The sequence below is a fragment of the Gavia stellata genome, chromosome 29, assembly GCF_030936135.1.
Source record: "Gavia stellata isolate bGavSte3 chromosome 29, bGavSte3.hap2, whole genome shotgun sequence".
NCBI classification, from domain to species: domain Eukaryota; kingdom Metazoa; phylum Chordata; class Aves; order Gaviiformes; family Gaviidae; genus Gavia; species Gavia stellata.
In genome coordinates this window covers 7,484,330-7,624,844 of record NC_082622.1, presented here as the reverse complement: position 1 = coordinate 7,624,844, position 140,515 = coordinate 7,484,330, and the positions used below count along the sequence as shown (strand labels likewise).

The following is a 140,515-nucleotide window of genomic DNA, read 5'->3' as shown; positions in this document are numbered from 1 at the left end:
ACTTTTTCGTGCGGTGTATAATTAGACTGTGAAACTCATTGCCACACTATGTCATGAAGACCAAAAATGTAAATGTCTGGAAAGGCAGGTTAGGCAAATTCCTGGGTGATAGGGCCACCGATGACTGCCACAGGACCTGCTGGACTGACCCAAATGCTACGTGCAGCTCTGGGAGTCCCTGAATCATTGACTGTCAGAAGCCAGGAAAAATACCGTGGGAAAGGATGTCTCAGTGCTGGCCTTGCAACTCTGAGCATCTGCTGCTGACCTGGTTGGAGATGGCCCAGAGGTTAGATGGAGCTTGGGTCCGGCACAGTCTAGCCACTCTAATGTCCTTGTGTGTGTGGAAAGAAAGAGACTTCAAGTGGTCAGACACCAGCTTCTCCCATGCAGTCTCTTGGGCTGCTCACCCCAGGCTCCTCTGCAGACATTGGAGACAAAAGGGCATTTCCAGGACTTGAATTAACTTGTCCTGAGCTACTCACGTGCAAAAGGGCAGACAACTCATCCCCTTGCTCCTGACCTGCAGGTGTGGGAGACATGAGCGCCAAGGAAACGCCATCCTGAGCTACCTTGGTGCCCCACTGCCTCCCAGAAAGGCGGTTGGTAACCTTGGCTACACCACCTCTTCAGAGGCCATGGTCAGCCCTGCAAGGTGACCATGCAGATGGAAAGCACTGAGGTAGGCACGGCTTCACATCACCTCCACCCCTCTTGATTCCTCAATACTGTGATCATGCATGAGATGCACCCGAGCCACCTCCAGACGGCTGGGGAAAACGAGTCAGCAGTCAAGCTGGTACTGTGTCTACAGACCTCCTCTGGACCCCCATGGTGTGGACGTTCTGCAGAGAGCTTTTCCAGCTGTCTCTAGGGTCTGGAGCCACCAAATCCAGTATCAAGCCCCTGTTTGAAGGTGCCTAGTGGAGAAATGATGAGTAACTAGAGGACACAGACATCTGCAAAGGCAGTTCAGCCTCTCAGACACCAGATTCTGTGAGTAACTCACCACAGCTGTGTCTCTCTCCAGCAACTGCTGAACCTTGTCTCTGCTTTTCTGATGTATATGGAGGCCCGGCAGAGTCTGAGCTCTGGACCTGCCCAATATGATGTACTTAATTTCTCTGGTCACAAAATCATTTAGCATCAACACTGGAGGGCTGCAGAAACCCTCAACCAGCTCTTTTCAGACTCTTGACATATGAAATTAGACTGATTATTGAGATTACTATTTTTTTTAGGGTGATTTGAAAATGTTTGTCCCATGTAGATGTTGTTTGACATTCTCCTTAGATAGAAAGAGGCTGAAGAGCACTTCATTGTCCTTGCATGTTGCAAGTGCTTCCTTCCAAATATACAGAACAGAAACACTCATTGATCACATCTACCTCTCCTCCCTTGTTATGAGCAATTTTACCATCTCTACGTAGTAGCACCCTTTGCCATTACTAGGATTCATTTTGTTCCTAATATACTTCTACCTCTTCACCTTGCCAGCCCAGGAGCTTGTCCCAATACTTTTGCCACTTGTGACTTGAGGACTGTCACTTTCTGGCCAGGGGAGCAGGTGTGGAGAGGTGCGAGTGGCTGGAGAGCCTGGGGAGAGGGATGGGAGGATGGGATGAATGCCAGAAGGGAATGGGAAAGATCAGAGCTGTGACCACACTTCTGAGATACTCCTGGAGGGCACACGGGAGCCAGCTGTGATGTGGGTGTTGTAAAACCCAAAGCTGGCTCTGCATTGGCAGACCGAACGCAGAGAGGAGGGGTGAGGCTGTGGGGGGCGGGGGGGGGGACTCGGGGCTGCACTGGTGTGGTCACTCACCCAGTTTCTGCCAAGGATGTCTCAGAGCAGCAGGGTGCTGCAGGGCAGGGTTTCATCACTGCTGCTCGGGGGGCACAGCTGAAGCATCCCCACATCACAGCCCCTGTCACCCTGCTCCTTCTCCCTTGGTGGCACCTGCAGGCCGGGGGTTCCTGTTTGCTGTCCTTGGGGGACCTTTGGCTACCAGGTTGGAGGGCAGGGAAGCACCACCCCTCTCCAGCACATACTCTGTCCCCTCTTTGGGATAAATACCATCTCTACAAACTGTCTCTGCTCTGGGGTATTACCATCCCCTCTCAGACTGCTCCATCCCCATGCTCCTCCAGGGACTTTAAACAGGAGAGACGGAGGGAGGGAGACACGCCTGTCTTGTAATTTCTAGCTGAGCCATGGCGGGGCCAATGTCCCAGTCAGGTCCTGCTCATGTGCAGCATGACAGTCTTTTGTGGTGCCCTGGAGCAGGGGAAGGAGCCCCGACCCAGACCTGCCTGGGGTCTGTCAGCCACCTCCATGCTCCTCGCGCATGAAGAGGGGATGGTGCTCTCCTGGTGGAGTCCCCCCTGAACCCTGTTTGTGAGGCTCTGGGTGTGTGGCCAGGAGCAGGAACCAGCAGGTTTCCTGCAGCAAGTCATCTGCAGACTGCTGGTCCCCTGCTTGTGGTGACCTGGCCATATTGCAAAGGTGGAGAGAGATTTACAGATAAAGCGGTTGATGATGAATTGATAAACCTGCCATGGACGTCCCACCATCACAGGAGAACCGTGTTGCTCCCAGCAGAGCTGAGCTGAGGGCAGGCTGTGCACACACTCAGGAGATGTGCTCACAGCTGACTTTGGGATGACTGTGCCTGCTCCTTTCTTGCAGCGTCAGGATGTCCAGAGGATGTTCTCCACCTCCTCCAGGGCACAAGTGGCAGATGGGCACTCGTGTATGAACTTCTCTGAGCTTGCAAACAGCTGCTGATACAGCTTGCACCTTGGGAACGTTAGCATGTGGAGATTCAGCAGAAGAGGGATTTTCCCCTGGGATGGGACATTATCCAGGCAATGCCACAGTTTAGTGGCTGAGCAGTGAGAGACCTCTGCCAAAAGCCTTTGGTCCCCTAGTGCAAGAGCTGCAGAGACCATTTCCATGGATAATAAATTCTCAGTGTCATTCTGGGGGGAAAGATCCGGAATTTGGCTGCACTTCAATGAATCATTTTGGCTGAAAGCAAAATGGGGCATGGGAAGGAAAATGTAAGATTTCCATTTTACATCTGCAGAAGACTTTTTCTTTTAAAACTGACCATGTTGAGGGGTGAAAGGAAATCCAAGAGGAGGAAAGATACAAAACCAAAATCCACTTTTTGTGGAGTGGAATAAGTTATTTCAGGTGAACTCAGAATGTTTCATTGTGTCATCGCCATGGAAAAAACCAGGGTGTGTCTCATTTGATTTCGGACTAACAGTTTATCTTTAGTTTTGCCTTTTGGTCCCCAAATGAAACGTCATGGGGCTCTGCCTGACCCTGTGATGACTTTCTGCAGAAGCCTGAGATATCCTGAGTTGTCGGCGTTACCTCTGCGAGGAGGGAAATTCCCACCTGCAGCATGTCCTGGCTCTCAGTCTTCGCCACCTCTGTCCCCTGGTGCAGGACAGCCCCTGCCTGGTCCACATGTAGATGGGGAAGGACGTTGGGTGGAGGACACAAGCCCAAAGCCTCTCATGTTGCCCATGCCCGTGTCCAGCTGCAGGGTCCCTCCAGCCCGACTGTGCCAGCCTCCACCGCGTCGATCTGATAAACCACACATTGAATATTTGATTCAGATATTTAAATACATCTCAGGGTTCAGATCACAGCTTCTCAACAGCAGTTAAATAAGTAACACATTCATATTTTGTAAACTGTTTCTCACAGCTTGTTTATTTAGGGTTATAACTCGATTTGGGCTCCTTATGGAAGTGTGACTCATTGTTTAATGTGTCAGCTCATTAGCAATACTTGTTTTTGCCTTATATTTCTGTGCTACCACTAATTGCTGAGCCCACTGTGAGCTTCAGCTTCCAATGACACTGTGGAAAATGCAAGAAAATAGATCAGTTACTAGATAAAAGGCATCAGAAATAAACAAACTCATGAACCTGCAGAGGAAGCTTTTTGGCTGCTGTGATTTTACTCCAAGGAGAGACTTCCCTTGCTTGGGAAATTGATGCCACCAGCTCTTGGGCTCTTCTGTCGGGAGGATTTGGGCAAGACCAAGCTAAGGAATACCACATGTAAAGAAAATGCATCAGGGCCACTTCTTCACACCAGCACAAATAAGCTGAACACCTGCAGCTCAAAAACCATCAGCCTGCCCTCTCTGAGGAGCTGGTGCGGCTCAGTGCCTTGGTGCCCTGGGAAAGGAGAAATCCATGGGCTGGTGTTTGAGCATCTTCTTAGTGCAATCTATTTCTTTGATACACAGTCCCCGAGGGCTGCGACAGAGGTGGTAAAACCCTCCCTTTGGCAAGAAGACAGAGTGGCCCAAGAAATGTCCACCAAGGAATTGTGCGGATAACAAACTATCCTGACCAAAGCACCCTCTCCAGAGAGGCTGTAGGCAAAGCTGGGAGCACCTTCAGCCTCCCTGCGCCCTGACTGCTGAAAAAAGCATCGCAGCTGGAGGGTGGCTCCTCCAGGGCTGCATGTAGAGGCTCAGCACCTCCTCATCCCCCGTCCTGATCCCTCCACGCTGAAGCAGTTTGTAGGAAAAGTGTACCAGCCACAGGAGGGGTCATTTCCACATTACATTCTCCTGCTCAGAGCGCGCCACGTCTTTAGTAATTGACAGCTGGAGATGGAAGAGCCCATTTTTGTCATTTAGATTTCATGGGCTCTCTAGAACAAGCCTTGAAAATCCTGATGTTCATGGTCACACTGTCTCTGGCAAAGCAAATGTTCTGGACACATGAAAAACAACCTTCCTTGCTTGCTTCCCTGCTTGCTCACTTGCTTCCTTTATTCCTTCCTTTTCTCTGCATCACTTGAGCAAGATTTTTTTCTGCTTTGCTGGCACAAGCTTATTTCTAAGAAGAAAACTGCTGCTAGTTTCCTACATAGTTTTACGAGTTTTCATGAAGTATTTAAAGGAACAACAGCCACTGAATGAAAAGCATTTTTATGGGAGAGAGAAGGAGGAAAAAACCCACAAAACTGGAGGGGTCAGTGATGATGACAAAGAAAGGGGAAAAATGCCAGACTTGTCTGATTAATGTGTTTAACTTTTTCCTCTTTGCAGAGCCTCCAGGGAGTGTTACTAGTAAGCGGTTGCTGGAAAGGGCTGGCCAGGTCCATGAAGGAGTCAGGCTGGAAGTGATGCTTTCTGGTCCATCCTCCCACTCCATCCTCCGGCCCCAGCATCTCTCCTCCCTGCCAGGAGGATGGAGCCCTTGCAGGCAGCTTCTTCCCTGCTGCCCGCAGCAGAGCACAGCCGCTCACGCTGCCCGTCTCTTCCCTGCCAGGCGCTGCTGGCCCTTGGTGTGTGGCACCGGGGAGCGTCGGGTCCAGGCTTGCCCTGGACTGCTGTAACGTGGTAGCAGGCAGAGGAGACACCAGCACGTGACTGGCCTCAAGAGCAGCATTTCAATTAATAACAGGAAGGCCGGGGAAGGCTAAGTAAACTCAGGCTTTCCAGAGAAGGCTGCAGGAGCCAAAGCTCCAGGGTTGTATTTCTGGCCGTAAGTGCTGCAGGTTTGGAAAACATCTCCGCTGGAGTTGGGGAACATTCAGCCTGGGTATGATTTGGGTCTGGTTTCAGCATTGGTAAGAGGTCGTCCTGGTGGAATCAGTTAAAAATCAGACCCTCTCCTCCCAAAGTGCTATGCCCGAAATTGAGGAATCCGCCCCCCCCGCCACTCCCAGCAGCACACAGTTTGCATTCAGTCCTTTTCTACTTGGTTTTCCAAGGAGGCCTTTGGGATATGCCAGGGCTGCATGGGGTCTTTCAACACCACTGAAAAAATGAGCTTTTAAATACAACTGGAAAGCTATCGGCTACCCTCCTGCAGCGAAATCCAGCACACAACTGCCTGTGCTAAAATCTGACTGCCCGGCTGCGGGGAGCCATTGCAGCATGTCCGGTGCTCCTCTAGCTCTGCAGGAGGGACACCCAACCCGCCTCCCCCAGGCCAGCTGGAGCCTAAGACACACTACCTCTGTCTCTGCTCAGCATACCAGAGAGAAAGAAAAATTCATTGTCTGCTTGATGTATCAGGGCAGAATTGCATTTTCCAGCTCTGAGGAGGGCTTTGCAAACAATGGAGATTAAAAAATAAATAAAAGCTATAAAAAGTGCTTGACAATGTCCTTTTAAATTATTTTTTTTTCTGAAAATATACAATAAATCCCATGGAAGAGTCATAAAAGTACCTGAAATGCTCTTAGAAAGATTTATAGGCATCTTACCACTATTCTCAATAAAGTGAATATGCTGCTTCCAAGATAATTTCTCATCACCCATACTTCAGATTCCCAAACTCCTTTCAGTCAGCCTATCCCAAGAAATACTGTAACGTCAGGCTGTCTGAATTACATCTTCTTAGAAATAACCATCGTGTCTGATTTATACGTGCTAGCTGGGATCTTTCTCCTTCGTCCACGTTGCTGAATCCAGTGCTTTTTAGCTTTGACCAAGTGCCAGTGAATTGTCCCTGTAACTTTTCCAGGGAGTTTTGTCATCCAAAAATAATCTAATCTTTACCTCAAAGTAGTCTGGAAACTCTGCTTTTTAGACGATTACTCCACATATGGAGAAGTAGCAAGTTTCTAATACCTGCACACGAGATGTTGTATGTCAAGGGAGGTGCCCAGGAGAAAGTGAGGGACAACCTCTCTCGGTCTTGCTGTGAAAATGGAAGACAAATATCTTTACTAGATGGGTCCAACCATGCGTACAAAAAGGGATCCTGTTCCCAGGATCACCTGCCACATAGACGAGGATCACCCCATGACATCCCTCTGAGCAGAGCAGGCAGGGGAGACCCTGCCTGGCTAGACTTCCTGTTGACCATGGCCATCGCTGTTCTTCACTTCTGCAAGCATGTGCTTGGCTTTGCTGAGGCTCCTGGACTCATGCCAGCTAGGATGGTGGCTTTGCATCGATCGCTGGGATTGTTTCTAACTGGTGTTGCATGGCTGATGGCTGGAGGTCATGGTTTTGTTCCACACACACCCTCCACACTGATGAAGCAGAGCCTTTGTGGGCTGCCCACTGGGACAGGGTGTGGTACAGGCTCTGCCCTCCTTACCCCGCTGTGTCTTCTCCATCACTTACGGCATTCCTCCTAACATCACCATCCTGGGCAAATCAGTGCAGCCTCTGGGATGTTCAGAGACGTCTGGCAGCACCAAGCTCACTCAGGGGTGAAAAGTTTTGGGGGGAAAGCAACAGCAATTGGGGAAGAAAACCCCCAAATGTCTGTGTTTTATGTTCTTTCCCCAGCAGGAAGACAGTCTTTTAATTCTTTGATTAAAACAACCATGACCTGGAAGAGATTTGAGCTGTTCATCTTCCTTTCCACCTTCCCCATTTCTTTCATTTTGCCACTACTAATACCAGAAGAATGATGCCCAGAATTATTAAACACTGGATTTATTTTAGTTTTTCACCTTCTTTCTTTACCCACAGTCCTTTTTGCTGCTTTTCTAATGTGAAGAAGTTTGTAAAATTAGGCATTAGCAAGGAGAAAATTACAAAAAAAACGAAGGAACAAGGCTGATGCCCTTCATCCTGTGGTAACCAGGGTCTGACAAAAGGATGTGGAAAATAGCAACCTGCTGAAACCCCCTGAAAATGGAAAAAAAAGGCAAATTACCATTTCAACAACAACAAATGGAAAATTAAAGAAAATCACATCCATAGGGTTTTTGGTGAAATGACGAATTTTTGATAAGAGGTAATTGCTGTAAATTTCTTGGGACAAAAGTGTTGTTCTCAGAGCCATCCAGAGAAAATGGTACCATGGTCTCCCAGGTCAGCTGTGCTGGGAAGGCAATGAAGCCTTTTTGCGAAGCTCTTACCTTGGAGTCAGTGGGGTCCATCCCCACCAGGACTGTACTAATCTCACTACCATCTTTGTTGTGCAATTTACTGGTGATGTGTAGTGGCAGCACAACGCAAGGTCAATAACACAGTAAAGGGAGGCAACCTCACACAGAGACAACAATAGGCAACAAGTCCATCATTCATCATTCAACCAGTTCATCATCTGATAGTGAATAACCTTCTTGCTTTGCAAGATACTGTTCTCTTGAACCTCTGTTGACACAAGCATGCCCAGACACACGTGTGCACGCATGTATGCTGCAGATTTGTCCCTTGAGGTCTCACCAGCTAATTTCCATTATAGCAGCCACTGGAGTGCATAGCTGAGGGTGCAAATTTCCTTGCAGGTGCCTTCAACCTGCCCAGACAGCAGCTGGGAAGGCAGAGGGCTATGAAGAGCACAGCAGAGTCTTGTCATCACTGGGAGCACCGGGGACTGAGAGTCTCTGTCCTGGTTAGATCAAGCCCAGAGCTCCTCATCCTTTGAGCGGATCCTGCCTGGCCCCACCATCAGTCACCGAGCCTGGCACGAGCATGCCTGGCCAAGGTCTGAGCTCCGGGCAGGGCTGGGGGCTGGCAGGGCCGAGTGCAGGCAGCTGGGTAGACCCAGCGTGCTCCTGCCCACACCCTGCGACTCAACTTGATTCAGCTCTAAGAAGCCTTGAGATTTCTCTGCTTTCTGCTGGTGCGTCTGGAAAATTAGTGCCCACTCAGAATGTGAATTGCCAGGAAATTAACCCTCCCCCCCAAAACAACCTCATTGCACTTTGCCGTGTTTCAGACTATTTTTAATGGACGCTGCAAATTTGGAATCAATGAGCTAGAGCCAGGCAAGGATGATGGTGCCATGTAGAGCTGGGGAAGGGTCCTTGCTGCAAATCCAGCTGAGACAGGATCTGAACCTGTGTCTCCCACCACCACCTGAGCTGAGGGGCACAAGGGACCTCGCTGGGGAGCCTGCCAAAGGTACAAACATCATCCTTGCCCAAAAAGCTGATGACAGCCTTAGAAATCAACCTTTTCAGCACTAACCAAATACCTCTGTATTGTAAGCATCGAGCAATGTAGCCTTCAATTTGGGAACATTCTCAGATGTCCAGTCATGCATTTCAGTGGTGGGATTTGGGCGTTTGCTTTTTGCATTGGAGAATAAATCCTTCCCTACAAACATGCTTATTCATCTCTAGTGATGCCTTTGTGAGAGTCCCAGATCTGCCTCTCAACCGCTGCAGGAACACACATGAGTGCCCTGGGCTTTCCTGTACTGCCCCAGGGGGGGTCTGCTCTGGTCCAGTGTTTGAACCAGTTCATCCTGTGTGCACGACAAGCTTTCCAAGGTGATGCAGTCACCCCAGAGCCAGAGACCTGACCTGGACAGGGCTACCTTGACCTTGAAGCAGTGGTGATGGATCTGGGGAGTGATTTTCCAGCGGGTCGCCCTTGGCTGCTCTAGTCACTGCTGGAGCTGACCTGCAGTGGGAAGTGCCGGGCTCACGCCTGGCTGATGCTTGGAGAGGATAAACACAGAACTAATCAGGGAGGAAAAATCCAGCATGGAGATGAGAGGAAGGACAGTAGCACATAGCCTCTGTTTTGGCGAGATGGAGAGAAAGCCAAGCATTCAAATACTTCCAGCAATTAATTGGTAGTGTGATGGGAAACATGCACTGACTGTAAAAACGTTCCTGCGCTGGATCATGTGTCTGGAAGCACAGACACGCGTGAGTGTTTGCACAGCAGTGATGATGTGATGCTTTCATATGATTTCTTGATGCTGTGGTTATTTTTCTACAACATTGATCTGCCTTAAGGAAACCCAGCTGTCCCACCTTGCCTTCTCTATCTGCACTTCCAGAGCCACTGCTACAAGAGCATCCTTTGAGCTTTGCCCAGCTGTTAGGGGACTGGCACTTGCTAGCCTCACACTCCATCCCTCACAAGGGCAAGCTATGCCCTTTAGGGTGGAGGTATATGGCATGAAAGGAGGAGACAAAGTCAGCTGTAGTGTTTGGGGCTGAACAAACTGGTGGGGGTGAGGGCTGATTGCCACCTTTTCCCTTCATCCTTGCCTTGCTCCCCATCCAATAGAGAGGAAACGTGACTGCTGCCAGTGCCAGGACAGAGAGGATGTGAGTGCTGTGGAGAGAGACTCTTGTGTCCGCTGTGGTCCCTCTGGGATCCATGTCTCTAAGAATAAGTGTCTGTGTCTCCATGGCCTCCGGAAAGCCAATCAACAACACTTGTTAGCTGCCATTTGGGCTCCCAGTGTCTCCAGCCTATAATTCAGTGGCTTGCATGCATTAATTGTCAAGCTTGGAGTGCTACAAAGATGCCCAGCCTGGCTTTCTTGTGGTTTGCACTGGCGCCTCTCAGCACAGGCTCACTATCCTTCAGCTTAGCTATTTGGCATAAGCAGCCTGGGTCTGGGGCTTTGCTCTCTGAGTTACATCCACGGTCCTGACCTCTGTGCTCTGGCCCTAGCCAGCTGGGATGTCTCTGGTCTACCCGGACGAACAGCCCTGGTGCTGTTCTCACCCTTCTCACCTCTTTCTCATTCTTCCATGCAGATCTGAAGAGATTCATCCATGATCAGGGACCTCTCCAGTCCCCTTCGAGAGGCAGGAACAGCCTTTAGCTTTCTGATGTCCCACGGGGCTAGGTGCTTCCAGCTGGTGCCTCTGCCCTGGGCAGCATGAAGCCTTCCTGAGCAAAGTGACCACCGCTGTGCTGGCTCAAGCACATGACACATGATTTTATTTTATTGCAAGTTAAACCATTTTCTTGTGGCTGTAGGTATTGGAGTCAGATGATCATGAGAAGTGAGGGGATTGGACTCCCGGGCTTACAGGGGTAAGTATAAACATGGAGCCCCTGTGCTCACTCCATATCCATCAGTGTGCTTTCAGAGCTCAGTGCATGCCTGCTGAGATAGACCCCACCTCAGAAATCATATTACTGCTCCCTGGACAATGTAAGCATGCTACAAACCTGCACCCGTGTGCTCCCAGAGCCCATGTGGGCTCTGCTGCATGGTGCGTCCAAGCTCTTGAAGCAGGGCTTGGATGTTTCAATGTCCTTTGAAACACTCAATAAAATGAGCCTAAAGAACAAAGAACTCAAGTGACTTGATAACTCTCTCATCAGCCTCTGTGACTCCCAAGTGAGTAATATGACCGGCAAGCCTGGATCTCCTCCCCACCACTTGCAGACCCTCACTCTGTTTGATATCTCTTTTCTCGTCATGAGCTGCGGCTTGCAAAATTACAACCATGGATGGGTTCCTGGGGAAGGAATTGGGCTATGTAGACAGGAACCTTTTCTGTTGTGGTCTTCTAGCAACAGCTTCTGGACTTTCTGAGACTGTGGTTGCACCTGGGGACCCTGTGGCATGGACCTGTCCTCCCTGCTATGCCCCTACAGTGATAAGGTTGAGTTCATATTGGGCTGCATTAAGCAAGAGCAAACACAGCAGGTTTAGGGAAGTTACTGTTTCCTTCTAGCTGACCCTGGCGATGACACTTCTGTAGTACTGTTTTGGACCCTCGGTACAACAGAGGTGGAGAGGGCAATCAGGATGGTCAGGGAGCTCAAGCACATGACAGATGATGCTCAGCTGGGGGAACCAGGCTGGTTCAGCTTGCAGAAGAGAAAACTTTAGAAGGAGGGACCAAATGACTGTCTTCCACTGCCGGAAAGGGATGGTTTAGAGAAGATGGAGCCAGGCTCATGTCAGAGGTGTACAGGGAAAGGGCCAGAGACAATGGACAAAACTACAAAAAGGGAATTTCCATGTGGACATGAGGAAAATATTCTTCACCACAAGAGCAGTACAGACCTGTAGCAGGTGCCCCAGGGAGATGGCGTCTCCACCTTCAGAGATTTTTGAAAATTGAGTGGACCAGGCCCTAAGCAACCTACTGTAGCTTTGAAGCCTGCCCTGCATGGAGCAGGAGGCTGGACCAGAGATCCCCAGATATCCCTTCCAACCTAAAACTGCCTGTGATCCTGTGTTTCTGTGATTCCTAATCCCAGACTGAGCCCAAAGACCATTTTCAGTTCCACAGTATCTGCTGGCCATGAATCCCACAGGGTGATTACAGGTGGTTTGGTTTAACCTGATCTTTCCATGGGGTAACCTCAGCTCCTGCAATGTGAGAAATACCAGTGCTCCCCTCCTGGTGCTGCTGATGGTTTTACAAACTGCTGTCAAACCTCACTCGCTCACACCTTCCCCACGCCGGAGGGGACTTGATTTCTTTCCACCTGGGTGAAGATAGTCCATGCCCTAATCCTCAGTTGCCCTCAACATTTGCATTTCCCCTTTTGATGGCAGGGATGCATTGTATATATCAGTTGCAGGATTATACAGTTGCAAAATGTGTTGTATTTTGTTCTCTGGTTCTCTCCTTCAGTTTGCCTTTTGGACCACCACTGAGTTTTGAACGGATGTTTTTGTTGCACTCTCAGCAGTGCTTCTCTGCCTGCTTCCCTTGGTAATATGAGTTAATTTAGAGTCCATCCTTGCACACACGTATGTAGCCCTGTTTCTTTCCCATGTACGTTGCCTTGTATTCATTGGTGCTGAATTTAATCTGTAGTTTATTTCCCAGCTACTCATTGTTGGATTCATCTGTCCAAACTGTAGCTGCTTATGTGATACCTGTCCATCTAGGTTTCCCTAAGAGGGAATCATAGAATCATTTCGGTTGGAAAAGACCTTTAAGATCATCGAGTCCAACCGTAAATGTAACACTGCCAAGGGAGCGAGAGAGCAGGACATCTAAGGCACAGCTCATCTCATCCAGAGGGAAGCACCTAGAACCGGGCAGGCAGCTGTGCCACCCTGGGGCTGAAGGTTAATGACCAGCTTGGGTAGAGGTGGTTCTGGCTGAGGAGCAGGGCAGGTGGATGGTAGCACAGTCACACTGGTCTGTGAGCAAGACATCGGGGTGGTGTAGATGTAAAAGACAATGTAATGGGAGCACAAGTCCTGCAGCGCTGAGAGCAGATTTCCAGTTTCATGTGCTGAAAACGTGTCTGTTTGTACCCACCACAGTCATTCAGTCTAACCAACAGTCCAATATTGTATCTCCCCACAAACCTTGCACTCCCCACCTAGTACAAAGCCAGGCTCTGGTCTGCCTGCCTGGATCACCTCTCGAGCCCTTTTCGGGAGGTGGCACATCTGCCTTCCCCACTCCTTTGGTACCAGCGATAATTGCGGCTCAGTAGTTCAGCGGTTTCACTACTGGGTTCCTCAGATCTCCGCAGTCAAATCCACCTGGTTCTGGTGACTTGCTCCTGTTTCTGATTGACGTTTCAGTCTGAAACGCTTCCCAGACCCCCATCCCCAAAGAACCACTCTGGTGCAGGGACTTCGCTGCGAATGGTGATGCAAATAATTCATCTGTGTGACCTTTTCCTTGCAGAGTGTTTCTCTTACATCTTCACCATCTCTTGGCCCTGCAGACTTTTTGGCAGGCTCTTTGCTTCTGATGTATTTGAAAAAGCTTTTATTACCAGCTTTTACACCATTAGCAAGCTGCTCCTCCAAGTCTTTCCTGGCTTGATCTGCCAGAGTTTAATATCTAGCTCACTTGCCTTCGTGCCATGCCGTTATGTGCACATGCTGAGGGAGGCTGGTCTCAGCTAACCTGCCTCCTGTGTCTGCCATCTCCCCCACATTCCCCGGGCTTTTGCATTCCCAGAGCAAAAACATGGGCAAAACCTTGTCATTCTGTTGCCACATGTGGTGCTTCTCTTAGAGCTTCAGTTTCTGGAATCAGGTAACTCCCTGGCAACTTCAGCTTCCACTGTCACGTTCTCCCAGCGCAGAAACAAGAAAGCAAACAGGGAGAGCCCAAAGACGGGTGTAACAGGAGCTGCCTGGAAGCCGGTGTGGGGACCTGGTGCCCGGGAGCAGTGGTGCCCCAGGACGAGGCAGGGGAGGCCAGGGATGCTCCTGTGTCCTGGGCCAGGGGCCGGAGACCAGCAGGACTCAGCAGTGGAGGTCCCTGACTAGGGAGCTGGGAGACGGTGTAAGGTCATGAGTGTTGTGGGACGACCTGCAGCTTCACAGTAGTGGGCAAAATTGCTTCCTGCTCTCTGGGCAGGCCATCTCTGCTGTGTGTGGCTGAGTGATTTTTCATAATAAATAGCCTATTTTGTGTAGCTTTCCTTGATACAGACCTGTTCACACATCCAGGGTGGAGTCCTGGTAGCTGTGGCCCTGCACACATATCTTTGGAAAGCAGCTCATGGCGGTGGTTTCCGGAGGAGGTCTCCCTTCCGAGGGCACTGTTGATGAGCACGGGGTCCCTGTGCCCCATGTTCCCATCCCAGCTAGGTTGGAGAACATCACCCTGGCCTCAGGCCCCTCTGCCCACCTTAGAGGAGACCGCCAGCCCCGGGCAGCACCACTGGATGAAGCACTGCAGCATTTCAGCCCTGACTGACCAGAGCGAGTGACGATGGCTCCACAGCCCGCCGGTGACAGACGGACCCTTTCGTATCACCTGCAGCATTGGCCAAACAGTTCTGTTCGGTGTGCAAGTGAAATGGTCAGCTGTCCTCCATGCTCTGCATCCTCAGCACACACCCCCACGGAGGGAGGAGAAAGGCTTGCGGGGTGAGAGGGCTGGATGCAGGGTTTCGTCTGGATGTTAGCGGGATGCAGACGGCTGATGACAAGATGCTTGAGCCAGGCAGCTGGCAGGAGCTGCCGCTGGCATTCAGCAGCACTTGCGTGACACTGTACAGAGCCACTGATTACACCCAAGTCCTTCAGCGGGGGGGGAGCACATTACAATCAATAAGCAGCTTTGGATATTATTTAAGAAGTCAACAGTACCAGCTTCAGGACTGTCTCATCAGATAACTGAATGGCTGGGGGAAATTCAGATAAGACCGCTGTGAGATCGCTGGGGAAAAGCAGGTTAAGAGGCGCAGTTGCCTCCAAGCAGCACAAACTGTGTATTATCTGCTGAGGTGCTACTGGGTTTCACTGTCAGGTTTTGAAGCTTTAATAACACAGCTTGCAAATGAAAATAACCCCTTTAAAATAAAATTTGGTGTCCTTTTCAGTCTTAGAATCTAACTTTCCGGTATTAGTGAGGAACCGATCGATTTTTCACATGAACGTAAAAATCTAGATTGGCTCGTGTTGGGATGTGACTAAATGCTCAGGCCTGCCAGGGTCTTTACAGAATCTTCAGAGTTGGGATTGCAGCAAAAGAGAAAACTAGGAGTCCCAGATTATTAATATGCAGACTAAAAATGTCACGGCCCGTATTGCCCCCTGGTCCTTGGCAGGACATCTCCTCGCTGGTCTATCACACACGTGTAACGCAGGGTCTGCCCAGCATTTGCAGGATGGATGAGGACTGCTGGTTAGTGGAGGGGGAGCTGGTGCTGTGGGCTTTACCCTGGACGTTTGCTCTGCAGTGGGTGGTTCTCCATAAACCCCGTGGGGCAGAGGAACATCTCAGCCCCTGCAGCAGGCTGGGACATTGGGAGAGCTGCTGCAGACGGAGATTTGGGCACACCTTGTGCTTGTTGCCTCTGTACCTTGGCACGCAAAGTGCTCCATGCGTGGGGATGCCTCCTGGTAACTGAGAGCATTGGTCCCCATACCAAGGAAGCTGCTGGCTGCATCCCACGGGCCATCCCCTGCCAGAAATGGTTGGGATGGTGCCGCACTCATCGTTCGGCACCTCCTCAGTGAGGAGGCTGGGTCAAGTAGCAGGAGAAGGGGGTGCCCATCACTGTGGGGGCCAGACAGACAGCGGCTCTGGTCCCCACTCTGCTTCTGGCAGGGGACTGAGGAGATGTGATGCTGCAATGGGCAGGAGCTAATTCTGGGTAGTGGGGAGTGTACAGGTGGTAGAGCTGCTCCTTCCACGATGCTGGGCTGTACCGCACGGCTCAGAAGCAGAGCTGGCAGGGACCTCCAGAGATCATCCAGTCCAACCTCCCTTCCCAAAGCAGAGGCAGCTAATGCAGGCCACCCAGGACCATATCCAGTTGCATTTTGAATAAAGAAGATGGGAAGGAATCACTTCTTGGCATTTTACCCTGGGCATCACCATGTGATGATCGTGTTCATTTCGGTGCAGTGCTTCTAGTATCCACAGACATAAAACATAAGTTCCCTCTGGACAAAGCATGCTGTGATCTCCCACCATTTGTGAAAGAGGTTTTGGGCAGGAAAAGGCTTCAGGGGTAGGTTTTACATGCTGTGGTTTGGCACTACTCTGTGTAATCAACACACAATTAAAAAAGGAGAAAAAATGAGTGGAAAATGTATTTTTGTCCCAGTAAATGCCTTCCTAGGCATCACCCTCTGGGGATTCACAGGTTGAATGAAAATAGGATCGCTCACTGGTAGCCAGCACCCCTTTGCAAAGGGAAAGGATTTCTGGCCATCTTTTGAAGTGAGCACATGTGCTGCTACCTGGGGAGGTCTTGAGGTCCCATCCTTCAGAGACGCTGCCTCACTGTCTGCAGGCCTGGAGAGGAGGAGGCAGAGGGTACAGGCAGATGAAAGCTGGTCTAGGAGCAGCATGTGTGGTGGGGTGTGGGACACCAAGGGGAGAACCAGGCCCCGTAGAGGCAGGGTGCAACATCTTCCTGACTTGTATTTCTGAAATAAGCCCTAAATGCACCGGTCCTGCTCAGCTTGCCTGGCTCTCAGTGATCCACCAGACGACACTCATTCGGTCCCCTGCATTAGCTGCTCCTCAGTTGGCCATTCTTGCCCTTGGTCACATGCAGCACCACGTACTCTGCACTATTTTTGCTGACTGGCTTTGTAAAGACGCTCAGTGCAGAGGAGTTTCCGGAGTTGGCCAGAATCTGATGGCTCCTGTGATTGTGAGAAGGTCACCTTGGGGAGAGCACTGACCCGTTGGTGGGATCCAGCCAGGTCTAGCTGGGCAGCCAACAGCCACATCGCTCACCGCTGCTTTCTCCACCTCTCCTGGTCTTACCTGGACTTCATACCAAGGGCTCCGGCCAGGACAGGCTGTGTTTCATGACAAAAATGAAACATTTCACCCCCAAAGAAGCTATGACTACTGCATCCTATTCAGCCGAGTGTAGACAAGGCTCTCTCTGAAAAGAAGTGGAAATCCTATCAGGAGAAACTGCTGCTTACCCTGCCAGCACCCAGCTATGGCTGGACTCCACCTAGGTGCCTGCAGTCCCACACCAAGCAGCTATTCAGCTGACCTGTGTTTGGGGACAGCGAGCTCCATCTGGGTCTGGGTGGGCAGGCATGGCACGGGGATCAACTGCTCATGGAAGAGTCCCTTCTTCGAGATCCCCTCCTGGAGACTCACATGCTCTAGCTTCGGAAAAGGGAGAGTGGTCTCTGCAGAAAGCCCCCGATATGGCCAGCACTGAGACACCCTGCCTGGCACCTACCCCTGCTCTTACACTGTGGGTCCCAGCCCCACTCCCAGCCTTGTGTTTGCCAGGGAAAAGCCACGGGTCCTGGCTGAGCTGGTTGCAGGGATGTTGCTCTGCAGCCAGCTGGGATGTGCTGAGAGGGCCTGGATGTATGGATGCTGTGGGATTTGTTTCTCTGAACAGTGCCCAGAGCTGGGGCAGCCCAGGGCTCACGGGCACAGGGCAAGTGCTGAAAGAGCAGGCGTGAGCCTCAAGGTACATCACAAACCTGCCTCCTCCACCGAGACCTTGGCTCTGCTCTGTCTCCCTTGCCACCTTGCTCTCTCTTGCATGCTTGTCTGTCCCTTTGCCTTTCCCATCTCCTCCTCCTCACCCTGTCCCTGCCTTCCATCCCTTGGGACATCCCAGACCTGTTTCTGCACTGCCTTACACCATGCCCTGGCTCATCACTGCTCAATGGTGTCCCCAAGAACTGCTTCCCAGCCACTCAGCGTCAGCAACAGGAGGAGCACAGGGACAGGCTGGCTCATCAGGGAGCTCCCAGGCAGGAAAGCCAGCTGGGCCAGGGGATGGAGTCCACTGCTGAAGATCTACTTCCATGATGCTCCCCATCCCCAGCTCTGATTTACGCCCTGTTCCTTCTTGCCTTGCCCACCTCTAACTTTGCCTCTTTCTGTAGCCCAGGCCCCTCTTCAGCTTGATGGAGAGGTCACAACCTGCAGCCACCTGCCAGTCAAGTGGCACCTTCTCCTCTCCATCCTGATCCTGGCCTTGGCCTCGCCGGTCAGGTCATTGACAGGGAAGGCTTTTGTCTGCAGCAGACTGGACTCTGCAAAGAGAAATGCCCAGAGATGCCGGTGCTTGTGGGCAGCATCCTCTGAAGAAGCTTGCGCAGAGCCCTCCCTCCTCTGCAGCTTCCCCAGTCTGTGCACCCGAGCAGGGCTCTGCCCTGCGGCTCTGGCGTGCTCGGCTCTTCCCCTCCCTGTGTGTGCAAACCTCACCCTCCTCCCTGGGTGATTCCTGCACGGAGGGTGTTTTTTTAGGGGAATTTTGGGATGGAAACAGGCCATGTGCTTGGAGCCACTTGCTCCTGCCTAATCGTGCCATCTCCAGTAACACCCTCTCATGCTGTGCTGCTGCTTGGGGCTCACTGGGACTGAAAACCCAGGGCTGCTGGCAGCTTCTCCCAGTGCTTGCGGTGAGTTTAGTGCTTGTAAATCCTTGGGGTTGTGACTAATTCTTCGTGGTGTTATTTAGCTGCTTGTCAGGGGTTCACACGAATGACTCCAGAAAGATGAAGACTACCTCAGTGCACTCCAACAGGAGCTGCTGGTTTTGGGTAGCGCTGCGAGCAACCACTTCTCCATCCGGACAATTGGAATAAGGGACATTAAAGTCCAGAGCTCCTGATCTACATGAAGCCATGCGAGCAATCACACACACACCGGATCATTCCTTCTTGTGCCTTCTAGGCCAGTTTCCTCCAGAAAACTCCCAGACTCTGAAGTCACCTGGTTTTCAATCTCTGGTGAACTTTTGTCTCCCTGGTCCTAAAGAAGGTGGTGACTCCCCACAAACGCTCCTCCCCAGGCACCTTCACTTTGCCCTTCCCCATCACCCTGCCAAAACCGCTCCTTCCTCTGCAGCCTTGTCGGCATTGCAGGTCTCTGCTTTTTCCAGCGTTGAGGTGACCAGTTCTGGACCTGCTTTCTGGGGTCTGGTGGTCTGTGCTCTGTACAGGTTTGCTGCTGAACGTTACGCTCCAGCTTCTGCTGCCAAGTCTCAGGGAGCAGTAAATAGCTGTGCTGGAGGAATGGGCTGTTCCTAGGAGGAGGAGGAGAGGAAGTCTTCAGCGTTGCCTTTCTCTTCCCAGCTTGCTTTGCTACCTCCTGCTTCTCAGAAGCTTTGGGTGAGATCCCAGAGCCTGAGTCTCTTCTCACCAACTGTCCCCTTCTCTGGCTCATGGGGAACCACCACGTGCAGCACTGGAAGAGGAAGGGGTGGGGTGAGGAGACATGAGACAGGACAGCACTGTCCTGCTAGGGGACCCCCATCCACAGCAGGGCACCATCCTGCTCCCTGCTTTCTGGGTTTTACTGGGGCTGAGCCCTGCTTGGCTCAGGCAACAGGAAGACCCACAATCTGCAGGGTTTGAGGTGCTCAGGTCTTCCCAGGCATGCTCAGCTCCCTGAACCCTCAGAGAAAGGAATAGGTGAGCTGTGCAGTCCTCCACTGCTCTGCAGCAGCAGGAAAGGTCAGGGTTCAGACCAGTCACTGATAACGGCTTGAAAATCTGTGTTTCTGTGAAATGTGGATCTCCCTTCTTAAGGATACATGACCTTGAACATTTCAATTTGATCTGGGGAAAGGAAGAAGGTAATAAAAAAACATCTGACCCAGCGCCAGGGTGAGCCTCCCCTGAGGAAGGCCAGTATGGTATTAACTCTCACCTTGCTGCTATTGCCCTGCCAGTCGTTCGTGCCTGGCTCAGGGTCTGGGAGGTGACAGAGCTCTTAATTCAGAAGGGAGAACAATTAACAAGAAATAAAATACCAGTGAGCCTTGAAAATCACCTGGAAGATAATAAAGAGAAAACAAATCTATCCCTTTTTTTTGAGAGCTCTTCTCAGCTCAGTAGATTTATTGTTGCCTTTTTAAATTTTAACAACTTGCGAGACCAATGCACTGACTTCCATTACATTAAAACTTTTGCTTTTTATTCCCTAATTCAAAGCAGAAGGGAAGCTAAATCACCAGGCAGTGAAAGGTTTGCAGTCGACAGGCGCTGCTGTGCAAGGAAATAGATTTCCCTTGCAAGGTGTCCCATCTGCTGGGTGGCACGCAATGTGAAGGGGATTGCCTTCCTCCGGTCCTGGTGGTGAGTCGGGAGGAGCAGGTTCCTGAAGCCTTTTGGGGTCCCTGAAGCGAGAACTGCTCTCTGAGAATGTGCTCCAGCATGTCCATGTCAGACAATGAGTATTTTCCAGGGCACAGGCTGGTTATAGGGAAGTGCCTGCTGAGGCCCGTTGGCTTAGGACACCCGTGCTTGTGTGGTGAGGTGGGTCTGCATGAGATGGGAGTATCGCTCCGTGCTCCCATGGGCGTGGGGTCTGATCCCACCCAGTGATGATCACAGAATCACAGAATCACTATGATTGGAAAAGACCTGTAAGATCATCAAGTCCAACCATCAACCAACACCACGATGCCCACTAAACCATGTCCCACAATGCCACATCCACACGTTCCTTGAACACCTCCAGTGATGGTGACTCCACCACTTCCCTGGGCAGCTTATTCCAGTAATGAGGCCTTAGTCAGCAAAGACAAGGTGAAGGAAGATGCTGTGCTTGGCCACTCACCTGCTGCAAGACCCTAAGCAAGACACTTCTGCCAAGCTTCATCTACAAGATGGACCAATAAAAATCTTTTTCCTTGAGTGTCTTGCAAGCTTTCCTCAATTGCCACTCTTCGGTGAGGACTTGGGTGTCCTCAGCGGGATGCTCGTGGTAGTTCCCCCACCCTGCCTTCACCCACTGTGTCTGAGCACAACCTGGTTGTCCCTTACATATTCAGAGGTGACCCAGGGCCCCGTGGGCACGTATGGTATTTTCCATTGCCTTCAGAAGACCTAGACCCCAGGAGTCCAAACAGATATGCAGGATGCTCCAAGGGGCACGACCGTGCTTGGGGCATTCAGAGCCCAGTATCAATGTGTGGCAGTTGATGCACTGAAGGCTGTAAGTGTGGTGCATGCCTGCATGTTGCTGGCTCAGTGCACAGGTTTCCTGTGGTCGTTAGACTTGCCGGGGGTAATTGATGCAAATTGTTGAATCTGGTGGCAATACAGTGAATGCTTCATTAATGAGGGGATGTAGACTTGGCAGTCTGTGCCAGCCTAACGAATAGGAGGCATCAGACTGACAACCCGGGGCTTGCGGATGTCGGGGCTTGCAGATGTCCCCACACACCAGCAGGGAGGAGGGGAGCGAACACCGCACTGTGTCCCTTAGCACATCCTTGGGGCTGCCTCTGCCTGCTGCCTGTCCTGCCAGCCTCACCCGGGTGGTGCCTCCTGCCCATCAGACTTGGGACAGCTTGCTCCAGCCGGGTCTTTGCTTTGCAGGACAGTCACAGCTGTCCAAAGCAAACACAGATGTTCTCACCTCTGGCATGGATGTGGGTAATTCCTGTGGGGCGTTACTTGGCCAGGATTCAGGGGAAACTCCCAAAGGGACAGGTTCACCATCCTCCTTCACCCACCCCACCCCACCCCCCCGCCTTTTTCCCTGTGCCAGACACCAGCGTGCATCCCAACACCACCTTGCTCTTCTCCGGTGTGTCCTAACCCCCACCAGCACGGTGCAGGACAGCCCCAGCCCGGTGACCAACCTGCAGCAAAACAGCACTGAGGCTCCTCTGCAGACGTTGGTGAGAAGGTAGCCTGAGAACAAAGACCAAGCAAGGGCTGCCAATTTTGTTTCTAGCTGGAGTCTAAAAGTATTTAGAGTCAGGTCCTCTTCCTTTCCAAGATAAGGATGTTTCACCTGCAAAACAAGTTTTCCTGGCCTGGGAAACCTGGTGGCCACAGTCCTGCAGGTGTCTTGAGTACGGCATTACCCACGTGCCACGGGGACGTGCCAGCACCAACTGAGGGTGATGCCTCAGCTTCAAGTTTCGTCAGGATGGAAAGGGAAGCGAGATGGCACAAGCAGGTGTTGTGCAACCGTGTGAAGTTACTCATGGTCAGATGCAGCATCAAGAACCTGCTTTTCATGAGGAACTTGACTTGCTAATGAGCCCTGAATCTGGGTCAGGCATTTCCCACACTGGGGATGGGTGGACGCGGGCATCGGCACCCTACCAGGGAACCTGGGGACACAAGGCAAAGCAGCCAGATTGTCTCTGGCTGTGACAACCACAGGTGAATTTTTGCAAAGGGCCCTTTGGCTTCTGCTTCCTGCCAGTTTCAGCAGGCTGGGGTGTGTGTCTCCGCCGGCTGAGAGCAGCCACAGTTGTGAATCTGGCCCTGAGATCATCACAGAAACTTGGCTCCCAACTGAAGGTGCCTGATGCACAGTGGGTGCAAGTCCCTTCAAGCCCTGGCTCCTGCTGGCACACCACTGAAGGTCACGGCTGCCCCTTTGCTAGGAGCAAAGCAAAAGCTGCTTTGGAGACGATGCATTATTTTCTTTAATGCAAGACAGGTCAACTGGACTAGCTGCTGCCCTTCATGAGGTTTTCCTGGGTGGAGGGGAGGTTGACCAAAGCGGTGTCACCAACCAGACCGTGGTCCATGTGATACAAAAGCAGGTGCTGCCCCAGCTGAGCGGAGCAGACAGCTCTGCAGGCTGGTGCCCAGGTCACTGCAGTGCCTGTTCGATGCTCTCCAGCTGCCGGGGTGAGAAAGACTTTCCTTGCCACCCACCTGATGGCTGCTCGTGAGGATCCTGCTGTCCCGGTGGGATGCTCCAGCACCAAGCACTGAGCCCCCAGGGCTGCACCACTGTAACCATGGGAAAACCTGAGCCAGGGTCTTCCTTCTGCTCTCAGTCCTGCGCTAGGATATGGTTTGGGTGTTTTATTCCAGTGGTGCTCTACTCTTTGACCAAAACTTTAAAAATTAGGCACAGCAGCCTTTTCATTTGCATGCACGTCTGGGCACTGGATTTGAATATGAAAATGGTGCATTAAACAGGGGTTAAAGTACAGGCAAGTGGCTAATCAGATCTTTACATCCTGTGTGCCGGCTGGGATGCCCTCGCCTGATTTGCAGGTTACTCTTTCCTTGTAGTCCTTTAATTCCTTGATCCAAGCAGCCTATTTAGTGAAAATCAATGTAAATAAGGCTCCTGTGGTTCTGCCTCTCCCCATCAGAGGCCAGCACTTGAGTCAGATGGACCAAAAACTGCTCTCAGCCACTTATTTATTTTTTAAAATGAATCCAGCCTAGAGCAGGATTACGTGGATTAGCAGCCGAGCATTCCCCTGCCTACAAAACATGCACAACCAACCAGCCAGATATTCACTGATGGGAACCCTGTCCTCCAAACACGGCATGTATTTACATGGCCTCTTGGCTGCTTGCATCCGAGCCCATCTGTTCAGCTGATTCGGGGTCTGCCCGTCCTCCTGGGCTGCTTGGACTGCTGCCCTAGGGCAGGGGTGCCAGACAGGCTGGTGCAGGCAGGCGGGCAGGAGATGCTGTAAGTTTCTCTGTCTGCAGGAAAGCTCTCCTCGCTGACAGCATTGCATGTCATTGGGGGTCGCGGAGCAAAGCAGGAGACCTCCTTGGAGCAGGGGGTACAGGAAGGCGAGGGCTCCAGCGGACCAGCTGGTTCTTTTACCAGCAAAGCAGGTGGCCTTTTTTAGCAAGGTGAAACATCTGCAGATTTGGGAAGGAGGATGAAGCGTGGCTTGAAGTTATCGGAACAAAACCCGGAGCCCCCTCAGCTGAGTCAGGCAGGTGGGATGGCTCTATGTGGGGTGGTGCAGGCAGGATAGGCAGTGTTTGGGCAGGATGGACGGAAGCTCCAGGGATGCAAACTCTTCGAAAGGGCCTCGCTCCTTTGCTGCTGGGAGGATGCTGAGGTCTTGAAAGCACTTGCAACCTGTGGCAGAGCGAGGCTGGCCTGCGGGTCCCCCATTCCCCGTCCCCCTGTAGGGAGCTGCACAGCCTTGAACACTGATCCCACAGCTCTGCCCGCTGCCAGCTCCACTCTGCTCCCTGCCCGCCTGGCATGGGGTAGGGACCACGGCAGAGAGGGGAGCTGCCCAGCCCAGTCCCTGTGCCAGGGAAGCCCGCTTGGCTAAACAAGTTTTCACTGACACCTTTTTTTTTTCTTCAGTGGAAGCCTTCCAGCAATTTTTAAATTGCTCTCCGCTGAGCGGAGTGAGGCCAGCTCCCTGCCTGCTCCTTGCTCGGAGCAGACAGCTGGCTCCTGCCCTGAGCTGGCCTCCCAGGCTGAGTGCCAAGCAGGCAAGACGCGGGTGCCATGCTCTCACGCATGCTCGCATGGCGAGCAGGGTGCCCACGCAGCTGCAGAGGGCTGGCACGGCTGCCTGCTCCAGCCTGACCTCCAGAGCGGGAGCAGAGCTGCGCTGGAAGTCCCAGCCCAGGAAAGGCACTGCTGCACTCGGAGAGGAAGGAGCAGGGTCTGGCTCAGACCCCCGGCTGCAGCTCACCCTGGGTGATCCCCTCCTGCGAGCCCAGAGCCCAGGTTCTGCCCGAGGGGTGGCACCTTAAACAAGACACCAGCACCAGGTTGCACAGGCAACGATGACCTCCGTCCTCTCCGGTGGTGTCCTGGCACAGCCTGCCTGGGGGCTGCAACCCTCCCACCCACACAGCCAAACCCTCTGCGTGGGACTGCCTTGCAGTCCTGCCCCTCTATAAATGCTTCCAAAGGAGCTTCCCGGGACGTACCCCTGGGATTAAAGAATAATCTTCTAGAGGGAGATGGGTGGGTGGGGTAGAGGTGAGATGATCAGAGATGGTTGGATGGAGGAAGACAGAAATAACTCTGCTACATTTGATAGTTTCCCTTGTTAACGCATTGCTGGTGGTTCCTGTCTTGCTCACACCAGGGGTGACACAGGCCCCTTCTACCTTGATCAGCACAAGGTTTAGACATGAATGAGCCTGTGATTCACTGAACCAGCACTGAGGAAAAGAAAGTGTTGAGCAGCTTTGTCATTCAAGACGCATCATTCCTCCCTCACCGAACAAGGCAGGAGCGCGTGCTAATAATCTGGGATCTTGTAATTAAATACCCTGCAGCCTGAATATGTATAAAAAGGCACAGTTACGGTTTCATGGACTATCTCACTTGTGGCATTTCTGTGGGTTGGAGTTGCTTTGCTTTGCAACTTAAGTGCTCGTGTAGGGCTTGCTCTATGTGGCACACTATCAATCAAGGGTGTGAAAAATCCCCCAAGCCACCAGAAAATGGAAACAATCTTGAATGCTCCTGAAGTGAAAGCAGAAAGCCATTCCCAAGACATTCCTTCAACAGTGAAATGGCTTTTTAAGGAATCCAGACAGAAGATGTAATAAGGGAAAAGCTGTAGAGAAAAAGAAAAGCCCACCACCTGCAGCAACACAGTATGATAGGAAAATTCAGGGTGGAAGGGACTTTGGAGGTCTGTCTTTCAAGCTTCTACTCCAAGTAGGGTCAGACCAGTCGGGTCTTGAAGGCCTCCAAGGACAGAGACTGCACAGCCTCTCTGGGCTACCTGCTACCATGTTTGACTTTCCCCATGGTGAAAAAAATTTCCTCTATATCCAGTCCAAACTTGTTTCGATTAATGTCTGTTGTCTTTTGTCCTCCTACTGTGGACAATCGTGAAGAGCCTGGGTCTGCATTCTTAATGACCTCCTTGTAGATGGCCTTGAAGATCTCCCCTTGAAGCTTTCTCATCCTCAGGCTGAACAAACCTTGTTCCCTCAGCCTCTCCTCACAATGGCACATGGTCCAGCCCCTGGACCATCTTGGTGGCCTCCTCTGAACTCACTCCTCTTTACTGATGCCCATTGGTAGACCCAGAACCAGATGAGGTATCTAGCTGCAGTCTAATGAGTGTTGAAGAGGGAGGTCCAAAAGCCTCAGGTACTTCATAAGCACCTCCAACCATGTGGTCTGCATCTCTAGGCATGTCCTCTCCCATCAAGACAGAGGTGTGCACATGAGAAGGTGACCACAGAGGGCTACATGGAGATCCCGAGGACAACCAGTGAAAACCCTGGTAGGAAAGGGCTAAGAGCACCATCTTGGAGGCTGGCTGGACAGACCAGCAATCAAAGATGTCAACGCCATTTCCAAAGGAGGCAACAGTCCAGGGAGACGATTTGTCCCCTCTGGGACAGCACCAAAACCACAGCACCTGCCACCCCCTGAAAGGCTCCCTGGGGAAGTGGGAGGAGACAACACCAGCCAGGGTGGAGATGCTCAGTGTGGGGAAATCAGCTTGGCTGTGGCTGCTCTGTGGAAAAGAGAAAGTGCAGCACCACCCTCCTCGGGCATGGGGCCAATGCGTCTCTGCACGAACAGGCAGAGCGTCCCGCGCATGAGGCAGACGGCGTTTACTGGAGGGACACTGTCAAAAGCATTTGAAGAGTTTCTCAGCCCTTTCGTGCCTCCTTGGAGGCATCTGCCCACGTGGATGTACACACCACTGCACCAAAAGGACCTTGCCCATTGTGATGGCTGTGGACTCAAACTCCAAATAAATATGCTTTGAGCAGTGTTTGCTGCATAATTCCTCAGGTACTCACACGGCTCTGCTTGCACCAGCTGTAATGGGATGATCCAGGGTGTCACTGAATAGCATTTGACATGAATTTATAGCTAATGATGAGATTTAGAAGTGACTTCGGGGGACGAAGTGCTTAACTCCCACCCCAATGCACCATATCTGTCTTTCCTATGGGAGCAACAGTGACAATGTCCCCCTAAACCAGTACAAACTGGGGTTTCTGTAACTCAGCTTAATGTGTGCCACAACATCTGGGAGGCTGCTGGCAGCTGTGCTGCAGAGGGCGGGGGGTTTCTACAGGATGAAATGCAGTGCACTACTATTATTACCCCTGCCTAAGGGTTTACATGCCACCTTCAGCAGATAGAACCCATCGGTGTCTTCCTCCCTGGTGTCCTCCACACTTGCTGAAGGCCTGTAACTATCTGCTGAGCTTTCCCATTGCTTTCCTTCAGACCCCTCTGTGTCTCTGTGCTGCCTGTAACCCTCAGCACGATGAAGCAGATATCTGGAGGACCCCTTGCTCCCAGTGCTCCCCATTTCTGTTTGGACCCATCAACTGGCTTTTGCTGTGTGCAGGGATCCCCTGGGAGTGGGGCAGGTCCTGCTGTGTTTGAACATCACGTAGGTGTGATACGGCTTGCAAGAGGAAAGGGATAGTAATTGCATGGTGTTGAGTTCCTTCATGGATGTGTTAGCTAACCATAAATAAGGTTGCATTGGCACTGTCAGATATGTTCTGTTACAATAAACAGGGAAATGGGTGGTTTTTTGCTTTGCCTTCTGTAAGAGAAACATGTCAGTTCTCCACTGATGGACTGGCTGACCTCTTGGGATGTGCCACCAACTGGGAGCTGCCCATGCCTGAGCTCATGGCCGTTTCCCCTGAGTGGGGACATAGTTCACATCAACTCTGCTCATGGACAGGGATTTTCCTGAGGATTCCGATCCTGAAGTCTTCTGACACAAATAAGGGACTAGGCGGATATTGGGTTGGAAGCACATGAGGTGGAGGAGTGTTTCAGACCATATGCTGTTGAGAGGAGGAGCGGGGATGTTGCCCTGCTTGGTCCAGGGCAAGATCTTCTGCCGAGCAGGGGCTGAGGGCTGCTGGACCGTGGCCCTGAGGAGGATGCTGGAGAGGGCAGTGGGTTGCAGGAAAGGCTGAGGTGGATGCTCAGTGCTAGGGCAAGAGCTCTGGCGCATGCCTTCACTGCCAGCTTCTCATCTCATATGTGTTGCTTAACCAGTTTGTCTACAGCAGTCCAGTTCCTACCTTTTCATCCCGGGGTAGTGGTGCATGCAGTATTTAAATGCAGATTACCTGGCACTGAAATACTTCATCTCATACTCGCTGGTGCTTGAAGAGTTCTGTAGATTGTCCAGCTTTTAAGCAGCTAATTGCAGATCTATTGGCATGTCTGCAGCACATCGGAGGCTCGAGACATACATTTTGTTGTAGGCCTGCAGAAGATTAGATAATTCATCCAGATTTGCTGACAAGAACAGACTTTGACACAGACTCCCTAGCTCATTGCCAAAGCCAGCCGAGCCCCAATAGGCAAGAGGAGCGTTATTAGGGAAGTGCAGCCTTTGCACTGAGCCCTGGGGAGAGGCAAAGGCCCAGGAACACAATGTGTAAAGCCCAGCTGTCAAGGAATTCTAGGTTTCCACCACTGTTTGGGGAAAAACAGGCACAAAATGACTTCCTCTAAATTCACTCACCACCCAGGAGAAGTAGCTGAGCTCCTCTGACCCACAACACATCTCCGAAGTGCCAGCCCCCGGGGAAGCTGGGGGAGAAATAGACTCCTGGATCCTAATTTACCTCCTTCACTCTGTCAAATGCCCATGGCCAAGTGGAAGAAGACGACATCTTCTGTGGTGCTGGTCTGGCCAGAGCTGATGGCGGGGCCTGAGATAGGCACATCATGACCACCTAACCAGGGCAGTTACTCCACCACCAGCAGGAAGGGTTTCCCCATAGTTGCACCCCCATCAAAGAGGCCCAGAGCGGGCGGGACATGGTGCCTATGTAACCCACTTTTCCTGGTCCTTGGCTGTAGCCCATAAGCCCAGAAGTAACTGGCCACCAGCCCTCTGCGTGAGAGAAGGTTGGGTGAAGAGCAGAACACGGGCTCAAACCCGACATGAAGGTCTCCCGTCCGAGGCTGGTTGGAGGCGATGCTTCCCAAAGGTTGGGTCAGGAAGCCTGGGCTGTCCTGACCCTTCAGTGGGCTATGAGATGCTCAACCCCCCCCATGCCGCACCTCTCGCAGGCTGCTGCTGCAGTATGTCTCCGGGTGCCTGGGTGCCGAGGGCACACCAGATTTTGCAAGGGGATTGCATGGGTCAGAGTTAGCATGTGTTGGTGCACGTGTGCAGTGAGGATGAGGTCTCAGAGGTCCCTTCCTGCCCTTATCACCTGCCCTCTGTGCTGTAGCAGTGCCCATCTCATGCGCTGCCCCTTGCATAGCACATCTCTTGCAAGTGACACCAGGGTTAGGGGAAACTGAGGCAGGCAGGAAAGGAGGGGGCTGGGGAAAGCAGAAGGTCTGCATTGCTGCAGGCTGGAAGCGAAAAGCAAGTGGCATGAATTGACCTGGCTGTCTGCAAGGCAATCAGGGAGTAGGTGACCGCATCCATCAGGCTCTTCTGTGCAGGGTGGGACCTCCTGCGCCGGGGCCCGCGGGCTAAGGCCCTGCTGTTTATTTGCAAAGCTGCTGGAGAGGAGCTGGCGGGTGAGCACGGCCCGGGTTTCAGGCCATGTGTCAGCCGGAGTGGAGGGGGCCAGGCTTACTGCCGGACGGGTTTGCCTTTCGCGATGTCTTGGGACGGGTGCCTTGTGCATGGCTGAGCAACTGGAGCAGGAGACGCGCCTTGCTTTGGGGCGTCGCGGGAGCTGAGCTCTCCTCCGGCGCTCTTGGAAAGCCTGGTGTTTCTTCCTCCCCGCGGGCAGAGGCAGGGAACTGCATGTCCTCTCCCGGCCGACCTCTCCTGCCGGGTCAGCAGGTCCCCGCTGGCCCGAGCCACAGGAATGCTGGAGCACAGGCCGTTCGGATGCCTCGCTGGTTAACTTCAGCCCGAGTGCTGCGCTTGTTTAAAAATATCCTCTGAGAAATACCTGCACAAACAGGGGGAAAAAAACACCCACCTAACCCGTTAAGAAAAAAAGGCGTCTGTAGTTTTCCACAGGACGGAGGCATATTATTTGGCCTCCCTGCCCCGGGGCTGCTCCGAGTCCCTTGCCCGGCGCTGTGGGGTTTGCAGCCAGCGTGGCCCCTCCGCCTGTGCCTCTGCAAGCGGGGCTGAGCCGCGAGGCTGGAGCGGGAGGGAGCGTTGCCTACCCAGCGTGGCCCCGCGGGGTGAGGCTCGCAGAGATGCGAGCACCCGCCTAAGGCTTCCCGGCAAGCCTCTGGCACGACGGAGCAGGGAGCGGGCCCTGCGCTGACCCGCTCGGCCGCACCCTCCTCCCCGCCTCGCACCGTCTGTTTTCCGCTCAGGGTTGCTCCCTGTGCTCCAGCCGGGCTGGCAATGTCTGCGCTGGCGCTCGGCATCTCGCCTCCCTCCCACGCGGGTGCAGGTACTGCTGGGCTGGCAGCCGCGCTCCCGTGGGAAAGGACTTCCATGGGATCCCAGCGGGAGGGGGGTGCCTGACCCCGGTCGGGGCTTTGGCAGGTGAGGGATATTCCCTGGCATGAGCCTCAAGTCCAGGTGCGTGGTTTGGAGGTGAGAAATGCCTCTCAGCGCCACTTCTGCCTGCTAAAGCTCTGGCTGGGTTTCGTAGCACTGGGGGCTACGGGTGAGAAACGCCCAAAGCATGAACGGGCTGCTTATCCAACTGGGAAAAGGAGGGGAAGCAGCGGCTCAGCACAAGAGGAGAGTGCAGCCCCAGGGAAAAGCCTGGTGGGGACCAAGCACGGGGTGCAGATGGACTGGGACAAGGCTGGGGTGCCCAGGCTCTGGGTGCAGGACTCAGCCCCGTTGGGTGAGCTGGGACAACCCCGCTTTGTGGACATCCACCAGGCAGCCAGCGCACAGGCTGTGAGCACCGGATCGAGGGCAAGAGCCAGAGGGCTGACCGGGGAGGGTGTGCGTGTCCCTGCCACGGAGCACAGCCTTCCACCTCACCCAGGCACGGCAGAGGGTCCCGAGGTGCTGGGAGACACCCAGCCCTCCAGCATCTGGCCTCCCTGTGCCTCCCCAGCTCAGCCCCGTCTCCTCTGCAGGCTTGCCTGGGGCTGCGGCACCACCGGCTGCATCTTTGCCTCGGTATGGGCCCTCCCATCCATGCCCTCCCTGCACCCGAAGCAGAGCTGCCCAGGGGAGGCGGGATTCTCAGTGCTGGCTGGGGGTGAGTGTGGGAGTGGGCATGGACCTCATTGCAGAGACCCAGGAGTGCAATGGCCCTGGCAAATCTCCTGTCTGGCTTCCCAAGATCAGTGCAGTGCTGGTACAGCAATGCTCTCAGCTCCCTGCGACCTCGGGGATGCAGGACCCACCTGGGTCTGGTGCTGTGATTGGGCGAGACTCCCACGATCACTGTAAGAGCCAGGTTTGTGCCTTTGGTGGAGGTAACCTCCCTCTTGCAGCATGGTGCTGGCAGCAAAGCCCAGCAAAGTGTCAGCTGGCCGTACCGAGAAATGCTCCAAGCGGGCCGGGCGCTGACCCATGCTCACACTTGTCCCCACGCTGTCCCTCCACACCTCGTGGCACGTGTGGATGAAAAACGCGTTTGCCTGCCGCTATGACCAGCAGTGTTGCCTCCTCCACCCCCCAGTCGCTGGCTCCCTGCCCCACGCACGCAAAGGATGCTACATTCCTGGCTGATGACCGAGCTGCCTGCGGAGCATTTGCTCTCTGATGGGCAAAGGGAGATGCCTGGGCTGCTGCACGGCTGGCGTGGTGCAGGCACGTGGCCAGCACCGAGGAGCAGCGGGAGCCCAGAGCTCTCCTCCAGGGCTCTCCAGGAAAGCAACAGAGAGCCTTGGTCCCATCTGAGTGGCACGGGGCTGGCTGTCCCCAGGCAGTGGTCAGCACGGGTGGGAGAAGGTCCTGCACACTGCAGCTGAGTGCTGAGTGCTGGGTGCTGGATGCTGGATCCCAGTCCGTGTGGTGTAGGACAAGGCTGGGTCGCTGTGGAAGGGCACAGGAAGACCTGGAGCAAGGGGTCTTCAAGGGTCTTGGGCATCTTGGGTCATTCCTGTCCTCGTCCCGGCTGCTGTGGGGACACAAAGGGCTCTCTGGAGCCCATGGAGACAAGGGCTCTGCTTCCAAAGGGGGCACAGCTCTGCTGCAAGAGCAGTGTGGCCCAGGGCAGCCAGAGCAACCTGGCTCGGGGATGGAGCCCGTCCCAGCTGGAAGAACCAGGGCCTCTGAGCAGGTGTGTGTGTGTTTGCTTGGTGCATGCGTATGCACGTGTGTGTGTGCAAGTGCATGGACATGTACATGAGTGGGCACACGTGCATGAGCACATGTATGGACGCACGTGTGTGTACAGATGTGCATGTGTGCGTGTGGCATGCATGTGTGTGCACATGGGATTGCACACACGGATGAGTCAGCAAGTGTCTGTACGCACATGTGTGTGCATGCATGTATGTGTGCCCATGCTCCTACAGCCTTGTTTCTTTGCTCTGGGGTCCTGCCCACCTTCCCTTTTGACAGGCAGGGCGTGCATAGCCCCCGGACCCTTCCTGCAGGCATGTGCTCCTGCTCGCTCCCTTGGAAATGCAAGTATTTACATGTGAAAATATGGAAGCGTGTTCAGTCCCTGCTCAGTGACCTTCAAAACCATCCAGCAAATTCAGCTTGGACGGCAAGCCCAGCCAGATGGCCCTTCTCAAACGCGCTGGCCGTGCAAACTGGGGTTTTACTCTTGATTCCTGCTCCTGCTCCAAGGCAGGCTCGTGAAACAGCGTATTCAGTATGTGCTCTGGGAAGGGAGCCACGCAGCCCTGCTCTAGGAGGAGGCGGTAGGGAGAACGCCAAGCCGGGCTGGGGAGGGACGACGCAGCCACGGGCTGGCGGCCGAGAGGCTTTGGGGTTTGTAATTGAAATGTGAAGCACAAAGTTAAGTTTCAGGGATCCAAAACTGGAGGCGAGGGGGCTGGGTGCGGGTGTCAGGGGCTGCCAGTGCCGTCTCCAGCCGGGGTGGCTGCTGGGTGTGCGAGCAAGGTGGAGGGTGGTGGGAGACATCTCTCGTGCTGGTGGAGAGGAGCCCTCAGGGGTGATGGGACTGTGGGGAGCTGGGCAAGGCCAACGGTGACTCCTGAAGCCCAGGAGAGGAAAAAGCAAACCAAAATAACATCACCTCACGGAAGGGAAGGGTTAAAAGACCTGTCAGAGCTGAGCCTCTCTGGAAACATGGGAGACAGCTGGAAAAGATTTAAATAACTCTTTGCTGTGTGTCTGCAAGCCATGGGTGCCAGCGAAAGGTAGTCTTATTTCTGATAATATCTGGTCTGACACACTCAATGTGTGTAACAGTTTTCAGTTCACTCAGGCAGATGAGACTAACTAGGAAGAGATCATGCAGGGATTCCTGGATGCTGCATTAGCATGCAACCTCCGAGAGGAATGTTTTCGTCTCTAAATGCAAATAGAGGTTGAAGCTATTGAAGAAGCTGTGGCTGATCTTCATCTGAGGAATCAATCTTGCAAATTCAGGGGTAACCAAGCCCCTGGCATGGATGCCATCGTGCAGGGCGAAGCCCAACAGGGATGTTGGGGAGCCCCCGGTGCGGTGCCCGGAGGGCTGCTGAGGCTGGGGTGCCCTTTTGCTCACCTCCACGCTGGCCACTGACAGCACCCACAAGGAGAGACACTGGGGGAGGTGGCTGATGCTGGCGATTTCCTCCAGGTCAGCAGGGCCCTGGCAGGGCACGGGGCAAAGCAGAGCCTAGGGACGTGGGGCACGCTCCCCGTGTGGCCCTGGGAGGTGGAGGGGGCTCCCCAAAGGAGCTCAGCTGCCAGTAAATGCTTCCCATCGGGATTGGCACAGCCCTGCTGATGACCTCTTGGGTGCTAATGGCGTAGTGATGCACCCACACAAAAATTGAGTCTCTGGCAAGGGTTTCATGCCCTCACCTGTGGGACACCAGTGCTAGGAGCCGACCACATCCCGCTAAGGTCTCTTGCCAGAATGGTCCTCACTTAGATGATGGGGGACTCTGCCTGGGGAGACAGGGACTGTGACAAGTGACTGTGAGCTGTCAGGGTGATGCTGAGCCCAGAGGAGGTGATGCAGCCTTTTGGTGTGGAGACAGGGAATAGTGTGCTGGGCTGGAGAGATTCTACTGCCTTCGTGTTTGGCTGTGGTAGCTATGCCAGGAGGTGAGATTAGAGGGTCCATGAACTTGTTGTGTGGCATACACCACTTTCTATTGAGTGAAAGTATATTTAACCACATGGAATTGCTACCAAGAATTAGCATTGAAAACTATTATCAAGTATTACTATTATTAAAGAACAGATTTTTTCCTAAATGCCATTCTGGAGCAAAATTTCATACCTATAGCGTATACCAAAGGCTGGTCAGAAATTTTCCACCCAACTCGTATCACATAAAAAATGGAGCTATCAGCTACATGAGACTATTCCTAAAGTGTCTGCTTGGTTTTTTCTGCAAAACTTCAGCCCTTCAAAATGCAACGATTTTGGTTTTCAACTGAAAACAATCATTCTTGAAATTTTCTCCAATAAAAGTACGGAAATTTAGTCCCACTGTGATGCACTTGGCTTGACATAATGTGAGCGTGAACATGGACATGAAGGAGGGGATAAACCCTGCTGCTGTTGGACTGCCTGTGCCCTTTTTGCGGACTAAGGGTTCAGCATCAGCCCTTATGAGACACTGGAGAATACAACCCCAAGGTGTGCAGGGGTGTGTCCATCCCTCCTCATCCCTTCCTTTCCCAGGCAGGATGAAGGCAGCTTTCTCTCCCTGCTGCAGCTCCGGGAGATGACTCGGGTGCCTGGCAAGTAGGTGGCCCAAGTCTCTCCCGGAAACCGGCTCTCCGTGCAGGGCTGAAGGAAAACATTGCCTGGAATGGTTTTCCATCAGAAAACAGGGTTTTATTGAAATCAAATCTTTCCCTGGGAACTTGTCAATTTTGCTGCCATTTTCTCCAGGAAGAAGTCTAGCAGAATCACTTTGACTTTCTTGTTTCAGCAGTGTCAAAATGTTTATTCCGATCATGTCAAAACACCAAGCTCATTTCAGGAAAGTAAAAATATTTCATTTTGACTTTATCATTTCATTCGCTTAACTTCCACTTTATGTTCCGTGAAAGTATTTTTTAATACGCGCCGCTTGAGATCCTTTTGCACTGCGACATCCAGGCGCTCTGCGAGGAGACGACGCTGGATCGTCACACGCGGCGTTTCAAAGGCCTGAATTAGCATTTGGGTGAATTTTCATTTCCTAGGACGTGCTGCACGTGTGGCTTTCCCTCTCAATGCAGAGCAGATGCCTTGAATGCTGCTGGGATTTTCTTGGTACTTTCTCCTCTGTGTCTCTGCGGACACCCGTGGGAAATCTTGTCCGCTGATTCCCATTGGGAGTGGGGGTCTGGTGGGGTGGCCTGAGGCGAGGGTGATGGGCTGCAGGGTGGGACAGGCACCCATGAGGTGCTCCCCTCTCCCTGGCTGCCACTCGTTCTCCTCTCAGCTGGCCAGACCGCAGTGCCAGGGGTACCCTGTGTTGAGATGCTGAAAGCTGGATTTTTCCTTGGCGGTGAGACAAATCGGTCACAAATGCAGTCCTTGGAGCCTGCTGGTGTTTTTTTGCGTGGGCAGATATCCCCATCTGCCTTCTAGTGGGGCACTGCCCAGCACGGTCCCTCCTGGGCTCCCGCACTGGCTCCCAAAGCTCCGTCACCACCCGTGGGGCTCTGCTCTGGACCCTGGAGCTGCTGGGCACCCCCCAGCAGGGATGGTGAAGGAAACGGGGGCTTCAAAACAGCCCTCAGGTGTAAATCTGGGGGGGAAGGAGGGCGGAGGGGGCCTGCATGGGATGTTGCAGAAATCATTCAGGTGGAAGAAAGGTGGAGGTCCTGCTGGCCTGGTAGGACAGGAGGTGACGCCAGCACCGGGCAAGGACACCAAGGCTTGGCTCTGCCCAGAGCTGCAGGGGAGATGGTGGAGCAGGGGCTCCGGCTGCACCGCCCTGCCCGGGACCCAGTTGCTGAGGAGATGCCTGGAGCGGCAGCCATCCTCCTCCTCCTGCTCCTCCTCCTCATCCCACAACTGTCCACTCTCCCTTTGTGCCTCCAGCCAGTGGGTCTGCCCCTGCCCCATCTTTGCCCATGCCCCACTGTCCCAGTTCCCCCATCACAAGGAGGGTTTGCCCTGGGGAGCAGATGCTGTGGGGCTCAGCGTGGTGCACTCTGGATGTCCTCCTGTTCAGGTCATTCTGAGACCGTTCAGACCAGTTTTGCGGGTGACTTGCAGCAGCCGAGGCACTCGAGCAGCCACCAGTCCCCGGGCACTAGAGCATCCATCCACTGATGGTGGGCACAGATCTGGTGCTTTCTGGTGGGCAGTGCTGGGACAGGGCGGCTGCAGCCCCCCTCGCTGCCACCCTCACTTGCAAGGAGCAGCTCACGCGTATGTGGCAGGATGTATCAGAGCTGGTCCTGCTTGCTCCATCCCCACTGAGGTCCCGTTTTTCCTTTCAGCTTCATTCTTCCCCCCGTGGAGGTGCTGGGCACCTTACTGAAGCTGGACACATCTGTGTAAGGCACCCTTTCCCTCCTCCCAAATCGTGAGCTTTACATGATAAACCAAGATGTTGAGAGGCATCTTCACCATCAAGAGCAAAGTGGCTCCTGTCCTGGAGCCCGGGCGCCAGAGGAGCCCCATTTCCCAGCCAGCTGGGAAGAAGGAGGGGAGCACTGCACCCCCATGGGACACCTTTGCCCAGACGCTGCTGGAAGCCAGCAGGGAAAGGACAGAGCGGGGAGTTGCACCAGACGATGGCTGCGCTGCCTGTGGGAAGGATGTTGGTGAGAGATGTGTGCCCGGACCCCGCAGCCCCAACCAGCCCCGTCACCCCCTTCCCCGCTGCCGCTGCTGCCCAGCCGGGCTCTGCTCCGCTCTTCCCCACCAGACCCGCTGCTCCGGTGCTCACCCCGGCTCCTGGAAAAACAGGGCTGGAGGACCCAGTGAGAGATGTGGGAGGGTTTTGACTAATAAAAATCTCTGAAATCCCAGCGCTTACCCTGCAGACCCCCCCTGCTTCCCCAGGCACGGCCATGCAGTGTGGCTGGCAACTGGGATGGGGCAGCCGGGACCGGGGGGCACCCCGGGGTGTGGGGGACAAGCGAGGCAGCTCCATGTCCCCCAGCTCTGCTCCCGAGACTGCCTCTTACCGTGAAGCGATGGATGAGCAGCAAGGCCTGCTGCTTAACGGGGACGGCGGCAGCGTGCAGCTGGCTTAATAGAGATGCTCCTGCCTGGTGCCAGGCGGTTAAGTGATAATTAACCAGGTGCTTGGGAAGGTGATGCTGGAAGCCAGCCCCACGCTGCTGCTGTGGGGTAGAGGGCTGAATACCCGCCTCTGTGCACCGCAGACATCTGAGTGCCTTGGTTGGGGCCACACGCACGCAGGAACGTGCTGCTCTGCACCCTCGGGGCCAGGAGTGAGACCCCGGGTAAGCCAGGGAAGGGAGCACTGGGCAGCTTTGGAGCAAGGAGCCACGAAGCCATCCAGCACCTGCCCATCACCTTCACCACCAGCAGCCACCCTCGTCTGCAAGGGTAAATACTGCTTTATGGGTGGGGAAACTGAGGCAGCAGGTGAGCGAGACCAGCATGCTTCTGCAAAGTTAGGTATTGATAAAGCGCTGGGGTGACCTGGCAGCGTGGGCAGGGAGGTCTGAGCGCCGTCGCCCAAGGGATGAGGCGGCTCAGGGCGATCGCAGGGAAATGCACCTGCTGCAGTGAAGGAGAAGTGCTGCTGGAGAAACCGAGTGCCACCGAGCGGGAGAGGCACCCACGGGAGCAGCACGGGAAGGGTTGTGCAGGCTGGGACCCTCCTGCTCGGCTCGGCACCGGCGAGCTGAGCCTGGGCTGGAAAAACAAGGCTGGAAGAGCGGGTGAGAAATGTGGGAGGGTTTTGACTAATAAAGGCAAGACTGAGGGAAGAAACACTGCTGGGCTCCAAGTGGGCAAAAGGCTGCTGAGAGAGGAGGGAACGATCCTGCCTCCAGGCCCTCAGCGTAGGGGAGGGAGACCGTGGGTGTAAACTGTAGCAAGGGAAATTTGGGATAGATCCCAGGAGAAATGCTCCAGAGAAGAGGGAGGCACAGGGAGATGGGGAGGCTGGTTCCACCCTGGGGTCTGTAGGGTCGGGCAGGTTTGGGGTCGGGTCTGTCCCGAGGGTGCTCCGGCACCACGCAGCTCGTGCGGCCGCAGCCCACCTGGACCAGCTGAACCAGTCGATGTGGGGCTTGGCCAGCAGGTCTCCATCTGCGTGGCGGGGGGTCGGGGAACGCAACACCTCAGCCCCCAGCTAGCTGGGATGTGCCTCCAGGGACGGCTGGGGCGTCTGCAGCCACCGCTACCGCTTGCAGGTTGTGTGAAACAGAGCGCTTGTCAAGTCCCTCCTGTATATTGTATCATATTTATTACATTATATTGTATTTATTAGATTATATTATACTTTATTATATTATTGGAGCTGTCAGGCCAAGCACTTCAAGGCTGGAACCGTCAGCTTCATAGTTGCTTGGGTAACCTTAGCCCGTCCCCTTGGACAATGAACGGGACCGCAGGAAAAGTATCGCACGCGACTGTGGCATTAAAGACACTGTTGCAGGCACAGCTGGTGGCAGCAAGGGTGACAAAGCCCCAGAGCGAGCCGGGGTGCTCGGTGACAGTGTCCCCAGGGCCAGCGAGGCGTGCTGGGGTGGGTCTGCGGTGGGGACGGTCGGAGCAGGCGGCAGTCCCTGGGGGGATGCAGGGGGCACAGCCTGTGCGTGTGGCGGGTAGCGGGCAAGGGTGGGGGGACACACGGCTGCTGCGGACACCCCTGTCCCCAGCGGGTGCAGGGGCGGGTGTGCGTCCCCAGTGGGTGCCTGAGGAGGGGTGTGTGGCAGCGTGGCGCAGGCAGGGGGGTGGGTGCGGGCAGGGGTCAGGCCCGCGTCCCCGGTGGGTGCCGGAGCGGGTGTGTGTCCCCGGTGGGTGCAGGGGGAGAGACGCGCGTGCAGGCGCGTGGGCACGTTTGCACCCTCGTGGGTGCGAGGGGAGGCGTGCGTTGCCGCAGGGTGCGGGGGGGGCGCGTGCGGACGGGCAGGGCGCTGGGAGGAAAAGCTGCCCCCCCGCCTCCCGCCTCGCCAGGCCCCGCACGGGGCAGGGGGGGGGCTGCAGGCGTCCGCCCCGGCCCCGGGAGGGCTCCGCGGGTCTGACCTCATCGGCACCTCACACCCCTGTGGTGACATCACCAGCGAGTCACCGGCCCCGGGCTGCTGGGGCGGGGGCAGGGAGCGGGCTGGGACCCCGGGCGGGGGCCGCGGGGGGGGGTCAGGGCCGACCCCACGGGGACGGCCTCCCCCACGTGGGCGCAGCCCCCCCGGGGCGTGGGCGGCGGGGCGGGGCCTCGGGGGCGGGGCGGTGCTTGCGGGGAGGGGGCGTGTCCCCCAGGCAGGGCGCGGGGCTGTGCGGCTTGGGGGCGGGGGTCTCCCCCGGCCGCGCCGGCGGGGGCGTGGCCGCGGTGGGCGAGGGGGCGTGACCCGGAGGAAAGGGGCGTGTCCCGCCGCCCGGCGGCAGAGGCGGCGGCGTTGCCCGGGGTGACGCGCGGATGCAGCCGGCACCCCTGACGTCACCCGCGGGGAGGGGCCGCTGTCCCCCCCCCCCCCCGCGGCGGAGCGTCCCGCCGGCGCCGCGCCAATAGGCGGGCAGGGGGGGCGTGTCCGCCGGGCGCCTCCCGCCAATGAGTCGGCGGCGGCGACCCGGGGCAACAATGGGGGGCGCCCGGGGCGCACGTGGGGCCGCCGCCGCCGCCGGGGGTCCGCGGCCCGGGGCGGGGAGCGCGGTGCCGGCCGCTCCGATCCGCTCCGCTCCGTCCCGCCCCGCCGCTGCCCCGCGCGGCGCTGGGGCACTCCCCTCCCCCGCCCTCCTCCCGCCCCTCCGGGCCCTCCCCCTGTGTCACGGCGGCGCCCGCATTCGGGGACGGGCACGGCGGAGGGAGGGAAGGAGGGAGCGGACGAGCGAACGAGCGAACGGCGGCCGCCCCAGCATGTGGCCCGCCCGCGCCGTGGCGGCAGCGCGGCGGCGGCGGCGGCGGCGGGCAGGTGCGCGGCCGCTGAAACGGAGCGGGGGGGCGTAGGGGCGGGGAGCCGCCCGCCGCCCGCCCGCCGCCGCCCTCGCCCGGCGCTGTCAGGTGCGTGCCGCCCGCCAGCATGGCTCCGCCGCGCCGCCGGACTTAGCGCCGGGCCGCCCGCCGCGGCCCCGAGCCGCCCCGGGGGGAGGGCTGCGCGCCCCCCCCCCCCCCCATCCATCCCGCTTCTCCCCGCCCAGGTGCCCCGCCGCCCGGCTCCGGAGCGCGCCGGTCCCCGGCCGAGGATGCCGCCCGCCGCCGGTCGCTCCGCTTCATCTGTTGCTGCCTGACCGCGCCGCCAGCCCGGTGCAGCTTCCGCCGATGGATGCGGCAGCCCCCGCGCCCTGCCCGCCCGCAGCCGCCCCGCTGCCTATTGTGCCGGGAACGACTCCGGAGCTCCGCGGCTGGTAAAAAACCAAACAAACCAAAAACCAAACCAAAAACCAACCCCCCGTCTCGCCCGGGGCCGGAGAGGCGACCGAGGAACATGCAGCGTCCCCCCCGGCTCGTCTCTCCCGCCAGCCTCCCGCTCCCCGGCGCGGAGCCGGGCAGAGCCGCCTGCTAGAGCCGCGCCGGACTTCGGGCTGCCCGCGCCGGCTGCGCCCCGCAGGACCCGGGCGCTCGGAGCGGCTCCTCCTCCCCTTCTCCCGCTCCACCCGAGCTCGGAGCCCTTCTTCGCGCTCCGCTCCCTCCCGCGTTTTGGGGGTTTTTTGTTTGGGTTTTTTTTTTTGGTTTTTTTTTTTTTTTTTGGGTGGAAACCGACCGTAACTCCGGGGAGGGGGTTGGAGGGGGGGGAGCAGCGGGGAGGGGACCATGGAAGAAAAGCTCCAGGCGCATCAGGTGGAGATCGACCCGGATTTCGAGCCGCAGAGCCGGCCCCGGTCCTGCACTTGGCCTCTCCCCCACCCCGACTTCGCGGCGGAGGAGGAGGATGGGGGCGCGGCGGGAGGACCCCCGGCGCTGGCGGCCGGCGGCGGGGAGGGAGCCGAGAACGCGGCGGCCCCGGCGGAGCGCAGAGCCGCCGCCGCCGCCTCCCTGCCGCCTCCCGGTGCGGACGTCGGGCAGCTCCGCAAGGCCAAGACCTCCCGGAGGAACGCCTGGGGCAACCTTTCCTACGCCGACCTCATCACTAAAGCCATCGAGAGCTCGCCGGAGAAGCGCCTCACCCTCTCGCAGATCTACGACTGGATGGTGCGATACGTCCCCTACTTTAAGGATAAAGGAGACAGCAACAGCTCCGCCGGCTGGAAGGTACCTGACCCCCCTGACCCGAACCCCAGCACAACTTTCCCCCCTGCTCCCGAAAGCGCGCCAGGCTCTGGATGCTTCCCCTGGGGCAGCCGGAGCTTGCCCCTGGCTGGGGGGCTGGGGGGATCCCCGCTTTCCTTGTGCTTGCGGGGGATAAGGGCTCGGTCAAGTTTTGGGGAGAGCCGGTGCCTCGCGGGGTTGCGCATTGGAGCTGGGGTGAGCTTGTCCCCGCTTCACCCGGGGGCCTAGGACTGGGTGGGATGGCAGAGCCGGAGTGCCGTGCCGCCGTCCTCCCTGGGGAGGTCAGGGAGAGGGGGATGGCGGCGGGGAGGGTGGTCGCCGCTGGCCTGCGAGCACGAGGGCACGGTGAATGACGATCCCGCCGCCACAGCTCTGCCTGTCCCTGTCTGCGGGCACCCCAGCCGTGCCAGGTCCCTGCATGCTGGTGGCGTGCCTGGGAGGACAGCCGGAGGGAGGGCTGTCCCCAAACAGGTGTCTCCGGGCTGGCTTTTGCCCGCTTCTGGGTAAAAAGACCCACTTTTACCCAGTGCGTCTCCCTCGTCTCAGCCCTCGCCTTCCCCGGGGCCACGTTCTCCTCCTGGGGGGCCACGCAGGCAGCACATGGCCCCCACGGCTCCACGCCGGCTTTCCCCGGCTCTGCTCCCGGCTGGCACCGTGGGCTTGTTAGAAATCCCTGGCGCGGGCGGCAGTCCCCCTCTTGCTTGGTGCCAGCTGGGGCTGTATCACACCGACCATCCCAGCACCAGGAGAGGGCTCGGAGGGTGCCGGATCCTGGGGGGGTCACACCGGCCCCTGCCCCTCCGGCTGGTGCTCGCCCGGTTCCACGCCGGGAAGGGGGAAGAGATCGCCTGTGTCCAGATGGTGTCAGTAAAAAGGAGACGGTTTCTCTTAAGCCCTCCCCTAAGCCCTGTCACCTCCAGTGTGATTAGTGTGTAACGAGGCTTTGGGGGCTCTAATACCAGCCTGCGGTCCTGGCATGGCGTGCCCTGGCTCCGTCGGAGGCGGCTGGACCCGGCCTGTATCGGGGGGGTCCTTCTTGGTTGCAAACGGGGCTCTTTCGGGGCAGGGAGGTCGGGCTCTGTCTGTCTGTGGCACCCGCGGACGGGCTGTGGGAGCTGGTGGTGCGTGGAGGCTGGGCATCCTTGCTTCACTTGTGACGGGTGGGCAGGGGGCAGCCGGCGTCCCCGTGGCACGGAGATTCACCGGGGGAGGGTGTCGGGGGCTGCGGAGGTCGCAGGAGGCAGCGGTTGCGTGGGGGCTGATCAAACCTCCACCTGGGGCGAGACCTGTGTGGGTCTGGGCACGCGCTGGGGTCTCCCCAGGACTGGCACCCATTGGGGACAGTGCGGGGCAGGCACTGATGGGGTCTGGGGACATGACATTGGGGGGGCTTGTCAGGGCTCTGGACTGGTGGCCAGGAGGGCTGGGATGAGGAGCGAAGGGATTCCTGGGCAGATGTGCATGTCACTGGGGGTGTGGGATGCTTGGGGACGCCCCTGGCTGGGTGTCCCCGAAGGGCAGCCGGGGGGAGCAAGGGCGAGGGGACAGTGCTGTGAGCAAGTTTGTGTGCCCAGCAGCGGCCAGGCAGGAGCAGGGAAGGGGGATGCTCGTGTCTCCCGCTGCTGGCACGCGAGCCAAAGCCGTTGAGCAAAGCCCCTCCCTGGGTGGGAAGGACCCCGGCCGGGGACGGTGGGGCCAGCAGCTGTATTGTCGCAGGCGAGTGCTGGGGTTTGATCCACCTGCAGCTTGCATGGGACGGAGGAGTGACCCGTGTCCTCTCTGGGCGTGCCAGGGCGTGCACCTGGGACAGTGGCAACGTGTGAGTGTGTGCGGGTGTGCAAGGTGGCACAGGCTTCCTTTCCCGCCTACGCCGGCACTGGCTTTTGGCCCCTGGGTGAGGACAGGCTGTGACGGCAGCATTGCCTGCCCGCATCGGTCCTGGCAGAGGCGACCCTTGAGGGCATCCTCCTGGGAAAGCAGGAGTGGCCTTTCCCCATGTCAACCGTCAGCTGGGGGGTCCCCTGATGTGTCCCAGAGCCACTGGGACCCACGAGCCAACACCTTCTCCTGGCAAAGCCTCCACCAGGGAGCGTGTGGGAGCAACACAGGTTGTTCAGCCCTGTCCCTTGCCCCCATGCCCTTCCTGGTGTCCCTTGTCCCTTGGCGTTGGGATGCTGCCTGGCCTGTGTCCCTGTACCACCAGGTACCGCTGCTGCCCAGGGTGCACTTTAATACCAGCAGAGCCCTGTCACCTGGCGTGGGGTTTGGTGGCTTTCTCGAGGGAGCTGCGTCCCTGGAGGCTTTGGGGTGTGCGATGTGCCGGGGAGGAGGACAGGCTCAGGGTCCAGCTGCTGTTGGGCACGAAGGGGTGTTGCAGGGGCTGCTCGCTCAGGTGGGCTCGCCCGGGTGCACCCCGGGATGGGATGCTCTCCACCTCCCTGGTCTGTCTCTGGGTCGGAGCGGCTCCACCGTGGCTCTGCCTATCTTCCCCTGGGCTGCGGGCAGGTGGCCTCGCTGCCTGGGCTACACCGCTGCTGCCTGCTCCCTCCCGCAGCCCCCCTTGCCCCCACGTTGGCACTGTGGCTTAAACCTCCCAGCCCAGCGCAGCGCTCGGCGGGTCGCAGGGCAGATGGGAGGGCTGCCCGGCGAAACGCCCTGCCTGACCTGCCTGCACGCCGGGCCGGACGGGGTACCCAGGGCCTGTTCTGATGCCGCAGGTGCCCGATGCCCGGCTGGGGTGGGCAGTGCAAAGGCTGGCCAGAGCCTGGGGTGAGAAGCGGCGTGCGGAGACCCCCTCTGCTTGGTGGTCTCGCTGGACACCAGCAGGTCAGGAGTTAAACACCTTCCCTGCAGCCCCATGTCCCTCCTGGCTGTCCCCTGCCCAGACCCCCTGGGTGCCCCCATCCCTCCCCGGGGCAGGTTGGCAGCTCATGGTGCTGCGGGAGCACCCGGAGCACTGGGCAGTCAATTTTGTAGTAATGAGCTGCTGGTGGCTTATTAAAGAGCCCCTGGAGATGCCATGTCCCTCCTGCCCCAGGCCTGGGAGAAGCATGGTGGATTTAAAGCGTTTCATTACCCAGCACAGCGGTGTCGGAGGGGGGTCTCGGGTAATGGGCTACTCCTTTAATTAGCTGCTTTGCAGCCTCCCTGTGCCAGGCAGGGTGGGACTAGGAGCCTGGCTGAGGGCACGGCATCCCCACGGGGCACTGACTGTGCTGCTCGCGGTCTGGCAGGACTTCTCCAAACCCCCCCGCCCTGCTCTGGTGTTGGGGGGACTTTCCCAGCAGGACCCCTTCCCGCATCCAGCTGGCCGTGGAGATGCTGCACCCACACCTGGCCACGGTGTCCGATGTGTCCGTTGGGGGTGTGTTTCCCAGGCTGGTTAGTTATCCCTTGGAGGGCGGGGATGCAGGCACGAGGTGCATTTTGGGGTCAGGCCTCTCCTTCCCCACCAAGCTGCGGGTTGCATTACATGGTTTTATAGTGAGGTAAACTGAGGCACGGTATCTAAACACCTCGGCCGTGCTCAGCATCGGGAGCAGGACCCAGCCCTGTCTAATGGGGAGGTGGGGGGGGATGCTCCGGCTGCTGCCCCCCTGACTGTGCATTCCCCGGGGCTCCCTGTGCCGCAGCAGGCTGGGCCGGCACGTTGGGCTTGTGCACCGGGAGCTGCTGCTGCTTCCCGATGCAGGGCAGCAGGCGCCCGTTGACTGACAGTTCTGCTTAATTAGGGAGTTGTTATTTTATCAATTCCAAAGCGCTTGAAGTTTTCTGCTCCAGCTCACGCTTTCCACTTGTTAATGGGAAACCAACACCCTCCGTCAAAAAGGCAGCGGCATTGATGCATTTTAAAGGTTTCTGCTTGCTCCGGTTTGACATCCAAAATATAACAATCAAGCAATCAGCTGGTGGATGCCTGTTTGATGTGGCTCTGACAGCACTGAAAACCTTTATTTCCCAGCCCTCCCCTACACCTCCTCCTCCTTTATGTCCCTGGGTCGGTAGGATGGCAGCTGCTCCCGGTGTGGGGGACCGGGGCTGTGGGGTTCTGCTGGCCCATGGGGGCCGGGAGCACTGCATGCTCCGGGCTGGGGGCTGCCATGCAGAGACACCCCCCCTTCTACCCAGCTGCCACCTTCCCCTTGCAAGGCCGGATGGAAATGAATTAGGGAGAAAAAGGGGTGGAACGGGTGTTTGGGTGGGAGCGTGGTCTGAGTGTCCCGTGCTGCCCGCGGGGTCAGGGCGTACTGGGGTGCTTCACCTCCTCGCTGGGCATGGAGACCCCTGAGGGACATCCCCATCTCTGTGCTCGCGAAGGGAGGCACAGCCAGAGCCTTGGCCCAGAGCACAACCCCACCAGGCACCGTACGGACACGGCAAGAGCATCCCTTAGGGGAGCTGCTCCCGGCTCTGCGTGCTCTGGCACTGATGCCACCCCCTGCCCGAGCCCCTGCCCTTCCCCTCTTGCATGGGGGCTAGCGCATCTGCCTGGGACGTTGCCCCGTGCGGCTGGAGAGGCTCGAAACCAGTGCCTGGGACTAATAGGGACGACTTGGTCCCCATGCTGACTAATGGTGGTGCCATGGGGGTGTGGGACAGCGGCGAAGGGGGGGTTATGGGGAGGATGGGGTGACACGGCTCTGGGGGTGCACAGCGGGCTCACTCCCATTTGCACTGGGATTAGCAGCGTGCATGCCGCCTGTGCCCGGGGGGCTTGTCGGAGGGCCCCAGGGCACCAGGCTGAGTGGGGGGGCTGCCTGGTCAGGGCTCCCATGGGGCGGTTTGGCTCGGCTCAGCTCAGCTCACGTATCCCCATCCTCTCCATATATGGAGATTTTTCCAGCAGCACGGAGAGCCCAGTGCTCCCCGGCGAGCTGCCCGCAGCCCGGAGCAGAGGGGCCGGGAGAGCCCGGCCGTCCGGGGGGCCGAGCAGGGCCGGGAGGAGCTCCTTCACCTCAGGAAACCCCTCTGCTTCGTCCCCCAAACCGCCCCTGGATAAGCCGCTCCGGCGCTCCGATCCCCACAGGTGCAATGCCCCTGGGGTCCCCCCAACGTGAGGGGACCCCTCCACCCTTTTTGCGATATGGGTGGGGTTCCTCTGGGATGCTGGGCTGGGGTACCTGATCCTTCAGCATCCGGGGGCCGGAGCGGGGGACTCCTTGCCTGTCCCCAACTTCACGCAGGGATGGGGGAGCCCGCTCGCTTCCCACCGCGCTGCCCTGAAGTGCTCCGGTACCGCTGGTGGCACGACTGTGAGGAATCCCCCGGGCGCCTCTCCTCCTTTCCACCTCATTTTTCTCTCTCCTTTTGGAGGTTTTCGTCTTCCTTCTAATTTTTTTTTTCCCCCTTCTTCTGGAATGGCTTTTCATGCAGCGCTAACTGCTGAAGTAACACAAACCTGCTAAATGGTCCAGCTTTATGATAGCATAAAAATGATACTACAGCAGTGAGTGGGGCTTTATTAAACCCAAGGGAAAGGCTCCAAATGAACAGCTTGCTCTGCTCTTAGCTTCCCCACCACACGCCCCCCCCCTTTATTTTTAATAACTGCTGGAATATAAACTACAGTTAAGATCCTGCGGACTAGAAGAGCGCTCGCAACCCAGTGTTATCTCTGTCCATCCCTGTGCGCAGGTCCCTGTGCGCATCCCTCCCTCCCGCTTGCCCGGCGCTGTGATGGGAGGACCAGCACCCTGGGCTGGGAAACAAATTTCCTGGTGCTTGGCTTTGCACTTAAAACCTCAGAGAGATTTTGCAGGGATGCTGTGCCCGCAGTGGGTCGGGCCAGGCATGATGAGGGAGCAAGCTGGGGCTCCTTGGCCCGGCTTCCCATCCCGGTGGGGTCATCGCTGGGATGCTGCTGGCAGCGGGAGGTCCCCTGGGCTTTGGGAGCGGGGTTGGACCCCTGTCACCACTGTGTCCTCGCAAGGGGAACATGCAGGAAGGGAATGAATCTTCCCTCCTCACCACCACAGCAGGGTCTGGGCACGGTTGGACCCCCAGCCCCAGGCTACCCCCTCCATCCCCGGGGTCCACGCCAAGCCGTGGTGTCACTGCACCCTTGGGTCTCCCGTGGGGATGCTCTGGAGCTGGGTATGGGGTCTCCCTCTTGCCACCCCACTGCACCCCAGCAGCTGCCTTCCCCCCTGCCCTCCCGCACCCACCGGCGGTGGGCTCGCTGCTCCCCGATCGCATTACTTTTAATTAGCCCGACGCTTCCCATCGGCTCCTTTCTGCTGCTGAAGGTGCCTGATTAGTGCCGAGGTGAAAGGCACTTTGGGTTACGGAAGGACACGCGGAGAGGCTCGCCTGTCTGCCGCTGAAGCTCATTTTGGACAGCATCTGTTCATTATTATGTGGTGCCTTGGCCGGGCGCCAGCCAGGAGAACTGAAAGCCCCGGCACAAAGCTTGCTTTCACCCGCTGCGGGGAGGAGGAGGAGGAGGCAGCCAGCGCTGGGAGGGCGTGCAGGGACCCCCAAAGCAGGCTTGTCCCTTCCCTCCAAGTGAGGATGCTCCTGGAGCATCCTGAGCTGTCGCCTGCTACGGTTCTGGCTGTGGGGTGTCCAGCCCCGCCCCGGGACCGCTGCTGTCCTGTTGGGTGGGGGGCAGCAGCGGGGGGCTGCCCTAGGGGCGTTAGCAGCAGGACGGGATGCTGTTGGGGTCTGTGTGGCTCGTGCCTACATTTTCAGGAGGGGGCTCATCCTTCCCCTCCCCAGCACCCCCCTGCTGTGCCCCTCGGGGGGGGGGGGGGTGCGCTGTGCGGGGCTCGGCAGCGGTGGGGGTCCCGGGCTTTGCTGCCTGCTGGCCCTCTGGGCGCGGGTGCCGGGCTTGATGGCACTTTGTACCCACCGAGCCGGGGATGCAGCAGCGATGCAGCCCGGCTCGCTGCTCCCCCGGGGCCTGCAGCGCGGAGGAGGTTTCCCAAACAGCCCTGGGTGCTGGCAATGGAGGCATGCGGGGGGATGGCTCTGCCACCTGGATACCCTGGCGCGGGCAAACCCTTGCCTGCGCCTGCCTGCGGGGCTGGGCAGAGCATGGGGAGCTGCGGGCAGCGATGCCGCGGGGCATCTGCCGCCTGTGCACCCGCATCTGAATTTGCACGTGTTCCCTTGCACGCCTGTGTGCGTGCATTCCGGGCGCTGCGCATGCACATGCGGTGCACGTGCGCCGGGCTCGCCACGTGCGCTCCCACGTGCGCTTGCACCCGCATGTTGCAGTTGGGTGTGCATCGGGCGTGCAAGGGCAGTGCGGGGAAGGACCCTTGAATGGGCCCCGGGCTGGCTCGTGCCGCTGCACGGCCCTCCTGGGAGCTGGTGGCAGTGTCCCTGAGTCCCCAGGGACTGGGGGGGGACAACATGGCCTCTTGCTGTGGGGCAGTGGGTACTGCAGGGGCTGGGTGCCTTTGAAGATGCGGCCATGGCTTGGTGGGTGGGGGGGAGCCTGAGCTGGGGCGCCGAGCAGCCACCTTTGATTTGCTGGGAAGGGAAAAAAAAAAATCAAAACCGAAAAACAAAGAAAAAAAGCCAACCCCAAGAAAGAGAAGAAAGGCGAGGGTTGTTCGGAGCCGCCTGCCACCTGGCGCGGTGCCAGCCCGGGGACGCTCTGGAGCAGACATGCCAAGCTGTAATTGCAGACAGGCTCATTTCAAGAGACGAGACGGTTATTTTTAACTCGCGTTAAGGTAATGCACTGATCTCCTGCCTGCTGGTTCAAAAGTTCAAACCCCCCGCTCCCCAAACCCCCATTTGCTCACCCACCCTATGCGGGTCCCCCCCGGGCTGGGCTCTGGGTTCCCCCTGGGAAGGCGCATCCCCGTGGCCCCGCAGCTGGGCAGCCTGGCGCTGCCAGACACCCTCGCCCTCCCCGGGGCAGCCGTTGTGTCTCCCAGGGAGTCTGGCTCCTCTCCTGCGGGATTGGGAGGAGGCTGCGGCCGGGGCCAGCCCCGGGATGCAGAGGAGACAGGCGCTGGTGGGGCTGTGCCAGCTCCATGCCCAGCCTTGGCGCTGGCGAGGTCCCCGAGGGATGGTGTCGGGGATGGGTGCTGTGTGCCGGGGTGCCAGATCCTGCTCAGAGTCCGATGGGAAAGCCTTGCACTGCTGTGAGTGGTGGCACCACTCACTCTCCAAGGTCCCCAAGCACTTTCCACTCACAGCCCCATGTGCTGGGGGCTGTGCCGCCCCGGGGACCACTGGCATCTCCTCCAGCAGTCAGGCTGGCAGAGATGGCAGGGCGGTGCAGCGATGGTGGGGTGCGGGTTCCCCCCTCCTCGGGCTCGCTGGGCATCCCCGCGGTGGATGGTTGAGCCTCTGGGCCACTTGTCCGGTTGGACTGGCTGCTGATCCCGATGCTCCCAGTGCCGCTTGTCGGTCCACGCCGAGGACCGTGCAGCTACCTCAGCCCTGGCTGTTGGCAGCAGGAGAGCCCAAAAGCCACGTACAGGGATATAGCAACTTTTTTTTTTTCCCTAAAACATACTGCAAAGTGCCAGGAGGGCCTGTCTGTGGGTGCTCTCTGCTCCTGGGGGAGCAGCTTTGCTCCCCTCGGTTGGGGAAATGGGACGTTACCAGCCATGTGGGACCCAAGAGGTGCCAAGCTGGGGAGCATGGGGACGAGCCTGGCAACTGTTCCCTGACCCTCTGCCCAAACCATCCCAAGTGAAAGCGGAGCGGAAACGCTCCACAGCACATCATGTTCAGACCTGTTATAGCTGTAATTAATCCTTTGCCCCCGCCCCCCCCCATCAGCCTCCCCCAGGAGCTCAGAAGCTTGGAGCCGGCAGGACCGAAGCCCTGGGTGCTCCCGAGCAGGAGCAGTGTGTCTGTCCCCCTGTCCCCAAATGCCCTCTCACCCTAGTTTGTGGTGTCAGCAGTTTGCCAGGCAGCCGGGAACTCCCTGCATGGCTGAAATGTCTTTTGTCCTCAGCTGTCGCATGGCCGGGACTGCCAGCTGCAGGTGCTTCGCTGCTCCCCCTTCCCGCTGCCATGGTTCGGCATTTCCCTCCCATTGGATGTAGCTGCTTTTGGCAGGAGAGCTGGGGTTTGGTGTTTGGGGGGACCCGAGGGGAGCTGAGACCTGCTTGCCATATTTTATGGTGTTTCATCGCTCACCCGGGCTCGTCGCTGGCCCCCGTGGCAGCGCATCGTCTGCCGGAGCTGATAAATCCGAGGGACTAGCCCAGCTGCGTCAGCGGTGAATCGTGGGGCCGTTATCTGTAATGAGTTCAAGGACAGCATGGCGTGAGCCGGGGCGGGGGGCCTTACCGGGATTGTTCCTGTGACCCTGGCAAAGTGGGGGCATCTCCTAGCCCAGCGGGGTGGCCGGCTCCATGGGGAGGTTACGTGGCCACGTGCTTTACTGCTCCGTCTGTGTAGACCCGTGTGATGGGAAGGGCTGTTCGCCATCCCCTCTGCATGCGGGGACGGGGAGCGGAGGGGGACTGGGGGGCCATGTGGGTACTGTCAGCTACATTCCGGCGTCCACCGATGCTGGGAGCGAGTGCCGCATCAGTGTGCGCTGATGTTCCAAGCATCCCTGGAGCCTCCCCAGGCTCTTGGGTGTGTTTGGTAGCGCAGGACTGGAAATGCCCAGCGCAACCCCCGGGGATGGGAGAGGTGGGGAGACCACGACTGGGACTGTGCTTGGGACCGTGCTGGCTTGGGGACACACTTGTGACCTCCTTTAGCAGCGGGTCCGCTGGCTCCTTCCCTCTGCGGGTGCAGGGCACCTGGAACCATCCTGTCCCGCTGCCCAGCCGGTCGGAGCTGCTGAGAGCCGACGGCTGAGGGGCGCGGGTTTAAGCAGGATGGAGAAGGACAAGTCCCCGGCTCTGCAACGCCACACCGCCGGCTTCAGGCAGCCAGTTTGCCGGCTGTCACCTCCTGCCTGCCACTTGCCTGGTGGCAGCCGGCCCTCATGCCCTCCCTGCCCCAAGTGGAGGGCACGTGCGGGGATGCAGGGAAGGAATTAACAAGCTTGTGGAGCGACAGGCTCATAAATTTCGGCTTTTTTTTTTGAGACTGTCAAACCTATGCCTGTCCCAGGGATGTAAGACAGCATTTTATTGCTGCCTGCTTGATGGTTGTTCCCTTCTCCTCTGTGGCTGTGATTTATCTCTGCACTTTGCGCTGATTGGATTAGAAGTTTAAATGCTAAGGGTGCATAACAATATATTTTTCTTATTAATATTAAAAAATCATTATTGGATTTTTTATAGTTCTGTTTTGAATTGAATCCCCTTGCTTGATTTATTCTCTCTCCCAGAGTAGAATTTAATGCTAATAGGAACAATCATTGCTTTGTTTTGAATCTTTGACTGTTTGGAAAACTTTCCCTGCAAAGGGAAATTACAGCATTATTAAGAGTCCATTAAAAGAGGGTTTGCCCATTCCTGGCTATTACCTGTGAGCTGGAGAGAAAACAAAAAAGCAAAGACAAAGAGTCTCTTTTGCAGGGCTTTCTGCTTACACCCTTCCCTAGGTGTAATGCAGTTACCGTGCCAATTATTACAATCAGCTCTATTCTGTCGCAGGTATTAATTGCAGGTCCCGTGGGTTCGATTTCTCGCGGGACGCTGGGCAGTGAACGAGTGTGCGTGGCGGCGGAGCGCGACTCGTCCGCGCTCACCTATGCACGGGCGAAAGGCGGGGCGTGGCTGCCCATGACGGGGGGCCGTAGGGACCGTGGGGCTGCTCTGCTTCCTGCTGGATTTCATATTTTTAAGGCAAATATGAGAAGTACGACGGCAGCCTGCGGCTGATGCCTTTCGCAGAGTGTCCCCGGGGCCGTGGGCACCAAGCGGCGGGATGGAGGATGCTGGACCCCCTTTGCCCCAGTGCGGAGGCTGAGCGGTGCCTCTGCCTGCGCGTGGGGACCAACCATCGCCTACCCAGCGCCATGCCAGCCCTGAGACCCACTGTATCCTTGCAGCGGTGCCGGGGCCTGGCGTGCCTGCTTTCAGGCAGCTGCCTGCAGCTCGCAGGGCTCCAGCAGGCAACGGGGCTGGGCGCATGCCCCATGGGCAGCCCTGGAGAGCAGAGGCAGGCAGGCAGGTGGGAATGGGGTAGGGGCCGGGGGGGGGGGGGCATGATGCCAGGCAGCTGGAGACGTGCCCGGGCTCCGTGCATGGCGCTGGGACAGGCGCAGCGGTGGCGGGGAGCTATGCCAGGCTTGGCATGCGGCCGGCACGGTTGGCAGGGGGAGCGCAGCCTGCCCGGGCACGGCTGGGGCAGGCCTGGTCAGCCGCGGCCCCGAGGAGCGCCAAGGCGGAGCGGGGAGGCTGGGGTGTGGGGCGGCTGCTGGGGCGTGGGGAGGCTGCAGGGTGTAGGTGGGAGTGGCAGGAATGTCAGCCCGAGGCACGTGGGGTCCCGTGTCGGCATGAACATCCCTGCAGCACTGCACCGTGCCAGGCCACCACCCTGCACCCCAAAACCTGCGCCCCACACCCCTCACTCCCCTCCCCAAAGCCTGTGTCCCACACCCCAAAACCTGCACCCTGTATCCTGCACCCTGCTCCCCAAAACTTGCATCCTGCACCCCACGCTCTGTTCCCCATACCCTGCATTCTGCATCCCAGAACCTGCACCCTTCACCCTCCACCCTGCACCCTTCATTGTGCTCCCCAAACTCTGCACCCTGCACCCCAAACCCTGCACCCTCCACCTCGCACCCTGCCCCCCCACATGCCCAGGCTCCCACCCAGACATTGCTTATTGCAACCTGTACCCACACCCACTGTGCACCCCGTACCTTGAACCCCCCCTTGCACCCTGAACCTGCACACCCAGAAACCCACCTGTGCTTGCTGGACACCCCGTACGTGCACCCCACCGCCCTCCTACCCCCCCCCCCCAAGCCCACCCCACACCTGGAGCCCATCTACCCACCGTGCCCCCCCCGCTGACCTGGGGCTGCTGGGGCTGGACGAGGTGCGGGCAGGGGGGCTGCAGGCAGGAGGGTGCCCTCACACCCTGCACAGCGGGCTTGGCTGTCCCCGGAGCTGCCAGACCCCTGCCCTCTGCCCCTGCGTGCTTTGTCCTCGGTGAGGTCCGCGCCTTGGAGTCACGGCCTGGGCACTGCCACCTGCCCTTTGGTGGGATTCCCAGTTGGCCCAGTGCACCCTGGGCACTGGGAAGCTCTGGGAAGCTCCATCATCCCAGGCCACTGTGCGTGGGTGACCATGCCCACGAGCCCCGGTGTGCTCAGCTCAGCCTCCCCGACCCCTCCATGCTCTGCGGGTTACGGGGTGTCGCTGCAAAGTGCATCAGGTGTGGGGGGACACCCCCGTCCCCCCTCGCCCTGTGGCACGCCAGCACCAGCAGGCAGTTGGGGTATGTACCCCCATGGGTCTGGGGGGTGCAGTGCCACCCCTTGGGAACCACCGTCTGCTGTGACGGGGCGGGGGTCCCCAGCACACCTCTGCCGCCTGGCCCACACTGGCGTGATGGGCGTTGGGAGAGCGCTCCCGCTCCCGCTGCTTTCCCACCGCGCGCTGCCAAGCCTGCAAAATAGTTTTCTTCCACCACTGACCAGGCTGTGGCAAAGGCACGCAGTGAAACAGCAGCCCTCGGTGTAATGAGAAAATGCCAGACGGGTGCGTCAGAAGCCGGGCTGAGGGGAGCTAACCCAGCCACGCCGTGGGGTCTGGCTCACGCCAGGGATGGGGCGAGGAGGGGCCACCTGAGATGCCTCCGGAGCTGCGGGATGGGTGCCTCCTTGCATGCCATGCCGGGAAGATGCTTGCTCAAAGGTGGTCCAGCCACTTCCCTGCTGCTGTCGGGACAGCACCGCGGGGCACACGTGTGCCTGCCCACCCGGTGCTGGTGGGTGGCACCGGGCACGGCCCCGGCAGGGCTGCCAGTACCCGCACAGCATCCTCAGCTTCCAAGCGATGTGTCCTTAGGTGTCCTCCCATGCGCCGGGACCATCTGGCCGAGGTTTCCCGCGCCCCATTCACGGCCAGGCAGCGCTGAGATCCCGGCGGTAGGATTCGCTCCCCCTCCATGCGTATTTTTTGGCTGACCCCCTCTTGTTTTTCCTCCATCCCAGAGCCTGAGCACGCCAGCCAAGGAGTGGCTGTATGGGGAGGCTGCCTGCCAGGCCCCCGAGCTGGCTGCGAGGCCGTAGGGTTTATGGCAGCGGCTGCCCCGCGCTGGGCTCATGGTGGCTGCTGTGGGTTTTGAGGAGGGGGCCTGGCGTGGGGTGACATGGGGGGTACCCCCCCCGGATGCTTGATGGGGTTCTGGCAGGTGCCTCTGTGCCCATCCTGCTGCCCGTCCCTGGGAGACAGGGACACGTCTCCATGCCTGTGCGGGGCTTGGCGGGGTGATCCCACTGCTGGGGTTTGGGGAGCGAGACGGGGAGATGTGGGAGACAGTGCTGTGGGAAGACTGGGGCACAGTGCTGGGAGGATCAGGCTATGGGGCTATGCAATGTGGGGTGCAGGGCTGGGAAGTGTGGGGTGCTGCAACTGCTATGGGGCAGCAAGGGGAGACATGGGGGAGCAAGGGGGAACATGGGCTGAGCAGTGCTGGCAGTGGGGCCAGCCTGGCTCCCCAAAGCTCCCAGTTTAACCAGCAAGGCCTCAGCAAGTTACCCAGCTGCGGGGGTCTGCGGTAGGGCTCCCCCCAGCCAAGACCCACAGGTGGCTCCTCAGCAGGGGGACAGGATGCCCGCGGTCCCCTCCTGCCTCGCTGGTGCACTCCCATGGTGGCACGGCCCCAGGGAGATGGGGCCGGCGATGGCCTAGGGCCCTGGGACCCCTCCTCTCCGCGGCACGAATCCTGCTCCTGCCTGCGGAGAGCGAGCAGAACCAGGGGGCTCCTATAATTATCATCACGCTCTGAATAATTCATAGCGGCATTACTCCAACAAAGCCTCTCCCTGCTCCGGCTCTCCGCCACGCCGCCTGGCAAGCGTCGGCTGGCTTTGGGGGTGCCGTAAATGGGGCTTGGGGACAGGCTGGCCCGGGGCGGTGGGGTGGGACAGAGGGGTGTCACCTGCTACCCGCTGCCAGGGGTTGGGGGTGGCACGGGCAGGGGATGGAGGAGGGGGTTGGCGTGTGTGCCCCCGGGAGCATTGCCGTCCTCCCCGCTGCTCCCCCACGCTGAGTGCCTCAGTTTCCTCCTTGTCACGGTGCCGCTGGGGTGAGCAGGACCAGCAAGCGGGTTGTTTCTCTGCCTGGCTCAGGACACCCCGGCTTTTTTTGGGGGGGGTGTCTCCCCCTGCACAAGCACACAGCACCCCGATTCCCCCAGCCATTCCCGCAGGGCTGGATCTGCCCCGGGGGTGTCGAGACCCCATCCAGCCGGGGTCCGGCTGCAGGGCCGGGAGCTGGCGGCCCCAAGCACCCGCGAGGCCGGGAGCAGCGAGGGGTTAAACGCAATAAAGCCGGTGTGAAACTTTTGGCTGGGGAGCTGCAGGCAGAAAGTGCATTTGTAGCCGCAAGTGGCCGCCTTGAAGACGATCCAGATCTGTCTGGGAGCCGTCTGCTGCTAAAACCCTTTGATCCACTTACTTTTCCCCGGGGAGCTCCCTGCAGCTCTGGTGCTAATGCCCCCATGGCGACAGGGGCTTAGCTGCCAGACGGATGCAGGCAAGACCCCCCCTCCCACAGCCAGGGAGGGAAGCAGCCGCAAAAAAGAGGGGGGCAAAAAAAGAGGGGCTTTGGGGACACAGGAGCCATGCCACCCAGCTTAATCCATGGGGTGCTGGGGGTGCCTGGGGGTGGGAGCAGGTTTGGCTGTTCCCAGGCTGCGGGCAGGGATGTGAGGGATGGAGGGAGCGTCGCCGGGTGACTGCCGTGGTGCCAGGGCACGGGGGGAGCGGTGGTGCTGTCGCGGGGAGGGTTTGCAGCGTTGATTGCTCCCCGGGTCTGCAGATCCGGGGGCTCCCAGCCCTATGGCTGACTGCCCCAGCGCGGGGCCAGGGTGGCTCGGCACGGGGCCACGTGCGTGGCTTGGTGCAAGGATGTACCACGCAGCAGCCAGACCTGCTGGTGATTTTGGGGGTGATCAGGGCCCGGAGTGGCTCTGCTCGGGCAAGCGTGTCCTGCTGCCTCCCTGCCAAGCCCTGGGAGCAGGATGCAGCCCTCCCAGGGCTGGGGAGGCATGTGGGGAGGCTCTTGGGTAGGTGGTTCCTACTCATCTTCACCCTTTATGGCCCCACAGCCAGGGTTTTTGTGGGGCAGGAGGACTGGCCCCATGCCCCGCTGTGCCTGAGCATTTGGGGTTTATCCCAATGTGTATTTGTACCCATTCCCGGTGTGTGCAGCCCTGGGATCCCCGTGCTGGCTGGGCTGTGCCAAGCCAGCCAGGCATGGGGATAGCTCTTGGGGTCAGTGAAGGTTTGGGGCGTGGGGAGCTGGGTTTCGAGTCAGTTGGGCAACGTTTGCTGGGGGGAGGGTTTTTTCCACCAAGGAAAAGCAAATTTGGGTCAAATGGCCCCGATAGCAAATTGGCTGAAAGGGAAGGCAGGAAAACCGGCAGCGCTGGGCAGCCGGGAGCCAGCTCCCGCAGGGTTAAGTAACACTTTGGCAGTTTTGGTTCTGGTTTGGTTTCCTATTGGCAGTAGCAATTACTTTGCTTTTACTATAGGAAACATTTAAAGACGGGGAAGCTGAAATAAGCTGCTGTGCTGCACCTCAAATACCCATTTTCCGGTGGGTGTCAGGACTTGAAGGGTGCGCTCAGCTCTCCTGCGTGCGCAGCTCTGTGTCCTGCCCTCCCCAGACCCCATCGCGGATGGGCTTCACCCCTGCGGCAGCGGGGACGGGTGTCCCCAGGAGGTCCCAGGAGGGGAGCAGTGCTGTACAGCCAGGAGAGCATCAGCGTGGGGAGCAATGGGGCAGCATGGTGCTGAGCCCTGCAAGGGGGAGACGTTTGCATGGGCCCTGCACCCCACGTAACATACGCAGGCAAGTTATGGATGGATGTGTTAGCCACGGGCTGCAAGTCTGTGCACAGAGCAGGATGAGGCCGTGGGCAGGAGAAGGGGCACACTGTCCTCCTCCCTCCTGGGGGATGGCGTTTGGGAGCTGGTGCTCTGGCGGGTACCCGATGCCGCCTGCAGACTTGGAGATGCTGGGCTGCCCTGCCCGCAGGATGGCCTCACCGCCGCCGCTGCCAGCAGCCCTGGCCACGCTCGCGGGGAAGGAAAAAACCATCAAGGCGGTGACAGAGCTGCGGGAGAGGCCAGGGGACAGTCATGGCTGGGGACAGTCACGGCCGGGTCTGGAGGGCGCACGGAGGGGCCGAAGTGGTGGGATGGAGGTGTGAAGGGTGGCGAGCGGGGAGCGAACAAAAGCTGCATTGAGTGACAGCGCCCGGCCGCCCCGCCGCCAGCGGAGCAGGAGCCTGGCCAGGAAAAACAGGGCCTGGAGCGGGGAGCACATCGTGTCCCTGGCTGGGGCCGCCGGGGCCCTCGGTACATTCTGTAGCGGAGGAAGCTGGCGCGGGGACGGGCTGGCTCGCCGGCCGCTGCGGCGCAGCTGACCCCGGCGGGGAGAGGCGCGGGGCTCCCCCCACCCCAGGTGCTGCACTCTCCAACCGCATCACTCGCAGGGGCTAATTGTCTGTGTAATGAGCCCCGCTGAGACCGGCCGGACCCCCCTCTCCCACCCGCTCATGCGGGGAGGGGTCGGAGGCTCCTCGGTTCTGGGTCAGCGCTGGGGGAGGAGGCAATGGGGTTGAGGGGGGGACGGGGACCGGCTTGCAGACAGCGAGCGGGCGCCGTGCCCAGGAATTCGAGGATGGTTTGCAGGCTGCGCTGCCCAGGCAGCAGCGTCTAATTCAATTAAAGCTCGGTGTCACGAAGCTGGGAGGCCGGCAGCGCGTGGGAGCCGGGTGGGGGCCCCCGCGGGGAAGGCGGCCGTCTGAAGGGCTGCCAGGTCCCCTGGGAAACAGCCCGGACGTCAGCGGGCTGGGGGTGTCCCGTCCGCCCCCGCCAAATCTGCTGGGAGAGCTGGCACGCCGGGCATGGGGTCGTAGCTGGGCTGGCACCGCTGGCAGGTGCCCGTGGCCTGGGGACCCCATGGAGCTGCTGGGGGTGTTGGGAGATTTTGAGGCACAACCCCAGGTGCTTGGACCCCGCGGGATGGGCTTCCAGGTGATAGGAGTTGGGAGCAGTTGCCTTCCTGCAGTGACGTGTGGCTTCCCATTTCTTCCACACCTCTTCCCTGTGCCCCAGCATCCTTGGTCCCCCTCCGTCCCCTGTACGCCACCCCACCTTCCCTGCCCCACACCCCCCATCCAGGTCTCCCCACCCCAGCCCTGCCGCCGTCCCCATCCTCTCACCCCCCTGGTCCCTTAAAAATTACGGACCAGGAGGGCTATGGATCGGGTTCAAACCCTTGCGATTCAGGCGCAGGGCATCCTCTCCCTGCAGTCCAGGGCTGATGTGTTCCTGGTGATCTGGGCACCGGTTCTTCCTGCCCCTTGTTGGACATTTTGTGACCCCACCCCCCCGACACCTTTTTTTGGTGGTTTTGTTTCCAAGTGTCTGATTCATCCAGCTGAAAGACAAGACCCTCCCGGCAGCATGGACCTGAGCAGGGTCCCAGGTCCACGAGCGGCTGCGGCAGCGAGCGGCTGAGCCCGGCAGCCCATGGCATTGCTGCTGGTTTGCAGACAGGGCAGGTTTTCAGGGTCTCTTGCTCCAGAGAGACCCATCAGCACTGAAAACAGCCCTGAGGATGCTGCAGGGCCTGACCTGGAGCATCTCCACCCGCCTCCTGGTCCCGCTGGCAGGAGGGGAGCCGGCCCCCTCGCAGCGCCCATCGCTCGGGATCAGAGTGGCCCCGCGGGGCTGTGGCAGTGCTGGGGTGAATTCGGCTCCACCCTTGAGCGGCACCGGGACCGACTGCTCTGGCAGGCTTTGGCTGATGTAATTTTTGCCATTACAGGTAAAACTGCTCCGCCTCAGGTGGCCAAACTCCTCTGAGACGGGCAGGAGGGGGATTGTTGTGTTCCTGTTGCTTTGCAGCATCCTACAGGGAACGCTTCTGCCTCCCCAGGTGTGTTTGCCTCCTGCTTGGGCTGCGTGCAGTTGCTGATTCATTTTTGGAGCTGTGCTGGGGGGCCAGAGGCTGCACCTTCCATTTCCCCGCTCGGCCACCCCCGTTGTGGCTGCACTGACTTGTTACCCCTGGTCCTGCTGGTTTTATACCTGGTCTGGAAGCATCCCTGCAGCCCACTGCCTGCCCGCTGCCTACAGCTGGTGTGTGTGCAAGCACAGCCCAGAGACCACCGTGGTGGGCTGTGGCTGGGGCTTTCCTGCCACCCTGCGTGACCAAATAGGGCTGGGATATGGGGGACACCCTGCCCAGGGTAATGGTGCATCCCCGGTGGGGGTGAGCAGCTGAGATGTTCAGCTGGGAAAGTTGGAGGCATCGAGGGAAATCTTGAGGCATCCCTGGTGCTTCTGAGCCCTTGGAGGGAAAAGCAGAGACTGGGATTAATCCAAAGGCAACCCGAGAGTGCTGTTGGGGGAGCAAAGCTCCCTCTCCCTTGGGTGGGATCGCTGCCAGCCCCCTGGCAGAGCACTGAAGGATGGGCTGATGCTGGGGAGCTGCAGGCAGGGACCGCGTCCCTGGGCATCGCTGTGGGGAGACAAAGCGAGCAGGCAGCGCTGGGGGGGGGGCTAGCAGGCAGCAAAGTGCTCGCACGGGGCCAGGGCACAGCAGTTCCTCTCTCCCTGCTGCCACCAGCCCAGCAGAGTCACCCCAGGCGGGGTGGCAATGTCCCCAAGGGGAAAACCCCCTCATTGTCACCCTGTCAGTGCCCCAGGGGTGTGGCAAGGTGGGGGCCAACCCCATTGCTCCCCGCAGGGCATGGCCCATCTGGCATAGGGCAGGGACCCCCTTGCAGAAGGAGAAGGCAGACAAAGCCGGGGTGCATCACCGGGCCCCCTGCTTCGCCATCCTCCCTTACCTGCGGGATGTCGCCAGCCGTTTCCCTGGCAACGGCGATGGCATCCCGAACACCTCGGGCAGAGTTTCCCTGCCTCCCCTGCGATGTCATCCGCCGTTTCCCGGGTAACCCAGCATCCGGGAGCCGGCTCTGGCAGGCAGGTAGAGGAGGACCTCAGCCCACCCACCGCCTTCTGCTGTGCCCAGCCATTCCCCACCCGAAAGCAGAGCACCGGCGGAAGGGCTGTGTGTGTGAGGTGACCCGTGGTGGCTTTGGGTGGCTGTGGCCAAGCGGTGGGGACAGGCTGGCAGGCCCCAGGGTTCCTCTTTCCAGACCCAGGAATGGGAAGATAAGGCGAATGGCATGGCAGCCTTGGCGGAGCAGCCAGCCTTGTCTGCCATGCACAGAGCCCTGTCCGTGCGCTGCTCCTTGAAGGTGCCTCGTGGGTCTGTCTGCCTGGCATTGGGGAGCCCGGGCATGGGAGGAGAGGCACGGCTCGGGGACATGACGGCCACCCTGTGTCCCACCCCATCCCTGCACAAAGGGCTGGGGACTGCGGCTGGGATCGTGGAAGTCAGTGTTCCCAAGGGGACAAAAGCCAAAGGAGGTTGGAGAGTGTCTGGGTCAACTGGCGATTCCCTTTCCTGGTCACCTTTGAGCAACTGCTTTTGGCAGGAGGTGTTACCCTTCAGGAGGGCACTGGTGAGGCATGCTGAGCATCCCGCTCTGTGCTGGTCCCGGGGCTGTTTTCCTCCAGGCGATGCCCTTCATGCCGTGAGCCTGTCCTGGGGTGAACGCACTGAGCGGAAGGAGTCCTGGCAGCTGGCATTGCTCCCCTTGCTCTATAAGCAGGTTTCCTGCTCGTCCCCAACAGCTTTGCTCCATCCCAAGTGCCAAATCCCCCCCTTCCCAAAGCAAGTCTCCGAGACGCCAGAAGTCCTTCTAAATCCCTCTGCAGCAGGGTTAAGCGCTGGGTCCCAGGGCAGGGAGGTCGGGAGCCCCCCGCTTTCTGGCCAGGAGCGCCCCGAGATGGTGGCAGCCCCAGGTGCTTTCTTTCTCCGCCAGTGGATCAGGAGCCGGGAAAGCCCCTCGCGATGCAGCCGTCCTCAGCCCTGCCCGGCCCGGCTGCGGGGGCCCCAGCCCAGGCGCTGAGGCGGGGGGATTGTATTTGGGTGAAATCGGAGCCTGCGGCATGGCGGTCGCCAGGATTTCCCCGTGTAGCCTGTGCTGTGCCCCATACGCTGGGGCTGGGGAGATGAGCGCAGGCAGGGGCTGCTGGCTGGGGGATTTTGGGGGGAGCCATGGCCCTGCTGGCAGGCAGCCCCTCTCCTGCGTGACCCCCACTTTGGGTGCACCACCTCGGGCAGGGGCTGGCTCGCCTGTGCTGCCTGCACCGAGGGGACCCAGCAGCCCTCTCCTGCTGAGCCCTCAAGGCAGGGGGATGTCCAAGGGGGGGGTCCCCCCTTTCCGAACCCACAGAGTGCAAGCACATCGGTGCAACCCTGCGTGCGAGTGTGTCGGTGTGGGGTGACACCAGTCCGTAGGCTGCCTTGTGTCTCGCTCAGCCGCTGCGGCAGGAGTCGCGGGCAGGGCTGTGCAGGAAGCCCAGCGACCCGAAAAGGGCTCAGCGGGTGCCCGGAGGCCGCAGGGTGCCAGTGGTGCCTGCGCACCCCGTAGGTGGGGAGCATTGGGGTGCGGGAGCCTCCTGCCCTGGAGGGTTTTACCCAGCCCTACAATAAATGGCACAAGCCCCCATGCTCGCTGGGGCACGGGGGGAGCTTGCAAGCCCCCCCGGCTTGGCTGGGCAGCTGATGTGCGCGGGGGAGGCCTCCCCTCCTCCTGCTCCCTGTGCTGTGAGTAAGCGCAGGCTGGCGAGACCCCGCGCGAGGAGCTGTGGGGGCAGCGGGGGGGCCCCATAATTAGCAGGTGCAAAGCAAGCTGCTGCCCGTCGGGTCAGCTGAGTCACTGCGCAGCCGGCGTGCGTGCCGGGGCGTGCGCCTGTGCACGCAGGCGTGGGTGAAGTGGGGCTCGGGGGGTGGCGGCTGCGGGGTGGGGGGCTGCGGGATGCGGGGCAGGGGGTCTGTGGGCATCATGGGGAGGTGTTGGTGGGTGGGCTGGGGGGGCACATGCGTGGGGTGGGTGCACGCTGTGCCTCTGCGTGAGTGCGGGGAGAGGTGCGTGACGCCCCGCTGTAGGCTGGTGACATCCCGGGCAGGGCTTAGGCTCCTCCAGCCCTGAGCTGGTGGCTGCTCCTTCACCCCCCCGGGAGAATGGAGCTTTTTCCATCTATCTTCCCTCCGAGAGCACATTTGCTTTTGGCTCCTGTCCAGCATTCGGTGGCGGCTGGGAGCCACCACGAGGCGCTGCACTGGGTGCTCCTCAGGGCGCTGCGCTGGGTGCTCCTCGGGGCTATGCGGGGCACAGCAGGGATGAACCCCCCATCCCTCTTCACCTGCAGGACCCTCTCCCACTCACGAACCACCCCCAGCTGTGAGCTCCTCACCCCGCACGCCGTGCCAGTGACCCCGAAGAGCAGCAACCTCAGGGAGACCCACAGGGCACCCCAGGGTGCCATCACCCCCCTGGCCTTCTCCAGGGGTCCTGCAAGCTGTGAGCAGGCAGCGGGGCACGATCTCTGGGGAGGGGTGGGCTGGCCCTGGGGCAGGGGCTGGGGCTCTGGGACATGGCAGATGGCCGGGGCAGAGCTGGCTCATGGAGCAGTGGCTGTGAAGCAGCTCTGCCAGCGACTCCCTCTGCCACAGCCCCCTCTGTGCCTCAGTTTCCCTTGACTGCAGGCAGCCCTGGGCTCTGTGGGTGGGGGCAGCACCCCTCCTTCCACCAGCTGACGGGGCTGGCACTACAGGAACAACCCCGGGGCCCCGAGGTGACCTTGCTCTGCTTGCGTGACTCTGGCTCGCCGAGCATGTGCTGGGGGGGGGCTTCAGGACACGATGAGCATATCACACAGGATGCTCGGGGCAAGGGGGCTCCGGTTGCCCCCCCGGTGTCTCGCTGTCTCTCCCAACAGGGTCTGCGTGCGGCTGGGGACCGCGCGGTGCAGCCCCGGGCACAGACCGAGACTTTTCGGCTGCCTGAGTGACATTAAAGGCATGGCAGGCTCAGCCCTGCTGGGAGCTCCGGTCCCAACGCATCTTGCCTCGGGGTCTGCGTGTGCGTGCGTGAGTGCGAACACACAGCACGAGCAGGCAGCGGAGCCTCCCTGCCTGCCTGGGATGAGCAGGCAGCAATTTGCCTGCTGTTTTCACCAGCGCCCGCCTGCTCCGCATGGCCTGGGGGACAGGGCTGCTTTCCAGGGGCTGTTTTGGAGGTGCTTGATGTTCCTCGGGTCCCCGTGGCAGAGGGTACCACACTCGGTGGCATCTCAGCCATGCCGACATCTCCAGGTTGCCTTTCCCTGGCGGGGGACGTGGTGCATGGATCAGGACCGGGTGCCATTGGGTTTGGCTGGGCCAGGCGACACATCAGCGTGAGGCCGTTTCCCACTGTGCTTCTGGCCATGCAGGGACATGGTGACAGCCGTGACAGTTGCTCACACCACTGCCTCCCTGTCCCCATCCTTGTGGGATGCCGGCTCCTGGCATGGTGCGTTTGCCCCTGCCAGCTGGGCAACCACGGGGGTCTCCACTTCCCACATCGCCTGGTTCCTGCCTGTCCCAGGTGGGCTGTGCCGGTGGCACGGGGCTTTGCTCCCTCTGTGTCCCATGCACACACAAAAAGGAAGCTGGAAGTGGAAAAAAGGGAGTTGCGTGGGTTTGGAAGGGTTTCTGTGCTGCAGCGTGTGCCGGCGTTGGGGTGCTGTGACTGAAGGGGCTGGTGTGGGGCCAGCTGGCACCGGTGGAGGGGACAGGGAGGATGCTGGGGGGTGCGCCATCTCACAAGGCTGAACTGGGTGGGGTGGCTGGATCCGGCCCACAGCGGGCGTTGCTGTGGGCTGGGGTGCGGAACACTGTCTTGCGAGGGGGACAACAGCGTGGGGACAGCAGGGGTAGCGCGGGAGCCTGGCAGGACGGGCAGGAGCGCCCCGAGGTTGACTAGAGCAGGTGGACCTGATGCTGCCGTTGGCTGGAAACTGCTCATTATTTTCACAGATGTTTTTTAAATAGTGCTTTTTGCAACATTTCTGTGCTGTACAGCAGGTCCCCATGACGAATATTTTCTCTTCTCACCCAAAGGCATTGCATCACTAAACCCTCCCCTGCCCCACCTTTGGGGCCTAAAACATGCAAACTAGTACAAATACTTGTTTTCTTGAACAACTGGGATTTTTTTATCCGAATAAAACTGTTCATGAAACATCTTTCAGATAAGAGTGTTTGGAGGCGGGGATGCCCCCAGTGTCCTGGTAAACCATCCGGACCCCATCCACCTCTGAGCCCTGGTGCTCCCAAGCGTTTGCCATCTGTGCTTGCTGGTGGCAGGATGAAATCTCTTGCAGGTGTTTGAAAAGCAAAAGGCACCTTTCCGTGCACGGCCAAACCAGCTCCCCATCTCCAAGGGCTGCCCTGAGACGCATGTCCATGCATCTGCCCAGGGTTTGCTGCATTTGCCAGGGAGTTTGCAGAGCATGGGGAGCCCGTCCCTGCTCTAGCAGCCAAAGCAAACCTGCTGGGGTCCTGGATGGACATCTGGGTCGTGGCGTATCGGAAAGGATTTGGCTTTGCTCCATGGGCCCCTTGAAAGACCCATGGCTGGAGGACACAGTGCGGAGGGACTCACTGCTTCTCCAAGAATCCCCACGGGGCTGGTCCTCGGGGATGGAGTGGGGCCACGGGGCAGGCGGGGAACACCTGGAGCAGAGCGAGTCCTTGGGGGACACGTGTGTCCCAGCGCATGGCCCCGTGCCCAGTTTTCTGTGCTCTTTTGGGTACCGTCCAGCTCTAGATCTCAGGCTGAAAAGCAGGGCAGCCTTGACTGAACAGGCACAGGGGAAGGATGGGGCTGGATGCAAAACCCTCCAGGGTTTGGGGTTTCTGCTGCTGCTCAGGTCAGCGTGGTGCTCACGCGGTCGGTGCATTCGAGCAGGACAGCAGTACAAGGGTGATGTGTGGCTGGGACCCGCGTCTCTCCCAGGTGGCCAAGTGACCCAGAGATGGCATCTCATGGCACCCCACAGGGTGGTCATCTCCCACGGGTGCCTGAGCATCATTGTGTAAAGCGGGATGTTGCAGGCTGAGTCCTGCTGTTTCCCTCGTCTTGCTCCTGCGGGCTGCAGGCAATGAAGAGGAGGCGGATTGTTTTCCTCCCGGGAACAGCCGGCTCCTCTGCGTGGTGGGGTTTGGACCCCCACAGGGGCTCAGCATCCTGCTTGGGGTGTCTTCTGCATCCCTTGTGGGTGCTGGGTCTCCCCAGGGTCTCCCAGCGTGATTTGATCTGCCTTGCCTTCAGATCAGGAGCAGCTCTTACTTGCTCTGGGTGTACTCAGCGTGGGTACAGGCAGGGCTGCCTGCGGGTGCCGGGGCGCACGTCCCCAGCCAGCCACAGCCCCAGTACCGGGCAGCGGGGGGGCAGCCAGCAGGGAGTTAAAACGGTACCCAAGGAAAAGGGAGTGCGGCTGCTTTAATTATTTGGCTGCGGTGAGAACTTGGTGTGGAGGAAATTGAACCCAGGGGAAAAAATACTGTAATTTCATGCAAAAATTACATGGCAGCTCCGAGTGATTTACTGCAGCTATTTTGGTGGCCAGCTCTGGGGTGTAATTAGAGTATTACTGGATAAGTCGCTGATGGTGGAGAAGGTCTTTCCAAGGCGTCTCACCTGGTCCCGTATGTTGGAGAGGGGTCCAGGCAGGCTGGGACCGGGATGCTGGGTGGGGGCGTGTTTTGTCCCCAAAGGCAGAGGGGCTTGATGTCTCTCAGCTGGATGTAGGCACCTTGCAGAGCATCTCTGGCTGTGCTGGCACCTTGTGTCTCACCAGCACCCTTGGGACCCTCGAGGGAGGCTCCAGGTCTTATCCAGCTCTGGGGTGGCTTGTGCGGGGGGACAGTACGACCACGCTGTGTGGGTGTGGGCTCAGCCTCGCTGGGTAGCTGTGCTGGGGGGATTTCTCAGCATGTGGCTCGGTGCCACGGCATTTTCTGGGGAGCTGGGAGAGGACGTGGTTTCCAGCTGTGAGTGTTGGGGTGCTGTGATCTGGGAAGCTGGGGCTGGCTGGGTGCTGTGCTGGCCTGGGAGGGCAGGCTGCTGCCTGGGGCTCTCATGGAGTGCTGCAAAGGGCGCAGAGCTCAACCCCACGCTCACCCCATGCGCAGTGATCCCTTGCTACTGCCAGTCCCACAGCCTGTCCTCAGCATCACCGAAGGGCCGAATATGAGCAGGGCAAACAGCGGGGTCTGGCACAGGTCCCCTGAGCAGTGCCATGCGCGGCAGCACCGCGAGGTCCCCCTGCCATCTGGTCTGGGCAGGTGGCCCAGCAGCCGCCTGCGAGGCCGGTCCCAAGGCGAGCGGGTGGCTGTGCCGGGGCCAGCCGGCTCGGAGATGCGCGACACACAGACACAGCTTGTCTGGTACCTAACCCCCCTTCCCTCTTTTGGCATTGCATTACAGGGCAGGGATATGGGACATGTGTGGGGCTGGAGGCAGGCAGAGCAGGCAGGAGGTGGGCAGAGGCTCCTGGCTGACCCCTGCCTCCTGCCAGCCCTGCGCTGGCACCGGTGTGCAGCCTGCAGGCAGGGACCCCGTAGCCAGGGAGAGTGTGGAGCCAGCCCATCACCTTGGCATTGGGGCACGCTACAGCAACAGCCCAGCTCTGCCTGGGTTGTGTCTCCTGGTGGCACCCAGTGCCGAGGCGAGCCTGCAGCCGGGCTCTGTGCACTCACCGCTGTGTGATTGCACCCGTGCAATTCCTGCCTGCTTGCAGGGTGCTGGGAAAGACCGAGCTCCCCCGAAACATCCCTCGCTGGGCTCAGCCCTGGGCTCTGCACCCCATAAGTGCAGCCTGTGCCTTTAGCAAGGGAGACTGTGGGGACAGTGACACCATACGGGGCCAGGCCACCACCTGCTGAGCCCCTGGGCTCCCCCAGGAGGGTCCCCGAGCTCCCCAGCCCTGCCTGCTCTCTGCCCGCTTCCCCGGGAGGCGAGCGCGCCTGCTCGTTATCTGCAGCTGCCCTGGTGTGATCTAATGAGCCCTTTGGGGAGCGCGTGTGGCGGGCCCGGCAGCGCTGGCGGGATTCGTGGAGATGGCGGTTCTGCCGGGGGCGCAGAGGGATTACTGCCTTACACATCGCACCCAGGGCTCCTGCTCTGCCCCCGCGGTCCCGCTGGTCCCCCTGGCAAAGTCCGGTAGCACTGAGGATGGATGGTCCTGGTGGTCCCCTCGGGGTGGTGGTTGCGGCTGCCCGGTAGGACACGGTTGGGACAGACGCCATGGGGTGAAGGGACCTCTCCCCTGCCAGCCACACCGGGGATCAGCTTTTCTGGCCCCTTCTGTCCTGAACCAGGTTGGGAACGGCCATGGTTGGAGGAGGAGGTGTCATGCAGAGCCCCAGCAAAGTCATAGAGGGTTTGGGGGCTGTGCTGGCCCCATCAGGAGAAGCCCAAGGCTTTGGCCAAGGGAGGAGCAAACCGGAGCAGGGAGTGTCTTTGAGCAGACTGTGGGAGCACAATTTACCATCCAGGTGTCCCTCCAGCACTGAAATCACCCGATGCCAGTCCTGATGCTGTCCCCATACATCCATCCCCTTCCCACAGGGCTCTGGGGACCCATCCCCTGAGCCACCTCACCGGGACCCGGTGGCTGAGCTGGTGTGAGCCCCACTGCCGTAGCGGGAAGTGGGGAAGATGCTGGTGCTGTGTTTGTCCCCTCCAGACAGTGGGAAAAGGCTGTCTCCACAGGGGATAGGTGCTGCGGGTGCTCCGCAGGCTCACAGCGAGGTTCCCCAGGGATGGGGACATGGCAGGACCCGCCGGGGCAGGGAGGATGCTCCTGGTTTTGAAGGGGACGTGGAGTGATGGCGGCTGGCTACAATAAACCGGCTGCCATGGAAACGGCAACACTCCCATTGCAGAACGTGGTAGCAACCAGCTGTTTGGCAGCAGCAGTAACCAGGGCCGGGAGAGGGGTGCTTGGCTGCGCCTGCCACCTCTCCTCCAGTGGCACTGCTGCCACCGTTGGGATGGCTCCAGCCTGGGCATAAGGAGTCTCCTGATGTGGCCGAGCTGCCCGCCACCAGCTCCCTCCTGGCCAGAGGTGTGCGGGGCATCGCACCCTGCTGTGCAGCCCCGGTGTGCCGAAAAGGCTGAGCCAAGGACCCGGGGCTTGGCACCCACCTGGGGCTCTCCAAGCTGAGCCAGGCTGCATGGAGGCGGCAGAGCAGGGATGCCCAAGCAGGCATCCCCGGCCAAGGGCTGTGGAGCAAGTGATGGGCATGGGGGGGCTGCCCAGGGGTGGGCACGGGGAGCGGTGTGTGGTTTCATTTACGTCAGTCACTTCTCCGGTGGGTTTGGGAATCGCTTGCAGAGCTCATGGTCAGGAGGGGGAGGGAGGCACCGAGCCAGTCGTGAAACACAAACTCAGCTGCCAAGTCCACGGGGGCGGTGAGGGGGAGCACTGTGCCCGGGCGCACAGCCCGGGCTGCTCCCCGGGGGGCTGTGCCGGGGGTTAGACCCGCTGTGAGCCACGAGGTGTATGGCAAAGGTGGGCCAGGACTGGCACGGCGCCGGGCAGGGGATGGGCTTTGCCTTGGGGACCCATCCAGCCACCACAGCACCCATCTCTGTCCTGAAGCCTAGCCCGGAGCCCAGACAGCCACAGCCAGGCTTGGGATGGGGCTGGCGAGTGCTGGCAGTGGGTTGGGGTCACAGTGGCAGTTTCCACCTGGACCGTCTCCTTCGGGAGAGGCTGGTCTGGGGCACACCATCACCCAGCCCCAGGGAACAGCAGAGGAACACGGGCTGGGGGACGGCTCCACTCCTACACCCCAGAGCATGGGACTTGCCTGGAGCCATCCTTTGCTCCACAGCGTTGTGGACCTGTGGGGCAGGGCAAGGCTGGACCCTGTTGCCCGGTCCCTGCCAGGCTCTGCCCCTGCACTGCCCCGGGGGGTGGCACGGAGAAAGGCTTTGGGGGGCTTTGGAGGAACGGGGGGGTTGCAGCACGGGGGCTCCCGTAAGCCCAAGCTGCCCCTCTCCACCCACCCAGCACACGCCAAGGGGGTGATTAGCAGCTCCTAATGAGATGCCGGCTGGGCTTCGAGCTGGCCGTGATGCATGAGGAGGCGGGAGATGCTCTGGCCCAGCCGTGCTGAACAGCCTTCAGGCTCCTTGCGTGTCAGCCACCTGCGACGGAGGGCCTGGGACGGACACGGCCCGTCACGCCTCTAATGGGCATTTGGTTCAATTAGCAGCACGTCAGACCGGCTCTGCTCAGGCGACGCACTGACCCGAATATGCTCGCCTCCGCTCGGCAGCCGCCGGCGAGACCCCCGCGGCGGGAAGGCGGGCGCCCTGCCTCTGCCCCCGCCGTGCCCTTCCTGGGGGCACCGGGCAGCCCATGCACTTCCCCCTGCCCAGCTCCAGCAGCGATGCCCCGGGGAAGGACATGCTGGGGCGGGGGGGACAGCCCCGGCTCCCCGAGGGGGAGATGTCAGACAGGACCCGGGAACCAGCTTGGGGGCAGCGAGCTGGCTGTGGGGTGCCCGAGCCAGTGCGAGGGGCTGGGGGGTGTTATGGGGCATTGCAGGGGGGCTGGCTGTAGGATGCTATAGGGCACTGCAGGGAGCTGGTGGAGCAGTGCAGTGGGTTTGCTGTAAGATGCTATAGGGTGCTGCAGAGATAGGGCTGTGGGACGCTATGGGGCACAGCATGGGGTGCTGTGGGGCATTGCAGAGAGCTGGTTTTGGGGCTCTGCGTGGGGCGGTGCAGAGGGCTGGCTGTGGGGCACCTGCATGGCTACAGGGCACTGCAGAGGGCTGCCTGGGGTAGGAGAGGGCAGCGCAGGGGGGTGGCGGGGTGTGCGGTGGGGCAGTAACACTCCGGCATGCTACTGGCAGTGCAGAGCACAGGCTGCAGGTCTGGAGCAGAGGAGATCCCCTGCGCATGGCAGCTGCTCAAAACTGCCTTGCTGAGCCCTGCGCCGGGGGCTGCTCCTTCCCGGCAAGCGCGTGCTGCCCCAGCCCCGGCGGCAGCGGGGAGATGGGGACATCACCGGGGCTGCTCACAGCAGAGAGGCCAGCGGGGATTCACAGCCTTCCTGAACCTGGCACGCTGCCGGTGCCAGGCTGTGTCCCATCCTTGGGGAGTTGGAGGAACCTTGTCATGTGTTAGGCTGGATTTACAGCCACCTGCCTGCCCTCTCCCTGGCTTTCTCCTCTGTGCCGCTTCCCCCCGCCTGAAGCTGGTGCTGGGTTCACCCACCCGTGCATGGAGGGCTGCCGTGGAGCTGGCTGATGTGCCTGCAGTCACCAGAGGTGATGGGGGTCTCATCCTGCTCCTTGTCTCAGGCACAGCGCGGGGGTCCAGCTGCTGTCAGCACGGGGTGTCCGTCCCGCTCGCGAGCATCTGGGATGCTTGTCATCCCTCTGGCGCGCGGGGCGTGCTGCCGCAGGATGCCAGCTGCCATCTGCTCGCCAGGCAGGCGTGGGCCGTGCTCAGGATGCAGCGCTTTGGTGCCAGGGCTGGTGGACTGCGCACCGCCACCAGCTGCTTCGGGCAGGACGGAGGGGACAGGCCCACGCTGGGGTGGTGGGTGGCATGGTGACGCCAATGGCAGGGAGTAGGGCTGGCCATCCCCAGGGGATGGTGCCAGGAGGCCACGGTGATGGCCATCCTGCACTTAGGTGCTGGTGCCCATGGGCAGTGCCGTTTCTTGGGCAAATAAGACTTCTTTGGGGGTGTCACTGGTGACTGTCCCATGCCACCGCCACCTCTGAACAGCATCCCCCAGGATGCGGCACCATAGGGGCTGTCAGCAGCCTCTGACCACTGGAATATTTCCTCCAACGCTGGCAATTTTTATGTACGAGAAGTAAATAAGCATCAATTAACCCCTGGAGCCATCCTCGTGCTGCTGGAGAGCAGCCGACAGAGCACTTGTTAGTGGCCCTGTCGCTGCTTCCTCCTGTTAACCAGCCTGTGAATCTCCGCCAGGTAACAGGCTCATTAGCTGGATGGACCAGGAGCCCGGATAGACGTACAGACCCTGGCCGTGGGTCTGGTGCTCACTGGGAGCACGCGGGGTCTCCGCGAGCATGACCAGGCTCTGCTGCCATTGGGAGGGGTAGGATGCGCAGGGAGGAGGCTGGCGTCTGGGATTTTGGGCTTTTGTGGTTTTGCTCAGAAAAACCCTGGGTGACATGGGGACAGCAGGGAGGGGTAGCAGCCCAGGGACAGTGACGGGGACAACATATGGGCGCAGAGGATGTGGCAGGGATAGGGACAGGTCAATAGGGCCCCCTCATTTGCTCTCCCCAGCTTTGGCCCGGACCAGGGCTTGTTGCAATCCCGCTCTCTCTTGAATTGCACTTGTTTCCCCCACCCTGTGCTCTCCTCGGGGCAGGCAGGAGGATGTCCAGCTCCGTCTTGCACCCCGACACCCGTAGGCACCCCAAGGCTGGAGGAGTGACCCCCTGGGACACGCTGCTGGGGTGCTGCTGGTGGTGGGGATCGGCAAGGTGCCCGGGATCCTGCGAAGGGCACCTTTGTGCCTGGCATCGACGCCCATCTCAGGGGTCCACCAGCACCCCACTGCTGTGCCGGGGACAGCCTCCCCAGACAGCGTCTGTCCAGTCAAAAGGACACGGGAAACGCTCCCAGCACAGCACCAGCATCATCATTGCTGCCAGATGCAAATTGATAGTCAAGTCACTCATCCAAACAATGGGGTCCGGCTAATCCTTTTACAATGGGACTAATTGCTAATCAGACCGATTTCACACTGGCTGTTCCCCTGACAATGAGGCTCGGTGGAGAAGGGCTCCTGGGGGGGTGAGAATGCTCCATGGGTGTCCACGGCTCCCACCAGCCCCTCCATCCCCATGCCAGGCCCTGCAGCAGGGCCAGCCCCTGGCAGACGGACACTGGGATGGCACCGGGGTCTTCCAGGTTGGCTAAGCTTCCAGTAGCCGGTGGTGAGGGGCTGGCGTGGGCTCCAGCCTCGTCCTCCCTTGGTGTCAACCAGGGCTGAGCAGGGCTTGGGTCCACCTGCAACACCTGGCAGCCCTGGTGTCACCTCCAGCCCTCTCCTCCGCTACCCAGAGCATCCCCTGCCCCTCCACAGAGCTACGGGGGTGAGGGCTGGTGGCTGAAACGGTGGGTGTCATTCCGTGGCAGGGGCCGTGGCACAGTCTGGATGCACGCTGGGCACTGATGCTCCTTGCCCTGCACCGTTTGGGTACCGCGGGCTGCGGTGCCGTGTGGGGCCAGGATGTTGGGAGCATCTCTCTGCTTTGGTGAGGGGCCTGAGCCATTGGAGTGGGGCAGGCAGGGAGGGTGTGCCATGGGGGCAGACGGGGACGGGGAGGGAGAGAGAGCAAGGGTGCAGGGCATGGTCAGCCCTGCAAAGGTCCGGGTTGCTGTGAGAAGTGGTGCAGGACTTCGGCTCACAGGGCAGAGAGGGGCAGAGCAGTGTCGGAGGTGTCGTGGGGACCCTGGGACTGGCACCAGCCTTTGCCTGCTCCCCCTGCACCCCGCCAAAATCTGCCAGACTCTGGTGCACACCCCTGCCAAGGCAGCTGCTGTCAGGGAGTTTTTGCCAGCCCTTTTGTCCCCTGCACATCACCACACTGCCACGGGCTGGCCAGGAGCTGAGCCCCACATTTCGGGGTGTCCAATCACGTGCTGCTCCCTGCCAGCCCAGGACTGGGTGCTGTGGGACGCCGGGGGCTCGTGGGGCTGCCGGGAGCTGTCAGGGTGGTGGCGGGTGAAGCAGGTCCCTGCCTGCGTGGTGTTAATAAGCTCCTGGCCCGCCCCTGTGCAGCCCGCTGCCCTGCGCCGTGCACCCCGAGCCACGGCCAGCCGAGCGCGTCGGGGTGCTAATGAGGAGAGAGCCGGGCTCGCCGCGCCACGCGCTTAATTGCTGCTGTCTTTTGGCTCTTAATGAAGATCCGCTGCAGAAGAGGCAGCAGCCTCCCCTCCCCTCCTCTCCCTCAGGCAGCCTGACCCCACCAGCCTCCCCGCACCAGCCCTGTCCCCTGCCCGACACCAGCCTGGCCCTGGGTTGATGGGTGGTGCTGGGTGCCTGGGTGCCCTGCGCTGGAGCTGTGAAGCGGGCAGGAGGCAGTAGCAGAGCAGAAGGTTAGCACCGTGCTGAATGTCATCCCTGTCCAGTCCTGGGTGTTCCCAAACCCCACAAACACCATCCCCTTTCTCTGCAGGCAGCTCAGTCCCAGCCGCGGAGGGCTGCAGCACCTCCTGCCTCCTGGGCTGAGCGGACCCGGGGAGCACTGGCAGGGAGGAACCGGGGTTGTGCAGGGGGTCCCCACTCCTGTGAGGGGTCCAGCAGCAGCTGAGCATCACCCCAGCAAGCCATGCTCAGGCATCCCCAGCCCCCCGGGTGTCTGTGTGTGGCTGTAAGGTGGCACCATGGGGCTGAGCTGGCTGGTGGCTCTGGCTCTGCAAACGCGGTGACGGCCACGTGCTCTGCAGATGTGCCCTGCTTCTGTGCCCTGCCGCTTGCACTGCGGCTCAGTCACATGGAGGGGGTCCTCCTGTGTTTCAAAGCAGAGGTGTTTGGGGGGCGGTCAGAGAGACCTCTCCCTGCCAGGTACGCTGGCCCAGGGCTCAGCCTCCTCCGGCTGAAGGCAATGAGCATCGACACGGGCAGCCACCACCTAGGAGGGCAGCACGTGTCCCAGCCTGTTCCCTGAGCCATGCCAGCCATGGCCTGCCCCCTCCCCAGCTGTGCACGGGGCCGTGCAGGAAGGGGTTAACGGCTAGCCCATACCTGCAGTTGCATTTTAAAGATGTGAAATTAAAGCCCATAATTTATTCTCCCCACACACGAAGGAGCAATTAGTTCTAAACACGGCTTAATCAGTCAGCGCGAGATTGATTTCTGTAGACTTGGATTTGGTGGCTGCTGGCGAGGAGCCAGCCTGGGAGCAATCTCCAAATAAATGAAGTGCAGAGAAGTAAGCCATTACATAATATGATAGATGAGGCTGGAGCTCACTCGCCTCTTCATTAGTATTCCACTGTACACCGGCAACGGCACCAAACTTTCTCCCCAGCACCTTGGTTTCTTCCCCCTCCTCATCCCTCTGCCCGTCCTGCAGCTCGGCCGGGGCAGGAGCAGCTGCCTGCCTCCCTTCGGCAGCGGAGCCCCAGCCCGCAGGCAGCGCTGGAGCAAGGGTCTCTATGCTGTGGGCTGATGCCTCTTTGGGATGCTCTTCCCTGGGCTCTGCGTCTTGCCTTTCCCCTCTGGACATCGAGGAAACCGAGGCACAGGGAGCTGGAGTGGCATCCCGTGAGCTGCAGGAGATCAGCAGCAAGAGGCAGATGTCCTCGTCCCCTCTCCTCCCCTGGCCGCAGCTTTGATGGCATCTCCCCAGGGTAACCGCAGCCTGTCACCCCACGGGGCAGTGGCAGCTGGGCACGCTTGCACTGGGACGTGGCCCCTGGTGCAAGTTCCCTGCCTCCTCCTGCCTTCTGCGAGGGCATCCCTGCTCCGGCCAGTGAGCTGCTCAGAGCCGCAGCAGCAGGCGAGGGCAAGGGGAGCAGGGTATTGCTCTCAGTAGGAAAACCCCTTGAGGTGCTGGATGTGGGTGCAGAAGTGTCAGGGGAGAAAGCACGCCCCGAGCGGCCCTTGTCTGGGCAGTGGGGGTTGTAGCTGGGTTTGCACAGCCCCGTGCTGTGATGCCCGAGCCTCTCGGGCAGGGTGCGTGCCTTCTGTCCCTGCCACCGGGCCCAGCCTGCAGACACGCAGGGAACCAGACCCTCTCCACCTGGGCCCCCGGCCCTGCTCGCAGGGGGTGACAGGCCTTTCGGGGACAAGACCTCGCTTACGTGGTGCTGATGTGTTGTTTTGGGCTGTGGCGGTGACTACGCGCACTGCGCAATACATGCTTCTCCCTCCCCGGTGATGAGGGAGGAGGGGAGCACACCGCAAAACGATGCCGGGCAGGGAAAGCGGTTTGGAGCCAGCTCCAGAGGGTGGGTGCCTGGTGCTGTGTGGGCAAAGGGTGTCCCTCTGCCCGTGGAGCTGGTGGGGTGCCTGGCGGTGGGGAGAATGGGCTGGGACCTCTGCAGAGGTGCGCAGGGGCAAGGCTGTGCTGGGAGCATCCCGGGGGGGCTCTGCTTGGAGCGTGGGTGGCCAGGGCTGGGAGAGACAGAGATCTGGACCTGTGCAGGGACATGGTGCAGGGCCTGACTTTGCCCCTGCTTTCGTTACCTCCTCACCTTGTCCCTCCCCAGGCTCTTGCCAGGGAAGAAGATTCCCCTGAGACCTGGCCCTGCCTGGTGCCGGTCCCCAGAGCATGTGCTGAAGACCCCCCCCACTCCCTGCCATGACAGTAATTGTGCTAACGATAGCTAGCTGATAGATGCAGCTCAGGGCCATGACCCATGGGCTCCCAGAGGTGAAATGCCCGGCAGTGCTGTGGGAGAGACCCACCAGCTGAGCCCTCCGAGCCCCGACCCAGCAGCGTCCCAGGGGATGGAGCCCAGGCGCCCCATGATACCCCGTGCCCCCCCCCAGCCCTGCGGTCATCCCCCTCCTGCCCGCAGTGCTGGAGCTGCTGCTGACCATCCCCTCTGTCCTTGCTGTCTCCGCAGAACTCCATCCGGCACAACCTCTCCCTGCACACCCGCTTCATCCGTGTGCAGAACGAGGGCACCGGCAAGAGCTCCTGGTGGATGCTGAACCCTGAGGGCGGCAAGACAGGGAAGACGCCCCGCCGGCGGGCGGTCTCGATGGACAACAACAGCAAGTTCCTGCGGATCAAGGGGAAAGCCAGCAAGAAGAAGCAGCTGCAGGTAACGCAGGAGCGTGGGGAGGACAGCCCTTCCTCCCAGCAAGCCAAGTGGTCAGAGAGCCCCGCGTCCCACGCCAGCGATGAGTATGACGCCTGGGCGGACTTTAGGACGCGGGCCAACTCCACAGCCAGCACGCTGAGCGGGCGCCTCTCGCCCATCATGTCCAACCATGAGCCGGATGAGCTGGAGGAGGATGATGGTACCCCCTCCTCTCCGCTGATGTACCCCAGCCCCTCCAGCACCATGTCTCCTTCCCTCAACGCCCGCTGCTCCGTGGAGCTGCCCCGGCTGACTGACCTGACTGGCACCATCAGCCTCAATGAGAGCCTCGGGGAGAGCATGCTGGAGGACCTGCAGGATGGCTACACTATGAGCCCTTCGCAGCAGCTCCCCCCAGCTGCCCTGCGGCAGCGGAGCTCCAGTTTCACCTTCAACTCCAAGTGCTCCACCATGGGGGCTGCCACCAACACCTACTGCGGGACTATCTACAGCCAGCCGGCCATGAGCCTCATGCGCCGCCTGCCCATGCAGACCATCCAGGAGAACAAGCAAGCCACCTTCTCGCCCGTCAGCTCCTACAGGAACGCCTCGCTGCAGGACCTGCTCTCCTCCATCTCCTACGCGCACAAGGAGAGCATGGTCCCGGGGGACCTGCCCCTGCCGCAGGCCAGCCCCATGGTGCCGGCCCGTGGCCACAGACACAACCCGCTGCTGTGCGGGAGCGGGGAGCAGGGATTGTCCTCCTACCCGTCCCACTCGGGCTCTCTCATGAAGAGCAACGCTTTGTACCACCCATCACCAGCCGGTCACCACCCTGCGGTCAACACCAGTGCCTTAGCTAATCCTGTCAGCCTTATGAGCTTGCCCAGTGACACGTGCAGCATGACAGCCATGCCGCACCATGGGCATCTGCATTCCTACGCTAATAACCAAGGGGCACACATGAGCTTGCTGGATTCGCTGCAGGGCCCCTACCCGGGGGCTGTCCACCCCCCCGTGTTGGGCCAAGACAGGTTCCCAGCAGACCTGGACCTGGACATGTTCAATGGGAGCCTGGAGTGCGATGTGGAGTCGATCATCTTGAATGACTTTATGGACAGCGACGAGATGGACTTCAACTTCGACTCGGCTCTCCCGCCGCAGAACGGGCTCAACGTGCCTGTGCTGCCCGGGGGTCCGCAGCCCACGAACCAGAGCTGGGTGCCCGGGTGATGCCTGCCCTGGGGAGGGGGGCTCGCCACTGAGAAGCCACGAGGGGAACATTGAGACTAACTTTTTTTTTTCCTTTCTCTTCTGCCTTTGTTTGTTAAGATGGGCTAGAGCCATTGGTCTGAGCTTGAGGTCGAACACAAAACACAAACCGTAGGGTCAAATATTGAGACGGGGTAGGGCCCCTAGCCCCCAGCCCACACATGTGCCCGATCTGCTGAGTCCTCCCGCAGGCATCCTCCAGAGGACGTGGACGTGGGGCAGGTGGGCGGGAAAGGCAGCCAGAACCAGGCAGGTCCAGGGGGGGAGCAGGAAGGGAAAGCCTTTCCAGATGGTCCCAGTGTCCCGCTGCGACGGTGCCAGTTTGATTTGTCTTTGGGCTGGGTGATGGAGTGGTGATGGCTGGCGGTGTGGGAAACCCCTGCGTGGGCATCCCTTTCTGGAAAGGGACCCTCTCTGAGCCACCTCGGGAAGTAGAAGTGTCAGGAGCAGGGACCCTGCAGGGCAAGGGGGGGCTTGTCACCCCTAAATCCTGGTGGCGATCTGAGCTCTGCCAAGCCCACACGCCCAGACCACCTCCACTGCGGGTCTCCTTGCGTGGCTTCAGGCAGGATTTTTTACCAAGCACTGAGGAGGTGGGTTGGTGATGGAGGGAAGGGTGCGCAATCTGCAGCCCTGGGGACAGCATCTCGGCAGCCCACCTGCCCAGCTGTGGCTGGGGGTGCCACGGTCATGCCTGCCCACGGGAAAGCTGCAGTACCCTGCCCGGAGCAGGCGTGGGCACGCTCCTGCGCATGGTGCATAGCCCTGCATGGGGTGGTCCTGCCAGGAGTCATGTGCTGCTGGCCTGGGTCCCCCCGTGCCAGAGGCTCAAGGGGAGCTCACAGGGACGGGAGGGGGGCATATTTATTTGATTTCGTGCACTCTTTTGCCATTGAGTTTTAGCATTGGAAGGACGAAAGGGTCGAGCTTAGGGAGAGGAGGAGAGAGGCCGTGGGCAATGCTGCGCCTCATCGCACGTCTCATCTTGGCTTGGCCGTGGCTTTGGATGATGGGGTGGAAGCTGGGGGGCTGTGATGTGGGTCATCCTCAAGAAGGGGGTGTCTGCATGTGAGGACGGGAGGGATGCGGTGGCCAGGCCTCCTGAGGCAGCGTGGGGTCCACCCTGCCCCTAGCCTAGGTGACCCATGCGGGTTCCCCTGTGTGCAGAGCTCAGGGAGGTGCCACGGGGCTCACAGCGGAGCTGTGGGGCTCCTGGGGGGTCGCTACTGGTTTCAGGAGTGACTCCAGGAAGCAGCCAGCATGCCTGTCCTGAGGGCTCGCTGCCCTTCCCCAGGATGCCGGGAGAGCTGGTCCAGGGAGATGGCAGCAAGAGGGGTCAGCCCTGGTGCACCCATCGGCCAAGGGCCGGTGCTCCATGGGCATGGGGACCACGATTCACACACGGTCCCGCTGTCTGTCAGGAGCCCAAACTGGCCCCACTGCTCTGCGGGGCAGGCGTAGTCGAGGGACCCGCTGCCATCCTGCACAGTGGGGGTGAAGGCTCCCCGCTGTGGGGCAGCTCAGCCCTTGGTTTTTAGAGTGGGGCAGCCAGGCAGGCTGACGGGCAGCTGGAGCGGCTGGTCCAGAGTTGATGGAGGGTCTGGAAGGGAGCTGTGGGAGCTGCTGCTCTGCCCCACGGGCTCTCTGCACATCCCGTCTTCCTTCTGGGCACCACAGGCTTTCCCTAAACCCCCTGCCCCTGGGTTGCAGCAAGGGTTAGTCCACTGAACCAGCACATTTTCCTGGCCCAGCTCTTCCCTTCTTGCTCCAGCACCATCTCCCCTACCACGGTGCAGGTGCTGGGTCCCACCGAGCCATAGGGGAAGTGTGGCTGCTCGGAGCCGGGGCCGGCTGGGACCTGGGGGTGGGCACCTTCCGCTCCTCTCCTGACCCATGTGTCTGTGGCAAAGCGTGACAGAGGAGCCCCATGTGCCGCTGTTCACCTTCGCCCTGGGCACACGGCGGGCATAGTCTCTAAAGACATTCTTACAGGTTAATTAATTATGTTTACATTATTTGATCATGTACAGAATTTAATATATTCTATTATATATAATCTTTCTTGAATGCTTTTTTAAAAAGGATTATTCTTTGGTCAGGATCATTACCGCATTCGTTTTATACACCACCTCTCGTTTCAGGCATATTTAAAATTGTTGGAAACCGATTGCAAATGGCTGTTTAAAACCCGGCACCCCAACTCCGCACATGGGGTGTGAAGGACTGCTAGCGAGGAGAGGCAGGGAGGGCAGCTGGGGCTGCCACGGGAGAAAGGGGGGCTCTGTCCCCCAAGCCTGGAAGAAAGAGAAGGGGTCCTGGCTCTTCCAGGCATCCAATATCCAGGCACACATCCAGCAGCACACCAGCACGCCGGGCAGTGCAGGCGAGCTGGGGCTCACCCCAGCAGTTGGGCATTTGCAGATGGGATGCTCAGGCACAGGGACCCCCAAAAACCCCTTCGGTGTTGCAGATACAGGCTGACCATCGTTGCGGAGGGGAAGCCACACCAGCAGTAAGAGAAAAGACCCCCCCCTTGTCCCGCGCCTGCCCCACTCCCCCTGCTCGCCTCCCCCTGCCCCGCCGCGTGGTGCCCCCGGGCATCCACCCCCGGGGCACGTCCCATTGCGAAGCTGTCTTTGTGGTTCGTGACCGTGGGGTTGTCGTGTGTGCGGTGGAGTCGTGTTGGTAAGCGTCGTGTGTACAGTCGTCGTGCGGTGCGAGGGACAGCGGGCAGCGGGAGGCGGGCACAGAGACCCCCCCCAAAGTGGCTGGGACCCTGGAGAAGGGGGGGGGTGGCTGGAGGGGGAGGCAAGATGCCTCGCGGCGGAGAGGGAGCAGAGCCGGGAGGCTGGGGGATGCCGGGGCCATGGTGCCCGGGTGGGGTGGTGGTGATGGCACGGGTGTGACGGGGCTGTGCGTCGTGCACGTGGGGCAGGCATGTCCTGGGGGAGCCGACACGGCCGTGCCCCCCATGGCTCCCACCGCCCCACTGTCGGTACTGCTGTGAGGGCAGGGAAGGGGAAACCAGGGATTTATTTCACTGTCTGGCGGTGGGAGAAGCTCCAGGTTCCCTCTCTGGAAGCAGCTCCCCGAGCACAGGCCACCTCACGTCCCACCTCGCTCGGCTTCAGCCTCCCCGCCCCATCACCCCCTCTCCCTCCCAGTGCCCCCCTCCCGGCTCCCGCTCATCCCCAGCCCTGCCTGGAGCAAGGAGCCGGCAGCGAGGGGACGCCGAAGGGGCCCCACCAGTTTTCTTCATACGGCGGTTTTCGGTCCGTCCTTTCCCTCGTATTTATAACTGTACAGACTGGGGGGGAGGGTCTCTGACAGGCGTCATCTCTCACCACACATCTATCGTAGGCAATGGTAACTTTCTTGATTGTGCTATTAGAGTTTGTGTATGTGGCAATGTAAAGAACTGTGTATAGTGCATTGTACAGCATATTTTCATGAATAAAATTGTTTTAAATATTACAAGGGAGGGCTGCTGCCTTCAATGCTTGCGTGTGTCTGGGCTCAGACAGGAGGGACAGTGCTAGACCAGTCAGGGTGGGGGGACCAGGGGAGAGCCACCGAGGAGAAGATGTGATGTTTGGTGAAACAGAGCTTGCACCCAGCATGGGGGTGGTTGGGCTGAGGAGGTGTCCGTGCAGTCCCACCTGGACGCAGACCTCTGGACATGGTTCTTGGCAGTCTATAAATATACGTATTTACTGACCTTTACCAGTATTTTCTGAAACCGATGGCCTGCCTCAGTGTCACTGCTGTCCGGTGCAGTGGTGGGTGACAACGTCCAGCTCGTTGCGGTGCTCATGCCCTGCGCCCGCTGCCCCAAGCCCCTTCACTCCCCAGTGAAGCTCCCGAGTGCAGCCCCCAGCCACTGGCCTGGAAATCCCCGTTTTCAGCAGCTCTTGGAGCTGTTTGGACTGAAACTTCCCCTTTTGTGGGTCAATTTATTTCCCACCCTGGAAAAAAATACCGAAGTGGCTGGAGGCTATGGCTCCTATTTTGGGTGATGATTTAGGGTCTTGGGGCAGGGTGAGTTGGGAAAACACCTCTGTGGTTTAGGGCTCAGGTTCAGGGATGGGTGTCTGCTCTAAGACCCCTCAGTCAGCCCCGAAAAGGGGACTCGGCCACTGAAGGGGCTCCCCAGCACCCATTAAAGCAGGCTGGAGAAGCTGAAACCCCTCTGAGGTGCTCAGAAAGTCGTGTATTGCTCTGCTGCCAGGCATGAAACGGGCTGAGGGGATGGGTCCCCTCCGAAACTCCTCTGCCCAGCCCAGTGGTGTGGCCAGCCAGTCTCACCTCCTCATCCTACCTCTCCTTGGGGAGACTTTCGGATGGTTTCTCTGAGGGGACGACAAGTGGCTGGAAAGCTGCCCGGCAGAAAAGGACCTGGGGGTTTTGGTCGACAGCCGGCTGAATATGAGGCAGCAGTGTGCCCAGGTGGCCAAGAAGGCCAACGCCATCCTGGCCTGTATCAGAAATGGTGTGGCCAGCGGGAGGAGGGAGGGGATCGTGCCCCTGTACTCGGTGCTGGTGAGGCCGCACCTCGAATCCTGTGTTCAGTTTTGGGCCTCTCACTACAAGAAGGACATTGAGGTGCTGGAGCGTGTCCAGAGAAGGGCGACGGAGCTGGTGAGGGGTCTGGAGCACAAGTCTGATGAGGAGCGGCTGAGGGAGCTGGGGTTGTTCAGTCTGGAGAAGAGGAGGCTGAGGGGAGACCTCATCGCTCTCTACAACTACCTGAAAGGGGGTTGTGGTGAGGTGGGTGTTGGTCTCTTCTCCCAAGTGACAAGTGACAGGACAAGAAGAAATGGCCTCAAGTTGCGCCAGGGGAGGTTCAGGCTGGATATTAGGAAAAACTTCTTTACTGAGAGAGTGGTGAGACACTGGAATAAGCTGCTCAGGGAGGTGGTAGAGTCACCATCCCTGGAGGTATTTAAAAGACATATGGATGAGGTGCTTAGGGACATGGTTTAGTGGTGGACTTGGCAGTGCTAGATTAATGGTTGGACTTGGTGATCTTAAAGGTCTTTTCCAACCTAAAACGATTCTATGATTCTATGATTTTAGGGCTCTGCAGGGAGGGCAGGACTTGTCCCAGACCACTCGGGGAGGACTTGAATTCAACTTCTCCCTTGATAAACAGCTAGAACAAAGGTGGGGAAACTGAGGCAGCCTCCAAAGCCTGTTTCAAAATAACCCCACCATCTCCCCACCTACGTGATGCCCGGTGGAAGGGGCTGTTGGCTGCGGTTTGCAGGAGTCTGTGCGTGCCACACCAGCATCTGAATGGTATGCCTCCAGTGTCCAAGCACCCCAGTGTCACCAGTTCAGCCATCTCCACTCACTGGTGTTGCAGATGGAGCATCTTTCCACTCTTGTGGATCTGGCATTGTCCCCATGTCGCTGCCATGTAGCAAAGTGCGGGTACAGGGAGTACTGCAAGGAGGCTCGAGACACCCAGTTCTTGTCCACTGATGGTCTTCTGGTAACTTGCAGAAAACGTCATTAGCATGGCAGGGCGGTCATGGCTCCGAGGCGCTCCCAAAGGCCAGGCACATCCCCGTAGGCTGGTCCCTATAGGTCAGTCCTGGACAAAACGGTGAAGGGGAGGAGGGATTTCAGCTACTAAAGACTTCCCTATCAGAGAATTCAATTAGTGCAGAATTTAATTGCCGTGGCTCAACGGAGGAGGGAGTTTCAGCCCCTGACCCAGCAGTGAGCCGGGCTGGGTGCGGGAGGGCACTGTCGTTAGCACCGTGCTGCCACGGGGCACACGGGGACCTGGCAGCGCTGTGCCGTGGTGCGTTGCGCACCAGCAGCTACTTCAGAGACAAGCAGCTCACACCGGGTGGGGAGTAGGGGTCTGTCTCTGTGCGGCTGGAGGAGGGGTGCTGCAAGAGGGTTCCTCTTTGGCTGCTGAGCTCCCTGGGACAGGAGGGTGTCATGGGATGGGATGTGGCATTTGTGTCCTGAGCGGGCAAGAGGCGGGAGCAGCCTGAATGTGCCACAGGTGAGCTGCAAGAGCCCAACGGGATGTCACCCCAGTTGTCACATGAGGCTCAAATGCTGGGGGCATAATCAGGGTGTTATCTGGGGGAGGACACTGGGATCCAGGTGTTTCTTGTGCGTTTCCACGGGGATTTGTGCTTGACGTGAAGCCACTCACACCTTGCTGTAAGGAAACCTGCAGTGTAACACAGGATCCCTGCTGGCAGCATCTGCAGAGATTACAGGGCTGGCAAAGCCACAGTGATCACAGCAAGCTGTCAGATGAGGGTCTCGGCTCTGGAGTGGGATTAGCTCAGAATTTTGTAGGAGCAAGGGGCAGAACCAAGGCCGATGCGGTCAGGGCTGGAGCAAAAGAGACACCAGGAAGGGTTTGGGAGCTTGAATACCATTGCATGAGCTCCCACTGTGAGGCAAAGGAGGAGACAGCAGCTGCAAACAGGGCCCAGAGGAACAGGGACCCCCTTAGCAAGCAGCACGGAGATGGACAGATCATACAGGTTTCCCAGATAGTGGGGCCAGGAGGCAAAAGGGGCCACACAGCCTCTCGCTCCTCCATACCGTCTGTGCCATGCAGGCTCCTGTCTCACCAGAGACATGAAGCCAGGATGTGTTTTTACCAAGAGAAGGTCCTTCACTCTTCAGCTGTGTGCTCCAGGATCCCTGCCCAGATTTTACACCATCCAGCACAAGACATGGGCACTGGAGAAGCAACTCCAGGGAGCAACAACAGAGGAAACGCAACTGTTTATTCACATTGTCCCTTTCCACCAGCATTATTAGTCCTTTCCATGGCAGTATGGTGCCCAGTGCTCCCCACTCTGCAAATCACCCCCGATGTCCCCCTCAGCCCCATGGGTGACTTCCCAGCAGGACCTGCCTCCTCACTGCGGGCGCTGCTGGGACGCAGACATCCCGGCGCATCCTCCCCATCACTGGTGGGACCTGTCAGGGAGAAGAGTCCCCTGCAGGGTCCTGCTATGGCAGTTTGTGCCCACCGCTGTGCAGCCGAGCCTGTGACCTCTCCAGTCTGAAACCACCCCACACAGTGGTTTGGGTTTTCCTATTTTTGTAAGAAAACATCACATGGCACCCAGATGACCTGTTGCTGTTCTCCGTGTCCTCAGTGAACCCCTCTACCTCGCTGGGGAAACTTGTAATCCTGGATTTAAAGAAAGAAAAAACAACAGGAAGAAAGCCGTCAAGTTGGTTTGACAGGATCTATTTTCCATAAATCCCTGTTGATTGGCATTAATTATATCACCCTTTCTGATTCTTTATTCATTGCATTCCATATCAGCCGTTCCATTATTTTGCCTGGGATCAATGTCAGGCTGACAGACTTGTAATTACCCACGTCATCCTGTTTCCCCTTTTAAAATATTAGGCCAACCTCCACTTTTCTCCCAGGGCCCCACAAATTCCCGTGTGCTCTGCACCATACCAAAACTCAACGGCAGCAGTCCAGGACATGCTTCAGCCAAGTCTCCTGGTCAGTAGCTGTCCTTCCTGGAAGACTGCAAACCCCCAACCCCGGGCATCTCCCATCGGCTCCTGGGCAGAGCCTGTTTCTTTGCTCCCCATGGTTGTCCTCCTTCCAGACGCTCAGCAGAGCTGCATGCTGACAGCTTCTGTCTGCTCCGCACGCACTGACCTTCTCCCAGTGCCATCTCCGAATGCCACCGCCATCACCAGGAGCCCAGCAGGCTCAGCCTTCACACAGCTCTCGGTGTACTGAGAGCTCTCATACAAGCGCGAGTTGCAGCCAGCTGCGAGGGTGGGATTTGATGTTGTGCCGAGACATTGGACAGGATGGGTCAGTGGCTGTTCTGGTCTGAAACACGGTGGGAACGCAGCCTGGCTCGCTTCCCACCCAACCTCACTCCTGCTCCAGTGACACCCTCACCCCTCTGCAGCAGCACCCTTCCCAAGGAGCAGGCTGTTCTCCTGCAGTCATTTCAGCTGTAGTTTCACCTCTCCCAGCTTCCCTTGACCCTGTGCTCAGCCCCACTCTTGTCCTCAACTCCATCTGCTCCCTGTGCTCCCTGGTCTGCCCAGAGCTGGCCTCCACCTTGAGCTCTCTGCTCCCTGGTAACTCTCATGTGCTTCTGCTCTTCCCCACAGTCCTCCCTTCTGCCACGTTCTCAGCGTCACTGCACCAGATGGGAAGATGAGCATCCCAACATCAGGGTAAAGAATTGGATCCCACAAGTACCTCTGTCATGGTACATGGATGCCCTGGGTGCGCCAGCCCATCATGCAGATTTAGGAAGCCAGGGTGTTGGTGATGCCCTGGTGTCCTGGTCTGTGGATATGACTTCCCAGCCATGAGCTCAAAGCCACTGTGCAAATGGACAAGCCATCAACCAGACATAGTCCCCGGTGTGACTCTCAGGCCATGGATGATTTCCATCTGACTGTAAAGATGGACTGCTCTGCACATATCCCACCCTCTGTCCTGCTCTGGGGATCAGGAGGAAATGGTGGAGCAGGACCATGTGGCAGCTGCACAGTCCTGAGCCAGGATCAGCCACACGCAAGGTGCTGGCAGCGCCCCGTTCCCTCAGCCATTGCAACAGAGATGCTGCACTCGCAGTGCTGGTGACTACTGCTCTGTCAGCTCTCCTCGTGTCCCACTCTGCAAGAATCCACTGTGGAGGTCCTCAGCTAGGATGGACATCAGCTGGAGGTGAAGGGGATACCAGATGGAGGTGAGCTGGGCAGAGGCCTGGGATCAAATTCAGCTCAGGTCTCAAAGAGGAAAGCTCTGAGGATGCGGAACAAGGCTGAGAGATCAGGAGCTAATCCACCACCTGATCATCCAGTTCACACAGGACTGCCCTGACTGGACAAGGAACCCTTCAAAAAGTTGCACAAAGCCCATGGTCCATGAAAGACTTCCCTTCCCATCCCATCCCATCCCATCCCATCCCATCCCACCCATCCCATCCCATCCCATCCCATCCCATCCCAAAGTGAGCTGGATGAAGTCAGCAGGGCTGAGAAAGGTGGCTGGCTTGGCCCATGCCTGTGCAGCCTGGAGGACATTAATTTATACAACTGGGAAGGGGATGCTCTTTAGAGAGCGTTGCCCAAGACCTGTCCTCCAAAGGATGCCCAAAGCATCCCAGCGAGGAGGCCTGCCAAAAGAGCGGGAGATATGTGTGGACTCCAAGCATCCATGGAGAGCTGAGGGGAGGGATGCGGGAAGGCGGGCGGTGTTGGGAGGGAGCAGGATAGGGAACGGACTGGGTAGAGGCAGAGGGGGTTTGGTATAGTCCCTGTCGACATCCTCAGGAAAGAAATGTTCTGACACGGGGATCTCTGGGATGTGAGGGGCCGGGGGGGCCAAGGCAGCCCAGTGAGGAGGTCCCGGTTCCCATTAACACCAAAGCCTTGATCCTGCCCACAAAAAGGCCTTCACTGGGGCTGCCCTAGGTGCACTAGGCAAAGGGCAGGCAAAGCCATGCACTCATCGCCTCCACGCCCAGCTGCAAGCCACCGCTGCCCTGTCCCATTCCCGCAGGCAATGCTGGCCCAAGGGAGGAAAGAGGGTTTTGGAGCCAGGGAAGGCTGAGACCATTCAAGCAAAGCATTGTCAGGGATCTGCGTGCTGGTGGGAGGCGGGGAGTGGGGCAGCCCCGTGGGGAGTAGCGCCTGGCTGGAACACGCTGCTGCCGAGCAGGAGGAGGGACAGGCTCATCCAGTCGGCCCCACAGCAAAGCTGAGCCACCCCAGGCACTGCCCGTGTCCCCTCCCACCCCCCAGAGCGGGCAGGGGAAGGAAGGAGAGATCAGCACCCCCACCGAGACCCAGGGAACGGGGAGAGGTGGAAATCCAGCATCTCTCCTGCTATCCCTGCTCTCCCACCCCACACCAGCTCTGCTCTGCCTTTGCCTGCCTGCAAGGCAGGGACATCCCCGTGGGGCGAAGGGGCACATCTGGAGCTGCACAGAGATTTGTCTTCATTTACAGGCTTTGGCCGGGAAAGTGGGAGGGTCTCCAGCAGCTGGGGCTGTGCCTCGGACCCTTCCCACCCCATCCCGCCTCGACAGAGACAGGGCTGGTTTCATCTCGCTGGCGTTGGCTGCAGGCTTGTCCTGAGAGGATACTTTGACATATTTTACTATTATATGAGATAACTGGCACTTGAGAGGCTTAATTGGAAAGCTGCAAAAGTGTGCTGCTTTCCACTCCTTTGAAGACAGCAGTCCCTGCTTGGCCATGAATACTCTCTCTGCTGCACCAGCAACCTCCCCATTGCCCCTGTGTTTCGTTAACTCGGCTCCTCAAAGCTCCTGGATGAGCCGGAGGGATCCAGCCCGCAGGCACATCACTACTTTATCCCTGGAGCTGAAGGTCAGGTCCTGGGGAGGGGATAGGGGCTCCCACGGGCACCGGTGGGATAGGAGCCAAGCCGGGGCGCAGAATCCCCCTCCCCGTGATCCCATGGGCAGATGTATCCACAGATGCCCTTGGAGCATGCGGAAGAGGATGAGGACAGAAGGCTATAGACAAATAAGGAGGAAAGCCTTCAGGAGCATGTGTCTGTCATAAGATATTCCCTTGCAGAAATCTTGGAAACCTTAGAAAGAGTTTTTGCTCAATGTTATTAATTAAGGCAAAAGAATCCCCATATGGAAAGAGAAACAGTCAAGTTATATTTTTGCTAAATACGCAGCACCATATGGTAACATACAGAAAATTGGCCACATAGGCAGCCTAGAATATATGTTACCATATGTTCATATGTACTTTATAATTTCTTTGTTTTTGAAAGAGGGCATTGTCTTATGGGGCAAAAATGAGCAGCCCACCCCAGGGAGAAGGAGAAACATCACAAGCTGCTTTTGCTGAATTAAGCCCAAGGAAGCAACTCAACCACCTGGCCTGAGGGCTGCCTGCGCAGGCAGGACAGATAAGACAGCACGAGGGCAGTGTGAGCTTCTTCCCTGCTCCGCATCCTCCACCGTACCTCCTCGGCATGGGCTGCACTGCTAATAACCTGCGTGTGCAGGCTGGGGAGACCCAGAGGAGGAGCAAAGAGCCTCCCATTTGTGCTGTCCCCAGGAAACCTTAATTTCCCTGCAGCAAAAGCAAGAGGAGAGAGAGGGGAGGATCTTCTGGGAAAGCAGCGGGGACCTTGGGAAAACGTGAAGAGCCTCTGCAGCCCGTGAGTGCAGCACAGGACCCCGTGTGTGTGTGCGAGGGGCCGGGGTGCTGCTGGGGCGTGCGAGGCGTGTTGCAGGAGCACGGATTGTGCAAACGCGCCTTTCCCTGGGGAGATGGCTGTGGGAGGAGGGGTGTACATTTTGCACGGGGTGTGGGTGAGTGTCCACCCACACGTACACACCCTGGATGCTTTTGCATCAGCTGTGTTACATCTCACAGCTCCCCGGGGGGGTTTGCTGAGCAGCCGGGTCAGGAGGCAGCTCAAAGTGAATCAAGCTCCAGCCAGAGCCTGCTGGCACATGGGTGCTGGTGACTGCCTGTGCCATAGTGGTGTGCACAGGGGTGGCTTCAGGGCTGTGCCCAGGTGTGCTCAGCTCTCACTGAGCTTGTCCCCCAAAGTAATTGGACAGAGGATGTCCAAACAGTCCGTGCGCACACCTGTATCTGCACAGGCTTGCGTGTGCACGGGGAGGTGTCATTTACCCCACGGGAAAGTTGTCCCAGTGGGAGAGCGCCCATGGCATGCCATAATGACCCCAGAGACCAGGTCCTCAGAGCCCAGAGACTCAGGTGTCCTCCCGGGAGCACGAGGGTGCAGTGCTGCCTCCCCAGGTCCCTCCAAGGGGACAGGACAGCCGTGCCCCTGACAGCAGAGCACTGGCACAGACATTTGCTATGCAACGGTGCCCCGGCATTTGGCCAGGCTCAGTACAGCCCTAATTACTTTACTGACTGTTTTTTTCTGCTCCGTTTTCCCCTCCATCTACCCTTAACCCTCCTCCAAGGATAGGCTGGAGTTCTGCCTTTCCAGGCTGCTGCAGCTGGCGTTGCACAGCGCTGACCTCCGGGCTCGAGCACAACCCCAGCCCCAGCAGCACCCAGTTGGCTTCTGAGAGCCTGCGCCCTGCAGCTCCTCACGAAGTCCCACTTTACCCCTCAGCCCCGAGAGCAGGGTTGCAGGGCTTGTGGCCGGCTGATTAATAGTCAGTGCGTCTGCGGGCTCCTGGCCTTCCTGAGTGCCCTGCGCTGCTGCTGCTGCAGAGGTTCTAATGCAGAGCCGCAGAGAGCACTGCCTGGCTGGGACTGCGCAGAGCGATGCTCTCTGAGCGGTGGCAATGCATCCCCATTCCCAAACCCACCAGCACCCTGGGCTGGACTTTCAAAACTCCTGCCTGGGAGGCATTATGGGGCCACAGCCGGGTGGGAAAGCAGAGGTCTCTGCTAGCAGACACCTTTTCTCCTGTTGCCACTGGATGTTTGGTCCCAGGTCTGTTTGCAACTCTGGTGCATGACCCATGGCTCCGCTCTGTGGTACAAACACACCTGGCAGCTGCTAAACACTTGCTGTAAATGCAAACCTCCTCTCCACGTTGAGCACTGGTACCCTCTTGCTGGGCTCTGCTTGTGCCGCCTGCCCTGTCCTGTGCATGGAAAAGACTCGACTGCAAATGTGTCCCTTGGTCCCAGGAAAGTGAAGACTGCAGTGAAACTGTGTCCCAACATGGAATAAGGGCTGCTCCCATCTGAGTGCGAGCTGAGGGGGTGACACCCGGCGTCCCCATCCCATCCAGCATCCTGGGGGCTGTACCCACTCCCCACTGTGTTGCTTTACTCCAGGCAGGGGTCAGGACCGGCACCAGAGAGTCCCTCTGTCCAGGAGCATGTCATGAGCTTTATGGTCTCTGACACCTGGTGCTGCAGCTCAGGAGATGATCGGGAGATGTGGGAGGCCTGGGGGCTTTCTGCCCAGCCCAAAAGGGCTTCATGGGTTATGACAGGCTTGGTTTGTGTAGGGGAGCATGCCGGCTGCGGGCTGAGACCCTGGACCTTGTCTGCAACCACTGTCCTGCAGGAGATCTGCAGGGTGTCTGGGGTGGACGTGAATCCCAACCTCCTTGCATGATGCAGGGTGAGTACGGGCAGGGGGTCCTACCCCTGCACCCACATGGGAAGTGTTTTTAAGGAGATGAGCTTTTCCTCACCAGCTTCTCACGAGCAGGAGGGTACGTTGTGCCTGGAGGAGGGGGGCTGTGGCTGGCAGAGCCCCGCACCCAGGGCTGGGACGGGGTGCAGGGCACTGTGCACGGGCAGTCTGACCCTGTGATGCTCGGACCACATGGACCCTGCAAGGCAGCCTCCAAATCTGCAGCCATGCCGTGACATGGTCCCTCTGCATGGGTGGAGCGGGACATCTCCAGCTGGATGAGAGAGCTGGGAAGGACCCTTTGCAAGGGGGCTGGCTGGGTGTCCACCTCCCCCGAGCGGAGCGAGCCGTCAGGGGGGGAAAAAGCAGGGTGCAGAAGTAGCCGGGGCTGAGCAGAGGTCCTGTGCCCGTGCCGAACCCTCATGTCGGACTGCAGGCAGGGGGAGGCAGACCTCCCCCCTGCCTTCACGCCTGCCTCGAAGGCCAGCAGGACCTCCCTCTCTGCTGGGGCAGCCTCTCCCCATCACGCAGTGCAGCTGCGAGCCCTTTGTGCCGAGGTCTGGGTGGCTACCGCCGCCCAGCCAGCCCTCCCCACCGCCCGCGGCGAGTCGGACTCCACACACGCAAAGGCAGGGCTTGCTTCCAGCCCCACTTCTAAGCCCCCCCTCGGCTTTGGAGGAGCTTCATTAAAAGGAAACACAAACCAGAAGCAGAAGGAAGCACTTTTAAGTTGCTGGCAGCTTTGCCTGTCTATGAGTTATGAGGTCTTGCTTTATTCATGGGGCAGAAAAAAATGCTTATCTCCTCAGAGTCCATTATGTTTCATTTGGAGCCCGGGTGCAATCGGTGCTTTGGCAGAAATATCCCCCTGCCCCGCTCACCCTCCCGAAACTTTATCTCCCTATTTCATTACTGGGAGTTGCGCTCGCCCCAGTTTATCAGCGGTGATGGAGTGGCTTGCTGACTTCCCTGCTGTCCTAGCAAAAATGAGGATGGAGACATTCTGCTCCAGGTTCCTGCTATTTTCAGAGACCTTGGCTGCATGATTTATTCATAAAAAAGCCATTATTTATGCCAAAGAAAGAAGACAGAATGGGTTAGCTTTTTAAGTGCTTATAATGCATTATATGGTACCTTAGCCTGCCAGACATCATTTATAATTGTAGAATCCCTTAACCTCCTTTTCCTTTTTTTCCTACCCTTCACATCAGTGCAGAGGGTGATAGCAAACTCGGTAATTAGCAGAAGTTGACAGATGTGGCAAGGAGAGGTAAGGTGAAATATCATCGAAGGAGACGTTTCTCCAGCACCTAAGTGAAGAAAGACCCTCCCTCCTCCCAGCCTTGATCTCCCAGCAGAGGCAGTGCAGGGAATTGAACGCCGCCATGAAGGCATTAGCTCATGGGGTCTGACGCTGGTATCCATCCAAGCTCCCAGCCTCTGTCTTTTCCGATGGCCTGCAGGTATCCCAGCTGGTTCCTGTCCTGAAAAGCATCCTGAGAAACCCATCCCTGCTCTCGCTGGGAGCCAGCATCTTTGGGTGCCCCAGGTCCCTGCTGCTGCCATGAGCACCCTGGCCACTGGGGCTCCTGGTGGAGGTTGTCCCAGCCCTGGGACACCCCAGGAACTTGCTGTGTCACAGACATTATGAGGACCTATCAATTGCTCACCCTCACTGCAGTCCCAGGGGGACTTCAGGCTCCAAGCCCCACTTCCTTAGCTCTCGCACAATGAAAACAAATGTCAGGACAGCATCAGCCAAAAAAAAACCAACCCCAAAACCTGTAAAAAGTGACAGAGTTAATGAGCAGGGAGGCTGTGGGCTGAGGCTGGGCAGAGCTCGGGGCTGGTGCAGCAGCAGGAGCTCAGCTGTCTTCTGCTAAGACCATAGCAGCTGCCAGGGCCACAATTTCTCAACGGGAGCTCTTGGGCTTTTACACCTGCAGCCGAGAGCATATTGCCTGAGCTTGATTGGACGTGTCCCTTCCAGCCAAAGTGCTCCTTCTTCACTATTTCTACTGACTGCCCTGGCCACGCAGTGAGAAACGCCGTCCTGGGCAGCACCAGCACGACCTTCTGTCTCCAGAGCTGAGTCGTCTCATGCAAAACAAGGCACTAAGGAGGAATTTAAACATCTCCGTGTTTCCTGGGTCTGCTGGTCTCATGTAGCCTGTGTCCCCACATCACTGCTAAGGGTCTCATCAAGGCTGAAAGCAGCAGGAGAGGGGATTATACCCTGGGTCTTGGAGGAGACCAGGGCATTCCTGGTATAACCCATTCTGGGGTGGGCGCAGAGGTGTTTTAAGAAGCAACTTTAATTCACAGGTGCCACATCTACTGTGTGTTTGGGACCAGCCTGAGTAGCCACCCTGTGCCTGGCTCCAGCCTTTGCAAGGACAAAAGGAGGGGAGAGGGTTGTCCCAGCAGTGTGGGCAGCACCGGGGAGGGAAGGGGCTGTTTCCCCAGGCTGTGGAGGTAGGGAGGGCTGCCCGGTGTGCTCCCCATGGGGTGCAACGTGATGGTCAAGGGGACAGAGCCCCCTGCCAGGTCACCCCAAATCCCCCAAATGGGGGGGGCATGCTGTGCACGATCCCACCTGGCATGAGGCACCCACGCTCTGGACTGTGAGACGAAATGCAAGAAAAACGATTAGCTACTTGGAGGTGAGAGGCAGCCTTCCCCTCCGGCTTCTCGTCTAAGCTGGTTTCAAGTAGGATAAAATCCCCATTAAAAGGTAGTGCCATTTCCAAGATCCTTGAGTTCAAAAGCAGAGACAGAAATCTCAGCTCTGATTTTGCTTTTTAAGCCTAAGATAAATAAAAATGTAAGAGACGGGAAATAATGTAATGTAATCATCAAGGAGAAGAGAAACCAAAGGCTCAACTCTCACACACACATGCAAATATAAACACACACACGCAGAACACATTTAAAAACCAATTAAAATCCCTTTGCAGAGAAAGCTCTTTCACCCACTCGCCGGGATACAGGCTATCTGCTTCCTTGGCGCGCTGTATATGAATAATTAAAAGCTAAACATATGTTAAAAAATGCAAACAGTACATGATCCTGGAAACTTCCCCTCCTTATTATTATTTCCACAAGAAAGCTGTTAAATGGTTATAAAACTCATGAAATAAGCCAACCTTGGCATCTTGTGCGATTCCCTGCTTTGGCTAGGAAGGAGTTAAAACCATTTGGCAGAGACTAACCCATTAGGCCTAATAATTATGAAATTATAGAGGTACTCAGGTGACTGTTAATTTCACACATACTGTTCAGCTCTGTGGCTAATGAGAGCCTGAAGAACTCAAGTGCCTCATCTTTCTTGTTGAATGGTGACCTGCAATTAATGAGCTTCTGCAAGAAAAGGCAGCATTTTGCACTTGGGGCTAATAAGATGGCTTTTGTGCAGCAGCATTGTGATACCAGGAGCTTTCGAATGAAGATTAAGAACTTTTCCCCTTATTTATTTATGAGAGCTACGCAGTCCAAGAGACCACACATGCAGAGAAGCGGCCCTGGTGTGAGTCTTGGAAGAAACTTAAGAGCACAGTTGCTCCGAGGCAATGGCAAAAATCCTCCATCTCCTGCGCTGGGTAGTAGTAAGACAGAGATAGCAGGGAAACAACTGCAGAGTGATCCCCCGTGATGGGGAGAAGAGGGCAGGTGTGGTTCCAGGAAAAAGAAGCGGACCGAGACCCCCCCCCTTTTCCCCCATCGGTACGCACAGGCATGCACGCACTCACCCATCCCTGCAACAAAGACCCCCAAAATAAGCTGCTCACAGCCAGGAGTGACCAAGCACAACTCCTGCCTTCGCAGCGATCTCCGGTTGAGGACCTGCACTGAGACCCTGAAATCAATTCCAGAGGTTTGCAGAGACACCGACACAATTTCTGCCTGTTTCCAGCCCTGCATAAGGGCTGTGAAAATTGGATGGCTGCGATGCATGTGTGTGAATCCCCAGGATTATAGCTACTGGGCAGCAGCAGCCCAGTTACCCAGCCAGCCAGGCCAGCCTAAACCCATCGGCCGGCTGCAGCTCTCCAAGTACCCACATTTGTTAGAAACTGGGATCTCCCTGCCCTTGCTCTGTCAGCGTTTGTATAGTTATTCTTGGTGGCAGCATTATCATAATCATTATTATTATCACCAATTTTATCTTTAAATGTCTGCGTTCATTGACATTTGCTTTCTATGCACACGTGTGAAGTAATAAACCCCTACCAGCCGAAGCCAACGAGCCTTTTCAGGGTGTTCACTCAATCACCTGTATTCGAGCAGTCCTGACCATTTCCCCCTCCTTCAAGTGACCATCTGAGTCTTAACCTCGCTCCAAGCTTGGGCATTAGCAGAAAGAGGAGAAGCTGGCCCAGGACACAGGTATGCGGAGCAGCAAGCTGGGATCCAGGAGACTGGGGCTGCCTCCCTGGTCCTTGTTCACTGGCTATGTATGGGTTGAGAGCCCATCCTGAGGAGGTCCAGTGGTGCCTGGCGCTGGTTTGTGCTCCTGCAGTTCCCAGTCATTAAAGCCTGTGGCCTCTCCAACCTTCTGGAGACTCCAGCTGATCTGCCAAGAGTTTCCCAGATAAAAGTCTTATGGAGGAGATTGCTGAACACCTTCCTCAGCAAGGTCTGTCCTCTCTTGTTGGCTAGGTACTGGTCCTCTGTGGCCACATTCTTCTTCTGCTATTTTGCCAGGTTGAGGTGAAGATGGTGAGTCCCAAATACTTCTCAGTCCTTGGCTATGCACAAAAGGCAGTGAAAGCCATTGGCCCCAGGCACTGTATTATTTGAGGTGAGCACTCCTTGCTCTGACAGCTCTCTGAAGATGCTGGCTTTTTTCTCTGTGCCTTCAGAGGGTGATTACTGCACTGTGGGGACCATTCAAGATAATCATCCCCTGCTTGACACCCCCGTGCCGTGGCTGATATGGGAGCAGAATAAAGAATAGTTTATGGAGGAGCTGCTGACCCTGCTCCAGCACATCCAAATTTTTCTTTAAAACCTGCCGTGAATAGCTGCTTCTTCATTTGCCCCAGTTTCTTTGAGGCTGCAAACAAGGCACACAGGTGTCTGCCTGGCGGGTGTCTGGTAGGTGTCTCCTCACAGTAATTGCTCTGCCATTATTTCTACAGTCTAATCTGCAAGTGCTTGAGACAAGAATGAATCTCTGCCCATGGCACAGAAGACCCCGTGGAGCCCCATGCTGCCAGACCTATGGAGTGGCCAGGGATGACCACCCAGAAGAACCTGCAGCCAAAGCAAGACCTCCTCTCTGCAGACAGCAGGCGAAGGTCCTCCCTGTTCCTGCAGAAGCTTCTCCTCACCTGGCAATATTGCCCATGTCCTGCTCTAGTTGGATACTGGTTGCTCATCCTGGCCTGGGTGAGACACCAGGAACTCAGCTGCTCTGAAGCCACACCACAAGCCCCAGTTGCTCAAGCAAACTGCAAGGAGAAGGGAGACCAGGGACGTCCCCAGGGCAAAAAGCCTGCTGCTGTGTCCAGCGTGCCTGCCTGAGTCCTCCAGGTCCACTGGGTGAGGCAACCAGCCCGGCAGAGACACTTTGCTCTCCGGGGGCTGTGGGCATCAGCAGATGTCTGTTCAGAAATGCCCATCAGCTCCTGTTTCTCTGTTCTCTGTGAAAACCGTCACACCCGTGCCCAGTGGAGACTCCTAGGTGCAGGCAGCACGACATGCACAGACACGCTTGCGTAATGACTATCTGGCCCCCGTGGCTCCTCTGGGGATTTCTCCTGTCCCTGTGAGTGTGACCTTGGTCTTATGGGCAGCCAGCCACTTAACCACAGCGGTGCCACTGCAGCCCAGGGGCAGAGATAAGGTCACTCCATGGGTTTGAAGGAAACGATCTTCCTTTCCAGGAGCAGTGGATTTCACTCTGTCAATATCCTGACTTCCTACTGCTTCCCTGTCCCCATGCTCCAACCTCCAGCATCACCAAACCTGAAAATCCCCGCAAGATCCCCTCCCAGTGCGTTGCCCTCACTGCATTCCTTCCTGGCAGGCTGCAGCCCCTGGAATGCTCATACAGGAGATACCCACACTCCCTTGTCTCTCATCCTTCTTTCTCCCCCCTGTGTGACAGAAGCACACACTCTCATGTCACCATCAGAGGTGGCATGTCCCCAACCACCCATCAAATGCAGAGATGCTGGTGCACACTCTCCTCAGGGGCACACTCCCCTTCGCAGCAGTTTGGAAGCAGCCAGCCTAATCCAGCGAGATGTTCAGCTGCGAAGCAGCAACCTGGGGCAGCACAAACTCGTTTGCATCCCGGTCCCCCCTCCCGCTGTCGGGGACCTCGGCGAGATGACTTCCGCCAGCTGACAGAGAAAGAGAAGTGGCATGTCAGGGGGAGCCGTGCCGTGCTGATGAGCTGGGAGGAGGACGTGCGTGCTGTCAGGAGCTGGCATGCAGCTTTCCATGGGTGGCCTTCGGTTGTTTTGCCTTCTTATATTTAAAGTCAATCATGCGGCCGTGTGCAAGGCACCCTTCACCGGAACGGGGAGGAAGAGAGGCACTGAAATGTATCTGACAAGGTGGGTGATGGCTGCCCTCCCACAGAGCCTTGGATGAGCTGGGGGATGGAAGGAGGAGCTGCAGAGGAGGTCTGCTCCCTTAGCCCTGTTGGGATGGGGAGGGCTGCGGGGAGGCTGCATCCTCCCAGCCCTGTCCAGCACCTGCTGCTCTCCTCCCAGGTCCGGCCAGCGTCCCCTCCTTCGGCCAGAGACAACCTCCGCCATTGCCTGTCCCTTTTCCTGGGCTTGCAGCTGGCAGAGGCAGATGCTCCCTGGCTGGTGAGTCTCTCCCTCCTCCCAGGAAACTGTATTCAAACATTTTGCTCATTGGTGCAATGACAAAATAAGAACATGCATTTGAGTCTCTAAAAATGTCTTGTTTTCCCTGTGGAAGAGCTGGAAGCCCAACGCTCATAACACTATGATGGGGTAGGGTTGTGCTCCTTTCTGCCTCGTGCACCCACAGCTTAAAAATGAAGGTGTTCAGGTGGAGAAAAATGCTATTTTAGGAGTGTCTGGAGGTTGGCACTGGAGCTTTGCTTTAGCCCAGCAGCCCCTGCGTAAGCACCTGCTCTCTTGCTGTTGTGCAGGGGTAAATCTGGCCTCTCCCTGGCTGGAGAAGGAATAGCCGCCAGTGTCCAGGCTCAGGCTTCCAGCAGGCTTGGAGGCAGGTCTGGCGGGTGATCCTGAGTGCAGAGTGACCAGAGGTGGTCCCTAAAGGGGCTGTTCGAGTGTGCTGTCTCAGGAGGGACAATAAGGCTGGGCTGAGCTCCCCTGGTCCATCCGCTGCCCACAACAGCATCATCTTCCCCTTCTTCTTTGGGGTGACTCCATTTAGGCCATTGTTTTCTTGACATGTGGCACCCAAAGCCGATGGCTTCCCCAGCAGCGCCCGGGGCTGAGCTGGTGCATCTTGCAGGCTGTGCTCCTGCATGCACATCCCGGGAAATGCTTGGCCATGCTGTCCTGTAGGATTGCTTCAGCTCACTGTTGGGTTTGCCTTCATGTGGACCCTTCCCTGTCTCATTCCCAGGCTGCTAATGAAGAGAAAATCGTACTGGAGCCAGGAGGACTCCTCAGTCCCGCAGGCAGCCCAGCGCTGCTGCCGGGGAAAGAGCTAATGCATCTCCTGGAGAGCTTCCTGAACACCTCGTACCACCTGATGTCTGACTTCTCTCCTAGCCACGTTTCCAGAACTTGCCTGGGAGAATATCTTGAGAAACCCTGTCAAAAGCCTCGCGCATACCTGGATATATGACACCTCCTGCTTCCCCCTCTGCCAGGCCTGCTGCTCCGCTGTACAAGGAAATTAGATTGTGTGACACACACTCCTGACAAACCCAGGCTGGTTGTTACTCGTTTCCTTGTTATCTACTACAGGCTTGCAATAGCTTGTTTGATTAATTGTTCCAGTGCTTTTTGGCAAATCAGAGTTAAGCTGACTGGTAGGGAAGTCCCGGCTCTCCTTCCCTGAGTTTGCCCTTTCCCAACCCCAGGAGCTCCTCATCACAGACAGCTGCAGCCCCAGGATGACCCTGTCCCAGCTCTGAGCCCCTCCAGACCCCACTGGGTTAGCTGATGTTCCTGTGTTAGCCTGAGAGCTTTCCCCATTACCACCCGTCCGGACAATGAACGATGGAGATGCTAGAAACATCTTCGCCCTCCTCCAGCCGCCCCTGCCCTGCCTCATGGAGGGCTCCTCTCTGGTGCTGATGTACGTGGGCACCCCAAGACGTCTGTTCAGAGCTGCAGCATGTTGTGGGGGGATACGAACAGCTCCTGTGCTACTGCGCCTTCTCCCATCTTCTGGGACCTCAGCAAATCCTGGGATCGGGAAGAGCAGGTTTCTGCTGTGCCACCATCAAGACGAGCCCCCATTGGAAAACCCAGAGGCCCTTGGTCAAGTGTGTGGTACCGCTGAAGCCACACTGGAGTACAGAGCATCTCTGCGAAGGGAGGTGCCTTCTGCAGCACACATGAAGAGCTGCACGAGACCTGGGCAGGAGAGACGAAGGATGGACCTGTCTCCTGTCTGCCAGCAAACGTGTCTCACGTCAACGGCGATGATGCAGCCTGTGCAGAGCAGAGAGCAAATGGAGCAATAGGGGGTAAGCTGATGACATGCTGGACAATGAGCTGACAGGGTGGCATCACGGCCCTCATCATCCTCAGCTGGGGCAGGCAAGCACCAGAGGCCAGGGAGATTTGCAGGGAGCTTGGGGTGAAGCAGAGTCTGCAAGGAGGTGGGTGAGGTGGCTGCACCAAGCAGGGGTGGAGAGGGCTTTGGGAGGCTCAGCAGAGGAGGCAGCGAGGCTGGACCCCGTCTGGGGCTCAGCACCCTGCGCTCTTCTTCCCGTGGTGGAGAAGCAGGGGAGGAGGAGGCCACAGGGGTGGCACTGCCCAGCCAGACCTCCCCAGCGGTCCTGCACCAGACAGAGCACAGGAAGGTGAGTTGGGGACCATGTCTGGGGGATCCCACAGCCTGCTCTGAGGTTCCTTCCCCATGAGAGAGGGGCTGCACCTCCTTGGTGCAACTGTGGGACCAGAAGGCTGGTACAAACCCAGCATGCGTGTGAATGCTGCACTTCAGGTAGGTCCTTCTCCCTCTTCGTTCACTGCCCTTGATGGATTTTTTTTCCCATCTGGGCATTTGGCCATGCCATTTCGATGTGCCATTTGCCCAGTCCTGGGTCATTACCAGGAGGCAGCCCGGCCCCAGCAGCACTGCAGTCCCTCTGTGCTCAGAGCTGGGGAGATGCTCCCTGCCAGCATGTCCTGGGGGCTTTGATGCAGGACTCGAGTGGGGTGACCCCCCCTTCCACCTTGGCAGACTCTGAAAATATGGCGAGAGCAGCTTGCCCTGACTCTGCAAAGGAGCTGGGGCACCAGGGGCTCTTCTCAGCTTTACAATAAACTTATTTGCTACCCTTTTGTCGCCCCGTGCCTCAGTTTCCCCATCTGCATGATGGGGGCAATGAACTGTCCTGAGTGAATGGGGTTGGGGGGTGGTACCTTTAGCTGTAAAGTCTTTGTACCAGGCAGAGCTGCAATATGCATTTTTATGTGACCAAGGAACTGAATGCTGAAGAAGTGGAGGTGAGACAGGGAGGTCTGCTAGCCACACAGAAATGCACACCACGGAGGAGTCATCACTCCAGAGCATGGGCACACCCGTCACTGGGGCTGACCCATACTGGACTGAAGGAATCCTCGAGATGAGCCCCATGTGCAGCCGGAGGGCAGGAGAAAGCCTTGCAGCGAGACACGCAGAGCCTGGTCTGCTCAGCTTATCAGAGGCAAGACCGAGAAGTGTTTTGATTGCAGCATGTAAGTGCCTTCATGGGGATAAAATCCCAGGTACTAAAGGGCTCTTTAATCTAGCTGTGAAAGACAGACCAAGAACCAGCAGCTGGAAGCAGAAGCCACAGGAGTTGTATTTAGAAAGGAGACACGTTGTTAATGGAGGCAGAGAGAGGGGATCGAGTGCCCAGGGGCGACTCAGACCAAGGCTGGACACCCCCCTGGCAGAGGAGCTTAACTGAGCATGGGGCAGAGGAGTGCTGAGGGGCTGGAGGGCGAGGACTGTCTCTCCGTATAGGGGTGGTCAGACCAATGATGACAAGGCAGTGTGGCCCCATAACACAGGTGGGGAAACGGAGACACAGAGGGGCAGATGTCTAAAACACATGCACGTGGGTTCGGGAGGGCTGGGTATATGCACATAGGTATCAGGTATCTATGTATTTAGGTGTGTCCCTTAGCATCGTGCTGCTGACACCCAGTGCCATATGAGACACCCTGGGGTAGCCCACCTGGCCGCCATCTGTCACGACAGAAGGGCACAGGTTTCCCAAAGATCCTGTGTCACATCTGCCAACCCTGTGGAAATGTCTCAGGTCCCCCAGAGCTTCTTGAATTGCACCAGGCACCTCTGCTGAGTGGCTGAGTTGCACCCCTCATTTGAAAACCTTGCTGTCAGCAGCGTAATTACTCTGCATAGACACTCCCAGCACCGCTCAGATGTGTTTCATGTACCTCTCCCCAGGCGCTTCATTATAACAGCCCAACACGAGGGCTGCTGTGATCCAAAGCCCCCTGGCAGGCTCCCTCTTGCCCCCGGAGAGCTGGTGCTATGCGGTGCATGTATCACAAGTGTGGCCACTCTGTGTTAAAGCACAGATGTTCAGGTAGTACATCTGATACTGAAGGATTAGTTCAGTCATGTAATGAGGTGCTTAAGTACTCAGGTAGCCCTGTTCCCTGTGAGTTACTCAGGGGTCTGAGCCCTGCAGGGTCCCTGTGGGTCAGGCACTGCTGTGAAAATGGGGTTGGTGGGCTGAAGATCCAGATCCATTAATGCCTGAAGCACCTTTGCATCAGCGGGTATTAGAGGGAAAAGGCAACCCCAGCCCTGATGTCAGATGTCCTGCCAGCATCCTGGGTAGCTGAGTGGGAGGCTGTTTTTCCTCATTAGCAGGACCAGGCTTGGGGAGGTCCCCCAGAGCTGTTGGTCTGTGTGCCGGTGCCAGGCACCCCAAAACAGCCCCTTGTGCTGCTCATCCAAGTGCCATGTCCCCAAGAACCATGGGACCTGGTTGCTCCTATCCTCTCCAGTGCTAGAGCTGTGTGGGGAGGTGAAGGCAGAGGCCATGCATGCTGCCTGCCCTCGTTAGACACAGCCCTCAACCCAGCCACAGCTCCGTCTCCTCTGAAGGCAACGTGCTGTCCCCTGAAAGGTGCAAACAAAGGTGCCAGCCTCTGCGGAGGGCACGCGGGAGGCAAGCCAAGCCAGCTGTGCTTTAGGGCTCTGTTAATTTTAGGGGACAGAGCGACGTGCCAGTCCCACTTCAGCTCGTGCCACCGGAGACCCCAGCTGATACAGAAGGGCTCATGTGAATCGTGGGACTGTGCTGTCTGTTTGCAGAAGCGAAACACTGGGAAGCCTTTAACTTTCTCTACTAAGGGAAGATTTGTGTGCTTAGCAGCCAGAATGGAGCTAGGGAAGCAGCAGGAGCTGAACAAAAGGCTGTGCAGTGGAAAATGTGCACTCATAGATACCAATTCACACCTGTTAACCGCTGCGAGAGGCTGCCGGCAGCACCAGGAGTGCCATTTAAATGAACTTTGCATAAGCAGGTGTGCCATTTATCCATTGTCTGGAGTCACCGAAACACACGCGTGGTGTCTCTGCCCTGGCAGGCTTCCCACGGAAGCGGCTGTGTCAAGTCTCAGCTGGCTGCGGAGGGAAGCTGGGAGATGCCCTTGACGCTGGCATACCAGCCCAGGGAAGGGCTGCCGAGCCCAGCAACGGGAGCTGCTGGGTGGCCATGCCTGCCAGAGGAGCGAGCTCCATGGCAAGCCCAGTGGAGAGAGCAGATCCTGCCCCTGTGCTGTCTTGCAGCAGAAAAATGGGGATGAAGCTCTAAAAACCCAGGTAATTCCTCAATCAGCGAGCTCACAGCAGGCTGGGGAGGAGCGGCAGGGTCACCAGCTTGCAGGAGGCTTTCCAAAACTGTGTCAGGGCTCTGCGTGTCTCACCAGCTACATCTCTGGCCACAGTTCTGGGAAGCCACCTGCCAGCCTGCCTGGGAGGTTTGGGGACGCCGTTTCCTGGCAGATCTCCATCTGCACAACCTATGGTGTTGACAAGCCCCACTGAGCATTGGGAGGGAGCCAGCGTCTGGCCGCCGACCATCTCTCTCCTCCTTGGTTCCAGCAGTACAAAGGGCTGCAAATCGCCACTAAAAAACACTTGGTGTGTGCGTGTGTGTCCTCTGGGGACACCCCGTCACCTCGTTACTACAGTACGGTCATAGGTTGCTGTTCTGTAGAGCATCTTGTTCCAAGCATGTGCCTGTCACACACTGATGCCAAAGAGATGCCTGGTTTTGGCTGCCACCCTCATTCCTCTGGGAATCCTTGGCTCCTACCCTAGGAAAAAGCCCCTGTGACCAGGCTGGAAGACAACACTTCCAGGCTTAACTTAACAGCCCTGCCAGAGACCTCTGCAGCGTGAAGACCTCACCCTAGGGGAAGGTCTGGCAACCAGCAGTGAGTTACAGCTGGGCAAGGTAACTTCTTTTAAAAAAATGGCATTTATTAGACTGGGAGAACAGAAAGATGTTTGCAGTCACAACAGCATCGTAGCAAAGCCCTGGTGTGATCCTGTGTGTGAGCCTCCTCCAGCCAGGTCTGCCCCTGCCTTCCCCTCTCTCAGGTGATTGCTTTGATGCCCTCGCCGGGGAGAAGTACCTGGGTCATTGCTAAGGGCTCCTGTCCAGCGCACGTTGCTGCTATCCCCTCCAAAAAGACAGTAGGTCTCTCCCACTCCAGACACGAGCCCACCGGTACGGCCCCAGGCTCAGGACCCCAGCTGGGTGGTATCTCCCGCAGCCACCCACAGTTAAACCACCAGTGCCTTGAGACCCCACGGAGCAGCACAGGATGGGAGCTTTGCTCTGCCCAGAGTTGGGAGTCCAGCACGCAGCCTGCGTGGTGACAGGCACAGTGGCATGGAGGCATGGCAGAGCATCTTCCTTGGGAGGGCGGGTGAAGGTGAGGAGTGGGACTGCAAGAGCAGAGCCAGAGCAAAGGAGCCCGAACTGGAAGGAGCAGGCCCAGGGGAGGGCTTGCAGCGCTCTCCTAATGACAGCCATCTCTTGTGGCTTTCCCCCAAGGGCACTGCGGCGGCTCTGACCTGCTGGCTGGAGAAGGGCTGATTAGCTGCAGATTGTACCAGTTGCAGATGCAGTGCACAGGGAAGGGGGAACAGCAGCCCAGGAGCCCTGCCTCCTCCTTCCCAAACCCGTCCTTGGCAGGGCTGGGGGGCGGAAGGGGATCACAACCCCTTGCCATGGCAGAATCCGCCTCCCCAGTCCTCTCCCGAAGAAAATTTCACTGAATAGCCCCGAAAGCACTGGGGAGACTGGGATTCGAAGGAACTGCTCACTGGCCTTCCTCCAGCCTCATCAGCATGACAATTGCTCTCTCACCCCCTCTGTTTTAGATCCTACCCTTAACATTTAACCACTCCCCGTTAATTTCCGAATTGCCACACACATCGCGGAGTCATTTCTTCCCCGCGCTGCTCTCAATGCCCGGCTGGGCTATTCCCAGGGAGGCCGGTGCCGGGGGTGCCGCGGGGCAAACCTGGCTGCGGACCCCCGGTCCCAGGAGGGAGTATGGGAACAGGAGGAGAAGGGAGCCGGGGACCCGCCACTTGGCTTTGTGCTGTGGCAGACACATGGAACACATTAGCAGTCTTTCAGTGGAAGTTTGATCGATGGGGAAGGCTTTCTAACTGACTATCAAAGCACGCATGGTATGTGAGAAGCAGACACCAATTAGTGATGTCTTTTTAAAGGCTGCCTTGTTAAGAGGGGAATAAGGGGAAAGAATGAAATTGGCCAGAAAACATGGAGCTATTTAACCTTAATTAGAAGAAAGGTGTGGGCTTTGTGAAAAGGCCATTTCTGAAAGGGGTTTTTCTCCCTGGGTATAAAGAGATCCTGCCTACTTGTTAGAGACTTGTTAGAGTTTATAAGACTGGGCAGGAGGCTAACTTGTAGAAATGCCTTTTATGCCACTTGAATGTGTGGCTTGCTTATTATAGTCTGCCATCCTGCCAGGGTGGCTGGTGGAGAGGAGAGGAGAGAGCAGCACTGCCAACTGGCTATAAATTTCATGAACATCATAAATGTAAGTGCTTTCTGGAGAGCTGTACAGATTGCACATAAAAGTCCCCCTTCTGTCCCTGTAAACTAAAAAGAGGGCTTTTTTGGCAAATTAAAAATTGTAGAGTGTCTTCCATGCTGAGCTAGGAAGCAGCCAGGCTACAAATCCACAGCTACAAAGTCATAGCCGCGCAGGGAGGTCTCCCGCACACGCTGGCATTGCCTCTCCCCAACGCCACCGTGACTCGAGGGAGAGCAGGACCGAAAGCCGAGGGGGCTGCAGCCGACCTCAGCACCAGGACCTGGGGGGAGGCTACGTCTGCAGCCCGCTGCAAGGGCTCCCGGAGAGAGGTGGACCGTGCCACCTCGGTGCTTGTGCTGCTGCCAGCAGACAAGGCACAGCAGACCACGTTGCTAGATTGCATACGGTTGTAGAGACATGAGAGGGGTTTTCTAAAGAGCCATGGGACTGAGCATTGCTCCTGGCTCTTCCCCAGTCCTCCCTGTGACCTTGGGAAGTCACAGCACCTTTGGGACTCTGTGTCCTGGCCCTCGGCTGATCTGCAGCACGCAATGCCCAGACACGAGACGTGTTGCACGCAGGGCTCGCGTGCACCAGCCCCTCCAGCAGCTCAGGGGCTGTGTGGCACCGAATCAAGGAGAGCCCTTTGAGATGGGAACATGTGCTCTTCCCCTGCTGTGGACCCTGACACCGGACACGGTAAATAGGCACAGAAAGAGGCATTTTCTCTGTCAGCTAAACAAGACCGTGCTTTATCCCCGCCGCTGCTCCACTGCGCGCTGCTGGGCTGTGCAGCCCTGCCAGGAACATTCCCAGCCTGCTCCCGCCGCCGTCCTGCGTGGTCGTTAAAGACACAGAGCTCGTCCCTCACCGGGCTGCTGCGGGCGTCGAGGATCCGTGTTCAGATGGCGCCTGCTGTCTGCATATCCAAGTGAGTTCAAGTTCTCACTGCACGTATCAGGTTTTTTTTTTCCTTGCTGCTTAATCAGGACCATAAATATCATCTAATGACTGCATAGAGCAGGCATTTAAAGCAGTCAGGACACACACACACACAGAGTACGATGGCCCCACCAGGCACCTGAGTCCTGGGGGCAACACGTTTCTGCACAGAGAGCGGGAGAAATCACTTCCAGCCCATATCCAGGCTAGCAGCTCCCCATGCCAGGGAGGGCAGGTGGAGGGGACATTACACCTCTTTGGTCTTGTTCATTGGTGTCAGCCATCCTTGCAGAGCTGCAATGACCGCAGTGCTTGCTCAGGGGAAGAATTGCTTTTGTGGGGCACGGCCAAGTGGGGCTGGCCAGGCATGCCCCATGCAGGCACGGAGCGATGGAGCCCTGCCATCACCCAGCTCCAGGCAAACAAGCTGCATTAGACTGAGGCTCCTTTTTAGGCTGCTGCCTGTGCACCATCAGCATCTGCTGGCATGCCAGTTTGGGCCTCGGCTCTGCTCGGGTGCAGTGGACGGGGAGCGTAGCCACCAGGCCCGTGCCAATGAGCTCCATCAGCTGGGTTGCACGCCCAGCCTGCAGTTGGGGGATGCCACGTGCTTGACACCAGTGTGAGCACTAGGCTCACCACCTCCAGGAGTACTCTGTAGGATGCCGTGCCCTCCCTGGCTCCCAGTTGCCCCCAGGCTCTCTGTTCCCCAGGGGGCTGCTAAGGGACTTGCTTATCTTTGGTCCCAGGTTTCCTGGGTTTTTAGAGAAGCGCTTTGCAAAGGGCACTATATGCACACGGGCAGTGTTAATCCTGAGGGCGGTCCTGGGCTCTGTGGTCCTTAAGATGGGAGGGATGTGGTGCTGTTAAACTGAATTGCCCTGGGAATCACCTCGCTAAAACAGATCTATCTTTAGCCAGTTGTTCATGATCTTCTCTTGCCAGTGCTGGGCCCTTGGAGGATTATGCAGGGACATTTCTGTCCCCCCCAGGCAGCTTCAACCTTTCCTTCCTATGGGCTGTCCCCATCCACCATCAGCTCCTGCCTGGAGGCTTGCAGACGTAGGTGCAATTTCACTCTGCAGGAGACTGCAGTGTGCACAGCTCCCAGAGGCTTTGCAGCTTCATTCCAGATGTGATGGCATTGCTATTGCTCCTTCCCTCAACCATGAAACTTGTCCTGCCATGACACCCCTCAAGGGTCTCCCTGAACCAAATGGGAGGGTGCAGGTGCCAAGCCTTGGTGGCTCCTTTTCCTTTCTGCAGAGTGCACGTGCCTGAGATCCCAGGATTGGCAGGGAGTTGTGGCTTCAGCTAAATAAAAACCAGGTTCAGCAAGGCTGCCTGCTCCAATGTGACAACATGACCGTGTGTGAAGGAGGCACCCTCATGCTCAAATCCAAGGGAAAACCATGTTTCTTGGGGCTGAGCACTGATTCGCTTGCAGCCACCTGGTTTCCTAGTAGCGGCACATCACACTTGGGATCCTTCGGCCACTGTGCTGTGGATTTGGGGAACCCCACTCCATGCCTGGCTCAGGTGCTTCCCCAGCACGGGATTGGCATTTTCGGCATGTGCTGTGGCCCCAGCTGTGCAGAAGAGACTTTCTGCTGGGAAAGCAACCTGTGATGTTGTGTGATCCCATGCACAGGCACTCAGTCATCAACACAGCTAGAGCACAGCTTCATCCTGGGACAACCAGCTCTCGGGCACACAGGAGACACGGTGTGGGCATGGAGACACAGCACATTGGGGACCATTCCCAGGTGGCAGGTTGGACTGAGCATTGCGCTTTGGAGGTGGGGGGGATTCCCTGGACATTGTGGGGACTTGTGTTGTGCTTTCCCTGGCCTCAGTCTGCAGCAACACCCCCGAGCACGTCAAATTTACCACGTAGACACAACCGAGACGGTGAGCCCTGCATCCGACCCCGAAGGAATGAGGCTGGGCTTGTTGAACTGGGGCTGTGCCAGGATGTGCCAGAGGTGAGTGCTGGGAGCCCATGGTATACCTGCATGTGTGCAGTGCCACACCCCCCCTCCGCAGCAGCACCTTCTCCCCAGCCCTGCTTTTGGCAGCTCAGTGCCAGAGGGGACCATTACCATGTTCGTTCGTGCTGATGCTCCCAGATGCCGCAAACCTTATACCACCCCAGTGCTCCCCCGTTTAACCCAGGGCCGAGTGTGTCCTGGGGGACGAGTGGGCAGCAGCAGCAGAGGAGGGCAGACACTCAAGTGCCAGCCGCACCCAGCCGCAGGGATGGGAGAGGGTGAGGTCTGTCCAGCCCGTCCAGAAGGCAATCCTCCCCCAGCAAGGCTGCAGAGACCTGCCAAGGTTGAGGGGAATAAAAACAGTGCTCGCGGAGGGGTTGCAGTAGCCCAGCGTTACGGGTGGGCAGCTGACTGTGACCATGGCTTAGGACAGGGCTGTCACTGGCAGGGCTCATGTCAGCCTGTTCCCAGCTCAGGAACATGCTTTAGAGCATCCCCAGGGGAGCATGGGTGTCCATGCAGGGCTGAGGATATTCTGAAACCGCAGCTGAAACCCTGCGCAGTTTTCCCGGGCTTCACCTCAGGGACTTCTTGCACCCCCAATGCTGCCAGGCTCAGGCAGCGAGCTTTCTCTAACCCGCTCCGTGGATGTCGTTACCCCCTGCAAACCCTCGCTGTGCGGAGATAGACTTGGATAAAGCGTGACCTGTCCTCAGATGACTGAAGCTAAACCAAAATAACCCCAGTCCAAGCCAAGTCAAACTGCCAGGACAGCCTTTTGCATCAGTTCCCTAAATTAGAATAATACTGAAGTGAAGCTGGCATGGGGACAAGCCTGGCGCGGGGAGGGAGGCAGGAAGGACACCAACAAATTCCCAGGCCCCTTTCACAGCGGTGGGTTGGGCTTTCTCCAGGGTGAAGAGGGTCCAGGTCTCTGGAGCCAGGGGACAGAGGTCAGGGCTGTGACATGGTCGATGGTCCTGCCGCCGGCTCAGCATCCCCCAGCCCCTCTCCCAGGTGTGCTGCGCCTGCCCACCCAGGTGCGCAGCCCGAGGGCAGCTGCCTGCTCTGGAGCTGGCTGCCTGCTTGCAGGCAGGGACGGCATGAGTGCCAGCAGAAGTGGCTCTTACTCGGGAGTGCTGTAGTGGCTCTCCTGCAGGATGCTGGCTCTTTTTTCCCCACTTTGAGCAGGGAATCGAGTGCTGAAGCCTGGTATGCATGGGGTGGGACTGCACCGGGTCCGCCATCACCGCAGGTGTCACTAGGGAGGAGATTGTCCTCTGAACACCCCACCGACCCCCTGCAATGTGGGCAGGGGTGTGCTGCAGAGAGGGGATGGTGCTGCTGCCTGGGGTGAATGGCTGGAGCAGGAGGCAAAGGCTCCCATCTCAGCACTGCCCTGTGTGACACCCAAGTGGGGGGTCTGGCCTGGGGACAATCTATGTCCCCAGTGGTGCTTTAAGCCAGCAAAGGGCACATGGGGACAGCTCTTCACGTGATCTGTGGGAGTGGGAAGGTGCTGCCTGGCATCGGGGTCTGTGGGATCTGGAGCCAAGCAGGGATGCCTCCCCAGATCAGAGGGGCAAAGCTCACCACCACCCCGTGAAGGGGATGCTCCAGGCAGGGAGCACCCGCTCCATCCTCAGCCGCTCAGCTTTGCTTCAGGCCTCCGACCTACAGCCTCAGGGCTTGGCAGACTAGTTTTGGGAGAAATGCAGTTTGGCCTGTGGTTTGAGGAGGTCTGAGAGTCCCTGAGGTGTCTGCTCCCAGGACAAGGGAAAGGCAGGTGGGTGTATCAGGACCTTTCTGTTTTCAGCTGCTAGGTGAAAGACATCTTGGTTTCCCCCTTTCCTTCCATGTGCCAGGGGTCCTGCTTGGAGCCCTACTGTGGCCCCGAGAAAGGCTGGATGGTGGCTGTCCCACTCTGTCATTGCCTCTGGAATTGCACGGGGCACTTGGAATGGTGCTGGGCCCCTTGCACGTACCCCAGCAAGATGAGCAATGTCCGTCAGACCTGTGCCCCAAAAGCAGGACCACGGGCAAAGCGTGGCAGCGGGGATGCATGTTAACACGAACCAAAGATGCTTAGAAGGGCTCTGCCATGGCTGGAGCCATGCAGCCTGCTCCGCTGCTCGGTCTGGCAGGGAGGAGGCAGGAGGTGGGTGGAGGCAGGAGCAGGCAGAGATGTGTAGGGCAAATCCCTGCTACAGTCGTGCCAGTGCAATGCACTGGGGCGGGAGCAGAGCAGAGGCAGGCCCTAACACAGGGTTGGGGGTGCCCTTGGTTTCCCTCAAGAGCCCCCTAATTGCCCTGGAGAGTGTCATGCTGGCGACACCACCAAGCACAGCCGGGTAAGATGTCTTGAAAGGCTGCATCTGGTCAGTGGCCGAGGGACCTCAAAGGTCAGGAGAAAGCAAGTGCTGGTTTTGGGCTCCAGGAGCAGCAGAGGGTCCGCAGCTGGCTCACCGTGGGGCCCTGCCACCCTGGACCCCCCAGCACTCACGGTGACAAGAGCCAGCTACAGAGTGCCAGTCCCCTCCCTGGAAGAATGCCCTGGCTTTGAAGCACAGTTCAGTCCAGGTGAGGACGAATGCAAAATGTGAGGGTTTTGGCAGGAAAAGATTTCTAGGGAAATTCCAGCCCGGCAGAACGGAGACCGAGCGCATGCACCGAAATGGGGGTCCGGGTCCCTGGAGGCAGGGACCTGGCAGTATCATTGCGATCTTCCCCCTCCGAGAAAAAAAGGAATCAGCAGGCAGTTTTCCCCACAGAAACATTTTGGTGTTGGAAGAGAAGCCAACAAGTCATCGTCACCCACGGCAGCAGGCGCTGCCATCCCAGATGCCGTGTGCCGGGCAGATGGAGCAGCTTGGGGGGGACCTGCCACTCAGCCACCAGTGACACCAACCCCTGTCAGCAGGGCACTGCCAGCTGATGACAAGCAAATTGCTGGCTGCTTTAGGGACGCAGTCATTTTTCTGGAGTCACATTAGGGAAATTGGATGCCTGGTGTAACAGGGCATGAGATTTCCCCTGCGATCCTTGCAGAAATCAATGAGCATCCTATGGGGGGGGGGGGGTCAGAGGATGTGTAGAACTGAAGTCCAAATCATGGGTCCTTCAAGGCTGTTATTTAAAATGATTTTACTGTGTATGTGCAGCTTGAAAAAAGCAGAGAAACCCCTAAGCTCCTGATTCTGCCCTTCCTCCAGTGGCATATGGAGTCACATCAGGCTATGCTGTGCTTTGGAGAAGCTGCCCCGTGCCTCTCCCGCAGCACTGGGACGTGCAGAAACCCAGCCCTTCCTCCATGGGCTCATCTGCGACCCATCACCCCACCGGGAGGAGCAGCCCCACTTTGCCTCCAGCCTCGGGGCTCCCCACACAGGCCCAACCCCACCTGGGAGGGTGAGGGAGGCCCCCCAGCTCCCGGTGCGCCCAGCCGTGCCACATTAGCAATGCACAGCGCAGCCCACCCCTCCTGGCAGCACAGCGAGTGCTGAGCAGAGTGAGTGTGGACCCACATAGGAAGGGGAGGATGAGCAGCAGGATCCGGCCAGCACCGCGGTCTCCGGGCAGCTCGCTGGGAGCATTGAGTCCCAGCTCTCAGCTCTCGGAAGCTCTGATGGATGTCCCTGCACACCGGCTCCTCTTCCCAGGGCTGACAGCTCCCTAGTCCCGCACTCCCTCTCCCTTTGTGTTGATGGATGCGGTTGCCCCCATCGTGTTCGCTGGGATTTCTGTTCACCTCTTGGGTTGCTCTGAGCTGATTCAGTAAAGCAATCTATGGACAGGACAGATGTTGATGTCTCTGCACATGGCTGCTTGGGGTGAGCCTGTCCTGCCCAGGGAGGACGAGGGATGGGCAGCAGTGGGTCAGGCTGAGGGGTTTCTCTGCCCCAGGTTGTTGTTGGTGGGTCAGGTGCAGCAAAGCACGACCACAGTCCTCCTGGGAGGGAGGGGAAGGGGACAGAGGGCCCTGCAGCCCCAACAAGACCCAGCCTTCCCCGGCCTCAGCTACTGGAGACAGGGGGTGGGTGAATATTTTCCGTGATGCTCAAAACTCCCAGAGAAAAACCTGAAAATATGGCAGACAAGTCAGAAGCCAACGAGGCTTTTGAAGGATGTGTCCTTTAAAGGATGCAGCAGGCTATGTAAGCTCTGCCTTCCCATGGCCTTAGCACCTGCACTGGGAGCCAGTGATGCTGTGAGAGATGCTGGTAGCTGCTGTCTCCAGTCTCCTTCTTTTGTGATCTGGAGATGCTCCAGCAGCTGCTGGGGGGCAAATAAATGGGCTACAAAAGCAGTCAGGCCAAGACAGTGGCTGAATCATTACTGAGCAACTCCTTAATGGCAGCTGACGAGGACAGGACAAAGCCAGGATAAAAGCAGCCATGGGGACATTACTCCCTCCCTCTTGGCTGAGCCACAGGAGAAATGGTCCTGCATGGCCATACGCACAGCTGCCACAGCGCAACTGGGAGAGAAGGAGTGGAAATGGTCCATCAAGGCTGACGGGGCAGTGCCTTGGCCAGCAAGACGTCTCCTGGCTCTGCTGTCCCAGTCCGTGCAGTGCCAGGGGTCCAGGGGGCTCAGCCAAATGTGACCCCTGCCCAGCTGGGGATTGCAGGGGGTGCACAAAGGGCTGGCCGAGAACAAGGGCCAGGACACGGCTGACGTGAGTCGCTGTCTGCATGAACAGCTACTGCTTATCAGGTTGATGTTACACTTCGGTGGTGAATCAGCGATGGGCTTAGCCCAGCATGGCACCTGTGCTGGGATGGATGAAGGCCCCACAGGGCAGAGGCTTTTGCATGGAGAAGGAGGGGAAACTCCATGAAAAGGGTAAAAGCAATGGTGTGAGACAGCCTTGCGAGTGCTCATGGGATGGGACTCGGCTGTATGGGGCACAGTCTCCAAAGCTAAGGATGCGACCTAGCATGTGAAGAGGTGCTGCACAAACCCTGCAGATCCTGAAGGTTTCTGCTTTAGGCAGAAGTGTCCTTGGCATATTGCACTGCTTCAGTGCCATTGCTGAGCCAGCTTTGTCCTTGGAGGGTGGGATCAGTGTGGCCACAACATCAGCAAAGCTCCAGCCCGGGAAGCCTTGCAATGCTCCCTGGTGCAGTTAGCTTTGACGTGCTCCACCCCAGAAGCGATTGCATTTCCAAGAAGAAGCAAAAGGCGTGTGCTTCGCAAAGCAGGAGGGATCCTCTCTCATTGCAAGCACAACTGAAATGCAGGCTCCCAGCAGCACTGGATCCTCTCTGGGCTTGCTGGGCACTGGACCAGGCTGTGCACCTGCTGAGCCTGCAGCCTTGCAGGGCACCTTACCTGTTGCTTGTGTCATCTGCCTGACCTTGGGGATGGGTGAGGAGGTGGGATCCACGTTGGCCATTGATTTCCCATCTGAACCTGTGAGCTGAGAGGATCAGATGCTCCGTACCTCAGAGCTCTCTCAAACTTGGCTATTTCTTTGTGCCTTAAACAGCAATTAAGAATAAAAGTAGGGCTGCCTTTGCCTGCGAAAGGCTCTGTCTGACTCCTGTCTCCTTACTGCAGTGCTGCTCTGATTTCCATCTCATGCATATCTTATTTAACATTCTGGATACTGTTTTGAGTGCCCCAATATTTTAAAATAAATTGCTGCATGTAAAAGACTTAATGTCACATTCTGTTATTCTGACTGTTAAAAGAAAAGTGAAATCTTCAATGGGGCTAGTGGAGCAGAAGCAATCACACAGAGGGAGGTCCTATTAATGTGTATTACGTTTCATTATTCCAGCACTGCATGTCAACTAGCTTCTCATCAGAACTCACGCAACAGATCACAGTATTAACTCCTTGCAACCAAACAGGGGGGCAGGCTTTTTAAACTCTTTCTCTGTTCCTCACTTCCCCGGTGTCGTCTCTCTGATGCTGTTCCCGTGTCCTCAGCACACACGCACACGCTCCCGCGCAAGCTCCTGGGTGCTGCAGCCCAGCCCGGCCCCCCGCCGCCTTCCTCCCTGCTGGGGAGGAGCGTGGGGTAGAAGCGGGCTGCACGCCCCAGGAGGGAAGAGGGGGGCAGCCAGGGAGATGGGAGAGGGAAAAGGATGACGGAGAGGGATGTGTGCGGGAGAAACAACAGGGAGAGGGTACAGGAGATGAGAAGAGGATTGAGATGCGAGAGAAGAGGGTCCCCTGTGCTGCCAGTGCATGCTGCCTTCTCCCAGCTCCATGAGATATCCCATCAGGGGAGTCACTCCCGCACTTACTACCCCTGAAGGTTTCTCCAACCACAGGGTAGTTTGGTCTCTCCAGCCCCTCGGCTGTTCTTCCCATCCTCCTGCCAGAAACTGCTCCCTGGACGGATCTACAAAGCACTCACTGGCTTCAGGGCTGTGATATATGCTGCGGGAGAGGCACCCTCATGGTGGGGAAGGGGATGTGGGGAAGAGGAGGGAGACTGCAGTCTTGGCTTAGACACACAGACCATGGTAAAGGAGAGGTGGAGGGAGCCACCGGCTAGCAGAGGGGATGGAAGGAGGCTACAAGGAAAGACAAAATGCCTGTCCTAAATTACAGGTGGCCCCAGCAGGCATTTAAACTCCATGTTTCCCTGTGATGAAGAGACTCCAGCTCCATCATGGTCCATAAGGAAATGGGCAGCTCAGTGCTCCCATGCCCTGCACACGCTGAAGTGCAGGAAAATGGGCTGAAGATCCAGCTCTTGTTATCAGCCTGGGTCCGCTGTGCATGGGGCTGTGTGGACCCAGAGGGGCATCTCTGTTTTGAGGAGGGAGATACTCTCTGGAGAAGGTGGGCTGCTAAATACAACATCCTAAATCCCTGCCACAGCCCACTGGGGATGGAGAGGGCTCAGAGCAAGGCTGTGGGCTGTGCTGGCATTGGTAAATGCCAGTTTGCTGGGCACAGAGCCCAAGGAAGGCATTGGAGAGGGCCCAGAGTAGTGTTTCCCTGCTCCCATGATGGGGCATGGCCAGCCCCAGTATGAGAGTGGGGAGCACTGAGGTCCTGGCAGAGCCTCCAAGTACCAGCCTGCCACTGTTGCTTCTCCACCCTCCTGCCCATGAAAGGAATAATTGTGACAGGTTTGCCTCTAATCCCCCTTTTCCCAGGACGTCCTTTCCTTGCCTTCCAGAACCCACCAGGGCACAAGTCTCTGGGTGTGGGGTCGGGCATCAAACCCTACTGGGCACCCACAAGCTGGGAAGTATTAACAGGTTTGTGGAGGGGGTGCTGGGCAGGACCTCATCCAGCTGAGCATGCAGGGGATGTGGGACACACATCTCTCTCTCCACTTACTCGCTTATGTTAAGCCTGGTCTATGCTGGGAAACCCCAGCTGTGTCTGAGCCCAAGAGTCCCTGAACAGCCTGGGCAGGGGAGCCTTGCCAACTACCCCTACTCTGCAACAGATTGCAAAGCATGTGTATTTAAATCACATAGTGCAGAAACATCCTTACAACCCGTTTGGAGAGCAAAAAGCCACCACAGGCTGGGACGCAGCTTAGTGAGGTGCCACACTGCTGCCCTAGGGACCATGGGCACAGAGCGGTCAGTGGTGACGCGGGACCTGGGCCATGTCTGATAGCATGTGTGCCTGAGTCCTGGAGACCCCACTGCTGTTGGGAAGCACACAGGGGAATTGGCAGGAAAGGCTGCAACAACCTGGGGAAAAAGGGATTTTGAGGCAGTGGGGACGGAGGGCATGTGGGATGGACCAGGGCGGGCACATGAGGATGCTTCAGACCTGGAGTTATCTATCTGCGTCCTTGGGACACGAAAGGATTGGAAAGTAATCGAGGACAGTGCTAAAGCCCTGAGCCTCCACTCTGACTCCTCTTGATCTCAGTGGGTTTGGTCCCGTAGGAGCAACAGGTACTGATATGGGAGTGTTACACCTACGACAGGCACTGGAAACACAAAATACACACACAGGCATGCAGCTGGATGCGTATGTCCATGCTTGCAAGCTCACCCTCCAACATCCATCCAGCACAGGCTGGATCTGCTCTCTACATCTTGGGGCTCGGTGGGAGCACATTGCCTGCTCTGCCTTCCCTCCCCAGGAATGGCATATCTGCTTGGGATTGGCACCACAGGCTGGCCCCCTCTTCAGTACCAGCTCTGAATTTTAGTGTCCCTCTCATCATCCTTCCACTGCCAAGTCGGAGGTGCGATGCCAGATCAGCTGGTGTGAGCCCGTCTCCAGGGTTGCGTCTCCCTTTGGCACGGAGCACTGGAGTGGCAATTGTGTGGCTGTGGCTTGGAGAAGGGGATGCTAGGAAGCCCAGGTGTGGGAAACATGTCAGGGTGCTGGGGCTGCTCATGGAGTGGCAGAGGATTTCTTCTGGGAAAAATGAAAATTCTGAAAAAAGAATGTATTTTGTAGCAATCAAAACTGGGTGGTTTTTATTTCCATTTTTTGTAGGTTTGTTTTGTTTTCTGCCCCAGCTTTTCACAGCCTCAGTTCCTGTATTTGCTCCGTCTTTTTTTCCTCTTGTGGTTTTGAGGGATTGAGGCTTTTCTACAACAGCAATTAAAGTTTGGGTTAGGAATTTCATGGGTGGCGGGAAAAAAGCTTGTTTTTCTGTTCAGTCCAGTCCATTTCAAGTTAAATACCTGATGGTCCCAAAGCTCCACCCCAGCTCAGACAAGGGACTTCACCAATGCTGCAGCAGGAGGACGATGCACATCTGCTGGGTGTTCAGAGGTGCTGGTGTTGGCGAGGACTATGGGTGCAGAAACCCAACAAGCACACACTGTGGGACGTCTCCACGGGTGAGGGATGGCTGAGGCTTCAGGAGCAAGGCAAGGTGTGCCAGGGAGGAGGGGAGGAGGAGAAGGGGATCCCTTGCTCTGCCATTATTAGGGTTATAAAATGCAGCTCCAGAGACACTTATCTTTCATCTTCATCTCCTCCTGGCTGTGTCTGGGGCCAGGAACATGCAGCACTTCAGAGCTGCCCAGCACCAAACTGGAGTCTACACCCCAGGAGGGCAAATACCACATCCCTTGCTCCTTTCAGTGGCCCTTCCCAATGGGGCTGAGCGCTATCCTGGAATGAGTGAAGAGCAGAGAGAGCCTGTGAGATGAACCACATCATGGTGGAGAGGTTCCATTTTTAGAGCTATGACCTCCAGTAAGGCATGGGAAAGGTACCCAGCCCCAAGGGGCTCCTTGCTCTGTCCTGGCTTCATGGCACTGCTTGTTCATCAGCTTTGTCTGATTTGCTGGCACTGAGATCCTGTCTGGTCCTTCTTGTTAAATCTGGCATGCCCATCATCAGCTGGCAAACGTGATGGCCAGTCTGATCTGGAGTGGTCTCACCCTGTGCACGACATGGTACTACAGCTTTGGTTAAGCTAGGAGATGGTTTGGCTGAGGTTTTGCTACCTGAACCTCTACCAACCCTGACCAGGGCCCAGATGTGGATACTGAGAGAGACATGAAGCTCATCTCATCCAGATTATTGTGTGAAGAGTCACTGAGTTGTAATAGTAGCAGTAGTACTCCCTCGTCAAGCACATCACAGGATGGCGTCTTCTAGGGATGGACGGGTCAAGAGATGGCCGGAGCAGGATGCACACCCTCACACAAGACTGGCCTGCATAGCCCATGTCTCTGCTCACACTGAAGCTAAGAGGGATGAAGCATCCCACCCTCCCTGGACAGGTGGCCTCCCTCCAAGCCATCCCCGTGATGTGCATGACCCGGGACGCCCTCCGTCTCTGTGGCCATCTCCAGCCCAGGCCCCCGAGACCCCTGGCTCTTGCTTTTGTTCCTTGGGGCCGGCCTCACTGCGGATGGCTCCTGTTGCTGAGCGGTGCAGGAGGCTGCGAGGTGACCCCTGACATTAACCTAATTGTTCCCTCTCTTTGATTAGATGCACCACAAAGCTGGTAAATGGATCAAATTAAATTTGAGTGGCGGCAGCACAGCTTTGGAACGCTGATTAGATTTGAAAATACCACATTTAAATATCTTAGCATTTGTGGGGATTAGGAGAGAGAGGGGGAGTGTGAGCGGGGAGAAATGGAGGAGGAGGGGGAGAGGCAGTGCCAACCCCCCCACGCACACAGCTCTGCACTGGGATGCCCAGCCTGGACCTCCCGCTTGCCCCTGGGCATCGGCACCAGCTCTCCGGCTTGGCAAGTGGAGGGTCACTTCCAAGCTCCCGGATCGAGCATGTTGCTCCAGGTTCATCTGAGGTTTAGCATTGCTGGATGCGATGGGTTCGCTCCCCCACCTCCCGCAGCACCGCTGTCCCCCCCATCCCCACCCGCCTGCTCTTAAATGTCACCCGGCATCGCTAAGATTTATGCTGCACAATGAACTGCGAACAGCAATACAAGTCCATAAATGGGAAAGAAAACTGGAGCCCAAACAAGGAGACTGGTCCTGATTCTGGTGCTGACTGTGGCAGGGCTGGCTCCCGGGCACCGAGCCCTCCCTCCTGTGACACCACGAGTCCAGCCAGAAAACCGCCCCAGCACCTGCCAGTCGCTACTCCGATGTGCTGGGACCACGAAACCCCATCCTTGCCCCTCTCCAACCAGCCCGACTCTGCAGCTCTGTGTGGGGAAGCCCAGGGCTGGACGACCCATCCCAGGGAGGGCTGGAAGTGCTGGGACCAGGCTCGGGGGGGCTGATCCTGGGCAGGCTGCATCGCCCTGGTACCGCCCTCCCAAGGCATGCAGGTGGCCATCTCTGGAAGCACATGGGGGAAATACTGCGATGATATACATCTTGTGTGCACGTGTGTGTGTCTGGAGGGAGAGAGGGAGGGCTGAGTGCTGCTCAGAGGCAGGTGAATGATGGAGGAAAGTGTCTGTGGCTGATTACTCCGTGGAAGATGCCAGGTGTCACAGGGGCTGCGACTGGCAGGGGATTTTGGCCCACTCTGGTTCTGAGGGATCACGCTGATGCTGGGAGCACGCAGAGAAAGAGAAGTGAGCTTAGCTCCTGCCGGGCTCTGCCAGGGAAGGGGAGACACTGCTCTCCAGTGTGGCTGTGGAGTGATGGTGCTCATTGCACTTGTCATGCAAAGTGCTCTGTCAAAAGGAGGTGATGGCTCTGCCAAAAGGAGGTGACCCCCTGCCCACCTGCTCGTGCCATGCCACCGTGCCGTGCTGTGATGGGTCAGAGGAGGGCAAGGCTCCAGCAGAGCTCGAAAACCTCTTCTTGGAGTGGCATCAGCTGGGTAGCCCCGTGCAGGATCTACCCATGCCCAGCATCATGGCCTGCAGTCATCCAGAGAGAGGCTCTGGAGGTGCAAACCCAGGGGTGTGTGCACACGTGTGCACTTGAATGGTCCCCATGCCATGTACGTGTGATAGCATGTGCAAAGATGTGCACAAGTAAAGCCAGGGTATGCGTGTGTGCCCCTGTGCCAGTGCGTGTCCCTGCCTGTTTGTGCTTGCTCGTGTGCGCAGCACCCCCGGCAGCTCTGTGCACACTCAAGGTGAGTGGCGCGTGTGCGTGGGAGCGCCGTGGCAAGCAGGGCTGCAGCAACGTCACCAAAATACGCGCACGTCCTTCATGAGCACACAGGAGGCAGGCCAGCACTCTGCTAAGCAGAAACATCTGGGGCACATCTGGGTCCCATCAGAGGGACTCCGAAATATCTTTAGAAGAGCGAGAGAAAGAAAAGAGAGAGTAAAGCTCCTGCTGGGGCATTCCTGTGCATCCCACTACCTCGCGCTGAGTCCAGCTATTACCTGGGGCCAAGTCCCTGCACTCGCCTCTTTCCAGCTGTCCTCCAGCCAGAAGAGTTCCAGGAAAGGGAGAAGCAAGATTTAAAAGGAAAACCAGCACGGTGGGGTAAGAGGAGGAAGGGAGGAGTGGCGAGGGTTTGCAAGGAGCTCTGTGCTTCCAGCCTCCATGCAGCAGGCAGAGCTAGAGATGCTGGGAGCAGCTGGGAGCGCTGGCGGCAGGATATCAGTGAGGGGGCTGGGACCCTGCTTTGCAAACTTGTCCTGTGGAGGAATGGCAGCACAAGCCAGCTCTGCTGGGCAGCAGAGCCTGACCACCAAGATGGTCAAAAAGGGCTGTGGGGTGCTGCTCTGTCCTTACACTGACCAGCCTCCGGATGCCCATGTGCCACCAAATCTCTCAGGTTGCCTTGGTACATCTCTGAGCATCCTCTTCCTCTTGGAGAGCACTTGGATGCCAGAGCTGGGGAGGACCCCAGGAGCGAGAAGAGCTTTATGGTAATAGCAACAAGATGTGGGTGATTCAGTCGTCAGCAATAAATCCCAGCCCAGAGAGGACAGTTAAATAGGGAATGTCCCGCTGGAAATTTTGACATTTCAACACTATTTCCATTCTGAGAAAATAATAAATATTAAAAAGCTCAGAGTCCCAGCACCTCCATGAGGTGTGAATGCAGGGGTGGTATTGAAGGACATGACTTCATCTAAGCAAAATGCTGTTGTCTTCCTGAGCAGAAACACTGACATCAAAACAGTGTTTTGAGTTCATCGCAGTCTGTGGTGGAAGCCACAAGCTCTTCCTCCCATCCTAGATAGCAAGGATGTGTCCAGACAGGCTGGGGGATGCTGGGCAGAATAAGTTGGGAACCGACTTTTTGGTCCTTCACGAATCCTTGCCCTGAGTTTAAGGTTCTGGCTCCTTCACCCCGAGATGCTGAGTCCCAGGGACACTGTGTTTGCGAGCACTGAAGACTCAGCAAGGCAACTGTAAGATTTATGGGGCTTGGTTAAGGTTTGCAGCCTTGATGCTGGCAGGTCTGAGACTATCCAGGCACTGAAAGGCTGAGCTGAGCTGTGCAGTTTCACTGCTGGGTGAGACACACAACCTACAGTGAGCTGTAGGTGCTTTAGCTGCTCCTCATCCATCTCCAACCCTCTGTGGACCTCCCCTGGCTGAGCCAGGACATCTTGCAGGGAAACGCATGGACAGACTTGGTTTCATAGTCTCTGCCAACCTCCTCCAGCACTGCTCCTCCCCTGCCCCAGGCACCCAGAGGCTCCCAGGCCATTGCTGTCCGACACTCAGGGGGCCCACACTTGCCTTGGGGCTCTCCCATGTCCTGGAAGGGCTCAGGTGGCAACGTGGGGACAGTTTGCAGGGGAAGGAGGGATTTGGGACACATCTGTCGGTGTGTGAGCATGTGCTGGGGTTGGAGCCTGGGGCTGTGCGCGCAGCGGGCAGGCAGCCTGCCTGTCGCTGCCTGTGCAGGCAGAGCCGTCTTGCTCTGCGGCGATTTGCTCACGTGTGTGTGGGTGCAGAGGGCTGGGTGCGTGCACGGGTGTACGGTACACACGGTGCCTGCCTGCTCTGGTGTGTCTCCTGACCAGGAACATGGGGCTTGTGGGCTGGTGTGTGGGATGTGCCCTGCACGTGGGGTGGGTGCCGTGGGGTGCACGCAGGCTGGGGGGCTCGGTCACCCAGGTTGGGGTGTCAGATCCCCCCTGTGCCCCAGAGCGCGTGTCCAAACCAGCTGCACAAACCCCTCGGTGTGGGGTAGGATCTGCTTGACAAAAGCCTGACTCTGAAACAGGAGGGTCCGACATATTCCCCGGCCTCCCGTGTGTCCCCCACAGCACCGTCCCCAGCCGGGGCCACCCGCGATGTGCAGGGAAGGGGCAAAGGCATTTCCAGGGTGAGCTGTGCGAGGCGCAGATGAAAAGCTTGGAGAGAGGGAGTTGCGGAGGCTGGGAGGGGAGCGGCGGGCAGACAGCAGAGTGGATTTCTGCTTGAGTGGTTATTATACCGTCGATTTGAAGAGACAGATGACGGCAGTGGCAGAGGAGGCAATAATTGAAAGCGCCATGAAACATTAATGAATGCCCAGGGACTGGATCAGGAGTTGTTAACGCTCACTTCGCTCTCTCTGTCTCGCTCTCTTTTTAAAGTCAAAATTGTTCCACTGCCCTCTAGGCGAAGGATTTATTTTTTTTTCTCCCTGATTTAAAGGTGTAGGCGCCCACCAAAGGAGCCCTGGCTCAGTGGCTAATCACATCTGCTCTCCAGTGGGTCTTCCACGAGGGGTAGCACCAAGTGGGTGATTGCGGAGAGTGAACTGCAGTGCTTGCATCCGCAATCAACAGGTTCGGTCGGCGCATTCGGCATGGAGCTGATGGGAGAGGTGCAGGGGGGTAGGGGAGCTGAGGTGGGGCGAGGGGTAGCAGGGACTGCCAGCAGTGATGGCACTGTCACCTCTGCACGCACAACCATGGAAAGCATTGCACCTGCAGCAGAGGAGCCAGCCCTCCTGATCTAAGGGCTCAGCCTGCTTGTGGCTAAATCCACCACCCCACCAAGCAGGCAGGGTGAGCCGTGATGCTGCCTGTGGTGCGTCGCTGCTCAGAGGAACAGGGAAAACAGCCAGAGAGCATCTCTTTGCCAGGATGCCCTCCTCATGGGCTCCGCAGATGCTCTCTGTGCTGTTCTCCACTTAGCGGGGCCTTAGGGGTTGAGGAACAAAGAGCTTTTAGCAGAGCTGTCAGCAGCACCAGGGAGGTCTCTGAACTGCAGGTACCGGGCTGTCGCTCAAACAGGGCTTAGCCAGAGGCTGGGGGATCCCCTGGCTTTGCACGGAGGGATCTGACATAATTTAGTGTTTGCTGCTCTGGCCCTAAAAGGAAATTAAAAGCCCTCACCTAAAGGAAGGGTGAAGTGGAGGTGAAGCAGTAAGTACCTCTTCCCTCCTGCTTTTCTCCCTGGAGATGAGCAGAGGGACAACACAGTGATGTCCTTGTGTCCCCTACACAACCAGGGCACAAGAAGAGTGGTGGGTGTAAGAGTGAATAAGATGTATTTGAGGGCACAGGGACACAAGAACCAGCCCCTGGAGACAGCAGGGCTTGGGGGCTGGCTTCTGGTCCCCAGGGAGTGCCTTTCCCAGCCTCTCCTGTCCTGGGCAATATTAGGGCTCCAAAGCTCCTAGAAGATGGCAACTGCCGATGGAGCAGGTAGCAGTGGTGCCCACCTCCCAGCTGTAGCTCTGCAGCTGGACAGGACACAGTGGCAAGGACATGGGCAGCCCAGGCCGCACTTTCAGGGACATGAGGTAGCCCGTGTTTGTGGAACATGGAGGAAGGCTGCACTATTCTCCACGAGACACACGTAACCCCCAGGGTTAATCCAGGCTGTGCACGAGACCAGCTGATGCACTGGGTGCCAGGGTGGAGGAGAGCAGGGCGAGTGCTGGCCTTGATGGGGGCAGCTGGCCCCATTTCACTGTATGGTAGCCCAGGACAGCAAAGAGCTGTTGGGGCTGGTCCCGGCCACCTGAGCACCCCAGGAAATCCTGAGATGGCTCGAGACCCTGCGGCATGCAGCTTGTCTCCTCCAGCATCTCGTGCCCGCAGGGGCAGGAATGGCTGCTGCAGGGCCAGCGTTTGCCTGCACAGTACAGCACAGGAGTAAATGCAGCGATAATGATGGTAACCATTCCTAATGAGACGAGGAGACCAGGACCTTAACCATCGCCCAGGTGAGGTCTTTGAGGCTATGTGGTGACAGCAATTGGCAGTGACAGCATTCAGGAGCCCTGCTGAAAATTGGCACTGTCATTTCTCCTCACTGTCACTGCAGACTGTGCTGGTGCAGCCCCGATTCATGTGGGGAAGCTGCTCACATCCTGACTGGGTCCCCGTCCCTAGTCTCACACCGGTGTCCCATGGCTTTCCCACACTGTGCGTTCCCACGCACCAGGCTGGAACAATTTTGGTTGGAAAGTACCACTTTCTCATCCCTCAGTCCCACCCAAGGCATCTCCACCATGGGAATCGATGTGGAGGGATGGCCCTGGGTCTTGGGCTGGGCTCCCTGTGACCACAGGAGCCAGGGAGTAGAGTGCTAGCCCAGAGCAACCCCAGAGCCCTCTGACCACAGCCTACACTGCCTCTTTTCAGCTTCTGCCAGCAATAAAACCTTGAATATGAAATCGAAGAGGCACAAATAAATTTCGTCCATGAGGCCAGCAGGTTGCACGCCCTCTTTGCTAGGACTGGGAGGTCAAGTTGCTCAAGGGTCTCAGAGGACACATTCATTTCTGGAGCTTTTCCCAGGCTGTAGTGCTGGGCTGAGGGAGGAGCCAAGGTGGAAAGAACTGTGCTCAAAGAGGCACAACAGGGGCACAGAGAGATGTGAGCAAGCATGCTCCTACCTCAAGCAAAAAATAGGACCAAGAGTTGCAACGCCATCGAGAATTTCCTTCCCATCGCAGCTTTGAGCACTGCAGAGGCAGGGCAGCTCCAGAGGTGTTAGCAGATGTATTTGCTGCACCGTGATGGAAAGCATCAAAACATATCCGAGGGTCTTGGGGCAGATCGTGCCTGCAGCAAGGCAGGTGAGGAGGTCCTAGTGGTGAATGTCACCTTTTCTTCTCCAGGAGCTTTGTCCCCAGGAGGAGGTGGGGTACTTTGCAGTTCTGTTGGTTGCACAAGTGCTCGTTCCCCGGCAGGACTGCAGTGCCTGGGGAGTGTGCGCTGTGTAGTGCGGTTCCTCCCTGGCTGAGTGTGACCAGGAACATCAAGGGAGAATGCCCTCTGCCTGAACATCCTGCAGCCTGGCTACCTGTGAGGGGTCGCTGAGATCGAGAGCAGCGGGGTGAGGTGGGGTAATCACACTGTCTCTTTGCTAAGGGAGCATGTCTCATGTCTCCAGCTCCCCACCTGTATCATCCGCAGCATCTTGTTACCTCCTTGTTCTTCCCTCTGTTCTGTTGGCCCCTCACGTCTCAGTTCCAGTGCAGTTTCCCCCTGACCCCCTCCACAGCCTGACTTCCAGCCTGGCTTTCCAGGCTGCATCAGCCTGCTCCTGCCTTATCCCACCCATCCCATTCACCCTCAGAGCATCTCTAATGCCTCTGGTAGTGGTGTCACTCTGCTCTTCCCTAGTCACACAGAAGGATGGGAGAAGAGGGAAGACACCCCTCCCCGCCTTGCTGATCCAGGCACCCATCCAGGAGTGCAGCAGCCCTGTTCACATCCCACACCCCCTTCCCCACCAGCCACGGCTGTCACTTCCCCGGGAGAGAATTGCCAGGGAGGTGCCGAGTGTATTTTTAGCTTTGCTGTTCGTGTCTGATAAGTGTTTTGACCTTTTTGAGCAGAGCTAATCGTGCCGTCTGCTCCTCACTCCACCTCAGCTCATGCTCTGCCTGCTGGGGAGCCGAGGGAGGAGCTGCTGGCTCCCCACGCCACCCGAACCTGGTGGGAGAGGGCTCCTTGCCTGGGAGTCCCAGGTCTGCACTAGGTGTGTGCCCTCACCCCAGCAGCGCACACCGCTTGTCTTGCAGCCTCATGTATGTGCTCTGAGAGCGGATGCGATTAGAAGTCCTAAAGGGATGGGATCAGACCACCTCACCCATGGGGCAGGATGAAGGGTGCTGTGTGGGGAATTGCAAGGGGTGGTTAGTATGGTCAGGAGGCTGGCTTGTCCCTGGGCTGGAGCTTCCTGACCATCTTACCTGACATCCCTGTGCTGGCTTTTCTGCCTTGCTCAAAAATAGCATCACTTTCAAGGAACAAATTGTGCCTCCACCACCACGCTCAGGTGGTACGCCAGGGCTGTGCCTCAAGGACAGCCTGCCCGGGGAGGAGTGGGATGGCTGTTGGGAAGGAGCTGGCACGTCCTAGTGTGGACACCACAGCTCTCACCCTGGCAGTAAGCAGAGCTGCGATGTGGCTGCAAAGCACCCAGAGACAACATCAACAGCCTGGAAATGGCAGTCAAATCTAACTGTGTCAGAAAATGGGGATTTGGGCCAAACTCCTTGCCTGTGAGAGGTGTCTCTTTATCAATGGCGCAGCTGAATAGAGCGGAGGTTGCAAATAATAAATGAATGGTTTCACCTCAGTTTCACCTGACTGGGCAGGGAGTGTTGGGGGAGGCAGGGAGGCGGTGAGCAGATATGCCCTGGCACTGCAAAGGGATGCCCAAATTCAGCCACCTGACCATGGGGACACTGGGAGGAAAGTCAGACCCTGGCCATGTGCACTTCACTGCATGGGAAAGGGGAAAGTTCTTAGTCCTCCTCGTCCTCAGCCCCTCCTGCAGCCAGTGCCCCAGTGCAATTTCGTTATGGTAAGATCTTGGCACATCTTCCTGTGCCGTAAACATTGATGAATGCCCACCCAAACCCATCCAGCCCCCTCTGCCAGAAAAAGGCTGACCACAGCACCCTTCCTGCTTGGCGGTGGGTCACAGGAACCGCATGAGCTGCCTGCTCTGGTGCCCTGGGACAGTGTGCTTTGCCAGGGCCAACAGTGTCCCTGCACCAGGGAGATGCTCTGCGGTGCTGCAGGGAGTGCTGGAGGTAGAGAGGGCAGAGACTGGCCTGGCAGCTCCCTGCAGTGTGGGATGCCTGCCAGGAATGGGAAAGAGCTGGCAGGATTTGGGGATCCACAACGATGCCCTGGGTACCGGCTGATCCCTGCTCAGGGCTCTGCTTGCCCAGCCCATCCTGTTTCCACCCTGTGTCCCTTCTGATAAAGCCTTGCAGAGAGAAGATGCAGGGAGGGGACTCTGCGTTGAGGGAAGTGTGGCACTTAAGTCCCACCTGAGACTTGCCGATCCAGCTGTGCCCCGTGAAAACCCCTACAATGAAAACCCATTACCCTACAGTGAAGACTGGGAGCTAACCCCTCGTCTGCTGCTCCCCTCTCTCTGCTGCTTCTGCAGACAGCCTGAGCATTGCACAGAAAAGCTGCTGTAGCCTCCTGGACTTGCACCAGCCTCTGCCAGACTGGGTTTGGTGCAGAGAGGCTTGTGATGCTCAGAGCTGCTCTCACACCTGGGCACCTCGTTTGGGCAGGCAGACCTTAGGGCTCTATGCACATTGGCAGACCTCCTGCTCAGGCATCCCCCTTCGATATGTGGGGTCAGAAATTGCCTTCTGGAGACACTGCTTTTGCACGTCTTCTTTCAAGGCTGCACATTGGAGAAGTCAGGGTGAGGTGTGCTCCTGGCTTCCCCAGGGCCAGCCCTGGGAGCCGGGAGGCAGGTTGCTCTGCGGATCATGCCAGACAAGCCTCGAGCCCATACTTAATCTTGCTGCCTGGGAAATTAGGCAGAAAATGCTCCGATTGAGTGTGAAGGCCTCTGCTGTAATTTGGAGCGAGCAGATGACACGCACTCATCGTCAGAGGGAGATGAAAGCTTTTAGAGCTGGTGAGCACTAGCAAAATCTGTGAAAATCTCTTTTTTGTCAGGAGTGGTAGATACACAGGCAGATGAAAGACAGAAGATAAAATTAGCCTGTATGCAAGAGAGAGAGGGAGAAACAGAGAGAGAGAGAGAGGGGGAATATTTCTCAGCAGAGTCTTGGCAGAGAAGGTTCCTAACACCGGTGACTCAAAGGCAAAGGGGAGTCATATACATATATACATATGTGTGCATGATAATATACATATATGTGGCTATATTTGGCTGTACTCCCACGGCAGCCTCAGCACCTGGGGCTGATCCTTTTGAAAGCGTGAGACGAGGCTGCACTCATCTCTTTGCCATGGCAGGCAGGGAGCCTTTGCCTTGCTGCCTGCGCCCACGCTGCGGCCCCTCTGCCCCTGCGCAACGAGCCCTGTCATGGGCAGTGTGTCGGCAGGTCTGAGATGCGGTGCTCCTGTGCAGGGCTGTTCCTGGTGAGGATACGGGACATCCAGCCTTCAGCGTGAGAAAACTATGGTGGTCTCCACGGAACCCAAACTGGTGGGTAGTGTGGATGTGCTGACCAGCAGCCACACACTCTCTGAGACTTTGATTCCTTTTTTTTTATGGTTAGGCTGCTCAGATAGAAGTAGTCAGCTCCAGGTTGCAGCAGGGACCAGCTATGCTCAGAGGGGCAACAGCAGCAGGAGAGCTCCTGACCACTAAATCTGTCTGCCAGCGTTTTGCTGCATCTTCACCCTGGGACAGTACATCTCCAGTGGTGGCCTCTGTCTGCAGATGACTGATGCTTCAGCTCTGACAGCAGGTCCTGCCTGGGGGTCCAAGTCAGTAACATAAGCCCCTTCACTGTTCCTGCTTTTGAAAGGGATGCTGGTGTCTCTGCTGCCTGCAGCATCACGAGGGAGAGTGGCTGGAGTTACCTCTGTACCCATGAGGATGCTGGATCCAACGTGCCGGTGGGGTCAGCAGAGAAGGGTCCCTGCGGGGTGTCCTGCTGACCTGCACCGTGCTGACAGCCAGCCCTGCTCTCCTGGCAGGGCCAGGGTGCTCTGAGCCCAGCACCCTCCAACAGGCTGTGGGGATGTGGAAAAACAGACAGGAAAGCCCCTCAGAAAGTCCCCTCAGTGCGGCTCAGGACCCTTCTCTCTGCGGTAGCTGGATGATGGACCTACGCAGAGAGATGGAAGAAGAAGAAACTGCTTTCAGGTCTCCTTGCTCTCTGCACTGGTGGGTATCAAAAACTAGAAGGGCCTTTTCCCTCTGCCCATGGCTTTTGCTGCACAAGGGCAGTGTTTTGCCATCAGCACTGATGCAGATGTTATACCTAAGGGAGGGTTATGGCCCTCTTGGGACACTGCAGCTACACCAAACCCACCTGTGGAATGAGAATACTCCTGAAGGGCAACCACCATGTTGGAGCAGGTGCAAGGACCTCTATGGTCCAAGACCACCCTCCAAAACAGCCAGGCCCCGTAGGCACCTGGGATGCCATGGCTGCTCCCCGTCAGCTCAGGGAGCAGAGGCGGGAGGACTTCCCGTTGTCCTTGCGATGCAGCCCCAGGAGCTGCAGCATCAGGAGACTCCCTCAAGTCGTATGACACCCACTGGAGTGAGTCAACATGAACATTAATAACAAACAGAAAAATCCTAGTGCTTCCTCCCCCGCCTTTCTCAACGTGCTGTCTAGCGGGACATGGGCTCGCTGAGGAGTTGCAGGATGGGGGTTCAGGGCCAGGAGCTCCAGCCCTGCTCGCCTGCCCTGTTGCCTCGTTACAGGGGGACGGTGCTGTTGGGAGTGCGCTGGGGGATGCAGGTGGTCCCTCAGCAGGGTGGGCGATGGGTGGGAGATGTCCTCGGCCCGGGATGGGGCTGAGGGATGCACAAGGGTCTGCGAGAGCGCGCTGCCAGCGTGAGAGCCTGGAGAGAAGCACAGAGCGTTGCCTGTTCAGTTGTGCAGGCAGCTGAATAAAAGAAATAAATAACCCAGCCATGAAAAATAAGCACTGGCCAAAGCCTCCCAAGAAGCCGTCTGTACTTCCCAGCTGCAGTCCCCGTTCCCTGGCTCGGCTAACCCTCTGGGAATGACAGCAGGGATGGCAGCTCCTGCAGCCCAGCAAAGATGCAAACCTCTCCCTCCTCCAGTCCTGCAAGTGCTCCAAAATGCCTTTCACCAGCAGAATAATTAGAAATCTCATTCCTATTTCTCCTGCTCAGCTAATTGTCTGTGGACGATTTGATTGTAAGAGTGTCCAGCGATGCAGAATAACCATCTTATTTCTGCTAGACATTGCCTTTGCAATTAGCACTATTGATTGCATCGCTCTGTTCTCTCACCTGCCGGATCCCGAGGGACCAGGGGAGCGGCTCTCCCCTGGCTCACCCCTCCCAGGGTGACGAGGCCATGCACCCCCTTTCACAGCACTGTCACTTGGCCCATCATGTCCCATCGGGGGCAAGAGCGCAGGAGGACGAGCTCTGGCTTCCAGCGTGGCTCCTACGCTGCTCTCTGCTTCGCAGGGGTGAACCTCTCTCCCCAGGACTCACAGCCACGTATGGGGAGACCCGGGATGGTCCCCCCAAAAACACCGGGGAGCTGCCACCGAGATAGAGCACATCTCTTCACCTGCTGGGAACTTGCCTCTCTGGCTGGCTAGAGCTGAGAGGGCTTTTTTTTTTTTAAAAAAAAATAAAAAAAAATCAGATTTAACAACACCAAAAGGTTCTGAAAGAGTATGTCAATTCTGCTGAATGGTTTGTTTGGAGGAAAAAAAAAAACCCAAAAGATCAAAACATTTCATTTCAGCATTTTCAGAGTGAAATGTTTTGATTTTTTTTCCCTTCCAAATGACTTTGTTTCAAAGTTTCCCTTAATTTTATTTTTCTAAACATCAAAAAAATTCTGTGAAATGGCTGTGGTTGGAAGAAAATGCGTTGGCTTGGTCACAACAAAACCTTTTGTTTAACCCCCACCCCCCAAGAATTTCCCCCCCTGTTTTTTTGATTTATTAGCATTTCCAGGGATTTTCATTTGCAGGCCAGCTCTAAATTACATATGGTTGTGCTTTCCCAGTCACGAACGAGTCACAGATCTGTTGCCCTGTTCTAAACAGGGACAAAGGTGTCTTGGGGGGCTGCAGACCCACTCTGCCCGCAGACTCCAGCCCTCCCTGCCAGGGTTCAGTTTGGGACTGACTTTGTCCCCCTGAACCTGCCCCAAAGGTCTGTGGCAGATGCCTGTCTGCTGATTTCAGAGCCAGCCTGGCTCTGCCAGCCCTGGGCAGCACTCGGGGAGAACGGGGGCTTACTGGTGCTTAGAAAAAACAGAGCTGGGAAAGGAGCTGGCCCTGGGTGACCTCCCTCCCAAAATGCTGGGCAAGGCAGGAGTCCTCCTGCCTGCACTGGCGATGGGTAGCGGCAATGCGGAGGCAGCTGCCTGCTTGGCTCGGCGCATCCGGGAGCGTGGAGGAGAAGATGCTTGTCTTATGCAACCCGTTGAATCACTACCTGAACAGCCACCAGCTCTGGGCCAAGGGGGGTTTGGGCTCCAAGGTCCAGATGGCTGCAGTAGCGAAGAGCTTTCCAGAGCAAGAGGAAATCGGTGTAAATAGCAGACTGTGCAATTAATTTCACCCACACCAGATTTCTGTCCCCGCAGAATGGGAACAGCCAAAGCGCTCCCTCCAGTCTTGCTGCCTCCCAGTACTGGGGAGCTGCAGTATTGCTGGACCACACATGCAGGTCCTGGACCCCTCCTGCAAGCCCTGCTTGCAGACCCACCTCCAATTGCTTCACAGCCTGATGGGTCTGATAGTGACAGCCCAAGCACAGAGGCCAGTGCCACGCAGGGAGCACCTAGACACCCAGATCTCCTACAGCCATGATTTCCCATCGGATGGAGGCGTGCGACATCCCTGCACTGGGGGCTGTCATCCGGCCAACAGCACATGGGTCACACAGGTGCCCTGGCAGCCAGTCACAGGGAGCAGCCCCTGGGCTGGGAGACTGGCAGCTGAGCAGGGAGGAGCGGCTCCCAGGGAGGGAGAGGTGCTGGGAAGGAATTAGTGTCCGGATCTATAAAACACTTGGTCCCAATTATTATAATGCACTGATTAGGGGAACTCAATAGTTCTGCTGGTGGTTAATGGCAGTAATTACCCAGATATGACTACAGTGGCAATATTAATAACTCTGGGCCATTAGTATTTGTGAGCAATGAGCAGAATACACATCTGTGAGCATCTTGCTCGGTTTCTCTCCTTCAGCTACAGCCTTTAGATGGGCTGGGAGAGGGGCTGGAGCTCCGCTGCAGAGGAAACAGACCCAGGACCTGGCTGACGTTTGTCAGATCCAGAAGAGCATGGTTGAAGCCACCTGTGCGCACATGGAGGTGGCCTGTTGTCCAGCAGCAATGTCTATGTTGAGGCTGAAAACCTGACTGCTCAGAGCAGAAATTACTTGCTTTGATGGTGCTGCTGCAGCATGGGGCTTCTTGCCACTTGGGATGCCACAGCCTGTCCCCTGAAGACCTGCAGATCTGCTGTCCCACAACGTGGGTCACTTATTTGTCACAGAAAACTCAGCTGCCCAACCTGTGTGCAATGGGTCTGGGAACACGGGCTGAGGGTTGGGCACTTGTGCTGGTGTGAGCCCACGTCTGCCTGATAGAGAGGAGGCAGCTGTGGTGGATCCAGCAAATGAAGGTCTTCACAAGGATGGTGAGTACCACCCACCAGCAGGGAGGGTGAGGAAGGGCTCCTGCAAACAGCTTGGAAGAGTTTCAGTGTGAGAGAGGAGAAGGGGAGTGATGGACACTGTTTCTCTTAAGAAGAGGCAGGACAGGGCTGGCGCATCCAACACTGGTGCTTACACACCCACCATGAAGCCTCCATGTCTCTGGTGAAGGTGTGCATGGAGGAGCCCACAGGGTGCTGTTACATGCAGCCACTGACTGCAAAACCTGCCCAGCACTGCCCTTCCCGAGCCCCTGGCTCCGCTGGCGTGGACCATCGCTGGCTTGTCGCCCCACGGAAGGGAAAGGGCTCCCATGCAGAAGATGGTTTTTTTGTTGCGTGTTTGCGAGGGGCTCAGGCGGTGGGAAGCAGCTTCTCCATAACAAGCCCCAGCCTCTGCCTCTCCAACGCACTGCCCAAAGCACCATCCCCCAGAGTCAGGTTACCAGCGCGCTTGTGGCTGTCTCCTTGGCTTCCCACTACCTTCTCCGTCTGCGTCTGACTCGCAGAGACACACGGCTCCTACCGCTTCGCATCTGTATTCCTCCAGGGAAACCCCTCCGACCGCATGGCCCGGCTCTGACTCCAGCCTTGGTCTGTGGTTTTTCAGCTATTTCTAAAGAAAAGGGGCGATTAATTGCTCCCTCATTTGCCCTCAGCAGAAGATAACTATCTCTTCTACCAGCCTCCGGGAGTTTGGCAATGGTCGAGAGAGCAAGGGCATGCTCCTGGAGAGATTCGCAACCTCCATCTAGCAAGCGATGCCGCTGGCTCTCTGCTTCCAAAGGCCAGGAGGGTTTGGGGATGGGGACAGCAGGGCATTGGCCACCGTGACCAGGCGCTGGTGCAAGGGGGATGTTCACTGCCCCATTCACTCTGCAAATTCAGCCTCCATCCTTGCTCCAAATACCACAGGGAACTTTTCCACTCTGTCTCTCTGGCTCAGTTGTAATGATGGGAGTATTTAGCACACGGTGCAGTGTATTCAAACACTCCCGCAGTCAGAGACACCCTGTCACCCAGGTGACATGCCTCTTACAGGCTGCCGATTTAGCAGCCGCGGCAGCATGACGCCCCTGGAATCTGGGTTAGCGCTGGCAGCCTCTGCTGCCGACAGCCCCGGCTCCGCAGGGAGGAAGGGCTGGGAGTGCACGGCATCCCCAATGGTGCACTGCCCCACGGACAAACCCCCAGCATGCTGGGTGCAAGGTGTGAGGCCACGGTAGCCCCCTCCAGCAGGGAGTTTCAAAGGAGGCAGATAAAAAAAAAAATCTCTGGTTATTTTCCATTGCAAATTTTGTGAAGAAATCTTCTTTTTCTCCCTTTTCCCTGCATTGCCATCAGATTCCCCACTCCCTGCCAAACTCTTTCCTTTCATAAATGAAAAACCCCAAACAAAAGCTGTCAGGACAGAAGATGGTGAAAATGCCTGGCTTTCCAACAGCCAAAGCCTGATTTTCCTAACCAAGCCCAGAAACATTTCTTACCCTGAGAATTTCCAGTTTCTTGGTTTCCATTACAAAAAAAGGAATGATTTTCCCCAGATCAGCATTCTGCAAAAGTCACTCAGTGAGCAACCAATGTTTTGACATAATTACACAGTGATTAAACTGTTTGCAGCGGTTTCACTCCAGATGATGCCAAAGGACAACACCCTATCCCCGTTACGTCCCCCTGGTTCTTGTATCCTGCCCGGATGCAGGGGTCAGACCCTGGTGTCTGGGGTGATCCCGCTTGCAGCCAGACCACATAGGGTTGTAGGCACACCGTGTCTTGCATGGGCAACATGGTTCACCCTGATTCATCCCAAAGTGACCTGTCCCTGGTTCACATCCATGTATGGGATGAGATGTGTGTGGGGTGACAGGTTTGGAATTAGGAAACTTCCTGTTTATCTTTTATTCACTGCAATGCCTGATGCACAACCTATAATCGAGTACAGTTTCTGAAACATGAAGCCTCACCTTTCCTTTGTGTTGTATTACCCAGTAGTTAGAGAACTGGATTACACCAGGGATTTTTTTCATGCCTTTACTTTGTGGCTTTACTATGTTTCATATTCAATTTTAAGCTTTGTCAAGGGTCCTTTTGGCCATTTCCTAATTCCTGCTGTCTTTTAATGTAACGCAACTCATACATCTTCCTGGGTCAGATTATTGCAAGGTCTGGGGAGTCACAGCATCTGAGCCCTGCTTGCACTTTGAAACCAGCCCCACCATCCAGGCAGGCAGGGTTTGTGTGGGGTGTGAAGGTGGGAGGTTGTGGGGATGACTCCCAGCTCTCCTCCACGTGCACCAGGACGGTGCTGGGATGCTGCAAATGCTGCGTCTTCGTTTCTGCGTGTTCTGTTCCCACGCCGCACCATCTCCACTCCAATCCTTTGGCTGGGGCTTGAAAAGGGCTGGATAATTTTATGATCAATAATAACATTGGTAGTTATTCTTGTCAAGAGAAGGTTAATTGCACCTCCTGCCTAGGGGCACCAGCTGATCACCGCAGGGGCCAGGAAGGCATTTTCCGCCTGCATTCAGCATTTCACAACCCACTAGGTTGCAGGATGCAGGGTTTAACCATGTGCTGAAGCATCAGGTGCTGCCATGGGAGGCAGCAGGGGAGCATCGCCCTGACCCTGCTGTCGGGTGGGTCATTTGCCTGTGTGGGTCCCACACGGTGATGCTTCCCCCGGTGTGCTCATTACCCATTACCCACTCATGGCTACAGGACCGCCCTGGGACTTGGAGGGAGGGAAGCCTCTGTGTCCACCCCCACCGCAATGGGGTGTCTTGGGGGTCACCCTGGCCTCTCCAGCCTGACATGGGGGCACAAGGGCTGCCCAGCACCCCTGCGAGGCAGAGGGATGTGTCTCCCTGTAACTGTGGTAGCTGAGCTGCTTCTCTGCCCACAGCCCTGGTGCAACTCCGTGTCACAGTAAAATTTTATGACTTGTGGCTGTCATGAGGATAAAGGCTGTTATGCACCCAGCAGTGAGAACAGCTAGAGGCTGCATCGCTGTGAGCATCCTCCCCACATTGATCCCAGCAGGCAACAGCTCCGACACTGGGCTGTGCTGGCCAAGGGGGTCAGGACAAGACTTCTCCTCCTGCACTGGAAGGGTAGCAATGGAGTGAAAAGTTAGGATGCTGCTGATGGCAAGAAATAGAGCAGAGATCTGTGTGACTTTGCACAGCTGGCGGGCACATGGTCCTGCATGTCTGTCTGTCTGTCTGTGACCCCCCCCCGCTCTCTTACTGTCCATTCCCAGACATCCCCACCCACTTTTTCCCTCTCTTCTCCCTCTTGCATTTATAGTCTGTGCCCATGGCCTCATCTCTAGCCTCGCGTGTGACCTACTTACATGCACAGCCCCAGTTCTTGCCTTTTCTCTTCTGAACAATGATGCCGTCCAAGCTGCCGTGCCGCGTGCTCCGAGCACAATGTGAGCGGCTCTCGCAGAGCCTTTCACCGAGCCCACGCCACACCTGCCAGCGCAGCATCCACCGGCACCAGGGGATGCTGAGCTGCTGGGAGGAGGCTCAGCACCCCAGCCGGCCTGGGTGCTGCCCAGGGCTCTCGTCCTGTGGGTGACCCCTAGCAAGGAGCCTCCTCCACTGCAGCTGGCGGGCAGGGAGAGCCGTGCAGGCAAGAGCGGGCTGTGGTCCTGCCTCCCAGGCTGCCTGCAGACAGCAAGGGCAGCAAGGCAGCCTGTTCAGTGTGCTCAGAGGCAGGGTGCTCAGGCAGAGGTTTCTCCCAGCTGTGCCTGGGGCCAGCCTGCAGCAGCACCAGCTGTGCTCACCGCCATGCTGATGCCAGCCCAACGCTTCCCCATGGTGAAGGACTGCAGAGAGCAAGATGAAGACGTTTCTCCTCGGAGGCCCCCGCTGCAATGAGAAGCAGGTCTGAGCACAGGGAGCTGGGATCCTCCCTGCCATGCTGAGTTCAGGTTCAGGACAGAGCTGTGGGAGACGCAAGTGCCACGTCTGCACTGGAAGTGATGCTGGTCCGACCCAGTCCTGGGAACAAGTTTGGGTCATGGGGATGGGGTGGCCTGGCAGCAGGCAGGATGGATGCCACAGCGGCTGTATCTCTGCCCCGGATCAGGGCTGCTGCTGCTTACTCTGCTCCGTGCTGCGGGGATCCTGAGCGAAGCAGCCGCTCTGCAGAGTGAGCATTGCTTCTCTGGGGAAAACCATCTCCCTGAAAAATCCCAAGGGAAACAGGGAGAGAGCTGCTGCACCATGCACACAGGCACACACAGAGAGTGCGTGCACAGGCATGCACACACGCCCAGCACATGCACAGGCGTGCGCACAGGCAGATCATGCTGCGCAGATGTTCACCCATGGGTGCACACTGTGGGTGCTAAGGATGGAGCTGGAGTTGCAGGGCAGGAGGCTGTACCGGCTCAGGTGCTGCCACACACGAGCGCTGCTATACGAGTCTATAAAATGACGGTGACAGGCAGACGGAGCGCTGGGATGCCCACACTCAGGCCCAGGCGCAGGATGCCTGTGGGTGTGTCGAGAGGAGGGGGCTCCCCGCCTCAGCTAGTGGGAATAATAAGCTAATTAGGGGCTGTATAATCAACATGAAGGCAGGGCCTTGTTGCTACGCAGGCGCTGAGTCAAGAGATGCCCCTGTTTCCCCCTGCACACCTGATAAGTCTCTAGAGAGACGCTCTCCTGAGATTTGCGGCTACTCCGGGCCACCCCTGCTGCTTGTTACAGAGCCAAGAAAACCATTTAGCCTTCCTTCATCCACTGCTGTCTTCATCAGCTCTGCAGTGGGGAGGCATTGTAAAGGAGTTTCCACCCCAAGGAAGAAGGCAGAGGAAGAGTTCTCCTGTGCTGTGGTCATGTTGGCTCATATTTGGCCTCTCAGCAATGCCAGGCAGCTCCTGCATGCTTGGCTTGAGGTTTCTACTTGCACATGGAAATAAATAATTTCAATCCCACCTTGCTCCTGAGGCATCTCCATCCCCATCTGCCTGGGACTGTCATGCGCAAAGGGATGTCTGAGCCAGGGATGGGGGCTGTGGGGAGCAGGGGATACAGCTCAAATCACTGCCTACCCACCACGTAGTGCTGAAGGTGCCCATCACACCCAGGCTGCGCTTCCAGCCCAGAGCAGAGACCTGCGGCTGTCACAGAGGATCCCTGTGGAGCAGAAATTGTGACACAGCATCACCTCAGCGCCTTGTTCACATGCCATGCTTAGTCCTGGGTTGCTTCCCCCGTGCCTCCACACGCCCTGGCTGGCTCCTGACCCTGTACAGAGGCAGGGGGGAGCCAGGATCGGTCCCCTGACTGCGGCCGTGCTGCCGCACCACGCTGATCCGCTGCTGCAGAGGCAGGGTGCGGAGCGCTGACAGGGGCTGTAAATTGTCAGGCCCCGTAAAGCATTTAATGATTTTGAATTTATCTGCATCGATAAATACATGACAAGGTAACAGTCAAATAAATACCCATTAGTGCACTCGCTCTCTTTTTTTTAATTACGAGCTCGGGTGTAACCAATCATTTTCTACTAACCAAGCGCTCCAGGAAATCTTCATTAGCACCAGCCCCAGCCATGGCAAGGTCTGCAGCCTAGAGAGGGGGGAGCAAGCCAGGCGGGAGGTTTGGCCCCAGCTGCATCTTGCTGTCACTCAGCAGAGGCAGAGAACCTGGATGCTGCTGGGTTTTCTGGGCATCCACCCCCTTGCAGAGCGGGCTGCAAGGACCGCTTTGCTGTTGTGCAAAGAGCCAGGCTTGCGGAGATGAGGTCTCTGCTGCAGGCACTTGCTGCCCAAGCTGTGCTGGCACTGCTGGGTCTCCCGCCTTCCCCTGCCAGCCTGGGAAAGCCCTGGAGACCTCGTAACGCAGCGGGAGGTGCGGGGGGCTCGGACCAGCTCCGGGGGATGGTGATACCCGCTCTTCCAGGCCAGGCTAGAGGTAATGTCAAGGGAGGGGGGTTTGGGGCTGTGATCCTGGCTGGGGGCTCTGTGCACCCCAAGGGCAGTGTTTTCTGGAGGCAGATGCCAGGTTATCAAAGTATGTGCAGAGAAGGGTGGATCTCACTTATTGCTGGGCCATCACTGCCTTCGGGCATCTCTCACCACTCCCCTCCACACTGGGCAAGCCAGAAAGTGCCGGAGAGGTGCAAATCACCCAGGTCAGCATCTCAGAGCAAGTCTTGCTCCGACAGGTGTGTCAGACTCAAGAGGGGTCATGAAAAAAAGAACAAATGCTGAGAGACAGGACCGGGCAAGTCGACGGGCTGTGAAATCCCAGAGCACCAGCTTTGCTGCTGCAGAACAACCTCCCACGTGAGCTACGGTGCTGCTGCCGACAGCACTTGCTGCCAGCGATAAGGAATAGTGAAAGACACAGGCAGGAGGAACAGGGTAAAATACAAGTCCCTGGCTGGTGTGGCCCTGGCAGGGATGGTGCAGGGTCAGGCTGCTGGCCAGCCACTCTGCCTGGGCGCGGAGCTGGGGCGCAGTTTGGTAAAGGAGTGGAGTCAATGGCAGAACGTGCTCTGTCTCTTTTGAGCATCCCTTGCATTAATCTTCCCTCCGTGTCAAACCACTGGCTCAGAGAGGGGGCAGAGGGAGAAACTGGCTCCTATGCTCTGTCTTATTTCTGTCTGGCAACATTTTTCCAGCAGAGCAGCTTTTAAAATCTGAACATCTCCTGGGAACATGTCGATCCTGATGATTTTTTTCTATGGAGAAGTGTCAAATCAAATGATTTCAAATTTCACATTTTGTTTCAATAATGTCGAAAGGATTCTTTCCAATGAGAGATGAACATTTCAATCTGACATTATCGTTTGGTTTCATTCCATTTGGGCTTTTATATTATCGTATTACTTAAAATCTACATTTCTATTCTATCTATCTTTTTATTCTTTAATGATTCAGCAGCATCAAAACCCAGCTAAACATTTTGATATTTCTGGGTGGAATGTCTGTTCCCCCCCCCCCCCCCCCAAGTTTGTACATTGTGGAAAAGTCTGCATTGGGAAGACCCCAGGTTCCCAGGGGAGGGAGCTGCCACCTTGCAGCTGGCTCTGGCTCCAGCAAAAAGCATTGTGGCAGAGGCAGCAGCAATCCAGGGGCACTTTGTCCTATGCTGAAACCGGAGGAAGGACACCAGATGTGACCTGCTCCATGCTGTACAGTCATAAAGAGTGAGTGGCAGTGCTGGCACTGAGGAAGGTGAAGACATTGTACATGAAGTGGAGAGAAACTTGTCAATAGGTGTTAGGAAAGAGGATGCCCTTGTTATCCAGAGGAGCTCCAGGAAGAGTCTGTTGCCCCTGGAGAGCAGGACAGGCTGGATGCAAAAGCCAGATCCATATACCAGGGGATGAGCAGCAGCACACAAACAGGGTTTCCTTGAGGGGCTTTACATGGGGGTTTTGTTTGAGGAGTGGTGGAGAGGAGCCAGATTTTTCCCTTCGTGAACCATCAGCCTCCAAGTGCTAGGATGTGGCTCTGCTCCCCAGCACCAAGGGAAGGCAGAAACCTGCTTTCTCCTTTGCTGGAGCAACTCTGGCAGAAGAGGGGCTGTGGCTTCACCTTCTTATCTGGGCACAGACTGTATTTCCCCCTGATGAATCAGTGTCACGTCAGGTCTCATGCAGCTAGTGCCAGGGCTGTGTGCTGGGCTGGAGCTCTTTCCCTGGAGGAGGCAGTGTGGCAGCATGCCCTCCTGTCCCCGGGCACTGTCCCTGGCTCCATGCTCTGCAGAGATGGCTCATCCCCTCCCTGGGCAGCGAGAGCCCACGGCGGGATGCCGGGGTGCCTTGCTGCCTGCATGCCACCTGCTCCCCACACACAGCCTGCCAGGATCCTGTCTCTCGCTCACAGGCATCCCTGTTGTTAGTAGGGTAGATTAAAAGCTGGTTTAATGGATATTTATGATTCCCATCACAGTCTTTTACTGCCTGTCCTTTCACATTACGGGCGGCGCTGCTGCCAGGTGCCCAAGCAGTGGATAGGGATGAGGTCTCTCAGTCTGCACGGGGGGCCCTGGCTGCCTGGAGCCATCAGCGTCCCCCTGACACCCCCAACGAATGCTTCAGAGAGGTACCCCTGTGCCAATGGGGTCTCTGTGCACCCCCCCCCCCCCCCCATAGATCTCACAGGGGAATTGTCCATAAGTACCCCCCTATGCCTTTTAAGTCCTACTCACCAGATGGGGAAACTGAGGTAGAGGGAGAGAGGGAGGAGTGAGTGGACATGCCATTGCCATTGCTGCCAGCTCTTGCCCCAGCACGCAGGGTTGGGTGCCGGCACACACGTGTGCACATGGGCCAGGAGGCATGCATGGGCAGGCATGCGAGTCACGGATGGCATCTGAGGGTGGCCCTGGGCAATAGCACAGTGGCCGTGGGGGGGGGGGGGTGTGCTGGGCACAGCGGTGTGGGGCAGAGAGGCAGCAGGTGCTGGCAAGAGCCGTGGGTAAAAGCCAGGTCTGTGGGAAACGGCCTTGGTTGGCATTTGCTGAGCACAGCCTGCTGCCTTTTGAAGCTGGTGATGCTCGCGGACTACATGGGAAACCCTAATTGAATCCCCAATCTCCCTCTCACTGGCTCTAAATGAAACTCCCCCAGGATAGCATATTAAACTTGACCTGTGCACCACCTCCAAGATTAACATCAGAGGAGGAAGAATTAAAGGTCTGTGGAGGGCAGTGCAAGGGAGGAGGCGGGCATGTCTCTCCTCTCCTCCTCCGGGAAGGGGTGGAAGGGCAGCTCTCCGGGGAGGTGTGCAGTCCAGCACGCTCCGCCGAGCCGCTGGAGGAGCGCAGCAGTCCGAACACCACGCTTACTGGCAAGGAAGGTTGATGTTCTCCTTCCCCAGCTCAGTGATAACATGAAAGGCAAAAAAAAAAATCCCCTTGGAGGCAGCAGGGGAGACCAGGCATCATTTGCTTTCCTGCGGCGCAGATGCTGCCGCTGGCCTTGCGGTGTCCTGCTGCCCACGGGGACTCGTCGCGGCTGCGGCTTTGCAAACACTGGGGACCAGCTGGGGCGAGGAAGAGTGCTGGGGGTGGGAGGAGGGCTTGCACCCAGTGTCGAAGCAGGCATCGCATGGGGCTCACACTCCATTGTTCGCTCTGGACCACAAGCTGGGCTACTC

The 140,515-nt window shown here is 57.8% G+C and overlaps 1 protein-coding gene across 1 annotated transcript; it reads left to right on the top strand.

Moving 5' to 3' along the window:
* Window positions 1-40,689: 40,689 nt before the first annotated feature.
* Window positions 40,690-77,187, top strand: FOXO6 (forkhead box O6). The gene is made up of 2 exons (XM_059830887.1): window positions 40,690-41,127; window positions 75,775-77,187. Exons 1-2 carry the CDS (start codon window positions 40,690-40,692, stop codon window positions 77,185-77,187), a joined length of 1,851 nt encoding a protein of 616 aa, XP_059686870.1.
* The last annotated feature ends 63,328 nt before the right edge of the window (window positions 77,188-140,515 follow it).

Bases quoted from the DNA above. Each gene is read 5' to 3' on its own strand.
- FOXO6 (XM_059830887.1), top strand. From the start codon at position 40,690: ATGGAAGAAAAGCTCCAGGCGCATCAGGTGGAGATCGACCCGGATTTC. The intron at 41,128-75,774 runs GTACCTGACCCC...CTGTCTCCGCAG, and splicing joins ACAGCTCCGCCGGCTGGAAG to AACTCCATCCGGCACAACCT.